The 144,179-nt window shown below is 48.1% G+C and overlaps 2 protein-coding genes and 1 long non-coding RNA gene across 6 annotated transcripts in view; 2 read left to right on the top strand and 1 right to left on the bottom strand.

Moving 5' to 3' along the window:
* The window catches only part of LOC137534496 (gastrula zinc finger protein XlCGF57.1-like), a 12,065-nt gene extending 4,539 nt beyond the window's left edge, over window positions 1–7,526 (top strand). Inside the window, exons 2-5 of one of the 2 annotated variants that reach the window (XM_068256023.1) lie at window positions 2,535–2,626; window positions 2,748–2,839; window positions 2,916–3,120; window positions 5,842–7,526. In XM_068256023.1, the coding sequence (XP_068112124.1) occupies window positions 2,593–2,626; window positions 2,748–2,839; window positions 2,916–3,120; window positions 5,842–6,830 (1,320 nt within the window). In that variant the 5' untranslated portion in view covers window positions 2,535–2,592 and the 3' untranslated portion in view covers window positions 6,831–7,526. Of the gene's footprint in view, window positions 1–2,534; window positions 2,627–2,747; window positions 2,840–2,915; window positions 3,121–5,838 lie in introns of both variants that reach the window. The other variant, XM_068256022.1, reaches the window with a different exon arrangement.
* A 49,779-nt stretch (window positions 7,527–57,305) lies between these two features.
* Window positions 57,306–131,123, top strand: LOC137534512 (uncharacterized). The gene is made up of 4 exons (XR_011024364.1): window positions 57,306–57,360; window positions 87,892–87,924; window positions 114,805–114,861; window positions 131,002–131,123. It is a non-coding gene; the product is annotated as an uncharacterized lncRNA (long non-coding RNA).
* Window positions 106,726–116,893, bottom strand: LOC137534483 (gastrula zinc finger protein XlCGF57.1-like). 3 transcript variants are annotated; one of them, XM_068255997.1, is made up of 7 exons: window positions 116,776–116,893; window positions 115,964–116,086; window positions 115,726–115,823; window positions 115,490–115,610; window positions 114,430–114,500; window positions 112,154–112,265; window positions 106,726–110,338 (listed from the first exon to the last, which is right to left on the bottom strand). In XM_068255997.1, the coding sequence occupies exons 2-7, from the start codon at window positions 115,995–115,997 to the stop codon at window positions 109,086–109,088; spliced, it is 1,689 nt and encodes a 562-aa protein (XP_068112098.1). In that variant the 5' UTR covers window positions 115,998–116,086; window positions 116,776–116,893; the 3' UTR covers window positions 106,726–109,085. The 3 variants fall into 3 exon arrangements, with proteins under 3 accessions (XP_068112098.1, XP_068112099.1, XP_068112100.1); XM_068255998.1 differs by having other exon boundaries at window positions 106,726–110,335; XM_068255999.1 differs by having other exon boundaries at window positions 115,726–115,819.
* Window positions 131,124–144,179: the final 13,056 nt, after the last annotated feature.

Below are 144,179 nucleotides of genomic sequence, written 5' to 3'. Positions count from 1 at the left end.
ATCACAGACTTCACAGCAACTCAACAGAGGCAACCAAAATGACATCAGGGAAGTAGATGGACTACGGGGGGTCTGGAGGAAACCTCAGGTAAATCATTTCCTTCCATCTCTCAGGTTTACTTTAACAGTCACATCAAATATCTTACTTCTATGTAGTATAATGAGCAACAGAATGAGAATAATCTGAACAGGCTATTTGGGTAAATTCTCATACTACATGAAAGTAGGAACATTGTACAGTCAGTAGTGTATTATTACTGGTCAGCTTTAAGCTGCATACACCGCAAGCCTGAGGTGACTAATAGCGACCACCTCAGCCAATAATCCGGCATGCTTATAGCAGCTCCTGGTGAACGACCGCCGCTTGGCTAGGGATCCGCCCGGCTGATCAACTCAGCCAAGTGATGGCCGATTGCTTCGTCTGCGCCGCTCGCCCGACCCTCCGTGTGATGTCACAAGTGCGCACTCCATCATCCCTCCGCCTCCCCATATCACAACAGAAAGCATCATCAGCTGTACAGCTGACATTCATCTATGTAGTCTGGCCCAGCAATGTTGCCCGATGTTGGATCCCGATCCCTGATGCGCAACATCAGTCTGCCCATATGTACACCATGCAATTTCCCATCAAATAAATGGGTCTAATTTATTATTTACAACAGGTCAGATCTGATTTCCGAGCGTTTTTCTGATTGATTTTACGATCACTTCAGTACAAAATCAATCAGAAAAATGATCGGAAATCAGATCGGCCCTGTCAGAAATAATCAATTCAACCCATCTCTCTGACGGGAAATTGCATGGTGTGTACCAGGCATTAAAGCATGGAAATAAAGATAGATCAGATTTGTGTGAATCTGAGAATACCAGCACATCACCATAGTTCACACCTGCGTGCGATTGTGCCATACACAGGAGATGGGTGCTTTGTTTCACTCACTTCGCCAGGCTATCAGGCCGAAATCATAGCTTAAAGCCTCATTGGAATTAAACGTATGATACCTGCCCTTTAAGACCAACCTGCTGCCTAAATTCATAAGAAATTAGCACATTTTGCCTATTTTGCAGGGCTGTGGAGTCGGAGTCGGAGTCGTGGAGTCGGGCAATTTTGGGTGCCTGGAGTCGGAGTCGGGAAAAAATGCACCGACTCCGACTCCTAATGAATTTGTAACTGTAATTAAAATAAAAAATATGATAAAATGTTCTATTTCTCAGATAATAGTCATTAAAAATAATGTATATATACAGTAATAGCTGTGCTTAGTCCACAAAAATGAAATAAACCAATCAAAATTAGTTACTTGTGCTGCTTCAATAAAGCAGTCCCCGTATTTTTAAGGTCAGATATACATATCTGATTGTGACTGTATATATGATGTGTACACAGGAATCTCTTATATATACTAAATAACTTCTATGCTGTAAGAATAAAGCCTGATGTGTAGCCATGTCACTAATAGAGATGGTCAACGAGATGGAAATAATTCTGCTTTGATGCTGATTTATGCAAATGTATGCACTCCCTTTGCTGATGAAATCAAATAATTTGATATGTTGTTAAAATTTGGTTTGGTGACTACAAATTAAAGGGTACCTGAGACGGATGAAAAGTAAAGTTTTATACATACCTGGGGCTTCCTCCAGCCCCCTTCAGGCTAATCAGTCCCTCGCTGTCCTCCACCACCCGGATCTTCTGCTATGAGTCCTGGTAATTCAGCCAGTCAGCGCTGCCGCTCCCACAGCCAGGAACATTCTGCACCTGCGCAATAGTGCTGCACAGGTGTAGTATGCTCCTGGCGGCGGAGTGTGTGCATGCGCACTACGCCCGACTGGCTCAAGTACCTGGACTCATAGCAGAAGATCCAGGTGGTGGAGGAGAACAACGAGGGACTGATTATCCTGAAGGCGGCTTGAGGAAGCCCCAGGTATGTATAAAACTTTAATTTCATCTGTCTCAGGTTTACTTTGTTACACAGTAGTACTATACTCTACATATGTACTACCCACAGAGCTGCAGGGAATCCACTGAGAATGCTGTGCACATTGAACACAGAGGTGTTGTCTGTCACCCATAAACCTTGTTCAGATTGTGCATGAAGAATGTGTAATAGAGGAAGAATCTCCTCATTCCCCTGCAGAGTACCTGCACATCATTCTTACATGTACCCACACTTACATTGCCTAGGGCCTGATAGATGTTCTTTGTTCCGGTTTGTACCTTTTACAAGTACTCTTACCAAGGACTAGTTTTAGTCTAAAGGGAATAAATATAGTAGTCTACATATCCTTCTCACTTCAGTTGTCTTCTAAAATTCCTAAGCGTTGGCAGTTAAGAGACGAATTTCATGTTACATACTTTTAATCAACAAAATTGTAATATGCAAATTAGAGGAGTCGGAGTCGAGGAGTCGGAGTTGGAGTCGGTGGAATCCTAAACGGAGGAGTCGGAGTCGGTGGATTTTCGGACCGACTCCACAGCCCTGCTATTTTGTATGGGCTATTCTGTTAATATGTTTCTGCTTTTTATTTCTCAGGATATCTCTATTTCTTGATGAAGGAGGTGTAGTATTCAGAAGACCACACAAGGCCATCATGATGGACAATCAGTCACCCCAGACTTCAACAAGTAAGAGGATATTTTCATTTCTTGTAGAGGAGAGGGCAGCGCAAATGGAACACCTAGATCCCTAATCATCATATAAATATGTAGAAACAATGTAATCAATCACTGTGTTTTTTTTCTTCAGATGCATCCAATAACAGAAATAAACCCAAGAGACGTACAGGTCCTCTTTATTCCCGGGATTCTACACAGAAAGATCACACTGTCCGCAATCAGGTAGGTGGGACTGAGAACGCAAGTCTGAATTACTCTTGAAGATGTTGATTTAATTTTGACTATTTTGTGGGTTTAGGGTGAGGAGATCAGGAACATAAAAACTGAGGAAGATGACACAGATTCAGAGGATGACCAGCAGTCTACAGAGGAGGGTGACATTATGGTGATAGTTAAAGAGGAAGAAGAAGATCCTTATTTATTGGGTGATCAGCAATGTACAGAAGAGGATATAGTAATGGTGACCATTAAAGAAGAGAACTTTCCCGTGGATATCAGCCTTGGTAAGAATAAATGCCTTAAGATGAAACAGGTTTGCCTTTTTTTTGTTACACATACTAGCGTAAAGTGACAACAGGTAATCAGTTTATTTCCAGCAGTGTATAAATTAACAGAAAGTGTGTAATGCACTGCAATGCAATAACACAATGAAAAAAATTTAAAGAGGCGTGGTAAGTGATGGCCTACCGCTCCGATGTAGTAATACCAGCTTTTCTTCTGTATAATTTATTCAGCACAGTAGAAAATAAGACCATGCATTTCACAGGTCGCAGCCCGCTTCCTCAGGTCAATAAAACAGTGCCAGTATAACTGGTGTGATATAGAGGCGTCCGTATCTGAATACACCAGTAGCACAACATATTGATTTTATGTTCCTAACAAATGAGGAGATACTGTACACCATATGAAAGGTCCATCTCCATTCCTCAGTATAACATCATGTTCCCAACAAATGAGGGGGAGATACTGTACACCATATGAGAGGCCCATCTCCATTCCACAGTATAACACCATGTTCCCAACAAATGAGAAGGAGATACTGTTCACCATATGAGAGGCCATCTCCATTCCTCAGTATAACATTGAGGATGAGATACTATAATCCATATGAAAGGTCCATCTCCATTCCTCAGCATAACATCGTGTTCCCAACAAATGAGGAGGAGATACTGTACACCATATGAGAGGCCCATCTCCATTCCTTAGTATAACATCATGTTCCCAACAAATGGGGAGTAGATACTGTACACCATATGAGAGGCCCATCTCCATTCCTCAGTATAACATCATGTTCCCAACAAATGAGGAGGAGATGATGTACACCATATGAAAGGCCCCTCTCCATTCCTCGGTATAACATCATGTTCCCAACAAATGAGAAGGAGATACTGTACACCATATGAGAGGCCCATCTCCATTCCTCAGTATAACATGTTCCCAACAAATGAGGAGGAGATACAGTACACCATATGAGAGGCCTATCTCCATTCCTCAGTATAACATAATGTTCCCAACAAATGAAGAGGAGACACTGTACACCATATGAGAGGCCCATCTCCATTCCTCAGTATAACTTCATGTTCCCAACAAATGAGGAAATACTGTACACCATATGAAAGGTCCATCTCCGTTCCTCAGTATAACATCATGTTCCCAACAAATGAGGAGGAGATACTGTACACCATATGAGAGGCCCATCTCCATTCCTCAGTATAACATCATGTTCCCAACAAAAGAAGAGGAGGTACTGTACACCGTATGAGAGGCCCATCTCCATTCCTCATTATAACATCATGTTCCCAGCAAATGAGGAGGAGATACTGTACCCCATATGAAAGGCCCATCTCCATTCCTCAGTATAACATGTTCCCAACAGATGAGGAGGAGATACTGTACACCATATGAGAGGCCCATCTCCATTCCTCAGTATAACATCATGTTCCCAGCAAATGAGGAGATACTGTACACCATATGAGAGGCCCATCTCCATTCCTCAGTATAACGTCATGTTCCCAACAAATCAGGAGAAGATACTGTACACCACAGTGTTCTCCCCAGAATTTTTTTCCAGCCGGGTGGCATGAAAATGTAGCCGGGTGGCATATAAAAGTAGCCGGGTGGGACAATATGAGAGAATGCAGGGCCGGTGCCTTTCTGCACAATTCTGCTTACAGCATAGGAGGAGGTGAGCCGATGACAGCCGAGTGCTCAACAAAACTAGCCGGGTGGAGTACCCGACTAAAAGAGCCTGGGGAGAACACTGCACCATATAAGAGGCCCATTTCCATTCCTCAGTATAACATCATGTTCCCAACAAATGAGGAAATACTGTACACCATATGAAAGGCCCATCTCTATTCCTCAGTATAACATCATGTTCCCAACAAATGAGGAGGAGATACTGGACACCATATGAGAGGCCATCTCCATTCCTCAGTGTAACATCATGTTCCCAACAAATGAGGAGGAGATACTGTACCCCATATGAGAGGCCCATCTCCATTCCTCAGTATAACATAATGTTCCCAACAAATGAGGAGGAGATACTGTACACCATATGAGAGGCCCATCTCCATTCCTCAGTATAACATCATGTTCCTAACAAATGGGGAGGAGATAATGTACACCATAAGAAAGGTCCATCTCCATTCCTCAGCATAACATCATGTTTCCAACAAATGAGCAGGAGATACTGTACACCATATGAAAGGCCCATCTCCATTCCTCAGTATAACATCATGTTCCCAGCAAATGAGGGGGAGATACAGTACACCATATGAGAGGCCCATCTCCATTCCTCGGTATAACATCATGTTCCCAACAAATGGGGAGGAGATACAGTACACCATATGAAAGGCCCATCTCCATTCCTCAGTATAACATCATGTTCCCAGCAAATGAGGAGGAGATACCGTACACCATATTAGAGGCCATCTCCATTCCTCAGTATAACATCATGTTCCCAACAAATGAGGAGGAGATACTGTACACCATATGAGAGGCCTCTCCATTGCTCTCTATAGCATCATCCAGCTGAGGTGGAGGTAGGCATGTTTCCATTCTATAACATAAGAATGTCATTTTTGTACATTATTTCCCATGGTGCTAGAATTGGTTCATTTGTGCTTTCTGTTTGTTAGAGAGCTTAATGAAACTGGTGACTACTGTATTAGCATACTTCTGAGAGCAGAACAAGTGTAATATGAACACATTCTCTCCAGCAGGGGGACACAATGTCAGGAACGCATCGGAGGATGAAGCACAAGATACTGGCTCCACACGACGTTCTCAAGGCAGAAAGCGTGGTACTAGAAACGCCCGTGTCAGAGGATTTCCATGTCCAAAATGCAGGAAATGTTTTAAATCTGAAGCAGCTCTTGTTGCGCACCAGAAGACTCATTTACCGAAGCGCCCATTGCCATGCTCAGAATGTGGGAAATGCTTTAGATGGAAGTCAGATATTGTTAGGCATCAGAGAGTGCACAATGGGGAGAGGCCTTTTGCATGCTCTTACTGTGATAAAGCATTCAAAGAAGCGGCACATCTCATTATACATCACAGGGGCCACACTGGAGAGAAACCCTTTTCTTGTTCCACATGCAACAGATATTTTACACATATATCTGCGCTCAAAAGCCACCTGAAGGTCCACACTGGGGAGAAGCCATTTTCCTGTTCAGAGTGCGAAAAATGTTTCATACACAAAGGAGCTCTTCGTAAACACCAGAAAAGTCACACAGGCGAGCGTCCATTTTCCTGCACACACTGCGGGAAATGTTTTATTCATAAACCATCTCTTCTTTTGCACCAAAGAATTCACACAGGCGAGCATCCATTTTCCTGTGCAGAGTGTGGGAAAGGTTTCAGCCATAAAGGAAACCTTCTCATACATGAGAGAACTCACACAGGCGAGCGTCCCTTTGCCTGTTCAGACTGCGGGAAAGGCTTCAGTCATAAAGGAAACCTTCTGATACACCAGAGAAGTCACACAAATCATCGTCCATTTTCTTGTCCAGAGTGTGGGAAAGGTTTCACTCATAAGGGGCACCTCCGTAGGCACCAGAGAAGTCACACCGGCGAGCGCCCTTTTTCTTGTACAGAGTGCGGGAAATGTTTTACACGGAAAAGTGGCCTAATCGCACACCAGAAAATGCATGCATCGCCTAGTGTTAGTAGTGAAAGTGAGGAAGCATTACCCGAAATGGAAAACTGATCACTGCAGTACTATCAGTGGGGAATGGAGACAACCAACAGCAGGAAGGAAGTCACACATACCACTTCCTATGGAAACTGATGTCGGGGTGGGAAGACTTGCAGAATGTTTTTAAGGATTTGAAGGACTAGAACCTGTCTTCTTTAGGATCCTGGTATGTTGTTAGCAGGGCTGTGGAGTCGGAGTCGTGGAGTCGGGCAATTTTGGGTGCCTGGAGTCGGGAAAAAATGCACCGACTCCGACTCCTAATGAATTTGTAACTGTAATTAAAATAGAAAATATGATAAAATGTTCTATTTCTCAGATAATAGTCATTAAAAATAATGTATATATACAGTAATAGCTGTGCTTAGTCCACAAAAATGAAATAAACCAATCAAAATGAGTTACTTGTGCTGCTTCAATAAAGCAGTCCCCGTATTTTTAAGGTCAGATATACATATCTGATTGGGACTGTATATATGATGTGTACACAGGAATCTCTTATATATACTAAATAACATCTCTGCTGTAAGTATAAAGCCTTATGTGTAGCCGTGTCACTAATAGAGATGGTCAATGAGATGGAAATAATTCTGCATTGATGCTGATTTATGTAAATGTATGCACTCCCTTTGCTGATGAAATCAAATAATTTGATATGTTGTTAAAATTTGGTTTGGTGACTACAAATTAAAGGGTACCTGAGACGGATGAAAAGTAAAGTTTTATACATGCCTGGGGCTTCCTCCAGCCCCGTTCAGGCTAATCAGTCCCTCGCTGTCCTCAACCACCTGGATCTTCTGCTATGAGTCCTGGTAATTCAGCCAGTCAGCGCTGTCCGGCCGCATGCCGCTCCCACAGCCAGGAACATTCTGCACCTGCGCAATCGTGCTGCACAGGTGTAGTATGCTCCTGGCAGCGGAGTGTGTGCATACGCACTATGCCAGACTGGCTCAAGTACCTGGACTCATAGCAGAAGATCCGGGTGGCGGAGGAGGACAACGAGGGACTGATTATCCTGAAGGCGGCTGGAGGAAGCTCCAGGTATGTATAAAACTTTAATTTCTTCTGTCTCAGGTTTACTATGTTACACAGTAGTACTATACTCTACATATGCGCTCTCCACAGAGCTGCAGGGAATCCACTGAGAATGTTGTGCACATTGAACACAGAGGTGTTGTCTATCACCCATAAACCTGGTTCAGATTGTGCATGAAGAATGTGTAATAGAGGAAGAAGTACCCACAGTCACATTGCCTAGGGCCTGATCCATGTTCAGATGTGTAATAGAGGAAGAATCTCCTAATTCCCCTACAGAGTACCTGCACATCACTCTTACATGTACCCACAGTCACATTGTCTAGGGCCTGATCCATGTTCAGATGTGTAATAGAGGAAGAATCTCCTTATTCCCCTGCAGAGTACCTGCACATCATTCTTACATGTACCCACAGTTACATTGCCTAGGGCCTGATAGATGTTCTTTGTTCCTGTCTGTACCTTTACAAGTACTTTTACCAAGGACTAGTTTTAGTCTAAAGGGAATAAATATAGTAGTCTACATATCCTTCTCACTTAAGTTGTCTTGTAAAATTCCTAAGCGTTGGCAGTTAAGAGACGAATTTCATGTTACATACTTTTAATCAACAAAATTGTAATATGCAAATTAGAGGAGTCGGAGTCGAGGAGTCGGAGTCGGTGGAATCCTAAACTGAGGAGTCGGAGTCAGAGTCGGAGGATTTTTGGACCGACTCCACAGCCCTGGTTGTTAGTCCTGTGACATACATTATACGAGAGGAAGAGAAGCAGGAGGCTTCTTCAGAATGCGTCCCATGACTGTAGCGGCCTTCTTTCTTGTGAATAAGATGCGGAGGCCCTCTCTGGAATCAGTGAAGCTGATGGGTTTATTCGATCTGTGCTGTGTACACAGGATCATCTCACAAGAAGATGAGAATTTTTCTTATTTCTGTATTTACCAGATGTACGCAGTTTTCAGCTGAATAGCTTTGTATTGCATCGGGCAGTACAGAACTGGCGATGGCAGTGGTGCAATCGATACAGGATCAGATTCCTGCTGAGGTAGGGCTGCACGATTTTGGCTAAAAATTGAAATTGCGATTTTTCTGTCAGAAATTGTGATTTCGATTTTTTTCACGATTTTTTCCAAAACAAGCTTTAGCACTTAATTCACAATGTACCCCTGAGCTTGAACAATATTGTGTGGACTGCGGCGTACGGCAGGGTCCACTTTCTGACCACATTTTTCTCCGGGGACTGGGGGGGGGATGGGTGGCGTCCTAGTGTACAGTGTCGTGCGCAGCGGATTTGGGGGGGGGGAGGACTGGGGTGCTGCGGCATAGCTAGCATAGTAGCCGCAATATAGGGAGTTTAGTTGCCCCAGTGTGGCTAGTATAGTTACCCCAGTATAGCTAGTATAGTGCTCCAGTATAGCTAGCATAGTGCCCCAGTATAGCCAGTATAGTGTCCCAGTATAGATAGTATAGTGTCCGGCAGTATGGGTAGGTAGTGCCTCAGTATAGCTAGTATAGTGCCCAGTATGGGTAGGCAGTGCCCCAGTATAGGTAGGTAGTGCCCCAGTATAGTGCCCAGTATAGCTAGTATAGTGCCCAGTATGGGTAGGTAGTGCCCCAGTATAGTTAGTATAGTGCCCCAGTATAGCTAGTATAGTGCCCAGTATAGCTAATATAGTGCCCCAGTATAGCTAGTATAGTGCCCAGTATAGCTAGTATAGTGCCCAGTATAGCTAGCATAGTGCCCCAGTATAGCTAGCATAGTGCCCCAGTATGGCTAGTATAGTGCCCCAGTATGGCTAATATAGTGCCCCAGTATGGCTAGTATAGTGCCCAGTATGGGTAGGTAGTGCCCCAGAATAGTTAGTATAGTGCCCCAGTATAGCTAGTAAAGTGCCCAGTATAGATAGGTATGCCGTACGGGACTCGGGGGGGGGGGGGGGGGGATCCAGTGGCAGCAGTGCATATTTATGATGTTAATGAGCCGGGCAGCGGGGGGAGGAGAGTTCAGTCCAGAGCGGCACACAGCTTCTCCAATCGCTGGATACCGATGGTATGACGGCAGCGGTAGGCGGAGCTGTACACTCTAGTACAGCTCCGCCTACCGCTGCCCTCATTCCATTGCTATCCAGCGATTGGAGAAGCTGTGTGCCGCTCTGGACTGAACTCTCCTCCCCCCGCTGCCCGGCTCATTAACATCATAAATATGCACTGCTTCTGTGGCTCGGCGCTGCGGTAGGCGGACCATGGCCATGCGGCCAAGAGCGGGCACTAAAGACCGAAAACCGCCGGATCCAGACGATCTCCAAATCGTTTTCACAGGAACCGCGATTTCGGTTTAAAACCGAGAAATCGTGCAGCCCTATGCTGAGGTTTGATCTAATACACTGAGTGGCCAAAAAAAATCAGAACTATTTGAAAGTAAACAGTCCAACATTGACGTAGAGTGACGAAACAACACAGTTTAGCTCATATAAGGAACTCTCAGCTTCGGACAACGTAGTAATGGAAGTTAATATCAAAATGGGTAAGACGAAAAACTTCAGTGACTTTAAATGAGTGATGACTGTCGGAGCAAGAGCTGGTGCTAACATCTCTAAAACAACGACTCAGCAACAACCCAGCAGTATCTCGGGTGTTTAGAGAGTGGCAGTTGAGAAAAAAAAACTTCAATGATAAAGACTATTCTCGTCGAAAAAGGCCGGTGAACTAGAGAGGTGAAAGGCAAGAAGCACACAAAATGTACAGCAACAGAATTAACATGACAATTACAGCTGACTTCTTTACAAGTGCATCACACAGCATATCCCAATGCACAACAAGATGGACTTTGCAAAGAATGGGCTTTAGCAGCAGGAGACCATCAAGAGCTTGATCTGTATCTGTCTTAAAGAGAACCCGAGGTGTGTTTAAAGAATGTTATCTGCATACAGAGGCTGGATCTGCCTATACAACAGAGCCTCTGTTGCTATCCCAAACCCCACTAAGGTCCCCCTGCACTCTGCAATCCCTCATAAATCATAGCCGTGCTGTGAGGCTGTGTTTTCATCTGTAGTGTCAGTCTCAGCTGCTCCCCCGCCTCCTGCATAGCTCCGGTCCCTGCCCCCGTCCCTTCCCTCCAATCAGCAGGGAGGGAAGGGATGCAGGCGGGGACTGGAGTTCTGCAGGAGGCGGGGAGAGCAGCAGACTGACACTATAGAGATAAACACAGCCAGCTCTGACAAGCTGTTTGTCAGCAGCGTGGCTGTGATTTATGAGGGATTGCAGAGTGCAGGGGGACCTTAGTGGGGTTTGGGATAGCAACAGAGGCTGGGCTGTATAGGCAGATCCAGCCTCTGTATGCAGATAATAATCTTCAAACCCACCTCGGGTTCTCTTTAAATTGGCCCTGACCTCAATCCTATTGAGCATTTGTGGGACGAAGTTGAGAGATCACTTCAAAGTTCAGAAACGCCACCATGCAATCTGACCCAACTTAGAGCTGCCATTATGTCAGCATGGGACAACATTCCAAAGCAACGGTATCAGCATCTTGTGGAGTCCATGACAAGAAGAATATCTGCTGCTATCAGTGCTAAAGCTGGACCAACTCGTTATTAGAGGGCGTCTGTCATTTTCTGGCCACTAAGTGTAGTATTAATTTCAGGGCCTGGACAAGGGGTAGGTAGAAATGCCCCAGGCATGGATGAGGAGCAGGCTACGCTTTTTGTTTTTCTTTTTAAAGGATACCCGAAGTGGCATGTGACATGATGAGATAGACATAGGTATGTACAGTGCCTAGCACACAAATAACTATGCTGTGTTCCTTTTTTCCTTTCTCTGTCTGAAAGAGTTAAATATCAGGTATGTATGTGGCTGACTCAGACAGGAAGTGACTACAGTGTGACCCTCACTGATAAGAAATTCCAACTATAAAACACTTTCCTAGCAGAAAATGGCTTCTGAGAGCAAGAAAGAGAAAAAAAATGGAATTTCTTATCAGTGAGGGCCACACTGTAGTCACTTCCTGTCTAAGTCAGGACTGAGTCAGCCACATGCATACCTGATATTTAACTCTTTCAGACACAGAAAGGAAAAAAGGAACACAGCCTAGTTATTTGTGTGCTAGGCACTGTACATACCCATGTCTATCTCATCATGTCACATGTCCCTTCGGGTATCCTTTAAGACTAATGCCGGGTTAAATGTCCCACTTCTGTCCCACTTGTACATGAGATTCTCATGCGAGATCAGTATCTCCGGTTACACATGCCATTTAGCTCAGTTTGATACATGTGAGGTCTCTGCTTCTTCCTAGAACACATCAGCTGTCACTATGGGCTTGATTCACAAAGCGGTGCTAACTGTTAGCACGCTTGTGAAAAGCCACTTATCACTCCTAAAAATCCTGTGCGTGCGCTAATTAGCGCTTGCACGCAAAAATTTGCATGCGCAAAGACCGGTGCGTGCGAAACGTTGCATCGGGTGCGACGAAAACGGTGCACCCGATGCGCCTATAACGTTGCATAGGTGCAACGTTTAGGGCGCATCCAATGCACCCTTATAGGTGCGCCATTTTCGTTGCACCCGATGCACCATTTCGCACGCACCGGCCTTTGCGCGCGGTACTTTGCAAGCGATCTGATTTACTTTGGTGCATGCTAAGTACTTAGCACCCTAGTTAGCAGGCCCAAAGTCTTTAGGTGTGCTAACTAGGTTAGCACCGCTTTGTGAATCAGGCCCCATATCTTCACTTTCATTTTGCACAGTAAATAGAGGGAAGATTTGTGAGTTGAACAGTCTCAGTCACAAAACCTCCTACACACACTACATTGAATGCTCACAGCTATCTCAGCTGAAAATCTGTACAGGTGACCTACAGGATCACTTAAAGGAAAGGTTCAGGGAGGGTGGGCAAAAAATAAAAATCAAATTCCACTTACCTGGGGCTTCCTCCAGCCCGTGGCAGGCAGGAGGTGCCCTCGCCGCCGCTCCGCAGGCTCCCGGTGGTCTCCGGTGGCGCACCCGACCTGGCCAGGCCGGCTGCCAGGTCGGGCTCTTCTGCACTCCAAGGCCCGGAACTTCTGCGTCCCACGCCGGCGCTCTGACGTCATCGGACGTCCTCCGGGCTGGAGGAAGCCCCAGGTAAGTGGAATTTGATTTTTATTTTTAATCCACCCTCCCTGAACCTTCCCTTTAAAGGTCATCTGAAGCAAGAGGGATCTAGAGGCTGCCATAGTTATTCCATTTTAAACAATACCAGTTGCCTGGCAGTTCTGATGTTTTTAGCATCAGTGGTGTCTGAATCACACACCTAAAACAAGCATGTAGCTAATCCAGTCAGATTTTTGTCAAAAACATCTGATCCGCATGCTTGTTCAGGTTCTATGGCTAAATGTATTGCAGGCAGTGGGTCAGGATAGCCAGGCAATTTGCATTGTTACACCTGAACTGAGAAAGATATGGAGGCTGACCTATGTATTGTCTTTTAAACAATGCATGTTGCCTGGCTATCCTGCTGAATAAGCATGTGGATCAGATGTTTGAAGTCTGACTGGATTAGCTGCGTTATGCAGGAGAACAGAGGCGCCAAAAGGATAAAAGGAAGCTAAATGAGCTTAAAAAACCAAATTCTTGGTAAATAGAGGAGGTAGTGGTGGACTTACCTCCAGGGCCGAGGCAGAGGCTGGAGAGGCTCCAGCCTCAGGGCGCAGTGTAGGAGGGGGCGCACAATTCATTCAGCTGTCATTACCAGTTGTGTTTGAAGCAGAAAGAAATAAGAAAAGAGGATACATGACAGTGACTGCAAGCCAGATAACTAGAGATTAAGGTATTGAGGAGGTTGGGGGCCCTGGGGCACCTATTAGTCTAATAGCAATCAGTGCGTGAAGGCTGAGGTGGGAGGGATGGGGGGCGCACTTTGCTGTCTCAGCCTTGGGTGCTGAAGGACCTTGTCCCGCCTCTGCTTACCTCCTCCAAGTAGACACACAACGACTGTAGTAAAGAAAGTCAATGCTCTTTTACTGACCACATATGCTATTGCTCCGTTGTTATTGCCTGATGAAACGGGATCAAACCTGCGAAACGCGTTGCATATTTGGAGTTCATAAATAAAATATATTGACTGTCTTTACTACAGTCGTTGTGTGTCTACTTGGAGGAGGTAAGTCCACCACTACCTCCTCTATTTACCAAGAATTTGTTTTTTTAAGCTCATTTATCTTCCTTTTATCCTTTTGGCACCTCTGTTCTCCTACATTATATTGAGTCCACCCTGGGTGGAGGGTTGAACCCCCTCTTTCTCATCTACAAAGAGTGACTTCTTATTCCTGAGTGGGGTCAGGACAATCTCCCCACCTGCCTTTACAATGGTTGCCTAATGGTAACCCTGGTTTGTGAGTATTAATATTTACTCTATCTAGTAACCTTTTACCAGTACATATTACACTATTGGGGCTCTTGGTGTTCCTTGTTTTTATCTCGTTGCAAGCTGGATTAGCTGCATGCTTGTTTCAGTTTGGTGATTCAGAGACTACTGCAGCCAAAGACATTAGCAGGATTGCCAGGCAACTGGTATTGTTGAAAAAGAAATAAATATGCCAGCCTCCATATTCCTATCACTTCAGGTGCCCTTTAAAAACTGTGGCACGCGAACCAGTTAAAGATGGATGTTTAAATGGCAGAAACAGCTGAGCTCATTGCTCCACTACTTACCCCACCCACAGAAAGCTGCGCCATTGACAGGTCTGTAAAGTGTTTGTTCCAAGCTGTCACCCGCATGATCGAGCTCGAGGTGACATATAAAGATGTAGGAGCCTTATTATAGTGATCGTGCTGCACACTGCCCAAGTCACACAGTGGGTGGAGGCAGAGGACACATTTTTATCTTTGCTTTTGATGCTAATGGACTATTTCCCATCATTTAGACTAAAGCAGCCTCCCTACTCTAGTCTAATGGAGAGTCCCCTACATTTGTGGCCACGTGAACTGACATCACCATTCTCTTGTGCTGCTGGCTCCTCCTCTCCAACATGGTGCTGTGATGACAATCAGAATTTATCCTTACTATTCCTTTCCCCCAGATCCAGCTAGAGATGACTGGGAGCCTCTGCTATAGATTTGTTTCCCTGGACATTAAGGCCTCTTTCACATGGGCAGCTGCAGGCAGTGCATCGGCCATGTGCCAGCTGCTTCCAGAACCTATCAGGTGCTCACAAGCGCATGGTACAGGCAGTGAGGAGTCATCCATCCCTAGCAGGCTTACGGTTATAAATGCTGTCATTTGGTTGCAGCTGTCCAGGTGTCCATCAATGATGCAATCTTGATTGTATAATTTTACCAAATCTTTGTACAGCAAAGTCCCCATTATCCAGAACTCCGGCAACCGGAAGTCCCAACTATCCAGCATGCCTGAGGGATAACGGGGACTGGGTTTTTTGCATTTTTTTAGGGCGGGGGAGAGGGAGGCTGCCTGCTTTAAAATACTCACTGCTCCTCCAGCTCCTAGCAAGCTCCTGGCGGCTTCCAGTGTCCATGCACTTCTCCCAGTGTGTCACATGACCCGACGCACGTGAGCCATGCATGGAGGATGTCGGAAAGCCACCAGGAGCCCGCTAGGAACAACAGGACGCCGCTGGAGAGTTGGTGAGTATTTGTTGCTACAAGGGGGAGGTTTGTGCTTTGCAAACACATGTATCTGGCACCAGGTGATCCCCGCCGGGATTCTGCTGTAGTAGAAAGGCAAACTAAGTGAATATCGAATGGGTATTTTAGGTTGCATCACAAATGCCATAGAAGTGGTGAAATTGTACAATCAACATTATCTCATTAATAGGGACCTTAAGGTGCTCACTGGCCAGCAGATTGGAGACAACCACACAGAACCGAAGGCCCGAGATTGGTTCTTTTGGGGGGAGGGGTTAAATGTTGTATTCTGATATTTTACTTTTTATGATGATGATTAGTTGGAATGTTTGACTGTCATATATACTCACTGTAATCAATAAAACAGGTTTTAACTGAGTCGATCTTTTTCCTATTTCATCTTCGTTATGTTTCAATTTTCATCAGATGAATGTTAATTGGCTGTTATGCAGATGTGCAGACAATATACATACAGTATATTACTCCATTTGTGGTATCGATATCCAACCGATTAAAAATGATTATCGAATCTGGCAGAGATTGATATCGCAATGTGGGTTCACCATTGTCATTTCCATTTTTTTGTTTTACGTCCAAAATTGATCAGAGTGATCAATCTGGCATGATGGAAAGATCTCGTATGAAAGGGCTTGGAGGGTGTGCAGTGGTAGCGGCTTTTGATTGCCTAATGACTGATGGAACCCCACCTGCTCCCCCCCCCCCCCCCCCCCATGTAAGATATGTACCTTCCGGACCCATGTTGAGTGTTGCAGGCTCACCTATCTGTTGGCACACCTCCTCCCATGTCCCGCCTCTTTTTCCATGACCACCAGTAGCACCAGTACCATGTGACACCGCTGTATGTACATCACGTCAGTACATATGGCGGTGTCACATGGTACAGGCGCCCCCGGTAGTCATGGATAAAGACGGTGGGACATGGGAGGAGGAGTGCAAAAGCACAGGTGATGCCTAGCAGGCAGACGTGGCTGCACAGATTTTCAATAGCTTCTCTGCTAATTTCCTCTAAATAGCTTTCCTCTATTGGAAATCTGTGTGCATATGTGTGGCAGGTAGTAGATCCCTCTCTATTCAGATTCGATCAGAAATGGATCTACCTGATGGTCAAATCTGCTGACCATCTGCCAGTGTATGGGTATTATAACCTTTAGATGACCTCATCACTCATACACTTATCGATTTTCTCTAGCAGATTTGATCCCCGTGATTTAATTTGCTGGAGATTGTTGTGTCACCACTGTAGTTTCGATCGATTTCTGGCTGAAATTGAAGATTAAAATCCATCAAGCCAAATTAAAGATCTTGTTCGAAAGGGGTCAGGCGGGGTGCGTGGCGGTAGATGACAGCTGACTGATGGACTCCCTCAGGTCCGCCCGCCTAAAAGAGTACTTTACCGGGGCCCCTACAGAATGTTGGCAGCTGAGCACACACTCGCCTGTCTGTCGCCACGCTCCCTCCTGAGTTCTGTCTCCGTCCCCGCTAGCCACCTGTGCCCGGCGGCATGTATGCCGTCACATAATGTACATGCTGCCAGTCACAGGGAAGAGGTAGCAGGGGGTAACGGAAACACAAACCAGGTAATAATCCAACATGCATTCAGACTGTTTTGGATTGTTTGATCCTCATCAGTGCATGGCATGGATTAATGTGGCTCTATGGGGTAGTACTTGGAACACCCAGAGTTACAGACTACCCAGCAAGCTCATGGTGAACCAGAACTCCTAGGAACTACAAAGGACCAAAAAGCCCTCTTACTAAAATGTTAAACGAGTTTACCTTCTTGGTTGTAGCCCCTTACAGTCTGTATTCATGTTGGATTATTGTGGCTCTGTACAATTAACAAGCTGTCACATCATTGCATTCCAGCAGTTCTGGAGGTGTGTTTAGCTTTCGGGGACAACAAAGGATGATTTGCATATTCAGCCGTGATGCATCGTGGGGGACCTCATATGCTCTCTCCAACCTGAATTATCACTAATATCATCTGTTTTAAGAAGGCAGACCCTTTTTTTCCTTAAAGTGGTCTGAACCTCTGACATAAAATTCAATAAAAATGTGTTTTCCTACTTTTTATTACTCATACAGTTATCATATTTGCTTTTGTGCACACATAATATTGTCTGTTTGCAAATTACAAGTTTCCAAAGTGTAGTTTTTCTTGCCCTGAAAGCTGGCATTGCATTTTATTCTTATTCTATTATAACTGCTTTTATTATATATTAAAATCTTCTAATGAGCTATTCTGTGTGTGCCTGAAGCAGAGACAGTTTACATTCCAGTGTTAATACATTTGTGTTTAACAAGTAAAAAATATACTGTTATCTCCAGTTTGGATGCAGATTTGAAGCTGAATAGCAGGAGAAAGTGCTTTGTTTAACCATTTCAGTGATGTTCTGCTAGAATTTTTTTCTGGGATAGTAGCTTTAAAGCTGTGAGGAATCTTTTAGAACAAAGTAGAAATGCTGGCTTTCAGACCACTTTAAAGTACAAAGGCACAGAGAGAGTCGCAAAGCGCCTCAGGGACAATGCATTCGCATGTGCATTATAAGTGTGCATGAGCCCTCAGATCCAAAAACAGCACAGCCGTCTGTATATACTATACTGAGGCACACAAAATGCAAACACAGGTACTACATACATATACATACATTACACACAGCCAGTATCACTCACTCACTGTCTCCCTGTCCTACTGAATTCCTTTTCATCTCTGAAGTCTGTAGCATACATAATTCTGGTTAATGAGCTTGGTTTAGAGCTGTGAACAGACAGCAAGGAGGAGCATTGTCAGTTGACATAAGCGCTGCATGGACATTTTCAGGGCGTTTTGCCCAGAATGGAAGGTATAGGAAAAACGCAAAATGCTCACAAAATAGCTTTGTGCAGCGATTGCGTTCGCGTTTTTAAGAATAAATAATTTGTATTTATTATTTTCCAGATCAAAGAGTTCACCTCCTGACTTGTGTCAGGGAGTGAATTAAAAAAACACTCTGGAAAATCGCTTAGAAAAGCGCTTTTATCAAAAACGCATCACCCACCCAAGCCCTGGGAAAGGAATAAAAAAATGCCTCAAAAAAACTGCGAACTGACATGCTATCGGGAACGAGGTCTTACAGCTTCCTCTGCTCTCCCTTAGCTTGGACCCCATTGCCAGTATCTACACACTAGTAGAATCACATGTACAAATGTGAACAGGAGTTACAAACAGAGAGCATATCCTCTGCCCACAGCTTCAGCACTGCACCTGGGAGGAGGAGGTGACTGAAGTGGGTAATGATGAGAAGATGCACTCACAAGGGGAAGGAGGGGATGTCAGGAGGTCTGTGTGAGAGACAGCAAGCTGGTGCTACTGCTACTATTGAATTAATTGAATTACATTCAGAATCTATATACCAGCAAGCATCCTCCTCAGAACTCGCAGCTCTGGTCAAGTGTCAGATAAGTGCCTTCATGGTGGGAGCCAGAATCCCTTAGGCCCCGTACACTCACACCACTTGTGATGGTCTATTGGCAGCCCTGGTTGCCAACCATCAGGGATCACTTGTTTTATACAAGCACTGCGCAGCCATCTACTGATGTACATGAGAAGCTCACAGAAACTAATCTCTAGTCTCCCTCTTGTGGTGATATCATCCCATTGCAACTGTGTGTTTCTCACTAAAGTCACCAAAGTCATCAAGTAAAATCATGTGACTTGGCATGTTGACTAGTGTTGGGCGAACAGTGTTCGCCACTGTTCGGGTTCTGCAGAACATCACCCTGTTCGGGTTATGTTCGAGTTCGGCCGAACACCTGGTGGTGTTCGGCCAAACTGTTCGGGTTCGCCCGAACGGCTCAATGCCTGGCCGAACAGGGCCCCTGTTCGGCCGAACAGGGCACTGTTCGGCCGAATACGGCCCCCCTATGGGGTCGCAGGCATAAGGGGGGAGCATGCCCCGATCGCGGGGGGGGGGGGGTGTCGGAAATTCCCCCCACCCCCTCCGCTAGCGCTCCCCCCTCTGCCCGCTTCCCCATACAAAAGTTTAAGGAAAGTAAAATAGTACCGGTGGTAGTGGCTGGCAGTGGCACTGTGAAGTGAGTGAGGAGGAGGAGTCCGGAGAGTGACGCGTTGAGGGAGGCCGGGCAGCGGGCGATTCAGCGGTAGTACCCTTGTGGTACTTCCGCCCTTTCTCTGACCTCATGTCCTCTGCGTGATGACGCATACGAGGGTACGCATGACGCGTACCCTCGTATGCAGAGGACGTGAGGTCAGAGAAAGGGCAGAAGTACCACAAGGGTACTACCGCTGAACCGCCGCTGCCCGGCCTCCCTCAACGCGTCACTCTGCGGACTCCTCCTCCTCACTCACTTCACAGTGCCACTGCCAGCCACTACCACCGGTACTATTTTACTTTCCTTAAACTTTTGTATGGGGAAGCGGGCAGAGGGGGGAGCGCTAGCGGAGGGGGTTGGGGGAATTTCCGACCCCCCCCCCCCCCCCCGCGATCGGGGCATGCTCCCCCCTTATGCCTGCAACCCCATAGGGCCCCCAAAAGCGGGATGTTCGGGGAGTTCGGGGTTCGGCCCGAACATGCCGAACATCGCGGCCATGTTCGGCGAACGTTCCCGAACCCGAACATCCAGGTGTTCGCCCAACACTAGTGTTGACTAGAGATGGGAAGTCCAGATCTTTTCAATGATTCGGATGATTCGAATCGGATCATTGAAAAGATCCGGATCTTTGATCCGAATCTCAAATCATTTTACTAGGGAAGCATTCAGGGGTGAAATGACCAGCAGGACAGGACTTTCCCTGCTGTGGACAGAGAAGGGGAGGGGGGTGGATGGACAGAGAAGGGGGGATGATGGACATAGAAGGGCAGGGAGTGGACACTGGACAGAGAAGGGAGGAGGTGGACGAAGAGGGGTGAGCAGAGAGCAGAAATGTTTTTTCGCACACATTACCCACATGTTGCAATCATATGCTTTAAAAATATTTCACCTATATGTTCATCTGTATACTTTGAATGCAAACGTCTCACAGTGAAAGAAAACATTCCCCAATGTGTCTTTTTCTCACCTCCAACACTCAGGAGGATCATATTGCCCTGCAGTCACAGTGCCTGCCCTGTCCTAGCCCAGCACGCTGTCTGCAAAATTACTGAGCTGTGCTTCTGTGCCAAAAGTTTCCCATTTGTTCACTGTGCACAAATACGGAACAGACAGCCTATAATCAGCAGCACGTTATAGCCAGTGTGTGTGCTCTACACATATCTGGCAGTGGCACCCATGTCCCCTCTCTCTCATCTACCTGTCCCCGCAAGGCTGGCTCCCCTCCAACTGAGCGATCCATCTCTGCTCTGCTTCCAGGACCCCCCTGCCCGCTGAGAGGGGGGCGTGCTGCTCCTGGCTCCACCCCCTTTGTGAACCGAACCGTTCATTTTGATGATCCAGATGATTCGACTCAGAAAAGAGATTCGGATCAAAGATCCGAATCGTACATGATCCGGACAACACTAGTGTTGACTGACATCACTAAGGGCCTGTTTCCACTAGAGCAAATCTGCATGCGTTTCCTGCATGCAGATTCACATAGACAATAGTTCTGAGCGTTTTTCTGTGCAGAAAAAATCTGCACGGCAGAGCCATCAGAATTTGCATACCGCGTGTGTGTCGCCTGTCTGTCCCGCCTATTTTTCCATGACCACCAGTAGCACCAGTACCATGTGACACCGCTGTATGTACATGACGTCAATACATATGGCGGTGTCACATGGTACAGGCGCCCCCGGTAGTCATGGAGAAACGGTGGGACATGGGAGGAGGAGTGCCAACTCACAGGTGATGCCTGGCAGGCAGACGTGGCTGCACAGATTTTCAATAACTTTTCTGCTAATTTCCTCTAATTAGCTTTCCTCTATTGGAAATCTGTGTGCATATGTGTGGCAGGTAGTAGATCCCTCTCTATTCAGATTCGATCAGAAATGGATCTACCTGATGGTCAAATCTGCTGACCATCTGCCAGTGTATGGGTATTATAACCTTTAGACGACCTCATCACTCATACACTTATCGATTTTCTCTAGCAGATTTGATCACCGTGATTTAATTTGCTGGAGATTGTTGTGTCACCACTGTAGTTTCGATCGATTTCTGGCTGAAATTGAAAATTAAAATCCATCAAGCCAAACTGAAGATCTTGTTCGAAAGGGGTCAGGCCGGGTGTGTGGCAGTAAATGACAGCTGGACTGATGGACTCCCTCAGGTCCGCCCGTCTAAAAGAATACTTTACCGGAGCCCCTACAGAATGTTGGCAGCTGAGCACACACTCGCCTGTCTGTCGCCACGCTCCCTCCTGTGTTCTGTCTCCGCCCCGCTAGCCACCTGTGCCCGGCGGCATGTATGCAGTCACATAATGTACATGCTGCCGGTCATAGGGAAGAGGTAGCAGGGGGTAACGGAAACACAAACCAGGTAATAATCCAACATGCATTCAGACTGTTTTGGATTATTTGATCCTCATCAGTGCATGGCATGGATTAATGTGGCTCTATGGGGTAGGACTTGGAACACCCAGAGTTACAGACTACCCAGCAAGCTCATGGTGAACCCAAACTCCTAGGAACTACAAAGGACCAAAAAGCCCTCTGTTAAGCAAAACAAAAATTTACCTTCTTGGTTGTAGCCCCTTACAGTCTGTATGCATGTTGGATTATTGTGGCTCTGTACAAGTAACAAGCTGACACATCACTGCATTCCAGCAGTTCTGGAGGTGTGTTAAGCTTTCGGGGACAACAAAAGATGATTTGCATATTCAGCAGTGATGCATTGTGGGAGACATCATATGCTCTCTCTAACCTGAATTATCGTTAATACTTCTGTTTTAAGTAGGCAGACTTTTTTTTCCCTAGAGTACAAAGGCACAGAGAGAGTTTCAAAACGCCTCAGGGACAATGCATTCGCCTGTGCATTATAAGTGTGCATGAGCCCTCAGATCCAAAAACAGCACAGCCATCTGTACATACTATACTGAGCACACAAAATGCAAACACAGGTACTACATGCATATATCACACACAGCCAGTATCAGTCACTGTCTCCCTGTCCTACTGAATTCCTTTTCATCTCTGAAGTCTGTAGCATACATCATCCTGGTTAATGAGCTTGGTTCAGAGTAGAGTTGGGCCGAACCTCCGATTTTAGGTTCGCGAACCGGGTTCGCGAACTTCCGCGGAAGGTTCGGTTCGCGTTAAAGTTCGCGAACCGCAATAGACTTCAATGGGGATGCGAACTTTGAAAAAAAAAAATAATTATGCTGGCCACAAAAGTGATGGAAAAGATGTTTCAAGGGGTCTAACACCTGGAGGGGGGCATGGCGGAGTGGGATATACGCCAAAAGTCCCCAGGAAAAATCTGGATTTGACGCAAAGCAGCGTTTTAAGGACAGAAATCATATTGAATGCTAAATGACAGGCCTAAAGTGCTTTAAAACATCTTGCATGTGTATACATCAATCAGGTAGTGTAATTAAGGTACTGCTTCACACTGACACACCAAACTGTTCACTGAACAGAACAGGTATGCAGTGGCGGGTTCACTAAACAGGTATACAGTGGCGGGTCCACTGAACAGAACAGGTATGCAGTGGCAGGTCCACTGAACAGAACAGGTATGCAGTGGTGGGTTCACAGAACAGGTATGCAGTGGTGGGTTCACAGAACAGGTATGCAGTGGCAGGATCACTGAACAGGTATGCAGTGGTGGGTGGGTTCACAGAACAGGTATGCAGTGGCAGGATCACTGAACAGGTATGCAGTGGTGGGTGGGTTCACAGAACAGGTATGCAGTGGTGGGTTCACAGAACAGGTATGCAGTGGCAGGATCACTGAACAGGTATGCAGTGGTGGGTGGGTTCACAGAACAGGTATGCAGTGGCAGGATCACAGAACAGGTATGCAGTGGTGGGTTCACAGAACAGGTATGCAGTGGCAGGATCACTGAACAGGTATGCAGTGGTGGGTGGGTTCACAGAACAGGTATGCAGTGGCAGGATCACAGAACAGGTATGCAGTGGTGGGTTCACAGAACAGGTATGCAGTGGCAGGATCACTGAACAGGTATGCAGCCAGGAAAAGCTAAGCCTAACTAATCTTTCCCTATGAGAGACAGACAGCAGCTCGCCCTACTCTCTCTAATGCAGGCACACGAGTGGCCGTAATGGCCGCCGCTGCCTGCCTTATATAAGGGGGGTGGGGCTCCAGGGGCTAGTGTAGCCTAATTGGCTACACTGGGCCTGCTGACTGTGATGTAGAGGGTCAAAGTTGACCTTCATAGTGCATTGTGGGGCGAACCGAACTTCCGGAAACGTTCGCCTGCGGGAGGCGAACGCGAACCACCGAAGTTCGCCGGGAACCGTTCGCCGGCGAACCGTTCGGCCCATCTCTAGTTCAGAGTTGTGAACAGACAGCAAGGAAGAGCAGATCAGGTCAGGGCTCGTTCTCACTATAGGAGCTTTTGTACTTTTTAAGCTCTGACGATTTTTCAGAAGCGCCCTAAAAGCTACTACACCATGCTTTCCTATGGTGTAGTTCAGATTGGGGAGTTCCGTGCATTGTCAGTTGACATAAGCGCTGCATGGACCATTTTCAGGGTGATTTGCACAGAATTGAAGGCATAGGAAAAACGCAAAACGCTCACAAAACCGCTTTGTGCAGCGATTGAGTTCGCGTTAAGAATACATAAATTGTATTTATTCTTTTCCGGATCAAAGAGTTCACTTCATGACTTGCGTCAGGGAGTGAATTAAAAAAACGCTCTCGATAAGCGCTTAGAAAAGCGCTTTTAACAAAAACGCATTGTCCACCCAAGTTCCGGGAAAGGAAAAAAAATGCCTCAAAAAAACTGCGTACGGACACGCTATCGGAACGCAACGGGAGCGAGGTCTTACAGCTTCCTCTGCTCTCCCTTAGCTTGGACCCCATTGCCAGTATCTACACACTAGTAGAATCACATGTGCAAATGTGAACAGGAGTTACAAGCAGAGAGCATATCCTCTGCCCACAACTTCAGCACTGCATGTGGGGGAGGAGGTGACTGAAGTGGGTAATGATGAGAAGATGCACTCACAAGGGGAGGGAGGGGGTGTCAGGAGGTCTGTGTGAGAGACAGCAAGCTGGTGCTACTATTGAATTAATTGAATTACATTCAGAATCTATATAATACCAGCAAGCATCCTCCTCAGAACTCGCAGCTCTGGTCAAGTGTCAGATAAGTGCCTTCATGTGCTTCATGGTGGGAGCCAGAATCCCTTAGGCCCCATATACTTCTATCACCTGTGATGGTCTATTGGCAGCCGTGGTTGCCAACCATCAGGGATCACTTGTTTTCTAGCGACGGTGATGGAGCTTGTGTAAGGCGCCATGGGCCCCAGTGCAGTTTTTCCCGACCTCCCCCCTCAAGCAATCTACTGTATATATAACAAATATATCCAGTGGTGTAGCTAAGGAGCTGTGGGCCCCGATGCAAGTTTTACATTGGGGCCCCCAAGCACTCTATACATAACAATTGATACGGCGCACCAAAAACTGCCAATGGTAACTAAAGTGTCAGAGGTTCAAGAAGGGGATGGGGAACAGTTTATTAATGATTACCACTATTCAAAGTATCTGTAGAAATGATTATTTTGAGTACAGGACCAATAGAGAGCTAATACTGTAGTTGAAGGAGGGCCCTTTGGGGCCCCTCTGGTCCATGGGCCCCGATGCGGTTGCTACCTCTGCACCCCCTATTGCTACGCCCCTGTATATGTCTCTTTCCAACTTAACTGTGCTCCCCTGGGACCCAGCAATGGAGCCAAAGTACTGACAGAGGGTCGCCCCCCACCGGGACAGGTGAGATGCTACACTACCAAAGACATTGCAGATGCCCCGGGGAGCTCAGTTAAGTTGGGGGTGATCTGGGGGGGGGGGGAGGGGGGGTATAGACGATAGCTGGCTCAGGGGCTTTGGGTTAAAATTTGGCTGCAACAAAGGGCCCCTACTGCCACTTTTTGGTCAGGGGAGGGGGGGGGGGGAGTCTGTCGGGGGCCCCAGGTTAATTTTTCCCAGGGGCCCCTTTGTTACTAAAACCGGTGTAATGAAAAATATTGCAACCTATAATATTTTGCAACTTGAATGGGCTGTGCTTAACTGCGCACGCCCCGCCTTCTTTCACATTTCCCGGCTGTCATTATTTGCAGCTGCCGGTGTTTAGTTCTTTCCAGGGGGTTATTAGTTGCCCAGTAGAGGAGGGTTCTGTGTGAGAATAGGGTTAGGTTGGGTCGCCTTTTTTAATAAAAATACATTAAAATCAATGGTTAGGTTACACTTTTCCTCAGTGATGCCCGGGGGCATGGCATCCTAAAATGTTGAAAATACTATATCATTTTTAAAAAATATATAGAAAGTATTGAATAATTTCATTTAAGAAAAAAAAAAAAAAAACTGGGAAAAAAAAAATCTGATGAAGAGTGATAATCATACAAGCTGCGAATATTATTACCAGCACTGCTGCGCAGCCATCTACATGAGAAGCTCACAGAAACTAATCTCCAGTCGCCCTCTTGTGGCGATATCATCCCATTGCAACTGTGTGTTTCAGTTGCAATGGGAACGGACTGGTGCTGCACGGACAGCACCAGTCCGTGCTGGACTGGTGCGCTCTACTCTACAACTGTGTGTTTCTCGCTAAAGTCACCAAGTAAAATCGTGTGACATCACTAAAGGTCCCTCATCCTACTGGGCTCTACAGTCCTCGGAGACACTGCTGGGAATGGAAGCAGAGGAGGTAATAAGGCATATTCTAACATTCACAGCTACCACAATGTGCCATCTCTCCCATCATTAGCAGCTGCTGTACATGTGTGTGTGTCTATAATATATATTATAGATTTACTGTATTCAACTGTCCCTCTTTCTTCTTCATTTGTCCCTCTTTCAGGACTGATGTTCACATCTATTGAAATATATGTACTTTTCTACTGAAAAATGTGTTTCATTAGAGTGACCAGATTTTTGTGGGTCCAACCTGGGACGGGGAGGGGGGCATGGGGAGGAAGGGGGGGGGGCGGCGCGCGCATAGCGCGCCGCGTCGAAAAGTGGGGAGGACTGAGGAGCGCGCAGCACCGAAGACTGGGGGGAGGGGGCTGCGGCGTGCGCAGCGCGGCGCTGCGAAAAATGGGCGTGGCCATGACATTGTGTGGACGGAGTTAACGTAATGATGTAACAGCGAGGCATAAGAAAGCAGTGTTTATGCCATGATGTGGACAAACGAGACTTTGCATTATTGGTGTGCAGAAACTGTGTGATGCTAATAGTATACCGTAACCACAAAGCAGCAAACATAGCCATCTATGATCATTAAATAAGAAATGCAGTAACAGTTACCCCGGACACCAGAAAATAAACGCAATAGGCAACACGTCAGCACAAAATAACCGCAATGTGGGCAACATGTCAGTATAAAATAAATGCAATGCGGGCAAACATGTCAGTATAAAATAAACGCAATGCGGGCAACATGTCAGTACAAAATAAATGCAATGCGGGCAACATGTCAGTACAAAATAAACGCAATGCGGGCAAACATGTCAGTACAAAATAAACGCAATGCGGGCAACATGTCAGTACAAAATAAACGCAATGCGGGCAAACATTTCACCAGAAAATAAACGCAATGCGGGCAAACATGTCAGTACAAAATAAACGCAATGCGGGCAAACATGTCAGTACAAAATAAACGCAATGCGGGCAACATGTCAGTACAAAATAAACGCAATGCGGGCAACATGTCAGTACAAAATAAACGCAATGCGGGCAAACATTTCACCAGAAAATAAACGCAATGCGGGCAAACATGTCAGTACAAAATAAACGCAATGCGGGCAAACATGTCAGTACAAAATAAACGCAATGCGGGCAACATGTCAGTACAAAATAAACGCAATGCGGGCAAACATTTCACCAGAAAATAAACGCAATGCGGGCAAACATGTCAGTACAAAATAAACGCAATGCGGGCAAACATGTCAGTACAAAATAAACGCAATGCGGGCAACATGTCAGTACAACATAAACACAATGCGGGCAAACATTTCACCAGAAAATAAACGCAATGCGGGCAAACATTTCACCAGACAATAAACGCAATGCGGGCAAACATTTCACCAGACAATAAACGCAATGCGAGCAAACATGTCAGTACAAAATAAACGCAATGCGGGCAAACATGTCAGTACAAAGTAAACGCAATGCGCTCAACATGTCAGTACAAAATAAACGCAATGCGGGCAAACATTTCACCAGAAAATAAACGCAGTGCGGGCAAACATTTCACCAGAAAATTAACGCAATGCGGGCAAACATTTCACCAGAAAATAAACGCAATGCGGGCAAACATTTCACCAGAAAATTAACGCAATGCGGGCAAACATTTCACCAGAAAAGAAACGCAATGCGGGCAAACATTTCACCAGAAAAGAAACGCAATGCGGGCAAACATTTCACCAGAAAAGAAACGCAATGCGGGCAAACATTTCACCAGAAAAGAAACGCAATGCGGGCAAACATTTCACCAGAAAAGAAACGCAATGCGGGCAAACATTTCACCAGAAAAGAAACGCAATGCGGGCAAACATTTCACCAGAAAAGAAACGCAATGCGGGCAAACATTTCACCAGAAAAGAAACGCACTGCGGGCAAACATTTCACCAGAAAAGAAACGCAATGTGGGCAAACATTTCACCAGACAAGAAATGCAATGCGGGCAAACATTTCACCAGAAAAGAAACGCACTGCGGGCAAACATTTCACCAGAAAAGAAACGTAATGTGGGCAAACATTTCACCAGAAAAGAAACGCAATGCGGGCAAAGTTCACCTGGAAAAAAAGCATTTACTCACCTGGCAGAAGTCTCCGACCTCTGGCGCGCTCCTCCCGGGACCACCTTCCCCCTGCATATCTCCCGCGCTGACAGGGCTACGGCAAGATGGCGCCCGAAGCCCTGTACTGGAGACACAAATAGTCTCCAGTACAGGGCTTCGGCGGCCATCCTGCCGTAGCCCTGCTCACCTGCCGGTGTCGGAACAGACACCGGAAGAGGAGGCTGGAGCGGGGCTGCAGGCAATGAACTGGCACGGCGTCTATAGACTGCGCCTGCACAGAACGCGCTTGCCGGCGTAAACGCGTACGAGGATGCGTGCGGCCAGGGCCGCACAGGCGCAGTGGACCACAGGCTGATCAGTCGGCAGAATCGAAACTAAGCCACGGTGGGGGAACAGAGGATCGGTTTGGTGTGCCGCAGGGACAGGATGGCTGGGGGGGGGCAGGTCAAAACCCCAGGCTAATGAAACTCTTTTTTTTAGTTAAGGTTCCCTTTAAGGAAGCCCCAGGTAAGTATAAAACCTGAGATGTGTTTTGAAGGAAAATGAACCAGGGTAGAGAGGACCAAGCTTCAAGTGAGAATAGGTGCCAGGAAAGTGCATAATAACTTGAGTGGGGCCGAACCTCCGATTTTAGGTTCGCGAACTTCCGCGTAAGGTTCGGTTCGCGTAAAAGTTTGCGAACCGCCATAGACTTCAATGGGGATGCGAACTTTGAAAAAAAAAAAATTATGCAGGCCACAAAAGTGATGGAAAAGATGTTTCAAGGGGTCTAACACCTGGACCCCCAGGTGGAGTGGGATACATGCCAAAAGTCCCCGGGAAAAATCTGGATTTGACGCAAAGCAGCGTTTTAAGGGCAGAAATCACATTGAATGCTAAATGACAGGCCTAAAGTGCTTTAAAACATCTTGCATGTGTATACATCAATCAGGTAGTGTAATTAAGGTACTGCTTCACAATGACACACCAAACTCACCGTGTAACGCACCGCAAACAGCTGTTTGTGTAGTGACGGCCGTGCTGGACTGGTGCGCACCATGGCGAGAACAGGTATGCAGTGGCGGGTTCACTGAACAGAACAGGTATGCAGTGGCGAGTTCCCTGAACAGAACAGGTATACAGTGGCGGGTTCACAGAACAGGTATGCAGTGGCAGGTTCACTGAACAGGTATGCAGTGGTGGGTTCACTGAACAGGTATGCAGTGGTTTCCTCAGTGATGCCCGGGGGCATGGCATCCTAAAATGTTGAAAATACTATATCATTTTTAAAAAATATATAGAAAGTATTGAATAATTTCATTTAAGAAAAAAAAAAAAAAAACTGGGAAAAAAAAAATCTGATGAAGAGTGATAATCATACAAGCTGCGAATATTATTACCAGCACTGCTGCGCAGCCATCTACATGAGAAGCTCACAGAAACTAATCTCCAGTCGCCCTCTTGTGGCGATATCATCCCATTGCAACTGTGTGTTTCAGTTGCAATGGGAACGGACTGGTGCTGCACGGACAGCACCAGTCCGTGCTGGACTGGTGCGCTCTACTCTACAACTGTGTGTTTCTCGCTAAAGTCACCAAGTAAAATCGTGTGACATCACTAAAGGTCCCTCATCCTACTGGGCTCTACAGTCCTCGGAGACACTGCTGGGAATGGAAGCAGAGGAGGTAATAAGGCATATTCTAACATTCACAGCTACCACAATGTGCCATCTCTCCCATCATTAGCAGCTGCTGTACATGTGTGTGTGTCTATAATATATATTATAGATTTACTGTATTCAACTGTCCCTCTTTCTTCTTCATTTGTCCCTCTTTCAGGACTGATGTTCACATCTATTGAAATATATGTACTTTTCTACTGAAAAATGTGTTTCATTAGAGTGACCAGATTTTTGTGGGTCCAACCTGGGACGGGGAGGGGGGCATGGGGAGGAAGGGGGGGGGGCGGCGCGCGCATAGCGCGCCGCGTCGAAAAGTGGGGAGGACTGAGGAGCGCGCAGCACCGAAGACTGGGGGGAGGGGGCTGCGGCGTGCGCAGCGCGGCGCTGCGAAAAATGGGCGTGGCCATGACATTGTATGGACGGAGTTAACGTAATGATGTAACAGCGAGGCATAAGAAAGCAGTGTTTATGCCATGATGTGGACAAACGAGACTTTGCATTATTGGTGTGCAGAAACTGTGTGATGCTAATAGTATACCGTAACCACAAAGCAGCAAACATAGCCATCTATGATCATTAAATAAGAAATGCAGTAACAGTTACCCCGGACACCAGAAAATAAACGCAATAGGCAACACGTCAGCACAAAATAACCGCAATGTGGGCAACATGTCAGTATAAAATAAATGCAATGCGGGCAAACATGTCAGTATAAAATAAACGCAATGCGGGCAACATGTCAGTACAAAATAAATGCAATGCGGGCAACATGTCAGTACAAAATAAACGCAATGCGGGCAAACATGTCAGTACAAAATAAACGCAATGCGGGCAACATGTCAGTACAAAATAAACGCAATGCGGGCAAACATTTCACCAGAAAATAAACGCAATGCGGGCAAACATGTCAGTACAAAATAAACGCAATGCGGGCAAACATGTCAGTACAAAATAAACGCAATGCGGGCAACATGTCAGTACAAAATAAACGCAATGCGGGCAACATGTCAGTACAAAATAAACGCAATGCGGGCAAACATTTCACCAGAAAATAAACGCAATGCGGGCAAACATGTCAGTACAAAATAAACGCAATGCGGGCAAACATGTCAGTACAAAATAAACGCAATGCGGGCAACATGTCAGTACAAAATAAACGCAATGCGGGCAAACATTTCACCAGAAAATAAACGCAATGCGGGCAAACATGTCAGTACAAAATAAACGCAATGCGGGCAAACATGTCAGTACAAAATAAACGCAATGCGGGCAACATGTCAGTACAACATAAACACAATGCGGGCAAACATTTCACCAGAAAATAAACGCAATGCGGGCAAACATTTCACCAGACAATAAACGCAATGCGGGCAAACATTTCACCAGACAATAAACGCAATGCGAGCAAACATGTCAGTACAAAATAAACGCAATGCGGGCAAACATGTCAGTACAAAGTAAACGCAATGCGCTCAACATGTCAGTACAAAATAAACGCAATGCGGGCAAACATTTCACCAGAAAATAAACGCAGTGCGGGCAAACATTTCACCAGAAAATTAACGCAATGCGGGCAAACATTTCACCAGAAAATAAACGCAATGCGGGCAAACATTTCACCAGAAAATTAACGCAATGCGGGCAAACATTTCACCAGAAAAGAAACGCAATGCGGGCAAACATTTCACCAGAAAAGAAACGCAATGCGGGCAAACATTTCACCAGAAAAGAAACGCAATGCGGGCAAACATTTTACCAGAAAATAAACGCAATGCGGGCAAACATTTCACCAGAAAAGAAACGCAATGCGGGCAAACATTTCACCAGAAAAGAAACGCAATGCGGGCAAACATTTCACCAGAAAATAAACGCAATGCGGGCAAACATTTCACCAGAAAAGAAACGCACTGCGGGCAAACATTTCACCAGAAAAGAAACGCAATGTGGGCAAACATTTCACCAGACAAGAAATGCAATGCGGGCAAACATTTCACCAGAAAAGAAACGCACTGCGGGCAAACATTTCACCAGAAAAGAAACGTAATGTGGGCAAACATTTCACCAGAAAAGAAACGCAATGCGGGCAAAGTTCACCTGGAAAAAAAGCATTTACTCACCTGGCAGAAGTCTCCGACCTCTGGCGCGCTCCTCCCGGGACCACCTTCCCCCTGCATATCTCCCGCGCTGACAGGGCTACGGCAAGATGGCGCCCGAAGCCCTGTACTGGAGACACAAATAGTCTCCAGTACAGGGCTTCGGCGGCCATCCTGCCGTAGCCCTGCTCACCTGCCGGTGTCGGAACAGACACCGGAAGAGGAGGCTGGAGCGGGGCTGCAGGCAATGAACTGGCACGGCGTCTATAGACTGCGCCTGCACAGAACGCGCTTGCCGGCGTAAACGCGTACGAGGATGCGTGCGGCCAGGGCCGCACAGGCGCAGTGGACCACAGGCTGATCAGTCGGCAGAATCGAAACTAAGCCACGGTGGGGGAACAGAGGATCGGTTTGGTGTGCCGCAGGGACAGGATGGCTGGGGGGGGGGCAGGTCAAAACCCCAGGCTAATGAAACTCTTTTTTTTAGTTAAGGTTCCCTTTAAGGAAGCCCCAGGTAAGTATAAAACCTGAGATGTGTTTTGAAGGAAAATGAACCAGGGTAGAGAGGACCAAGCTTCAAGTGAGAATAGGTGCCAGGAAAGTGCATAATAACTAGAGTGGGGCCGAACCTCCGATTTTAGGTTCGCGAACTTCCGCGTAAGGTTCGGTTCGCGTAAAAGTTTGCGAACCGCCATAGACTTCAATGGGGATGCGAACTTTGAAAAAAAAAAAATTATGCAGGCCACAAAAGTGATGGAAAAGATGTTTCAAGGGGTCTAACACCTGGACCCCCAGGTGGAGTGGGATACATGCCAAAAGTCCCCGGGAAAAATCTGGATTTGACGCAAAGCAGCGTTTTAAGGGCAGAAATCACATTGAATGCTAAATGACAGGCCTAAAGTGCTTTAAAACATCTTGCATGTGTATACATCAATCAGGTAGTGTAATTAAGGTACTGCTTCACAATGACACACCAAACTCACCGTGTAACGCACCGCAAACAGCTGTTTGTGTAGTGACGGCCGTGCTGGACTGGTGCGCACCATGGCGAGAACAGGTATGCAGTGGCGGGTTCACTGAACAGAACAGGTATGCAGTGGCGAGTTCCCTGAACAGAACAGGTATACAGTGGCGGGTTCACAGAACAGGTATGCAGTGGCAGGTTCACTGAACAGGTATGCAGTGGTGGGTTCACTGAACAGGTATGCAGTGGTGGGTTCACTGAACAGGTATGCAGTGGTGAGTTCACAGTACAGGTATGCAGTGGTGGGTTCACAGAACAGGTATGCAGTGGTGGGTTCACAGGACAGGTATGCAGTGGTGGGTTCACAGAACAGGTATGCAGTGGTGGGTTCACAGAACAGGTATGCAGTGGCGGGTTCACTGAACAGGTATGCAGTGGTGGGTTCACAGAACAGGTATGCAGTGGCGGGTTCACAGAACAGGTATGCAGTGGCAGGTTCACTGAACAGGTATGCAGTGGTGGGTTCACTGAACAGGTATGCAGTGGTGGGTTCACTGAACAGGTATGCAGTGGCGGGTTCACAGAACAGGTATGCAGTGGCGGGTTCACAGAACAGGTATGCAGTGGCGGGTTCACTGAACAGGTATGCAGTGGCGCGTTCACAGAACAGGTATGCAGTGGCGGGTTCACTGAACAGGTATGCAGTGGTGGGTTCACTGAACAGGTATGCAGTGGTGGGTTCACTGAACAGGTATGCAGTGGTGAGTTCACAGTACAGGTATGCAGTGGCGGGTTCACAGAACAGGTATGCAGTGGCGGGTTCACAGAACAGGTATGCAGTGGCGGGTTCACAGAACAGGTATGCAGTGGCAGGTTCACTGAACAGGTATGCAGTGGCGGGTTCACTGAACAGGTATGCAGTGGTGGGTTCACTGAACAGGTATGCAGTGGTGGGTTCACAGAACAGGTATGCAGTGGTGGGTTCACAGAACAGGTATGCAGTGGCGGGTTCAATGAACAGGTATGCAGTGGCGGGTTCACAGAACAGGTATGCAGTGGCGGGTTCACTGAACAGGTATGCAGTGGCGGGTTCACTGAACAGGTATGCAGTGGTGGGTTCACTGAACAGGTATGCAGTGGCGGGTTCACAGAACAGGTATGCAGTGGCGGGTTCACTGAACAGGTATGCAGTGGCGGGTTCACTGAACAGGTATGCAGTGGTGGGTTCACTGAACAGGTATGCAGTGGTGAGTTCACAGTACAGGTATGCAGTGGTGGGTTCACAGAACAGGTATGCAGTGGCGGGTTCACTGAACAGGTATGCAGTGGTGGGTTCACAGAACAGGTATGCAGTGGCGGGTTCACAGAACAGGTATGCAGTGGCGGGTGCACTGAACAGGTATGCAGTGGTGAGTTCACAGTACAGGTATGCAGTGGTGGGTTCACAGAACAGGTATGCAGTGGCGGGTTCACAGAACAGGTATGCAGTGGCGGGTTCACTGAACAGGTATGCAGTGGCGGGTTCACAGAACAGGTATGCAGTGGCGGGTTCACTGAACAGGTATGCAGTGGTGGGTTCACTGAACAGGTATGCAGTGGTGAGTTCACAGTAGAGGTATGCAGTGGTGGGTTCACAGAACAGGTATGCAGTGGTGGGTTCACAGAACAGGTATGCAGTGGTGGGTTCACAGAACAGGTATGAACAGGTATGCAGTGGTGGGTTCACAGAACAGGTATGCAGTGGCGGGTTCACTGAACAGGTATGCAGTGGTGGGTTCACAGAACAGGTATGCAGTGGCGGGTTCACTGAACAGGTATGCAGTGGTGGGTTCACTGAACAGGTATGCAGTGGTGGGTTCACTGAACAGGTATGCAGTGACGGGTTCACTGAACAGGTATGCAGTGGTGGGTTCACTGAACAGGTATGCAGTGGTGGGTTCACTGAACAGGTATGCAGTGGTGGGTTCACAGAACAGGTATGCAGTGGCGGGTTCACTGAACAGGTATGCAGTGGTGGGTTCACTGAACAGGTATGCAGTGGTGGGTTCACTGAACAGGTATGCAGTGGTGGGTTCACTGAACAGGTATGCAGTGGTGGGTTCACAGAACAGGTATGCAGTGGTGGGTTCACAGAACAGGTATGCAGTGGCGGGTTCACTGAACAGGTATGCAGTGGCGGGTTCACAGAACAGGTATGCAGTGGTGGGTTCACTGAACAGGTATGCAGTGGTGGGTTCACTGAACAGGTATGCAGTGGCGGGTTCACTGAACAGGTATGCAGTGGTGGGTTCACTGAACAGGTATGCAGTGGTGAGTTCACAGTACAGGTATGCAGTGGTGGGTTCACAGAACAGGTATGCAGTGGTGGGTTCACAGAACAGGTATGCAGTGGCGGGTTCACAGAACAGGTATGCAGTGGCAGGTTCACTGAACAGGTATGCAGTGGCGGGTTCACAGAACAGGTATGCAGTGGCAGGTTCACTGAACAGGTATGCAGTGGTGGGTTCACTGAACAGGTATGCAGTGGTGGGTTCACTGAACAGGTATGCAGTGGTGAGTTCACAGTAGAGGTATGCAGTGGTGGGTTCACAGAACAGGTATGCAGTGGTGGGTTCACAGAACAGGTATGCAGTGGCAGGTTCACTGAACAGGTATGCAGTGGTGGGTTCACTGAACAGGTATGCAGTGGTGAGTTCACAGTACAGGTATGCAGTGGTGGGTTCACAGAACAGGTATGCAGTGGTGGGTTCACAGAACAGGTATGCAGTGGCAGGTTCACTGAACAGGTATGCAGTGGTGGGTTCACTGAACAGGTATGCAGTGGTGGGTTCACTGAACAGGTATGCAGTGGTGAGTTCACAGTACAGGTATGCAGTGGTGGGTTCACTGAACAGGTATGCAGTGGTGGGTTCACAGAACAGGTATGCAGTGGCGGGTTCACAGAACAGGTATGCAGTGGCAGGTTCACTGAACAGGTATGCAATGGTGGGTTCACTGAACAGGTATGCAGTGGTGGGTTCACTGAACAGGTATGCAGTGGTGAGTTCACAGTACAGGTATGCAGTGGTGGGTTCACAGAACAGGTATGCAGTGGTGGGTTCACAGAACAGGTATGCAGTGGCAGGTTCACTGAACAGGTATGCAGGTACTGAACAGAACAGGTATGCAGCCAGGAACAAGCTAAGCCTAACTAATCTTTCCCTATGAGAGACAGTCTGCAGCAGCTCGCCCTACTCTCACTAACGCAGGCACACGAGTGAGCCTAATGGCCGCCGCTGCCTGCCTTTTATTAGGGGAGGAGTGGCTCCAGGGGCTAGTGTAGCCTAATTGGCTACACTGGGCCGACTGACTGTGATGTAGAGGGTCAAAGTTGACCCTCATGGTGCATTATGGGGCGAACCGAACTTCCGCAAAAGTTCGCCTGCGGGACGCGAACGCGAACCACTGAAGTTCGCATGGAACCGTTCGCAGGCGAACCGTTCGGCCCAACTCTAATAATAACATATTGGTAATGTATTATATTATATATTGGTAATTGCTAACCCCGTCCATGTTCTGGCTGCAATGGATAATATCTGCTGGTCTTTGATATTCTTTACTTGTTGCTTATTTTAGATCCCTGTCTCTTTATTAGCTGCCTGTCAGGACAGGGACTTTATTACACAGCATAGTTTATTAATTGGACACTACAGCATTTTGTGGAACTCCAACTTATGTTGCAGTCAGATAATTCTCAATTTATTATCTCGCTACAAAGAGGCGTGTCCAGTATGGGTCACATGACCACATCAATGAGGATGGAGGAAATTCACAAGGCTGAAAGGATACTAAACCTGATCCTGGAGATCATCTACCTGCTGACTGGAGAGGTGAGGAGGATTCTGGGAGGGTCACATGATATCACTTATCCTTATGAAGCTGCTGATGCATGGGGGTAAAAGTCGTGGACAAGCAGCTTCAGGGCTACTGGGCATGAGTGGACCGTACTCACATTCCCTTTAACCTCCTTGGCGGTAACCCCGTGTGTGACACGGGGTAAGCCGCCGGAGGGTGCCGCTCAGGCCCTGCTGGGCCGATTTTCATAATTTTTGTTTTGCTGGACGCAGCTAGCACTTTGCTAGCTGCGCCAGCACTCTGATCGCCGCCGGCCCCTGCCCGATCGCCGCTATCTGCTGCGGCGCGGGCCCCCCCCCCCCTCCAGACCCCAGCGCTGCCTGGCCAATCAGTGCCAGGCAGCGCCGAGGGGTGGCCCGGGACTCCCAATGACGTCCCGACGTCAGTGACGTCGGTGACGTCATCCCGCCCCGTCGCCATGGCGACGGGGGAAGCCCTCCAGGAAATCCCGTTCTATGAACGGGATTTCCTGATCGGAGATCGCCGAAGGCGATCGAAGCGGGCGGGGGGATGCCGCTCAGCAGCGGCTATCATGTAGCGAGCCCTCGGCTCGCTACATGATTAAAAAATTTTTTTTTTTAAAAAAAACTGCTGCGCTCCCTCCTGGCGGTATTTTTCATACCGCCAAGGAGGTTAATAGACCACATACCTGACTGGAAGTTATGTAGGATTCTGGGAGGGTATCATCACATCAGTCTCTATCTCTATTAACCACTTTGCAGCCAGACCTTGTTTTCCCCTAATGGACCAGAGCAGTTTTGACGCTTTAGCTGTGTCCCTTTTTCATCAGCAATAACTTCATCTGTAATTGTGCCACTTAAATGATCTACAGTATATATAGTTTTTTTTCAAGACAAACTAAGCTTTCATTGGGGGTATTTGGTCCCAAGTAAAATGTTCTTCTTTCTGGAAAAAGAGTGGAAAAAAATTGCATTATTTCTCAATGTTTACCAATACCTGTTTAAAAATAAAAAACTGTGCCACCAGTTTATGTTCCCCCAGTATAGATATCCAGATGTGTGCCCAGTATCCCCCCCAAGTATAGCCAGATGTGCCCCCAATATCAGCCCCTCCCCCCTAGCATAGCCAGATTGAGAGATGCACCCCCAGGAATAGTGCCCCTCTTTATAGCCAGATATGTCCCCGGGATCAGCATTACCCCATTATAGCCAGATGTACCCCCAGGATTAGCGCTGCCCCCCATTATAGCCAAATGTGACCCCAGTATTAAGTTATGGCCCCCCAGGTGCCCAGATGTGCAATATTATTAACCCCCCCCCTCCCTTTGGTTACCCAGATCTCCCCCAGTCAGTTTAACACCTCCCTTTACATTCCCCCCCCCCCCCAGATGTCCTTCCCCCCTCCATCAGGCAGCCCCCTCTTTGCACAAATCATTAAAAAAATCCACCAGCTAGCAGCCTCTCTCACCTTACCTCATTCTAGGCGACTATCCTGAAGCCCGATCCTCCGATCCCCGCTCTGCAGTCAGCCGCATATTGCCAACAACCCGGGTCCCGGCTTGATGACCCGGGACCCGGGTAATCGGCATTACGCGGCTGACTGCAGAGTGGGGAATGGAGGATCGGGCTTCAGGATGGTCACAGGAACGAGGTAAGGTGAGTGAGGCTGCTTGCTGGTTGATTTTTTTAAAATGATTTGTGCACAGAGGGGGCAGGTGAAGGATCGCTGCAGTTGACTACTGCAGCGATCATTCATGGGAGGGGGGTGGACTAATAGGCTACAAGGGATAATGTTCCCTTTCACCAATTAGTAATGCAGCTGACAGTGCCGGGGGGTGCGCTCTGAAGCGCACCCGATCGTGCACAGCAGGGCTGCAAGCTGAATCAGTATATCTACGTCATGGTGGCTTGGAGGATGCTGTAGCAGTGAAAAAAGTGGTTAATAATGCACAGACCTGATTGGGAGGTGAGGAGGATTTTTGGAGGGTCACATGACATCTCTATTAACCACTTCCTTTCCTAACTACAGTATATTCACATCATTGCAAGTGGCTCCTGAAAGCCACATGATGTGAATATAAGTTGCCCCTTTAAATGAGCGCAGGGCGCGTGCTAGCACATGCCTGAGCTCATCCCCCCCCCCCCACTAACTACACTAAACATGCATCCCATCCCCGCACTTCGGCCCGATCCCCTGTAATCACCCAACCCCACCTCCATGCTGCGATCGGTCAGCATGGAGGATTACAAAGTAGATCTCTCACCTAATCTTGTTCCTGCAGTGATTCGTGCTCCCCTCCATTCAGTACCGCTGTCAGCCTCACTATGCCGAATGGATCAAGCTGGGACCCAGGGGCGGCCTTTGATATGAGCGACCGGAGCAGTCGCTCAGGACGCCAGCTCTCAAGGGCGCATGCGCCCTGTCGCCCCGCTGTCTCTCCCTGCGTCCTCTCCGTCTGTAATTAGAGCAGGACTACGAGAACATGGACACCGATGTCCACAAATGCAGACAATCGGCGGCCATTTTCTTGTAGCCCTGCTCTAATTACAGATGGAGAGGAGGCGGAGAGAGAAGAGTGACGTCGGCGCTGGAGCATGGAAGTCAGGTGAGTCAGTCTCTGCCCGGCCCGCTGCCACAGAAGGGGGGGGGGGATTGACTGGGGGCATACTACCTACACTGAGGGCATACTACCTACACTGAGGGCATACTACCTACATTGGAGGCTAGGGTTGCCAGGTGTCCGGTTTTACACCGGAAAGTCCGGTTTTTGTGCGCTGTGTCCAGTGTAAAAAAACAGGTTAAACCGGACAATTAAGTTGTCCGGTTTTAGAGCCCCCCCGCAGCGCAGGAGGAGAACAGCGCAGCAGAGAGAGAGCTGGGAGCAGCGGTGGAGAAGGGGGGCAATCTCCCCCCCCTTCCCTCACCTTAGGGTGCTCTCTCTCCCCCGCTGTCTCCTCCAATATGATGTGCAGGGCTGGCGAGTGGCTGCAGGCGGAACTTACCTCTGTGTCGCTCCAGCGCCGGAAGTTCGGGTCCCGCAGCCGCTGAGAATCTCATTCATGAGCCGGACAACACTATCAGTCTGAATAGTGTTGTCCGGCTCATGAATGATTCGGATCTTTGATCCGGATCTTTTTTGAGTCGAAACTCAGCGGCTGCGGGACCCGAACTTCCGGCGCCTGCGACACAGAGGTAAGTTCCGCCCGCAGCCACCCGCCAGCCTGCACATCAATATTGGAGGAGACAGCGGGGGAGAGAGACAGCACCCTAAGGTGAGGGAAAAAGGGGGGGGGAGATTGCCCCCCTTCCCCCCGCCCCTGGCTACCTATTCTGGGCACATATAGCCCCTGGCTACCTATTCCGGGCACATATACCCCCTGGCTACCTATTCTGGGCACATATAGCCCCTGGCTACCTATTCCGGGCACATATACCCCCTGGCTACCTATTCTGGGCACATATAGCCCCTGGCTACCTATTCCGGGCACATATACCCCCTGGCTACCTATTCCGGGCACATATACCCCCTGGCTACCTATTCCGGGCACATATACCCCCTGGCTACCTATTCCGGGCACATATAGCCCCTGGCTACCTATTCCGGGCACATATAGCCCCTGGCTACCTATTCTGGGCACATATAGCCCCTGGCTACCTATTCTGGGCACATATAGCCCCTGGCTACCTATTCTGGGCACATATAGCCCCTGGCTACCTATTCTGGGCACATATAGCCCCTGGCTACCTATTCTGGGCACATATAGCCCCTGGCTACCTATTCCGGGCACATATACCCCCTGGCTACCTATTCCGGGCACATATACCCTCTGGCTACCTATTCCGGGCACATATACCCCCTGGCTACCTATTCCGGGCACATATACCCCCTGGCTACCTATTCCGGGCACATATAGCCCCTGGCTACCTATTCCGGGCACATATAGCCCCTGGCTACCTATTCTGGGCACATATAGCCCCTGGCTACCTATTCTGGGCACATATAGCCCCTGGCTACCTATTCTGGGCACATATACCCCCTGGCTACCTATTCTGGGCACATATACCCCCTGGCTACATATACTGGGACATATATACCCCTGCCTACGTATACTGGGACATTTACACCCCTGCCTACATATACTGGGACATATATACCCCCTGGCCACATATACTGGGCACATATATCCCTGGCTACATATACTGGGAACACTGGCTGTTTGTCATTATGTGCATTTAGTGGTGAAAAGCTGTCTCTTTTGTGCATTTACTGGTGAAAAGCTGTCTCTTTTGTGCATTTACTGGTGAAAAGCTGTCTCTTATTATGTGCATTTACTGGTAAAAAGCGGTCTCTTATTATGTGCATTTACTGGTGAAAAGTGGTCTCTTATGTGCATGTACTGGTGAGGACAGTTAGTGACATGGCTATGTACTCTGTAATGTGCTGCAGAAGATGTCAGTGCGATATAAATACTGTAAAAAACATTTTTTAAAAAGCCCATTGCTTAGCCCCACTCTACATAAAAGTGCGCTTCTGACTCCGCCCCTAACTCCACCCCCTGTCCGGTTTTCTCCATCAGCCGACCTGGCAACCCTATTGGAGGCATACTACCTATACTGCAGCATACTATCTACACTGGGGGCATACTACCTATACTGGGGGCATACTATCTACATTAGGGGCATACTACCTACACTGGGGTCAATCTACCTATACTGGGGGCATACTATCTACACTGGGGGCGTACTACCTACATTGGGGGCATACTACCTACATTGGGGGCATACTACCTACATTGGGGGCATACTACCTACATTGGGGGCATACTACCTACATTGGGGGCATACTACCTACACTGGGGGCATACTACCTACATTGGGGGCATACTACCTACACTGGGGGCATTCTACCTATACTGGGGGCATACTATCTACACTGGGGCCATACTACCTACATTGGGGGCATACTACCTACACTAGGGGCAGCTATGCTACTACACTGGGGGCATACTACCTACACTGGGGGCAGCTATGCTACTACACTGGGGGCATACTACCTACACTGGGAGCAGATATGCTAGTACACTGGGGGAATGCTACTATACTGGGGGCAGCTATGCTACTACACTGGGGGCATACTACCTACACTGGGGCATACTACCTACACTGGGGGCAGCAATGCTACTACACTGGGGGCATACTACCTACACTGGGGGCATACTACCTACACTGGGGGCAACTATACTACCTACACTGGGGGCTCCTATGCTACCTATATGGGGCAACTACACTACCTACACTGGGGGCAACTCTGCTACCTACACCGGGGGGCAACTATACTAGCTACCTATACTGGTGCAGCTATACTACCTATACTGAGGGCTACTATACTAGCTACCTTTACTGTGGCAACTATACTACCTATGCTTGGCTACCTACACTGAGGGCACCTACACATGAGATCCTATACTGAGGGCACCTATACCTGGCTACCTACTTACCTATACTGAGTCTGAGGGCATTTTTTTGGGAGGGACACGCGTATATGTGTACACGCGCAAAGAGGATGGGGGGCACCAAAATCCGGTTTCGCTCAGGGTGCAGTGAAACCTAAGGCCGGCCCTGCTGGGACCCGATCCATTCGGCATGGTGAGGCTGACAGCATTACTGAATGAAGGGGAGCACAAATCGCTGCAGGAACAAGATTAGTTGAGAGATCTACTTTGTAATTCTCCCCTGCACCCATCTCTGGGGGGGGGGGGGGGAAGCACCTGGCGATCTATCGGGGAGGAAGATAAAGGAACACACTCCTGGATATCCATGGAGGGGGTGGTAATAAGAGGTGGAGGAGGAGGGTATTACTTCCCTCCAGTGGATGTTATTAGTTGCCCACCAGGGGGGGGGGGGGGGGGTTCTTTATTCCCTCCAGGGGGGTTATTAGTTGCCCAGTAGAGGAGGGTACTGTGTGAGAATAGGGTTAGGGGGTTGCATTTTTTGATAAAATATCCATTGAAATCAATGGTTAGGTTGCACTTTCTGATAGCTATAAGTATAAGTTATTGCTAGCAGTTGCAAAATATTTTAAATTTGCAAAAAGTTTCACCACACCGGCCCTGGATAGATCTCATCTTTTCCTATGTGATGCCTGGGGGCATGGCATCCTAAAATGTTGAAAATACTATATCATTTTTGAAAAATATATAGAAGGTATTGAATAATTTCATTTACAAAAATGAAAAAGAAAAAAATAAATAAAAAAAAATCTGATGGAGAGTGATAATCATACAAGCTGCATATATTATTACCAGCACTGCGCAGCCATCTACATGAGAAGCTCACAGAAACTAATCTCTAGTCTCCCTCTTGTGGTGATATCATTACATTGCAACTGTGTGTTTCTCGCTAAAGTCACCCAAGTTATTTAAGTAAATAAAAATGTGACATCACTAAAGGTCCCTCATCCTACTGGGCTCTACAATCTTTGGAGACACTGCTGGGACTGGCATATTCTAACATTCACAGCTACCACAATGTGCCATCTCTCCCATCATTAGCAGCTGCTGTACACGTGTGTGTGTCTATAATATGGATTTACTGTATTCAACTGTCCCTTTCTTCTTCATTTGTCCCTCTTTCAGGAATGATGTTCACATCTATTGAAATATACATACCGGTACTTTTCTAATGAAAAATGTGTTTAATTGACTCTAAACCTAATTCCCAGCCTTTGAAGTGAAGCTGAGATGAAACACATCTCCAGTTTTATACTCACCAGGGGCTTTCTTAAGCCCCCTTGAGGCCACTTAGTCCCTTGCCGTCTCCCTGGGTGGCTCCAGTCCCCCGTGGTATGGCTCGGTAGCTGTGACCAGGGCCGGCCCTAGACTTTTTGCCGCCCCCCCGCGGGGGGGCCGCTCTGGGGGGCCGCCGAGCTGGAGGGGTAGCTGGCAGGACGGGGGTATTGGGCCAGCGGCGGGGAGGGGTGTCGGACCCCCCCCTCCCTCGCCTGGGTCCCCCGTCCTCCGCTCCCCTCCAGCCTTAAATTGAAGCAGCCGCTATGTGTTAGAGGAACGGGCGGGGAGGACACTCACCTCTTCCCAGCGTGCGCTCCACTGACGTCACTTCCTGCAGCGTTGCAGGAAGTGACGTCAGTGGAGCGCACGCTGGAACGAGGAAGAGGTGAGTCCTCCCCGCCCGTTCCTCTAATACATAGCGGCTGCTTCTATTTAAGGCTGGAGGGGAGCGGAGGACGGGGGACCCAGGCGAGGGAGGGGGGGGTCCGACCCCCCTCCCAGCCGCTGGCCCAATACCCCCGTCCTGCCAGCTACCCCTCCAGTTCGGCGGCCGGCTCCCCGCACCCACGGACGGGCGGGTGCCGCCCCTGGAAATTTGCCGCCTGAGGCAAAAGTTTCACCCCGCCTCATGAGCGGGCCGGCCCTGGCTGTGATGTATGCGCAGTCACCAACCAATTCCTGTTCCCTTTTCTGCAGTTTACCATAAAGCCTCAGACCCTGTGGGAATCCTGAAGGCAGTCAGAACTGCAGGCAAAGTAACCTTTTGGATTGGTTGGTGAGTCAGCACACAGTCCAATTTCTATTGTATATACAATCGATACAATCTGTGCTCTCATATGGAGGCCAGGTCGCTGCCACCAATCTGCAATAAAAGCGTGTGAATGCACTAATTCTAACTCTAGCTAAATCCTGTAGGAAAAAGGGTTAATTTGACAACCTTTCTAGAGATAGCAAAACTAACAATAATTAATATCTAAACAGTTATGGTAACGTGTCTATCTTTGAAGATGTGAATTCTTTTGGTGGAGATTTTTTTCAGAACAGCACTTAGACCAACGATTTTTTAATCGTTTATTTAACCTCCCTGGCGGTAAGCCCGAGCTGAGCTCGGGCTATGCCGCGCAGGGGGAGATCTCAGCCCCTGGTGGGGCGATTTTCATTTTGTAAATTGCTGTGCGCGCAGCCAGCACTTTGCTAGCCGCGCGCACAGCTTGATCGCCGCCGCTCTGCGGCGATCGGCCGCACGCAGCGGCTGAAGAGGGCCCCCCCCCCGCCAGAGCCCTGCGCTGCCCGGATCAATGAGTTCCGGGCAGCGCTTCGGGCTGGATCGTGTGTCCCTGACGTCAGGACGTCGGCTGACGTCCATGACGTCATCCCGATCGTCGCCATGGCGACAGGAGAAGCCAAACAGGGGAACGCGTTGTATACGCGTTCCCCTGTTTGCTATTGTTGCCGGCGGCGATCGGACTAGAGGGCCACATGCGCCCTCTAGTGGTGTTTCATGTAGCTACCACTCTGGTAGCTTTACATGAAACTTTAAAAAAAAAAATAAAAAAAATTGGAATTCTGCAATTTTTGCAGAAAAAATTAACCGCCAAGGAGGTTAAAGAAATAATGCAGAACAAAATATAGCAATAGAAATAAATTGATACAAAAGTAATAAGGGTTCAATATGAAATAGCTGATTACAGTCTGAGCACTTTGTCAAGTTACCGTGTCCTTTGCGATAATAAGTCCCACAGAAGATACAGTGGCTTGCAAAAGTATTCTGCCCCCTTGAAGTTTTCCACATTTTGTCATATTACTGCCACAAGAATCAATTTTATTGGAATTTCACATGAAAGACCAATGCAAAGTGGTGTACATGTGAGAAGTGGAATGAAAATCATACATGATTCCAAACATTTTTTACAAATAAATAACTGCAAAGTGGGGTGTGCGTAATTATTCAGCCCCCTTTGGTCTGAGTGCAGTCAGTTGCCCATAGACATTGCCTGATGAGTGCTAATGACTAAATAGAGTGCACCTGTGAGTAATCTAATGTCAGTACAAATACAGCGGCTCTGTGACGACCTCAGAGGTTGTCTAAGAGAATATTGGGAGCAACAACACCATGAAGTCCAAAGAACACACCGGACAGTTCAGGGATAACGTTATTGAGAAATTTAAAGCAGGCTTAGGCTAGAAAAAGATTTCCAAAGCCTTCAACATCCCACGGAGCACTGTTCAAGCGATTATTCAGAAATAGAAGGAGTATGGCACAACTGTAAACCTACCAAGACAAGGCCGTCCACCTAAACTCACAGGCCGAACAAGGAGAGCGCTGATCAGAAATGCAATCAAGAGGCCCATGGTGACTCTGGACGAGCTGCAGAGATCTACAGCCCAAGTGGGAGAATCTGTCCTTAGGACAACTATTAGTCGTGCACTGCACAAAGTTGGCCTTTATGGAAGAGTGGCAAGAAGAAAGCCATTGTTAACAGAAAAGCGTAAGAAGTCCCGTTTGCAGTTTGCCACAAGCCATGTGGGGGACACAGCAAACGTGGAAGAAGGCGCTCTGGTCAGATGAGACCAAAATGGAACGTTTTGGCCAAAATGCAAAATCGCTATGTGTGGCGGAAAACTAACACTGCACATCACTCTGAACACACCATCCCCACTGTCAAATATGGTGGTGGCAGCATCATGCTCTGGGGGTGCTTCTCTTCAGCAGGGACAGAGAAGCTGGTCAGAGTTGATGGGAAGATGGACGGAGCCAAATACAGGGCAATCTTGGAAGAAAACCTCTTGGAGTCTGCAAAAGACTTGAGACTGGGGTGGAGGTTCACCTTTTAGCAGGACAACGACCCTAAACATAAAGCCAGGGCAACAATGGAATGGTTTAAAACAAAACATATCCAAGTGTTAGATTAGCCCAGCCAAAGACCAGATCTAAATCTAATCGAGAATCTGTGGCAAGATCTGAAAATTGCTCTTCACAAACGCTGTCCATCTAATCTGACTGAGCTGGAGCTGTTTTGCAAAGAAGAATGGACAAGGATTTCAGTCTCTAGATGTGCAAAGCTGGTAGAGATATACCCTAAAAGACTGGCAGCTGTAATTGCAGCAAAAGGTGGTTCTACAAAGTATTGACTCAGGGGGAGGGGGCTGAATAATTATGCACACCCCACTTTGCAGTTATTTATTTGTAAGAAATGTTTGGAATCATGTATGATTTTTGTTCCACTTCTCTCGTGTATACCACTTTGTACTGATCTTTTATGTGGAATTCCAATAAAATTGATTCATGTTTGTGGCAGTAATGTGACAAAATGTGGAAAACTTCAAGGGGGCTGAATACTTTTGCAAGCCACTGTATGTAGTCCAATTCTGGAAGACTCTGTGGAATGGATATTAGTCCTTTTATCAAATGTAATGCCAATCCTTTTGATGATATAGGATGGCTGGAGTCTCTCTCTCTCCAGGCTGAGTGTCAGTCGGTTTTAACCCTTTCTCTGCCAGAGTGTGTGGATGGTAACAAGAGAGGTTTCTCCACCCTTAGCAATCTGACCCTTAGGCTGCTGAAGTCCGGCCCTATTGTCTGAGGGACAGAATTGGCATTTCTCCAATTATGCCATAACTCAGAGGATATCTGACATATCACATAAAACCCAACATTTTACATTCCGTCATCATGCGCTGAACCATTCAATATCAAACTCGCTTTGAGTGACACTTTCTCTGCCTATGTAATTGATATCTCAGGTTGTGAGGGCACTATGTGATCGATTAACGTCTCAGAAGGTGTGCTGCGCTGGCCACATGACGCACTGCGAGTTGTGGACCGCTGGGCCCAAAAGGTTCCGCAATATCCATCAAATTATGGACTACTGTGAAATGAGATCTCAAAAGCTCAATAAGGGACATGTCTCTGGGTATCTGCAGGACAAGCAGGAATGTGATTGGGTCCTAATGAGTTTATGAGGGGATCTGTTCCTCTCCTTATCTTTAAAACTAGGATGGGAGAAACTTCCTGGAGATTCTTTATTGCCCCCCTTATAGATAACCTTTTTCCTGTGTGGATTTTCTGGTTTTAGGGTAAATGGCTTCTTTCAGTAAGTACAAACAAACACAAACAAACACTCACTCACATCCTCCAGTGCAGGGGTGGTGAGATGGAAGAGCACTGAGTTTCTAAAAGCCAGGCTAATGAATTAAAGGGGCTCTCCAGATCATAGTTTGGGTGCATTTACATGCGCATGCCGCAATGGCGTTCACAATATCGTGACAGTAGCCTGGCCGAGTTGGCGAAGGACTAAGCAGCCTCAAGGAGGCTTAAAGTGAACCTTAACTGAAGAAAGGAAAAAGAGTTTCACGTACCTGAGGCTTCGACCAGCCCCGTGCAGCTATCCTGTGCCCAGAGGCACAGTAAAAGAGGACCTCCTACCGCACCCGCACAAAACGCGCTCGCCGACCTAAAAGCGTACGAGGATGCGTGCGGCCAGGGCCGCGCAGACACAGTGGACCACAGGCTGATCAGTCGGCAGAATCGAAACTAAGTCGTGGTGGCGGAACAGAGGAACAGAGAATCAGTTCAGCACACCGCAGGCACAGGATGGCTGTGGGGGCAGGTCGAAGCCCCAGGTTAGTTAAACTCTTTTTTCTTTTTTTTTAGTTAAGGTTCCCTTTAAGGAAGCCCCAGGTAAGTATAAAACCAGAGATGTGTTTCATCTCAGGTACCCTTTAAATTGATATATTTCTTATTTTCAAATGTTAATATGAAGGAAAATTAACCAGGATAGAAAGGACCAATATTCAAGTGAGAATAGGTGCCAGGAAAGTGCATAGTAAAATATTGGTAATGTATTACATTATACCGTAGGATGCGAAAGTTTGGGCAACCTTGTTAATCGTCATGATTTTTCTGTATAAATCATTGGTTGTTTCAATAAAAAATTTCAGTTAAATGTATCATATAGGAGACACACGCATTCCCGATGTTGCAGGACGCTATCGCGGGTGGTAATATGTATATTTATATGCGCGTATAAAGATACATGTTGCCACCCGCGATAGCGTCCTGCACCAGCGGGAACGCGTGCAAAGGTACACGTTGTGGCCCGCCGACTCTGTGTCGGCAAAATTGAAACAAGCCGACAGCGGGGGACCGGAGGAGATGTGACTGACGTCGAGGGCACAGGATGGCTGCAGGGGGCTGGTAGATGCCCCAGGTAAGTGAAAATTATTTTTTTGGGCAGCGATAAGGTTCACTTTAACTGTGCTCCCCTGGGACTCAGCAATGGAGCCAAAGGACTGACAGAGGCTCACCCCCCACCGGGACAGGTGAGATGCTACACTGCCAAAGACATTGCAGATGCCTCGGGCCGGGGTGCACAGTTAAGTTGGGGGGTGATCTGGGGGGGGGGGTGGTACAATAGCTGGCTCAGGGGCTTTGTGGTAAAATTTGGCATGCAACAAAGGGCCCCTACTGCCACTTTTTGGTCAGGGGAGGGGGGAAGTCTGTTAGGGGCCCCAGGTTAATTTTGCCAGGGGCCCCTTTGTTACAAAAACCGGTCCTGGATAGATTCCCTCTTTTCCTCAGTGATGCCCGGGGCATGGCATCCTACAATGTTGAAAATACTATCTCATTTTTGAAAAATATATCGAAAATATTGAATAATTTCATTAAAAAACTGAAAAAATCTGATGGAGACTAGTGATAATCATACAAGCTGCATATTACAAGCACTGCACAGCCATCTACTGATGTACATGAGAAGCTCACAGAAACTAATCTCTAGTCTCCCTCTTGTGGTGATATCATCCCATTGCAACTGTGTGTTTCTCGTTATAGTCACCAATATCAAGTAAAATCATGTGACTGGGCGTGTGACATCACTAAAGGTCCCTCATCCTACTGGGCTCTACAGTCCTCGGAGACACTGCTGGGATTGGCAGCAGAGGAGGTAATAAGGCATTTTCTAACATTAACAGCTACCACCATGTGCCATCTCTCCCATCATTAGCAGCTGCCAGTGTTGATCGGATACCTCATTATCCTATTCGAGTTTTGTCGAATTCGGATAGTAAACTATCCGAATTCACTCGAAGTTCGATATTCGAGTTAATCGAATATCCGATTCGACCTCGGATATCCGACATCACTATCCGAGTCTGTATTCGAGTAAAATATTCGAGCTGGCCTTAAATAGCTTTTAAAACTTGTATTGGAGGTCAATGATGCATGAAACCACCTTTTTTATGAAGAAAAACATCAAGTGATTATGTGGTGATGTAGTAGTTATAAAAAAGGTATTAAAAATAGTAAATTAACTTCATGAAAAATGTTTGCATGAGAAGGTTGTTGTAACATTATTCCTTCTCCTCCTCCTCCTCCTCCTCTTCCTCTTCTTCCTCCTCTTCCTCCTCTTCCTCCTCTTCCTCCTCTTCTTTCTTTTGTAATATTTTTTTTTACTTCATTTGTGGAAATATTTTATTTTAATAACAACACCATAGTTATATTTGTGTTGATGGCATAATAGGTAGTGGCACATTGCAAGCCACAGCGCCTTTTTCTGTTTACCCTGGCGGTGGTAAAACACAGAAATCAGCAGGAGGAGGAAGTAGTTGCAGCTATTGTAGTGTGGTAATAGCTGGTAGGAGAGTGGGTGGCAGCAGAAAATAGTTCTTCTTCTGTTCTCCCTGGCAGTGGTAGCAGCACACAGACAGCAGAAGCTCAATGCAGCTACAGGAGGAGGAGGAGTGTGTGTCAGGCAGTGTGATGTGACTGCTGCTGACATAATAGGCCCTGGTTCCTAGCGGTGGTACCAGGGCCGTAAATGAACATCATGAGGTTCCAGACAGCGGTCGTGAAGCCCACATTGTGTCCAATACACAATTGGGACAGCACAGTTTTCAACTCGGACACCTCTAAAATAATTTAAAATTTTTTTCCAAATAATGCAGCTATTTTTGAGCGTAAATAGCTGGTGGCGCATGGGCAGCAGCACCTTGTAATGTGTTCCCTGGCAGTGGAGAAACAGACAGCAGTAGGAAATACAACAGCAGGCAGTGTGAGGAGGATGAGTGTGTGGCAGTGGCAGCAGGCAGGTGGGCAGTGAGACATAGCTGGTGGCGCATGGGCAGCAGCACCTTGTAATGTGTTCCCTGGCAGCGGAGACACAGACAGCAGGAGGAAATACAACAGCAGGCAGCGTGAGGAGGATGAGTGTGTGGCAGACTGGCAGCAGGCAGCAGGAGGGCAGGCAGCGAGACATAATAGGCCCTGGTTCCTAGCGGTGGTACCAGGGCCGTAAATAAACACCATGAGGTTCCAGACAGCGGTCGTGAAGCCCACATTGTGTCCAATACACAATTGGGACAGCACAGTTTTCAACCCGGACACCTCTAAAATAATTAATTTTTTTTTTCAAAATAATGCAGCTATTTTTGAATTTTGAGCGTAAATAGCTGGTGGCGCATGGGCAGCAGCACCTTGTAATGTGTTCCCTGGCAGTGGAAACATACAGACAGCAGGAGGAAATACAGCAGCAGGCAGCGTGAGGAGGATGAGTGTGTGGCAGACTGGCAGCAGGCAGGCAGGAGGGCAGGCAGCGAGACATAATAGGCCCTGGTTCCTAGCGGTAAACCAGGGCCATAAATAAACACCATGTGGTTCCAGATAGTGGTCGTGAAGCCCACATTGTGTCCAATACACAATTGGGACAGCACAGTTTTCAACCCGGACACCTCTAAAATAATTTAAAAAAATTTTTTTTTAAATAATGCAGCTATTTTTGAATTTTGAGCGTAAATAGCTGGTGGCGCATGGGCAGCAGCACCTTTTAATGTGTTCCCTGGCAGTGGAGACACAGACAGCAGGAAGAAATACAGCAGCAGCAGCAGCAGCAGCAGGTGTAATGTGTGTGTGCCACTTCATGTCCCCCTCTCACCGACAACAGGGTTCAGGAATTCGCCTTCCACCCAAGCCTGGTTCATTTTGAGAAACGTCAGTCTGTCTACAGACTTGTGAGACAGACGAGATCGCTTCTCAGTGACGACTCCACCGGCTGCACTGAAGCAACGCTCTGACAGTACGCTGGAAGGGGGGCATGAGAGCACTTCCAGGGCGTACTGCGCAAGCTCGCTCGAGATCGGCAGGTGCTTGACCCAATACTCCATGGGATCAACAGGGGCAACGCTGTCAAGCCCGCTGAAGGACCCCATGTAGTCAGCCACCATGCGGGTCAAGCGCTGTCTGTGACTGGAGAAGGATGCTGCTGCAGGCACCTCCTCTCTAGTCCCTGGCAGCTCTACACTCATGTAGAGCTCGTTGGTCAGAGACAGCAGGTCTGTGGTGCGCGTGCGCTTGCTGCTGGTGGATGCAGGCACCTGCTGCTGCCTCTGTGCTGGCTGGACAGTGGGGGTGGATGGCTGAGGGAAGGCTTCCTCCAAGCGCTCAACAAGGGACAGCTACAAATCCCTCATTTGTTGCGCACGGTCTCCTCCTGCAGGCAGGAACTGGCTGAGCTTCCCCTTCAGAGGTGGGTCCAGCATCATGCAGATCCAGATGTCCTCCCTCTGCTTCATCTGGATGACCCTTGGGTCCTTGCGCAGGCACCTCAGCATGTGCGCTGCCATTGGGAAAAGTCTGGCCACGTCTGCTGGCACATCATCGGCAGCTCCAGAGCCGACAGTCCTGTCCTCCTCATCCTCTGCCTCCTCCACCTCATCCTCTCTTCACCCCCCACCAGTCCAGCTGCGCTCTGCTGCTCCCCCTCATCAGCAGCAAGGTCAGGGACCTCCACCAACTCCAAGCCCTCCTCCTCAGAGGTGGCCTGTGAAGCTGCCTGCAGCTCCTGCTGGTCCAAGGCTGCCGCTCCCTCTTCCAGCAGTGCATACAGGGCCCTGTCCAGCACACACACCAAGGGGACCCACTCACACACCATTGCATGGTCCCTGCTTACCATGTTGGTGGCCTGCAGGAAGGGTGCCAGCACTAAGCACACCTGCTGCATGTGCCCCCAGTCCTCCGTGGAGATGATGGACGGGAGGTTGGTGGCGGCACGCCTAGTTGCAGTGATGGCGGCAACTGTTGCTCATGCAACGTACTGGCTGACAGCCTGCCTCTGTTCAACCAGACGCTCCAACATCGCCAGAGTGGAGTTCCAGCTCCTTCTGCACCTCTTCCAGGCTCGCTACGGCTGCAGCCGAGTGCCGGAAATGACGCACAACCTTCCTTGCTGCCTCAAGGAGTCGGTCCATCCCCTGGTAGGTCTGCAGGAACTTTTGGACTACCAGGTTCAGGACGTGCGCCAGGCAGGGGATATGGGTCAGGTATCCCCAGCAGGTTGCAGTAACCAGGTTTGCCCCATTGTCGGACACCACCTCTCCGACTCTGAGGCCTCTGGGGGTCAGGCAATTCCTCTCCTGCTCTCGGAGTTTGGCCAGGACATTGTTCGCCGTCAGTTTGGTCTTCCCCAGGCTGACCAATTCCAGCAGCACTTGGCAGTGGCGGGGCTTCACGCTGCTGCTGAGGCGGGGGGTTTCGGCTGGTGTGCCGGAGGATGGAAGCGGATCAGAGGAACCTGCTGCAATTCCGCTGACCCTGCATGGTGGCACCACCCACTGCGTTGTTGCTGCTGCTGCTGCTCTGACAGTGCCTGATGCTGCTCCCCCCTCCTCACCCCCTTCCACCAAGCTGACCCAATGCGCGGTGAAGGACAGATAGTGGCCTGTCCCAAACCGGCTGCTCCACGAGTCCATGGTGACGTGGACCCGTTGACCCACCACGTGATCCAGCCCTCTCCCGACATTGGCCATCACAATGCGGTAAAGTGCAGGGATGGCCGTGCGCGCAAACAAATGTCAGCTGGGGATTGGCCAATCGGGGGCTGCACACATCAGGAGCGCACGCATGTCGCTCCCCTCCTGCACAAGGGAATAAGGCAGGAGTTGGGAGCATATGGCCCGTGCCAGCAAGCCGTTCAGCTGACGCACGCGACGCCTGCTGGGAGGCAGAACCCTGACCACCCCCTGGAAGGTGTCGCTGAGCAGGGTCTGGCGACGCCTTTTGCTGGCACGGGAATCACTGGAGGGAGCAGAGGAGGCCACTGAGGACTGGCTGCCAGAACAGGCCTCAGTGTCGGCGGCAGGAGTTGCAGAGGGAGGAGGAGCAGTGCGTTTCTGACGCACTCCTGCTGGTGCTGCTGGAGGAGGTGGAGGAGGGCGGGTGGCTGCTGCCGACGGCTTCGCAGTGGTGGCGGGTCTGCCACTGCCAGCTTCCTTCAACTTCATGAACTCCTCATGCTCATGAAAGTGTTTCCCTGCCAGATGGTTCACCAGAGAGGTGGTGCCGTACGCAGAGGGCTCCTTCCCTCTGCTGAGCTGCTGGCGGCACTGGTTGCAGGTGGCATACTTGCACTCCACATATGGCAGGGTGAAAATAGCCACTGGTGCAGACGCAGAACTGTGCATGGTGGTGGTGGTGGCGCGGTTGCCACGCCCACGACCTCCTCTCTTGCCGATGCCCTTGCTGCCCCTGCCCAAACCGCGGCTGCCAGTGCCAGACATTGTATATTTTTAATATTATACAAATGAAAAAAAAAGTTATGTATAGGCGGGTGGGACAAGTGGGTTACTTTAAAGGGGTGGGACTGGTGGTGGTGGTGGGTGTGTGTGAGGTGACGGACAGGTGTACTCTACAGCAGAGATCGGTGTAGCGCTAACGAGAGAGTGCGCAGTGCGCACACAAAGACCCTAGCTGACGGTGACTCACGGTGTCCCTATACACAGACTACAGTACAGTACAATTCAGCGAATACATAATACAAGTAATATAAACAATAGGACGGGTGTAGCACTAATGAGAGGGTGCGGACAGCGCAGACGTACACAAAGACCCTAGGTAACGCGGTGACGGACGGTCCCTATACACAGACTAGAGTACACTACAGTACTAACTAAACAATAGAAGAATCTAGCTAAACAATAGAACAGGTGTGACTAGATTACAGAGAGCAGATACAGGACAGGTATAGCAGTAAAGCTGGGCCTTGCTAACTACAAAATAGTACAATAATCTATCTAACACAGAAGTAGTACAGTAGAGTAGGACAGGTGAGAGCACAGGTAACTAGAAACTAGAGCACAGAGCAGGGCAGGCTGCCTTGCCTAGGCACAGGGCCTAGCTGCTGCAGCTGCAGCAGCACCAGTGACAGTCTCCCTCTCTAGTCCCTAATCACACAAACTAAACTGCCTAAAATGCAATCTATCTACAATACAAAGCAATACAGGTGAATATCAAGTGTTGGAGTGTAAAAATGCTTGGTGTATTGAACAATAAATGCATTTGCACAGACAAAAAGCACTGGAGCAGTCTTTCTCAGCACAATCAGTCAGTAAGTCGCAAGCAGGACGAATGAGGCAACATGGCGCCCGCTATTTATAGAGGGGGGCTTGGCCAGGCTCCCCCTCTGTGATTGGCTGCAGTCAGAGGGCTGGAAGCCCTCTGATTCGCTTGTGAGGACTCGAGGTGACGTCTGACGTGACGCTATCCGAGCTGATGACGCTATCCGAGCTCGGATAGCTAGGATATCTCCGGATAGCTAATTGCTATCCGAGTGCGCTCGGATATCACAGCCCAGATAGCTAATACTATTCGAGCTCGGTATTCGAGCTCGAATAGTGAAAAAAGAGCTAGGATTTCCGAGTATCTCGGATATCCTAGCTCGGATAAGCATCATTGGCAGCTGCTGTACACGTGTGTGTGTTTATATATATAGATTTACTGTATTCAACTGTCTCTCTTTCACCTTCATTTGTCCCTCTTTCAAGACTGATGTTAACATCTATTGAAATATATGTACTTTTCTACTGAAAAATGTGTTTAATTGACTCTAAACTTAATTCCCAGCCTTTAAAGTGAACTTGGGATGAAACACATCTTTGGTTTTATACTTACCAGGGGCTTCCTTGAGGCCGCTTAGTCCCTTGCCGTCTCCCTGGGTGGCTCCTATCCCCCGCAGTATGGCCCGGTAGCCTGGCCAAGTTGGCGAAGGACCGAGCGGCCTCAAGTGAACCTTAACTGAAGAAAAGAAAAAGAGTTTCACTTACCTGGGGCTTTGACCAGCCCCACGCAGCTGTCCTGTGCCCACAGGCACAGTAAGAGAGAACCTCCTACTGCGCCTGCACAGAACACGCTCGCCGGTGTAAATGCGCACGAGGATGCGTGCGGCCAGGGCCACACAGGCGCAGTGGACCACAGGCTGATCAGTCGGCAGAATCGAAACTAAGCCGCAGTGGCGGAACAGAGAATCGTTTCGGCACGCCGTGGGCACAGGATGGCTGCCGGGGGGGGGGGGGGGGGGGTTGTGTCAAAGCCCCAGGTTAGTTAAACTCTTTTTTTTTTTTTTTTAGATAAGGTTCTCTTTAAGGAAGCCCCAGGTAAGTATAAAACCTGAGATGTGTTTCATTTCAGGTACCCTTTAAATTGATTTATTTCTTATTTCCACATGTTAAAATGAAGGAAAATGAACCAGGATAGAAAGGACAAAGGTTCAAGTGAGAATAGGTGCTAGGAAAGTGCATAGTACAATATTGGTAATGTATTATATTATACCGTGGGATGCGAAAGTTTGGGCAACCTTGGTAATCATCATGAGTTTCCTGTATAAATCATTGGTTGTTACAATAAAAAATTTCAGTTAAATATATCATATAGGAGACACACGCATTCCCGATGTTGCAGGACGCTATCGCGGGTGGTAATATGTATCTTTATATATGCGCGTATAAAGATACGTGTTGCCACCCGCGATAGAGTCCTGCACCAGCGGGAACGCATGCAAAGGTACACGTTGCGGCCCGACGACTCTGTGTCGGCAAAATAGAAACAAGCCGACAGCAGGGGACCGGAGGAGATGTGACTGACGTCGAGGGCACAGGATGGCTGCAGGGGGCTGGTAGATGCCCCAGGTAAGTGAAAATTATTTTTTTGGCTCACTTTAACTGTGCTCCCCTGGGACTCAGCAATGGAGCCAAAGGACTGACAGAGGCTCACCCCCCACCGGGACAGGTGAGATGCTACACTGCCAAACATTGCAGTTGCCTCGGGGTGCACAGTTAAGTTGGGGTGTGATCTGGGGGGAGGGGGTGGGACAATAGCTGGCTCAGGGGCTCTGTGGTAAAATTTGGCATGCAACAAAGGGCCCCTACTGCCACTTTTTGGTCAGGGGAAGGGGGGAAGTCTGTTAGGAGCCCCAGGTTAGTTTTGCCAGGGGCCCCTTTGTTACTAAAACCGGCCCTGATGCCCGGGGCATGGCATGCTAAAATGTTGAAAATACTATTTCATTAAAAAAAAAACCTGAAAAAATCTGATGGAGAGTGATAATCATCATACAAGCTGCATATTACCAGCACTGCGCAGCCATCTACTGATGCACATGAGAAGCTCACAGAAACTAATCTCTAGTCTCCCTCTTGTGGTGATATCATCCCATTGCAACTGTGTGTTTCTCGCTATAGTCACCAATATCAAGTAAAATCGTGTGACTGGGCGTGTGACATCACTAAAGGTCCCTCATCCTACTGGGCTCTACAGTCCTCGGAGACACTGCTGGGATTGGCAGCAGAGGAGGTAATAAGGTATTTCTAACATTCACAGCTACCACAATGTGCCATCTCTCCCATCATTAGCAGCTGCTGTACATGTGTGTGTGTCTATCTATATAGATTTACTGTATTCAACTGTCCCTCTTTCTTCTTCTTTTTTTCCCTCTTTCAGGACTGATGTTCACATCTATTGAAATATATGTATATGTCTATATTTAAAGTACAAGTGTCCTTGCGTCTGTCCCTGTGTCAGTGCTTTTGCGCTACTGCGCATGTCAAGCACTGACGGCTGTTGGGGCGTCCTGGGTGGGCGGGTGCGGCGGCCGAAATGGTGTGCGGGTGCAGTTGCCAGGCAAGCTGGCAGCCTGTTGCGCATGCGGTGGTGACAGACCTAGACCCCGTTTTTTCAAAAGAGCTTAGGTCAGCTAGTTGAAATATACGTACTTTTCTACTGAAAAATGTGTTTAATTGACTCTGAACCAGGGGTGCTCGGATGTGCCTCATCCACGAATTCGGCAATCCGCGTGGTTGCAAAAAAAAATACGCATTCGGCCCCGCCGCATGCGGATTTTCGTCCGCGTCCATGCAACCACGCGGATTTTCTGCCGTGAATGGCGTAATCACGCGTGGATTCCTGCCCGGAGGCGGAATTTCTTTTAACGTTAATAACAAAGCCCCCATACATGCTACAATCCCCCAAATTGCATGGATTATCGAGGTGATAAGGGGCAACATAACTTCAACATAAAAAATTCCAATTTTTTTTTTTTTAATGGCTTTTAAAGACAAATCACCACTGTAAATGGGGCTATTAATTGGTAATACGTGGTTTTAAAAAGGGATATACGCGTTAAGCAATCAAAGAGGTGAAGGCGAGTTCCAATGGCACTTGGCGGCGAAGGTACCGCTGGAGGAGGATGAGTGGCTGACGCCAAAAAGGCCCCAGAGAGGTTTTTGTAATTTTTTTTTGTTGTTGTTGTTTTTTGCAGCAATTAGCAATGACATCGCAGCAGAGTTGTCAGTGGACACGGGCAGTGTGAACGCAGAGTGCAGTGGTGGTAGCGACTGAGTCAGGAGAAGGACTATGCGGGCGGTCAGTTCAGCAGCACAGAAGGACCACGGCAACATACTGGTAGTAGTAGTAGCAGCACAGCGTCATAGTGCTGGCCAAAAAATTAAATGCACCCGGTGACCCGGGCAGTGTGAACGCAGACAGAGTACATTGGTGGAAGCGAGTGAGTCAGGAGGAGGAGGACAATGCGGGCGGTCAATTCAGCAGCACAGAAGGACCATGGCAACATACTGGTGGTAGTAGTAGCAGCACAGCGTCATAGTGCTGGCCAAAAAATTAAATGCACCCGGTGACCCGGGCAGTGTGAACGCAGACAGAGTACATTGGTGGAAGCGATTGAGTCAGGAGGAGGAGGACAATGCGGGCGGTCAGTTCAGCACCACAGAACAGAAGGACCATGGCAACATACTGGTGGTAGTAGTAGTAGCACAGTGTCATAGTGCTGGCCAAAAAATTAAATGCACCCAGTGACCCGGGCAGTGTGAACGCAGAGTGCAGCAGCGGGAAGCGACTGAGTCAGGAGGAGGAGGACAATGCGGGCGGTCAGTTCAGCAGCAGCAGCACAGAAGGACCATGCCAACATACTGGTGGTAGTAGTAGTAGCACAGTGTCATAGTTCTGGCCAAAAAAATAAATGCACCCGGTGACCCGGGCAGTGATAACGCAGACAGAGTGCATTGGTGGTACCGTGGTAGCGACTGAGTCAGGAGGAGGACAAAGCTGGCGTTCAGTTCAGCAGCAGCACAGAAGGACCATGGCAACATACTGGTAGTAGTAGTAGCAGCACAGCGTCATAGTGCTGGCCAAACAATTAAATGCACCCAGTGACCCGGGCAGTGTGAACGCAGAGTGCAGCAGCGGGAAGCGACTGAGTCAGGAGGAGGAGGACAATGCGGGCGGTCAGTTCAGCAGCAGCAGCACAGAAGGACCATGGCAACATACTGGTGGTAGTAGTAGTAGCACAGTGTCATAGTGCTGGCCAAAAAATTAAATGCACCCAGTGACCCGGGCAGTGATAACGCAGACAGAGTGCATTGGTGGTACCGTGGTAGCGACTGAGTCAGGAGGAGGAGGAGGACAAAGCGGGCGTTCAGTTCAGCAGCAGCAGCAGCAGCAGCACAGAAGGACCATGGCAACATACTGGTGGTAGTAGTAGCAGCACAGCGTCATAGTGCTGGCCAAAAAATTAAATGCACCCGGTGACCCGGGCAGTGTGAACGCAGACAGAGTACATTGGTGGAAGCGAGTGAGTCAGGAGGAGGAGGACAATGCGGGCGGTCAATTCAGCAGCACAGAAGGACCATGGCAACATACTGGTGGTAGTAGTAGCAGCACAGCGTCATAGTGCTGGCCAAAAAATTAAATGCACCCGGTGACCCAGGCAGTGTGAACGCAGACAGAGTACATTGGTGGAAGCGACTGAGTCAGGAGGAGGAGGACAATGCGGGCGGTCAGTTCAGCAGCACAAAAGGACCATGGCAACATACTGGTGGTAGTAGTAGTAGCACAGCGTCATAGTGCTGGCCAAAAAATTAAATGCACCCAGTGACCCGGGCATTGTGAACGCAGAGTGTAGTAGCGACTGAGTCAGGAGGACAAAGCGGGCGGTCAGTTCAGCAGCTCAGAAGGAGGACCATGGCAACTTACTGGTAGTAGTACCATAACACCAAAAAATTAACCAAGGTAGGCACTAGGCAGGTAGTAACTGTCTTTATAAAGGCAGGCATAGTTAACAACAGCACATGCAGCAGCCACTTCATGTCACCCTGTGTCCGACAATAGGGGCCAGGAACTCACCTTCCACCCAAGCCTGGTTGATTTTCAGGAAGGTGAGTTTGTCCACAGAGGCGTGGGAGAGCCGAGAGCGCTTCTCTGTGACCACGCCACCGGCCGCACTAAAGCATCTCTCTGAGAGGACACTGGAAGGAGGGCAGGATAGAAGTTCCAGGGCGTACTGGGAAAGCTCGCTCCAGATGTCCAGTCTCTTGACCCAGTACTCCAAGGGGTCCACGGGGCTGTCGGTGTCATTGAGCCCGCTGGATGACCTCATATAGTCAGACACCATGGTGGTCAGTCGTTGCTTGTGCTGGTTGGTGGTGGATGCTGTGGCGGGCACCTCTGTTCTGGGCTGCTGCACTGCATACAGGCTCTTGCTTAGGCTCTTCAGGTCTCCGGGGCGCCAGTTGCTGCTGCTGCTGCTGGTGCTGGTGGTTGTTGTTGTGCTACTAGTGGCAATGGCAGGCACTTCTTGCTGGCTTGGCAGAGCAGTTACAGTGGTGAAAGGCTGGGGGAATGCTTCCAGTAGTCTGCGCACAAGGGCCTCCTTCAACTCCCTTGTGCGTTGCTCGGTGGTGGATGGCGTCATTAAGTCTCCCAGCTTCCCCTTCAGACGGGGATCAAGCATCAAGGTAATCCAGATGTCCTCCCTTGAACGCATCTGGATCACCCGGGGGTCCCTGCGAAGGCAGCGCAACATGTGCACAGCCATGGGAAACAAGTGGGCCCTGCCAGCAAGATCTTCCTCGTCCTCGCCATTGTCCCATAACGCATGCCTGTCCTCTTCCTGTGCCATGTCATTGTCCTCCTCAAACCGCCATCCACGTACAACGCCTGCTGCACTCTGCTCCTCCTCCTCATTCAGGTTAGGGACCTCCAACTCTTCCACTACCTGCTGTGAGCCCTCCTCTGAGCTGGACTGTGCTGCCATCTGCTCCTGTTCTTCCAACTGCCTCAGGGCTTCATCCCCACGCTCAATTAAATTGTCCATTGCCTGCTCCAGTAGACAAACCAAGGGCACCCACTGGCACACAGAGGCCCGCTCCTCACTGACCATCTTGGTTGCCTCCAGGAAGGGACTCAGCACCAGGCATACTTGCTGCACCAGTGTCCACTGAGTGGCAGTAATCATGGGGACTTGCTGGTTGCTGGGGACACTTGGGTCTAGCATGTAGGCCCTAAGAGCCAGCCTGTGCTGACACAGCCGCTCCAACATGGCCAGAGTCGAATTCCAGCAAACTGGCATGTCGATGATCAGCCGGTGTTGTGGCCTTCCATACTGCTGCTGTAAGGTGGACAAGAGTGCAGAGGCAGTGGCTGACAGGCGGAAAAAGCGTGCCACCGCCAGGGCATCCTGCAGCAGCTCGCTCATCCCCTGGTAGGTGCGCAAGAAGCGCTGCACCACAAGATTGAGCACGTGGGCCAAGCAGGGGATGTGCTGGAGGTTTCCCTGCTGCACTGCTGCCACCAGGTTGGCCCCGTTATCGGCTGCCACATACCCCACTTCCAGGCCTCTGGGGGTCAGCCACCTCCGCTCCTGCTTCCTGAGGGCGGCCAGGACGTTGGTGGCCGTAAGCCTCTCCTTCCCCAGGGTCACCAATTTTAAAAGGGCTTGGCAGTGCCGAGGCTTGGCGCTGCTGCTGCCGAGGCGGGCTTGCTTTCCGGGTGCAGAGGGAGTGTCGTGACAGGACCCTTCTGCATCCCCCCTGATCCCGCGTGGTGGCACCACTAGCTGGGCTGATGCGCTCTTGTCCTCCCTCCCTTCCATCAGTGTCACCCAGGGGGCCGTAAAGGACAGGTAGCGACCTGTCCCAAATCTGCCACTCCACGAGTCCATGGTCACGTGGACCCGCTTGCCCACAGAGTAGTCCAGGGAACGGGCCACGTTTTCCACCGCAAACTTGTGGAGTGCTGGGATCGCGCTCCTGCTGAAATAGTGGCGACTGGGGACTTGCCACTCGGGGATGCCAAATTGGAGCAGCGTCCGCATGGCGCTCCCCTCCTGCACCAGGGAGTAGGGAAGCAGCTGTGATGCCATGGCCCGGGCCAGCAAGCCATTTAGTTTGCGGATCCGCCTGTGGCTTGGAGGCAGAGGCTTGGTCAGACCCTGAAAGGTGTCGCTCAGCAGGGTCTGACGACGCTGGGATGCAGGGGAGACAGAGGAGAGAGACGACCACTGGCTGCCAGCCTCAATGTCTGTGTCTTGAGTAGCCGAGGTGGAAGAGTGCTTGCGTGCTACTACTGCTGCTGCTGTGGGGGATTCACGACCCTGAGGGAGGGATGATGCTGCTGCGCTGGTGGGCCTTCTGCTCTGAGGAACCCCTGCCAGCAGTGCCTGCTTCCTCTTAAACTCCGCATACTCGCGGCAGTGGCGGCTTCTCAGGTGGCCCTGGAGGGATGAGGTACCCATCTTGCTCAGACTTTTCCCACGGCTCAATCTTTTGCTGCATAACCTGCACACCGCATACCTTTTGTCATCAGTACATTCATCAAAGCAATCCCACACTGGTGACTTTAATTTACTGTGGCCCCCACTAGCAGAGGGTGCAGCGGAACAATGTGTGGTAGTAGTTGCCGGGGGTTGCATGGTGGTGGTGCCGGCTGAAGCAGTGTCCTGTCTACTTCCTCCACGCCCACTGCTGCCGATGCCCCTGCCCCTGCCTGACATATGGCGATATCCTTGCCTAGGCCGAGGTGACTCGTCATCCTGCTCTGACCATTCTTCCCCGGACTCAGCAGGCTGCGCATAGTTAGGGTCCACAACGTCGTCATCATCAGCAGCATCATCATAATCCAGCTCTTCCTCTGACTCCCCCGCCTCCTCTTCTGTCCCTACATCCCCAGACACAGACCCCTCTTCTTCATCACCAGAACTCAACAACGCTTGTGATTGTGGCCCGATCTCAATCTCTGCCACATCAGTCCCCAGTAAGTCCTGAGCTTCTTGCATCAGCAGGTTCCCAGATGCCGGACTGAGGGACAGAACGCTGTCATCCTGGGAGGGCTGCTGACCAGTGGGTGCTGGGGTGGATGTCACAACAAGCGTGGGACGTTGGCTGCTGCTGCTGCTGCTGCTTGGAGTGGTGCTCACAGTAGAGGTCTGGGAGGAAGTCATGATGTCCATGAGTACGTCAGGTTCCATTTGCTCTACCACCACACGGGGACCAGAAACTTTAAAATATTTGGACAATGGCGTCCGCTGACTCGGCCCAGGCTTTGCTGCCTCCCTTTCTGCTGCATCACGACCACGTACAGCTGGGCGTCCTCTCCCTGGACGTGGAGCAGTCCCAGAAGTGGCTGAGGCAATTGAACTCGCTTTCCTCTCACCCCGCGAAACCCTGCCAGACATGTTGCTAGTAATGAATCACTGGATGCAGTGGGCACAGTACAAGGTCACTGAAGGATGCACCAGGCACAGTACAACGGCACTGAAGGATGCAGTGGGCACTGTACAAGGTCACTGAAGGATGCAGTGGGCACAGCAGTGGGCACTGGATATACAACTAGGTCACTGAAGGAGGCAGTGGGCACAGTACAAGGTCACTGAAGGATGCAGTGGGCACAGCAGTGGGCACTGGATATACAACTAGGTCACTGAAGGATGCAGTGGGCACAGTACAAGGTCACTGAAGGATGCAGTGGGCACAGCAGTGGGCACTGGATATACAACTAGGTCACTGAAGGATGCAGTGGGCACAGTACAAGGTCACTGAAGGATGCAGTGGGCACAGCAGTGGGCACTGGATATACAACTAGGTCACTGAAGGATGCAGTGGGCACAGTACACGGTCACTGAAGGATGCAGTGGGCACAGCAGTGGGCACTGGATATACAACTAGGTCACTGAAGGATGCAGTGGGCACAGTACAAGGTCACTGAAGGATGCAGTGGGCACAGCAGTGGGCACTGGATATACAACTAGGTCACTGAAGGATGCAGTGGGCACAGTACAAGGTCACTGAAGGATGCAGTGGGCACAGCAGTGGGCACTGGATATACAACTAGGTCACTGAAGGATGCAGTGGGCACAGTACAAGGTCACTGAAGGATGCAGTGGGCACAGCAGTGGGCACTGGATATACAACTAGGTCACTGAAGGATGCAGTGGGCACAGTACAAGGTCACTGAAGGATGCAGTGGGCACAGCAGTGGGCACTGGATATACAACTAGGTCACTGAAGGATGCAGTGGGCACAGTACAAGGTCACTGAAGGATGCAGTGGGCACAGCAGTGGGCACTGGATATACAACTAGGTCACTGAAGGATGCAGTGGGCACAGTACAAGGTCACTGAAGGATGCAGTGGGCACAGCAGTGGGCAATGGATATACAACTAGGTCACTGAAGGATGCAGTGGGCACAGTACAAGGTCACTGAAGGATGCAGTGGGCACAGCAGTGGGCACTGGGTATACAACTAGGTCACTGAAGGATGCAGTGGGCACAGTAGTGGGCACTGGATATACAACTAGGTCACTGAAGGATGCAGTGGGCACAGTACAAGGTCACTGAAGGATGCAGTGGGCACAGCAGTGGGCACTGGATATACAACTAGGTCACTGAAGGATGCAGTGGGCACAGTACAAGGTCACTGAAGGATGCAGTGGGCACAGCAGTGGGCACTGGATATACAACTAGGTCACTGAAGGATGCAGTGGGCACAGTACAAGGTCACTGAAGGATGCAGTGGGCACAGCAGTGGGCACTGGATATACAACTAGGTCACTGAAGGATGCAGTGGGCACAGTACAAGGTCACTGAAGGATGCAGTGGGCACAGCAGTGGGCACTGGATATACAACTAGGTCACTGAAGGATGCAGTGGGCACAGTACAAGGTCACTGAAGGATGCAGTGGGCACAGCAGTGGGCACTGGATATACAACTAGGTCACTGAAGGATGCAGTGGGCACACAAGGATGTCACACTGTGTAATGAGATGCTTATATGCTAGCGAACGAGCAGTGGGCACTGGGCATGGCACAAGGTCACTGACAGAATGAATGAACAGCGCTGGCAGAGAGTGGCGGTGCCGGCGGTATGACTGGCTGCCTGCAAATAGTACAAGTGAAGTGTATAACTGTCACTGAAATAATATACAAGTGTGTAATGAGATGCTTATATGCCAGCGAGCGAGCAGTGGGCACTGGGCACGGCACAAGGTCACTGACAGAATGAATGAACAGCGCTGGCAGAGAGTGGCGGTGCCGGCGGTGTGACAGGCTGCCTGCAAATAGTACAAGTGTATAACTGTCACTGGAATATACAAGTGAACACTGCAGCTGCACTAACCTGCCTGCCTGCACTACACACAGATAATCCCCACTCCCACTACACTGACTACACTGCAGCACTGAACCTGCATGCACTACACACAGTTAAATAATCACTAGACTCCCACACTCCCACTACACTACACTGACTACAACTAACTACAGCAATCACTCACTGACTAGCTAACTGTGTACAGTATAAGAGCAGTGTTAGCAAAAAAAAAAACGCTTTGTTTTTAACACAATAAATGCACTTGCTCAAACAACAATGGCCTGGAGATAATCCTCTCAGCACCACAGTCTAGCAAGGACAGAGCTTTTCCATCATGGCCGCCGCTTTATATTCAGGAGGGGAGGGCATAGCTCCCCTCCTGTGATTGGTTGCTAGGGCCTGGCTGGGGTCCTCTGATTGGCCTGCAATGTGTCACTTCCGCATAGTTTGACGCATTTCCGCTAACCACGACTTCAGCGCCGGGTTTCACGAGCGTGAATGCGGATTTCTGTCCGCATTCACGCGAAGCCGAAGCAGATTTTCGTGGTTGAAAATCTATTCACGGCTTAGCGTGTCCGAGGCGGAATGCGTCAAAATGGTCGTGAATCCACGCGTAAGCGTAATCACGACCTGGCGGTGAGCACCACTGCTCTGAACTTAATTCTCAGCCTTTAAAGTGGAGCTGAGATAAAACACATCTCCAGTTTTATACTAACCAGGGGCTTCCTTAAGCCTCCTTGAGGCCGCTTAGTCCCTTGCCGTCTCCCTGGGTGGCTCCTATCCCCCGCAGTATGGCCTGGTAGCCTGGCCGAGTTAGCAAAGGACCGAGCGGCCTCAAGGGGGCTTAAAGTGAACCTTAACTAAAGAAAAGAAAAAGAGTTTCACTTACCTGGGGCTTTGACGAGCCCCACGCAGCTGTCCTGTACCCACAGGCACAGTAGGAGAGAACCTCCTACCGCGCCCGCACAAAACGCGCTCACCGACGTAAACGCGTACGAGGATGCATGCGGCCAGGGCCGTGCAGGTGCAGTGGACCACAGGCTGATCAGTTGGCATAATCGAAACTAAGCCGCAGTGGCGGAATAGAGAATCGGTTCGGCACGCCGCAGGCACAGGACAGCTGCGGGCGGCAGGTCGAAGCTCCAAGTTAATTAAACTCTTTTTTTTCTTTTTTTAGTTAAGGTACCCTTTAAGGAAGCCCCAGGTAAGTATAAAACCTGAGATGTGTTTCATCTCAGGTACCGTTTAAATTGATATATTTCTTATTTTCAAATGATAAAATGAAGAAAAATGAACCAGGATAGAAAGGACCAAGGTTGAAGTAAGAATGGGTGCCAGGAAAGTGCATAGTAAAATATTGGTAATGTATTATATTATAAAGTGGGATGCGAAAGTTTGGGCAACCTTGTTAATCGTCATGATTTTTCTGTATAAATCATTGGTTGTTACAATTTAACCACTTCCCGACCGCCGTATATACAATTGGCGGCCGGGAAGTGGACGCCGCAAGGACCGCCGTATTGACAATTGGCGGCGGTCCTTGTATGGGCATGGGCGGAGCGATCGCGTCATCCGTGACGCGATCCTCCACCTCCGCCTGGCGCCGCTCACCCGCCGCAACATCCCGCCGGCCATACGGAAGCGCCGGCGGGATGTTAACCCGACGATCGCCGCATACAAAGTGTATAATACACTTTGTAATGTTTACAAAGTGTATTATACAGGCTGCCTCCTGCCCTGGTGGTCCCAATGTCCGAGGGACCACCAGGGCAGGCTGCAGCCACCCTAGTCTGCACCAAGCACACTGATTTCCCCCCCCCTGCCCCAGATCGCCCACAGCACCCATCAGACCCCCCCCCTGCCCACCCCCCAGACCCCTGTTTGCACCCAATCACCCCCCTAATCACCCATCAATCACTCCCTGTCACTATCTGTCAACGCTATTTTTTTTTTATCCCCCCCCTGCCCCCCGCTCCTTCCTGATCACCCCCCCACCCCTCAGATTCTCCCCAGACCCCCAGTCCCCCCCCCCTCATGTACTGTATGCATCTATCCCCCCTGATCACCTGTCAATCACCTGTCCATCACCTGTCAATCACCCGTCAATCACCCGTCAATCACCCCCTGTCACTGCCACCCATCAATCAGCCCCTAACCTGCCCCTTGCGGGCAATCTGATCACCCCCCCACACCAATAGATCGCCCGCAGATCCGACATCAGATCACCTCCAAAATCCATTGTTTACATCTATTCTCTCCTCTAAACACCCACTAATTACCCATCAATCACCCATCAATCACCCCCTATCACCACCTGTCACTGTTACCTATCAGATCAGACCCTAATCTGCCCCTTGCGGGCACCCAATCACCCGCCCACACGCTCAGATTGCCCTCAGACCCCCCCCCCCCCTTATAAATTCGCCAGTGCATTAATTACATCTGGCCTTCCCTGTAATAACCCACTGATCACCTGTCAATCACCTGCCAATCACCTATCACCCATCAATCACCCCCTGTCACTGCCACCCAACAATCAGCCCCTAACCTGCCCCTTGCGGGCAAACTGATCACCCACCCACACCAATAGATCGCCCGCAGATCCGACATCAGATCACCACCCAAGCGCAGTGTTTCCATCTATTCTGTCCTCTAAACACCCACTAATTACCCATCAATCACCCCCTGTCACTGCTACCTATCAGATTAGACCCCTATCTGCCCCTAGGGCACTCAATCACCCGCCCACACCCTCAGAATGCCCTCAGACCCCAGCCCTGATCACCTCGCCAGTGCATTGCTTGCATCTATTCCCCCCTCTAATCACACCTTGAGACACCCATCAATCACCTCCTGTCACCCCCTAGCACACCTACCCATCAGATCAGGCCCAATTTGCCCCGTGTGGGCTCCTGATCACTCGGCCAAACCCTTAGATCCCCCTCAGACCCCTTCCGATCACCTCCCCAGTGCATTGATTGCATCTATTTTCCCCTCTAACCACCCCCTGAGACACCCATCAATCACCTCCTGTCACCCCCCTAGCACTCCTATCCATCAGATCAGGCCCAATACAACCTGTCATCTAAAAGGCCACCCTGCTTATGACCGGTTCCACAAAATTCGCCCCCTCATAGACCACCTGTCATCAAAATTTGCAGATGCTTATACCCCTGAACAGTCATTTTGAGACATTTGGTTTCCAGACTACTCACGGTTTTGGGCCTGTAAAATGCCAGGGCGGTATAGGAACCCCACAAGTGACCCCATTTTAGAAAAAAAGACACCCCAAGGTATTCTGTTAGGTGTATGACGAGTTCATAGAAGATTTTATTTTTTGTCAAAAGTTAGCGGAAATTGATTTTTATTGTTTTTTTTTCACAAAGTGTCATTTTTCACTAACTTGTGACAAAAAATAAAATCTTCTATGAACTCGCCATACACCTAACGGAATACCTTGGGGTGTCTTCTTTCTAAAATGGGGTCACTTGTGGGGTTCCTATACTGCCCTTGCATTTTAGGGGCCCTAAACCGCGAGGAGTAGTCTAGAAAACAAATGCCTCAAAATGACCTGTGAATAGGACGTTGGGCCCCTTAGCGCACCTAGGCTGCAAAAAAGTGTCACACATGTGGTACCGCCGTACTCAGGAAAAGTAGTATAATGTGTTTTGGGGTGTATTTTTACACATACCCATGCTGGGTGGGAGAAATTTCTATGTAAATGGACAATTGTGTGTAAAAAAATCAAACAATTGTCATTTACAGAGATATTTCTCCCACTTAGCATGGGTATGTGTAAAAATACACCCCAAAACGCATTATACTACTTCTCCTGAGTACGGCGGTACCACATGTGTGGCACTTTTTTTTACACCCTAAGTACGCTAAGGGGCCCAAAGTCCAATGAGTACCTTTAGGATTTCGCAGGTCATTTTGCGACATTTGGTTTCAAGACTACTCCTCACGGTTTAGGGACCCTAAAATGCCAGGGCAGTATAGGAACCCCACAAATGACCCCATTCTAGAAAGAAGACACCCAAAGGTATTCCGTACGGAGTATGGTGAGTTCATAGAAGATTTTACTTTTTGTCACAAGTTAGCGGAAAATGACACTTTGTAAAAAAAAACAATTAAAATCAATTTCCGCTAACTTGTGACAAAAAAATAAAAACTTCTATGAACTCACCATACTCCTAACGGAATACCTTGGGGTGTCTTCTTTCTAAAATGGGGTCATTAGTGGGGTTCCTATACTGCCCTGGCATTTTAGGGGCCCTAAACCGTGAGGAGTAGTCTTGAAACAAAAATGACCTGTGAAATCCTAAAGGTACTCATTGGACTTTGGGCCCCTTAGTGCAGTTAGGGTGCAAAAAAGTGCCACACATGTGGTATCGCCGTACTCGGGAGAAGTAGTATAATGTGTTTTGGGGTGTATTTTTACACATACCCATGCTGGGTGGGAGAAATACTTCTGTAAATGACAATCTTTTGATTTTTTTACACACAATTGTCCATTTACAGAGGTATTTCTCCCCCCCCCAGCATGGGTATGTGTAAAAATACACCCCAAAACACATTGTACTACTTCTCCCGAGTATGGCGATACCACATGTGTGGCACTTTTTTGCACCCTAACTGCGCTAAAGGGCCCAAAGTCCAATGAGTACCTTTAGGATTTCACAGGTCATTTTGAGAAATTTCGTTTCAAGACTACTCCTCACGGTTTAGGGCCCCTAAAATGCCAGGGCAGTATAGGAACCCCACAAATGACCCCATTTTAGAAAGAAGACACCCCAAGGTATTCCGTTAGTAGTATGGCGAGTTCATAGAAGATTTTATTTTTTGTCACAAGTTAGCGGAAATTGATTTTAATTGTGTTTTTTCACAAAGTGTCATTTTCTGCTAACTTTTGACAAAAAATAAAATCTTCTATGAACTCACCATACTCCTAACGGAATACCTTGGGGTGTCTTCTTTCTAAAATGGGGTCATTTGTGGGGTTCCTATACTGCCCTGGCATTTTAGGGGCCCTAAACCGTGAGGAGTAGTCTTGAAACGAAATTTCTCAAAATGACCTGTGAAATCCTAAAGGTACTCATTGGACTTTGGGCCCTTTAGCGCAGTTAGGGTGCAAAAAAGTGCCACACATGTGGTATCGCCGTACTCAGGAGAAGTAGTATAATATGTTTTGTGGTGTATTTTTACACATACCCATGCTGAGTGGGAGAAAGATCTCTGTAAATGGACAATTGTGTGTAAAAAAAATTAACAAATTGTCATTTACAGAGATATTTCTCCCACCCAGCATGGGTATGTGTAAAAATACACCCCAAAACACATTATACTACTTCTCCTGAGTACGGCAATACCACATGTGTGGCACTTTTTTGCAGCCTAACTGCGCTAAGGGGTCCAAAGTCCAATGAGCACCTTTAGGCTTTACAGGGGTGCTTACAATTTAGCACCCCCCAAAATGTCAGGACAGTAAACACACCCCACAAATGACCCCATTTTGGAAAGTAGACCCTTCAAGGTATTCAGAGAGGGGCATGGTGAGTCCGTGGCAGATTTCATTTTTTTTTTGTCGCAAGTTAGAAGAAATGGAAACTTTTTTTTTTTTTTTTCTCACAAAGTGTCATTTTCCGCTTACTTGTGACAAAAAATAATATCTTCTATGAACTCACTAGGCCTCTCAGTGAATACTTTGGGATGTCTTCTTTCCAAAATGGGGTAATTTGGGGGGTATTTATACTATCCTGGAATTCTAGCCCCTCATGAAACATGACAGGGGGTCAGAAAAGTCATAGATGCTTGAAAATGAGAAAATTCACTTTTTGCACCATAGTTTGTAAACGCCATAACTTTTACCCAAACCAATAAATATACACTGAATGGGGTTTTTTTAATCAAAAACATGTTTGTCCACATTTTTCGCGCTGCATGTATACAGAAATTTTACTTTATTTGAAAAATGTCAGCACAGAAAGTTAAAAAAATCATTTTTTTGCCAAAATTCATGTCTTTTTTGATGAATATAATAAAAAGTAAAAATCGCAGGAGCAATCAAATAGCACCAAAAGAAAGCTTTATTAGTGACAAGAAAAGGAGCCAAAATTCATTTAGGTGGTAGGTTGTATGAGCGAGCAATAAACCGTGAAAGCTGCAGTGGTCTGAATGGAAAAAAAGTGGCCGGTCCTTAAAGTGACTCTGTAACAAAAATTACAACGTTTTTTCTACCATCCTACAAGTTCCTAAACCTATTCTAATCTGTTCTGGCTCACTGCAGCACTTTGTACTATCACCCTCTCTGTAATAAATCAATGTATCTTTCACCTGTCAGACTTGTCCCCTGTGTCTGGAAGGCTGCCAACTCTTCCGTGCTGGTCTGTTCCTCTATGCACACTCCAGTGTGTGTTTTATTTATATAAGCCAGCAGCTTCTCTGCTATCTTATCAGTGATAGAAGAGAGCTGGATAAAAACCCTCCTCTGTTAGGCTGTGAAAGTAGCTGGCTGACACATACTGAGGGATTACAAACACAGGCACAGGCAGAGCTGTCTGCAGGAAGCCTGTAATGTTCAGTGCATGAGAGAAGAAGGGGACAGAAGGTAAACACACAAATGATCTTTTGAGATTCAAAAGGAAAGCTGTATACAGCCTGCTTGTGTATGGATGTATTTTCTATGTGTGGACATACTGTACATCAACCTACTTCCTGTTTTGGTGGCCATTTTGTTTGTTTATAAACAAACTTTTTAAAACTGTTTTTGGCTACTTTTAATGCGGCGGGGAGCGGCGAAATTGTGACAGAAGGTAATAGGAGATGTCCCCTAACGCACTGGTATGTTTACTTTTGTGCGATTTTAACAATACAGATTCTCTTTAAGGGGTAGAAAGCCCTAGGTCCTCAAGTGGTTAAAATTTCAGTTAAATATATCATATAGGAGACACGCATTCCCGATGTTGCAGGACGCTATCGCGGGTGGTAACATGTATCTATATATGCGTGTATAAAGATACATGTTGCTGCCCGCGATAGCGTCCTGCACCAGCGGGAACGCGTGCAAAGGTACACGTTGCGGCCCTCCGAGTCGGCAAAATTGAAACAAGCCGGCGTGACTGACACGGGAAGGGCACAGGATGGCTGCAGGGGGTTGGTAGATGCCCCAGGTAAGTGAAACTATTTTTTAAGTTACGGTTCACTTTAACTGTGCTCCCCTGGGACTCAGCAATGGAGCCAAAGGACTGACAGAGGCTCGCCCCCCACCGGGACAGGTGAGATGCTACACTGCCAAAGATATTGCAGATACCCCTGAGAGCACAGTTAAGTTGGGGTGTGATCTGGGGGGAGGGGGTGGGACAATAGCTGGCTCAGGGGCTCTGGGGTAAAATTTGGCTGCAACAAAGGGCCCCTAATGGCACTTTTTGGTCAGGGGAGGAGGGGGGTGTCTGGGGCCCCAGGTTAATTTTGCCAGGGGCCCCTTTGTTACTTAAACCGGCCCTGGATAGATTTCATCTTTTCCTCAGTGATGCCTGGGCATGGCATGCTAAAATGTTGAAAATACTATCTCATTTTTGAAAAATATATAGAAAATATTGAATAATTTCATTAAAAAAAAACCTGAAAAAAATCTGATGGAGAGTGATAATCATACAAGCTGCATATTACCAGCACTGCACAGCCATCTACTGATGTACATGAGAAGCTCACAGAAAGTAATCTCTAGTCTCCCTCTTGTGGTGATATCATCCCATTGCAACTGTGTGTTTCTCGCTATAGTCACCAATATCAAGTAAAATCGTGTGACTGGGCGTGTGACATCACTAAAGGTCCCTCATCCTACTGGGCTCTACAGTCCTCGGCGACACTGCTGGGATTGGCAGCAGAGGAGGTAATAAGGCATTTCTAACATTCATAGCTACCACAGTGTGCCATCTCTCCCATCATTAGCAGCTGCTGTACATGTGTGTGTGTCTATATATATATAGATTTACTGTATTCAACTGTCCCTCTTTCTTCTTCTTTTTTCCCTTTTTCAGGACTGATGTTCACATGTATTGAAATATATGTATATGTCTATATTTAAAGTACAAGTGTCCTTGCGTCTGTCCCTGTGTCAGTGCTTTTGCGCTACTGCGCATGTCAAGCACTGACGGCCGTTGGGACGTCCTGGGTGGGCGGGTGCGGCGGCCGAAATGGTGTGCGGGTGCAGTTGCCAGGCAAGCTGGCAGCCTGTTGCGCATGCGGTGGTGACAGACCTAGACCCCGTTTTTTCAAAAGAGCTTAGGTCAGCTAGTTGAAATATACGTACTTTTCTACTGAAAAATGTGTTTAATTGACTCTGAACCAGGGGTGCTCGGATGTGCCTCATCCACGAATTCGGCAATCCGCGTGGTTGCAAAAAAAAAAATACGCATTCGGCCCCGCCGCATGCGGATTTTCATCCGTGTCCACGCAACCACGCGGATTTTCTGCCGTGAATGGCGTAATCACGCGTGGATTCCCGCCCGGAGGCGGAATTTCTTTTAACGTTAATAACAAAGCCCCCATACATGCTACAATCCCCCAAATTGCATGGATTATCGAGGTGATAAGGGGCAACATAACTTCAACATAAAAAATTCCAATTTTTTTTTTAATGGCTTTTAAAGACAAATCACCACTGTAAATGGGGCTATTAATTGGTAATATGTGGTTTTAAAAAGGGATATACGCGTTAAGCAATCAAAGAGGTGAAGGCGAGTTCCAATGGCACTTGGCGGCGAAGGTACCGCTGGAGGAAGATGAGTGGCTGACGCCAAAAAGGCCCCAGAGAGGTTTTTGTAATTTGTTTTTTTTGTTGTTTTTTTTGCAGCAATTAGCAATGACATCGCAGCAGAGTTGTCAGTGGACACGGGCAGTGTGAACGCAGAGTGCAGTGGTGGTAGCGACTGAGTCAGGAGAAGGACTATGCGGGCGGTCAGTTCAGCAGCACAGAAGGACCACGGCAACATACTGGTAGTAGTAGTAGCAGCACAGCGTCATAGTGCTGGCCAAAAAATTAAATGCACCCGGTGACCCGGGCAGTGTGAACGCAGACAGAGTACATTGGTGGAAGCGAGTGAGTCAGGAGGAGGAGGACAATGCGGGCGGTCGATTCAGCAGCACAGAAGGACCATGGCAACATACTGGTGGTAGTAGTAGCAGCACAGCGTCATAGTGCTGGCCAAAAAATTAAATGCACCCGGTGACCCGGGCAGTGTGAACGCAGACAGAGTACATTGGTGGAAGCGATTGAGTCAGGAGGAGGAGGACAATGCGGGCGGTCAGTTCAGCACCACAGAACAGAAGGACCATGGCAACATACTGGTGGTAGTAGTAGTAGCACAGTGTCATAGTGCTGGCCAAAAAATTAAATGCACCCAGTGACCCGGGCAGTGATAACGCAGACAGAGTGCATTGGTGGTACCGTGGTAGCGACTGAGTCAGGAGGAGGAGGAGGACAAAGCTGGCGTTCAGTTCAGCAGCAGCAGCAGCACAGAAGGACCATGGCAACATACTGGTAGTAGTAGTAGCAGCACAGCGTCATAGTGCTGGCCAAACAATTCAATGCACCCAGTGACCCAGGCAGTGTGAACGCAGAGTGCAGCAGCGGGAAGCGACTGAGTCAGGAGGAGGAGGACAATGCGGGCGGTCAGTTCAGCAGCAGCAGCACAGAAGGACCATGGCAACCCACTGGTGGTAGTAGTAGTAGCACAGTGTCATAGTGCTGGCCAAAAAATTAAATGCACCCGGTGACCCGGGCAGTGATAACGCAGACAGAGTGCATTGGTGGTACCGTGGTAGCGACTGAGTCAGGAGGTGAAGGAGGACAAAGCGGGCGTTCAGTTCAGCAGCAGCAGCAGCACAGAAGGACCATGGCAACATACTGGTGGTAGTAGTAGCAGCACAGCGTCATAGTGCTGGCCAAAAAATTAAATGCACCCGGTGACCCGGGCAGTGTGAACGCAGACAGAGTACATTGGTGGAAGCGAGTGAGTCAGGAGGAGGAGGACAATGCGGGCGGTCAATTCAGCAGCACAGAAGGACCATGGCAACATACTGGTGGTAGTAGTAGCAGCACAGCGTCATAGTGCTGGCCAAAAAAATTAAATGCACCCGGTGACCCAGGCAGTGTGAACGCAGACAGAGTACATTGGTGGAAGCGACTGAGTCAGGAGGAGGAGGACAATGCGGGCGGTCAGTTCAGCAGCACAGAAGGACCATGGCAACATACTGGTGGTAGTAGTAGTAGCACAGCGTCATAGTGCTGGCCAAAAAATTAAATGCACCCAGTGACCCGGGCATTGTGAACGCAGAGTGTAGTAGCGACTGAGTCAGGAGGACAAAGCGGGCAGTCAGTTCAGCAGCTCAGAAGGAGGACCATGGCAACTTACTGGTAGTAGTACCATAACACCAAAAAATTAACCAAGGTAGGCACTAGGCAGGTAGTAACTGTCTTTATAAAGGCAGGCATAGTTAACAACAGCACATGCAGCAGCCACTTCATGTCCCCCTGTGTCCGACAATAGGGGCCAGGAACTCACCTTCCACCCAAGCCTGGTTGATTTTCAGGAAGGTGAGTTTGTCCACAGAGGCGTGGGAGAGCCGAGAGCGCTTCTCTGTGACCACGCCACCGGCCGCACTAAAGCATCTCTCTGAGAGGACACTGGAAGGAGGGCAGGATAGAAGTTCCAGGGCGTACTGGGAAAGCTCGCTCCAGATGTCCAGTCTCTTGACCCAGTACTCCAAGGGGTCCACGGGGCTGTCGGTGTCATTGAGCCCGCTGGATGACCCCATATAGTCAGACACCATGGTGGTCAGTCGTTGCTTGTGCTGGTTGGTGGTGGATGCTGTGGCGGGCACCTCTGTTCTGGGCTGCTGCACTGCATACAGGCTCTTGCTTAGGCTCTTCAGGTCTCCGGGGCGCCAGTTGCTGCTGCTGCTGGTGGTTGTTGTTGTGCTGCTAGTGGCAATGGCAGGCACCTCTTGCTGGCTTGGCAGAGCAGTTACAGTGGTGAAAGGCTGGGGGAATGCTTCCAGTAGTCTGCGCACAAGGGCCTCCTTCAACTCCCTTGTGCGTTGCTCGGTGGTGGATGGTGTCATTAAGTCTCCCAGCTTCCCCTTCAGACGGGGATCAAGCATCAAGGTAATCCAGATGTCCTCCCTTGAACGCATCTGGATCACCCGGGGGTCCCTGCGAAGGCAGCGCAACATGTGCACAGCCATGGGAAACAAGTGTGCCCTGCCAGCAAGATCTTCCTCGTCCTCGCCATTGTCTCATAACGCATGCCTGTCCTCTTCCTGTGCCATGTCGTTGTCCTCCTCAAACCGCCATCCACGTACAACGCCTGCTGCACTCTGCTCCTCCTCCTCCTCCTCATTCAGGTTAGGGACCTCCAACTCTTCCACTACCTGCTGTGAGCCCTCCTCTGAGCTGGACTGTGCTGCCATCTGCTCCTGTTCTTCCAACTGCCTCAGGGCTTCATCCCCACGCTCAATTAAATTGTCCATTGCCTGCTCCAGTAGACAAACCAAGGGAACCCACTGGCACACAGAGGCCCGCTCCTCACTGACCATCTTGGTTGCCTCCAGGAAGGGACTCAGCACCAGGCATACTTGCTGCATCAGTGTCCACTGAGTGGCAGTAATCATGGGGACTTGCTGGTTGCTGGGGACACTTGGGTCTAGCATGTAGGCCCTAAGAGCCAGCCTGTGCTGACACAGCCGCTCCAACATGGCCAGAGTCGAATTCCAGCAAACTGGCATGTCGATGATCAGCCGGTGTTGTGGCCTTCCATACTGCTGCTGTAAGGTGGACAAGAGTGCAGAGGCAGTGGCTGACAGGCGGAAAAAGCGTGCCACCGCCAGGGCATCCTGCAGCAGCTCGCTCATCCCCTGGTAGGTGCGCAAGAAGCGCTGCACCACAAGATTGAGCACGTGGGCCAAGCAGGGGATGTGCTGGAGGTTTCCCTGCTGCACTGCTGCCACCAGGTTGGCCCCGTTATCAGCTGCCACATACCCCACTTCCAGGCCTCTGGGGGTCAGCCACCTAAGCTCCTGCTTCCTGAGGGCGGCCAGGACGTTGGTGGCCGTAAGCCTCTCCTTCCCCAGGGTCACCAATTTTAAAAGGGCTTGGCAGTGCCGAGGCTTGGCGCTGCTGCTGCCGTGGCGGGCTTGCTTTCCGGGTGCAGAGGGAGTGTCGTGACAGGACCCTTCTGCATCCCCCCTGATCCCGCGTGGTGGCACCACTAGCTGGGCTGATGCGCTCTTGTCCTCCCTCCCTTCCATCAGTGTCACCCAGTGGGCCGTAAAGGACAGGTAGCGACCTGTCCCAAATCTGCCACTCCACGAGTCCATGGTCACGTGGACCCGCTTGCCCACAGAGTAGTCCAGGGAACGGGCCACGTTTTCCACCGCAAACTTGTGGAGTGCTGGGATCGCGCTCCTGCTGAAATAGTGGCGACTGGGGACTTGCCACTCGGGGATGCCAAATTGGAGCAGCGTCTGCATGGCGCTCCCCTCCTGCACCAGGGAGTAGGGAAGCAGCTGTGATGCCATGGCCCGGGCCAGCAAGCCATTTAGTTTGCGGATCCGCCTGTGGCTTGGAGGCAGAGGCTTGGTCAGACCCTGAAAGGTGTCGCTCAGCAGGGTCTGACGACGCTGGGATGCAGGGGAGACAGAGGAGAGAGACGACCACTGGCTGCCAGCCTCAATGTCTGTGTCTTGAGTAGCCGAGGTGGAAGAGCGCTTGCGTGCTACTACTGCTGCTGCTGTGGGGGATTCACGACCCTGAGGGAGGGATGATGCTGCTGCGCTGGTGGGCCTTCTGCTCTCAGGAACCCCTGCCAGCAGTGCCTGCTTCCTCTTAAACTCCGCATACTCGCGGCAGTGGCGGCTTCTCAGGTGGCCTTGGAGGGATGAGGTACCCATCTTGCTCAGACTTTTCCCACGGCTCAATCTTTTGCTGCATAACCTGCACACCGCATACCTTTTGTCATCAGTACATTCATCAAAGCAATCCCACACTGGTGACTTTAATTTACTGTGGCCCCCACTAGCAGAGGGTGCAGCGGAACAATGTGTGGTAGTAGTTGCCGGGGGTTGCATGGTGGTGGTGCCGGCTGAAGCAGTGTCCTGTCTACTTCCTCCACGCCCACTGCTGCCGATGCCCCTGCCCCTGCCTGACATATGGCGATATCCTTGCCTAGGCGACTCGTCATCCTGCTCTGACCATTCTTCCCCGGACTCAGCAGGCTGCGCATAGTTAGGGTCCACAACGTCGTCATCATCAGCAGCATCATCATAATCCAGCTCTTCCTCTGACTCCCCCGCCTCCTCTTCTGTCCCTACATCCCCAGACACAGACCCCTCTTCTTCATCACTAGAACTCAACAACGCTTGTGATTGTGGCCCGATCTCAATCTCTGCCACATCAGTCCCCAGTAAGTCCTGAGCTTCTTGCATCAGCAGGTTCCCAGATGCCGGACTGAGGGACAGAACGCTGTCATCCTGGGAGGGCTGCTGACCAGTGGGTGCTGGGGTGGATGTCACAACAAGCGTGGGACGTTGGCTGCTGCTGCTGCTTGGAGTGGTGCTCACAGTAGAGGTCTGGGAGGAAGTCATGATGTCCATGAGTACGTCAGGTTCCATTTGCTCTACCACCACACGGGGACCAGAAACTTTAAAATATTTGGACAATGGCGTCCGCTGACTCGACCCAGGCTTTGCTGCCCCCCTTTCTGCTGCATCACGACCACGTACAGCTGGGCGTCCTCTCCCTGGACGTGGAGCAGTCCCAGAAGTGGCTGAGGCAATTGAACTCGCTTTCCTCTCACCCCGCGAAACCCTGCCAGACATGTTGCTAGTAATGAATCACTGGATGCAGTGGGCACAGTACAAGGTCACTGAAGGATGCACCAGGCACAGTACAACGGCACTGAAGGATGCAGTGGGCACAGTACAAGGTCACTGAAGGATGCAGTGGGCACAGCAGTGGGCACAGGATATACAACTAGGTCACTGAAGGATGCAGTGGGCACAGTACAAGGTCACTGAAGGATGCAGTGGGCACAGCAGTGGGCACTGGATATACAACTAGGTCACTGAAGGATGCAGTGGGCACAGTACAAGGTCACTGAAGGATGCAGTGGGCACAGCAGTGGGCACTGGATATACAACTAGGTCACTGAAGGATGCAGTGGGCACAGTACAAAGTCACTGAAGGATGCAGTGGGCACAGCAGTGGGCACTGGATATACAACCAGGTCACTGAAGGATGCAGTGGGCACAGTACACAGTCACTGAAGGATGCAGTGGGCACAGCAGTGGGCACTGGATATACAACTAGGTCGCTGAAGGATGCAGTGGGCACAGTACAAGGTCACTGAAGGATGTAGTGGGCACAGCAGTGGGCACTGGATATACAACTAGGTCACTGAAGGATGCAGTGGGCACAGTACAAGGTCACTGAAGGATGCAGTGGGCACAGCAGTGGGCACTGGATATACAACTAGGTCACTGAAGGATGCAGTGGGCACAGTACAAGGTCACTGAAGGATGCAGTGGGCACTGGATATACAACTAGGTCACTGAAGGATGCAGTGGGCACAGTACAAGGTCACTGAAGGATGCAGTGGGCACAGCAGTGGGCACTGGATATACAACTAGGTCACTGAAGGATGCAGTGGGCACAGTACAAGGTCACTGAAGGATGCAGTGGGCACAGCAGTGGGCACTGGATATACAACTAGGTCACTGAAGGATGCAGTGGGCACAGTACAAGGTCACTGAAGGATGCAGTGGGCACAGCAGTGGGCAATGGATATACAACTAGGTCACTGAAGGATGCAGTGGGCACAGTACAAGGTCACTGAAGGATGCAGTGGGCACAGCAGTGGGCACTGGGTATACAACTAGGTCACTGAAGGATGCAGTGGGCACAGTAGTGGGCACTGGATATACAACTAGGTCACTGAAGGATGCAGTGGGCACAGTACAAGGTCACTGAAGGATGCAGTGGGCACAGCAGTGGGCACTGGATATACAACTAGGTCACTAAAGGATGCAGTGGGCACAGTACAAGGTCACTGAAGGATGCAGTGGGCACTGGATATACAACTAGGTCACTGAAGGATGCAGTGGGCACAGTACAAGGTCACTGAAGGATGCAGTGGGCACAGCAGTGGGCACTGGATATACAACTAGGTCACTGAAGGATGCAGTGGGCACAGTACAAGGTCACTGAAGGATGCAGTGGGCACAGCAGTGGGCACTGGATATACAACTAGGTCACTGAAGGATGCAGTGGGCACAGTACAAGGTCACTGAAGGATGCAGTGGGCACAGCAGTGGGCACTGGATATACAACTAGGTCACTAAAGGATGCAGTGGGCACAGTACAAGGTCACTGAAGGATGCAGTGGGCACTGGATATACAACTAGGTCACTGAAGGATGCAGTGGGCACAGTACAAGGTCACTGAAGGATGCAGTGGGCACAGCAGTGGGCACTGGATATACAACTAGGTCACTGAAGGATGCAGTGGGCACAGTACAAGGTCACTGAAGGATGCAGTGGGCACAGCAGTGGGCACTGGATATACAACTAGGTCACTGAAGGATGCAGTGGGCACACAAGGATGTCACACTGTGTAATGAGATGCTTATATGCCAGCGAACGAGCAGTGGGCACTGGGCACGGCACAAGGTCACTGACAGAATGAATGAACAGCGCTGGCAGAGAGTGGCGGTGCCGGCGGTGTGACTGGCTGCCTGCAAATAGTACAAGTGAAGTGTATAACTGTCACTGAAATAATATACAAGTGTGTAATGAGATGCTTATATGCCAGCGAGCGAGCAGTGGGCACTGGGCACGGCACAAGGTCACTGACAGAATGAATGAACAGCGCTGGCAGAGAGTGGCGGCGCCGGCGGTGTGACAGGCTGCCTGCAAATAGTACAAGTGTATAACTGTCACTGGAATATACAAGTGAACACTGCAGCTGCACTAACCTGCCTGCCTGCACTACACACAGATAATCCCCACTCCCACTACACTGACTACACTGCAGCACTGAACCTGCATGCACTACACACAGTTAAATAATCACTAGACTCCCACACTCCCACTACACTACACTGACTACAACTAACTACAGCAATCACTCACTGACTAGCTAACTGTGTACAGTATAAGAGCAGTGTTAGCAAAAAAAAAAACGCTTTGTTTTTAACACAATAAATGCACTTGCTCAAACAACAATGGCCTGGAGATAATCCTCTCAGCACCACAGTCTAGCAAGGACAGAGCTTTTCCATCATGGCCGCCGCTTTATATTCAGGAGGGGAGGGCATAGATCCCCTCCTGTGATTGGTTGCTAGGGCCTGGCTGGGGCCCTCTGATTGGCCTGCAATGTGTCACTTCCGCATAGTTTGACGCATTTCCGCTAACCACGACTTCAGCGCCGGGTTTCACGAGCGTGAATGCGGATTTCTGTCCGCATTCACGCGAAGCCGAAGCAGATTTTCGAGGTTGAAAATCTATTCACGGCTTAGCGTGTCCGAGGCGGAATGCGTCAAAATGGTCGTGAATCCACGCGTAAGCGTGATCACGACCTGGCGGTGAGCACCACTGCTCTGAACTTAATTCTCAGCCTTTAAAGTGGAGCTGAGATAAAACACATCTCCAGTTTTATACTCACCAGGGGCTTCCTTAAGCCTCCTTGAGGCCGCTTAGTCCCTTGCCGTCTCCCTGGGTGGCTCCTATCCCCCGCAGTATGGCCTGGTAGCCTGGCCGAGTTAGCAAAGGACCGAGCGGCCTCAAGGGGGCTTAAAGTGAACCTTAACTAAAGAAAAGAAAAAGAGTTTCACTTACCTGGGGCTTTGACGAGCCCCACGCAGCTGTCCTGTACCCACAGGCACAGTAGGAGAGAACCTCCTACCGCGCCCGCACAAAACGCGCTCACCGACGTAAACGCGTACGAGGATGCATGCGGCCAGGGCCGTGCAGGTGCAGTGGACCACAGGCTGATCAGTTGGCATAATCGAAACTAAGCTGCGGTGGCGGAATAGAGAATCGGTTCGGCACACCGCAGGCACAGGACAGCTGCGGGCGGCAGGTCGAAGCTCCAAGTTAATTAAACTCTTTTTTTTCTTTTTTTAGTTAAGGTACCCTTTAAGGAAGCCCCAGGTAAGTATAAAACCTGAGATGTGTTTCATCTCAGGTACCCTTTAAATTGATATATTTCTTATTTTCAAATGATAAAATGAAGAAAAATGAACCAGGATAGAAAGGACCAAGGTTGAAGTAAGAATGGGTGCCAGGAAAGTGCATAGTAAAATATTGGTAATGTATTATATTATAAAGTGGGATGCGAAAGTTTGGGCAACCTTGTTAATCGTCATGATTTTTCTGTATAAATCATTGGTTGTTACAATTTAAAATTTCAGTTAAATATATCATATAGGAGACACGCATTCCCGATGTTGCAGGACGCTATCGCGGGTGGTAACATGTATCTATATATGCGTGTATAAAGATACATGTTGCTGCCCGCGATAGCGTCCTGCACCAGCGGGAACGCGTGCAAAGGTACACGTTGCGGCCCTCCGAGTCGGCAAAATTGAAACAAGCCGGCGTGACTGACGTCAAGGACACAGGATGGCTGCAGGGGGTTGGTAGATGCCCCAGGTAAGTGAAACTATTTTTTAAGTTACGGTTCACTTTAACTGTGCTCCCCTGGGACTCAGCAATGGAGCCAAAGGACTGACAGAGGCTCGCCCCCCACCGGGACAGGTGAAATGCTACACTGCCAAAGATATTGCAGATACCCCTGAGAGCACAGTTAAGTTGGTGTGTGATCTAGGGGGAGGGGGTGGGACAATAGCTGGCTCAAGGGCTCTGGAGTCTGGGGTAAAATTTGGCTGCAACAAAGGGCCCCTAATGCCACTTTTTGGTCAGGGGAGGGGGGGGGGTGTCTGGGGCCACAGGCTAATTTTGCCAGGGGCCCCTTTGTTACTAAAACCGGCCCTGGAAAGATCCCATCTTTTCCTCAGTGATGCCGGGGCATGGCATGCTAAAATGTTGAAAATACTATTTCATTTTTGAAAAATATATAGAAAATATTAAATAATTTCATTTAAAAAAAACCTGAAAAAAATCTGATGGAGAGTGATAATCATACAAGCTGCATATTACAAGCACTGCACAGCCATCTACTGATGTACATGAAAAGCTCACAGAAAGTAATCTCTAGTCTCCCTCTTGTGGTGATATCATCCCATTGCAACTGTGTGTTTCTCGCTATAGTCACCAATATCAAGTAAAATCGTGTGACTGGGCGTGTGACATCACTAAAGGTCCCTCATCCTACTGGGCTCCACAGTCCTCGGCGACACTGCTGGGATTGGAAGCAGAGGAGGTAATAAGGCATTTTCGAACATTCACAGCTACCACTATGTGCCATCTCTCCCATCATTAGCAGCTGCTTTACATGTGTGTGTCTATATATATAGATTTACTGTATTCAACTGTCCCTCTTTCTTCTTCATTTGTCCCTCTTTCAGGACTGATGTTCACATCTATTGAAATATATGTACTTTTCTACTGAAAAATGTGTTTAATTGACTTTAAACGTAATTCCCAGCCTTTAAAGTGAACTTGGGATGAAACACATCTTTGGTTTTATACTTACCAGGGGCTTCCTTGAGCCCCCTTGAGGCCTCTTAGTCCCTTGCCGTCTCGCTGGGTGGCTCCTGTCCCCCGCGGTATGGCCTGGTAGCCTGGCCGAGTTGGCGAAGGACCGAGCGGCCTCAAGGGGGCTTAAAGTGAACCTTAAAGTGAACCTCCAGACTAAAAATTGACTCAGCAGCACTAAAAAGGCTTGGTGTTTCTTTAACAGTTTCACAGCATCAGAACTTTGTTTCTCTTATACAGGCCTCATTTTTAGCTGCACAGAAGAAAACTGCCCAGGCAGTTTTCCTCTTATGCTGTGCAAAGCATGATGGGATTTCTGATGATGTTGTTCTCGTTCTGCTGTTTTGGTGCAATTTTTTTTTTTACATTTTGAATTTGACATTTGAAGCCTAGCGTGTGCAGCTGGGAGGGGTTATCAGGAGATAGGACAGTTGGAACTGTGTCTCCCTCTCCCGGTCACCTCCTTTCAACCAAAAAGATGGCTGCCCCCATGACAAAGATGGCAGCCCTCATGAATCACAAACATTTGCCTGTTCTTTTAAAACAGGGTGGGTAAAAGATTATATTACCTATCTATTCTAATTAACATAACTAATGTAACTTAATAACAGTAAGTTTGTTTAGGCTGAAGTTCCCCTTTAACTGAAGAAAAGAAAAAGAGTTTCACTTACCTGGGGCTTTGACCAGCCCCACGCAGCTGTCCTGTGCCCACAGAGAGTGAGAACCTCCTACTGCGCCCGCACAAAACGCGCTCGCCGACGTAAACGCGTACGAGGATGCGTGCGGCCAGGGCCACACAGGCGCAGTGGACCACAGGCTGATCAGTCGGCAGAATCGAAACTAAGCCGCGGTGGCGGTACAGAGAATCGGTTCGGCACGCCGCAGGCACAGGACGGCTGGGGGGGGGGGGGCAGGTCAAAGCCCCACGTTAGTTAAACTCTTTTTTTCTTTTTTTAGTTAAGGTTCTCTTTAAGGAAGCCCCAGGTAAGTATAAAACCTGAGATGTGTTTTATCTCAGGTACCCTTTAAATTGATATACTTCTTATTTTCAAATGTTAAAATGAAGGAAAATTAACCAGGATAGAAAGGACCAAGGTTCAAGTGAGAATAGGTGCCAGGAAAGTGCATAGTACAATATTGGTAATGTATTATATTATACCGTGGGATGCGAAAGTTTGGGCAACCTTGTTAATCATCATGATTTTCCTGTATAAATCATTGGTTGTTACAATAAAAAATTTCAGCTAAATATATCATATAGGAGACACGCATTCCCGATGTTGCAGGACGCTATCGCGGGTGGTAATATGCATCTTTATATGCGCGTATAAAGATACGTTGCCATTCGCGATAGCGTCCTGCACCAGCGGGAACGCGTGCAAAGGTACACGTTGCGGCCCGCCGACCCCGAGTCGGAAAAATTGGAACATGCTGACAGCGGGGGACCGGAGGAGACGTGACTGACGTCGAGGGCACAGGATGACACAGAATGGCTGCAGGGGGCTGGTAGATGCCCCAGGTAAGTGAAACTTATTTTTTCTAGTAGTGACTCCATCCACCCAGGAGCTACAGGTATAATTTGCTGTGTGGCACCACCTGCTGGCTTCTCTTAGTACATCCAGTCAGGGGACCCTTCAGCCGTAATTTCCTGAAGTCTTTCTAATGACATGTAACTGCTGTCGCTGCTCCTGCTGTCAATTTCTCCATCATATGAAATGTATTTCAAGGAAATCTGTATATATGATAAGAAAGACAGCTGCTAGAGGAGCCCAAAAATGTATAAAACAATTAAAAATGGTTTACAAAATGTCTGCTTGCCTTCACACAAATCAACTGCTCAGTCTGTATTTACTTTTATGCAACCATTACACCAAAAGACATACAACGCGTTTCATCGCTCAGGGCTGAGCTATGAAATGCGTAGTATGTCTTTTTTGTAAGTATACTTCTATAAATGCACCTATCTTCTATATCCAACACGTAATATACAACACCAACTCCTGGTGTCCCTCTGTATTCTTATCCCCCTCCCTGTAAAGGGGGTGCACTGGATGCTGGCACTGCAAATGCTTTAAAGAGAACCCGAGGTGGGTTTGAAGAATATTATCTGCATACAGAGGCTGGATCTGCCTATAAAGCCCAGCCTCTGTTGCTATCCCAAACCCCCCTAAGGTCCCCCTGCACTCTGCAATCCCTCATAAATCACAGCCACGCTGCTGACAAACAGCTTGTCAGAGCTGGCTGTGTTTATCTCTATAGTGTCAGTCTGCTGCTCTCCCCGCCTCCTGCAGAACTCCATTCCCCGCCTGCATCCCTTCCCTCCCTACTGATTGGAGGGAAGGGACGGGGGCAGGGACCGGAGCTCTGCAGGAGGCAGGGGAGCAGCTGAGACTGACACTACAGATGTAAACACAGCCTCACAGCACTGCTGTGATTTATGAGGGATTGCAGAGTGCAGGGGGACCTTAGTGGGGCTTGGGATAGCAACAGAGGCTGGGCTGTATAGGCAGATCCAGCCTCTGTATGCAGATAACATTCTTTAAACATACCTCGGGTTCTATTTAAAAAAAAAAAATCACATTTCCTGGCTGTTATGATGACCCTCTGCTTTAAATAATTTTGTGATTTGGAATTAGCATTCAGACTGAGTGCTCAGACATTATTGTCTGTTTAGTTTAGAATTGCTGAAGTTAGGAGACTGACATCTACACAAGGGGCTTGATTCATATTGGCTCACATTGATGACAGGGTCAGGAGCCAATGAAATCAGCTCCTGATTGGATCGTGGAGCTCTGCTGTCATAGTAACAGCAAAGCGAGTGCACTGGGGCAACGGGTGATCGTCAATAGCAGCAATTCCATGCGGCATGACCTCGGCGAGCCCTGTGTTTTTTGTGCCAGTGGTCTCTGGTGCTTAAGGGGCCAGAGACCCCTGGTACTGAAGTGACAGGCAGCCTATTGGGCCAATCAAAGTGCAGGGATTACATCCTTTAAAGCCACTGGACCCAAAGGGGCTCAGTGCGGGACGAGTGGAGTGCTCATTATTGGCAATTAGCTGGCATCAGTTACCAGCGCTCGCTATGCTGCACTACTGCAGCATAGCGTGTGCTCCTCTGACCAAGCTTAATTACGCATGCTACGCTGCCACTAGCGCACATAGGGCTTGATTCACAAAAGAGTGCTAACTGTTAGCACGGCCGTTTTCGCGCGAATTTTCGCATTGCGTGCAAACGCGAATTTTCGTGCGAAACGATAACGTTTTCGCACGCAAACTCGAATTTTCACGCGAAATCGATATCGTTTTCGCGCGAAAATTCACGTTTGCGTGCGAAACCGTTATCGTTTCGCGCTAAAATTTGCGATTGCGCGCAATGCGAAAATTCGCGCGAAAACGGCCGTGCTAACAGTTAGCACTCTTTTGTGAATCAAGCCCATAGTGTGCAAGGACTTATAATTAAGGTGCCCTAGTGTAATAGCGCGAGCAAAAGGAGGTTACTCCTCCCCCTTCAGTAACAGCGCTTAATATTACACATCGTAAGCCAATAGTCATGGGATCAGCAAGTTATCAGAAGTATGCAAAGGACTGCACTGTACTTTGTTTTGTGTATATGCGAGATAAACTTCTAAAATACGACATACTGTTTCCTGTCCTAATAAAAGGTTTTTCGACACTTTATGAAGTTTTTATTCTTATCTTTTTTTTTCACGTTTATGCTTTATTACCCAATGGTAGTACAAGAAAAAATACAACAAGCCAACATGACATGTAAGTGTTTTACTTGATATTTTTCGCGAGCATGGTGTATAACAAGAATGAGCACATTACAAATTTTTGCCATCTACATAAACAGGTATGATGTAGTTGTTTTTCTTATCAAGCTTAAAGGGTTACTTAAAGTGGATCCAAGATAAACTTTTACTCATTGCATAATTGTGTTCCTTTCATTGGACATTCCACAAGCCCAATACTTTTTTTTGTTTGTTTTAATACTCTAGTTCCATATAAACTAAATAAGCCTTGCCCACAGCTTCTCCACTCCAGTGCCTTGGCACTCTCAGACCCATTTAGCAAGGGCTTATGGGAGCTCAGTCTGGGCAGGGCGAGGAGGAGTTGTTACTAGCCAGAGATTTCAGAGTCAGAGGGGAGGAGGAGAGGGGAGTGAAGTTTTTACAGGCTGGAGATGCAGATCAGCTTGCCTGTGTGTAATGTTTACAAGCAGAACATGGATGCTCTCATTGTATAACAGGAAGAAATAATCATATTCTGTTGAAGCTGTTTGCAGGCAGCTAGATTTGCTGTGTAATCTATCTCAACTTTAGATAAGATATATAGATAAGTTACTGGTTATAGTTAGTTTTTCATCTTGGATCCGCTTTAAGCTTTTAAAAAAAAAAAGTTTTACTCGCCTGGGGCTTCTACCAGCCCCCCTGCAGCCATCTCGTGCCCTCACATTCACTCGCAGATCCTCCTGTCCCTTGCCGCCAGCTAGTTTTGTTTTCGGCCAACAGGCTCACTATGCCTGCGCAGGCCTGGCCACAAGTCTCCTTCGCATTCCCGTCCGCAATAGTGACCTGCTTTGGCGGGAACGCGTCAAGACTACGTGTGGCCAGGTCTGTCGGCAAAATGAGACCAGCTGGCGGCAGGGGACAGGAGGATCCGCAAGTGACTGCAAGGGCACGGCTGCAGGGGGTTGGTAGAAGCCCCAGGTGAGTAAAACTGATTTTTTTTTTAATAAAGCTTAAAGGGATACTGTAGGGGGGTCAGGGGAAAATGAGTTGAACTTACCCGGGGCTTCTAACGGTCCCCCGCAGACATCCTGTGTTGGCGCAGCCACTCACCGATGCTCCGGCCCCGCCTCCGGTTCACTTCTGGAATTTTAGACTTTAAAGTCTGAAAACCACTGCGCCTGCGTTGCCGTGTCCTCGATCCCGCTGATGTCATCAAGAGCGCACAGCGCAGGACCAGTATGGTCTGTGTCTGCGCAGTACACTCCTGGTGACATCAGCGGGAGCAAGGACACGGGCGTGCAGGCGCAGTGGTTTTCTGACTTTAAAGTCAAAAATTCCAGAAGTGAACTGGAGGCGGGGCCGGAGCATCGGTGAGTGGCTGCGCCAACACAGGATGTCTGTGGGGGACCGTTAGAAGCCCCGGGTAAGTTCAACTCATTTTCCCCCGACCCCCCTACAGTATCCCTTTAAGTAACCTTTTAAGGCTATTAGTTGAACTGATGGTTTACATATATTCAGAGATCTCTACTTATTTACACATTTTAACTTGAAATACAAATCAAGGATTGGCACTAGATGCTGCTGGAGGGTCAATGGTAATCCTGGCTTTTGTACCAGAAATCATGTGCTCCCAAGAAGCCACAGTTTCAACATAAAAATGAAAAAAAAAAAAAAAAGGATTGAGGCACAGTGAAATGTAAAAAAGGTTCCGTTTAATCACAGGTTACAGGTATGCAGTGGGGGTGAAGAGAACCTGACAACCTTTTTGCTTTAACAAAGCTTCCTCAGAGGCTAGTGTGACTCTGTCATACTGTTTTTCCGCATGCATTTTTTGGCATTAAAATTTGCATTTGTATGCCAATTTTTCCATGCTCTGTTTACCTGGATGCAAAATTTTGCATAAAAGCGCAAATTATTTGTTTTTTACAGAACACGTAGAGAACGAACGTACACCATATTGCTTACAATATTATTCACAGGCACAGATTAACAAGAAGTCATAGGTAATTGAAAATCATATAATTCAGCTATTAACCTAAACCCCATAACCATATATCAACGTATTAACATGTACATTGATACAGGATAATCAATAGGCTATAACATATCATGAGCGGGCCAGTTGGCCCAAGGGGTATCTCCTAATCCAAGGAGCCCAAATCTGGTTGAATACGTGCTTTTTAGTTTGCAGTGAATATGAATGCTCTCCATATGATAGAGCCACCACAATTTATCTAAAAGGACAGAAGGAGTTGGTAGGGGGTCTTTCCAGAATTTTGCAATAAGGCATCGATAGCAGCACATAATGAGACCAGTTTATTTTAATATTTTATGAGAGTAATGCATATTTTGTGTAAAAAGTGCAATCACTATATCTTTCTGAACTTTATTAACTAAGGTGACCGATACCATTTCCCCGAAATTAAGACATCCCCCGAAAGTAAATCCTAGCAGGAATTTCAAGCATGCTCAAAATATAAGCCCTACCCTGAAGGTAAGCCCTAGTGGGAGTAAGGGGAAAAAGTATGGCAACTTGTGTTATTACTGGAGCTGATGGTCTCACAGGCGGGACCATGGTTCCATCATTGGGCCAATCGCAGTGATTGGCCCAATGTTGGAACCACTCATTGCTAATCAGTGAGTGCAGTGATTGGCCCAATTGGAGTGCAGTGATAAAGCTTGATGGTCTCTTTCCTGCTAGACCATCAGCTCCAGTAGAAACACAAGTTGCCGTACTTCTACCTCATAGGCTGGAGCTCAGGGACACAGTGGCTTAGAGCTGGGGGTAAGAGGAGGATGAAGGACAACACAGAGGACAACAAAGGTACAACGGGGATACAGAGGTACACAAGAGGTGGATCCAGGAGAGGAAGAGTCGGCACAGTCGGGAAGGCCTCCTGCCTTTTTTACACCCAGCACAGGAACTTGTGTGTTCATAGAAATATAAGACATCCCCTGAAAATAAGCCCTAGCACTTCTGGAGAAAAAAAAAATAATGAAAGACACTGTCTTTTTTTGGGGGGGGGGGGGGGCGGGCGACAATGTATCTGGTCACAACAGGCACCCCAGAACATCTGAATGGCTGGGCAAGATCACCAACAGTGTTATGTGTCTGCCTCTGGAGTGGCACAATGAAAACATAGGCTAGGAGTGGAGAGAAAACATTTTAAAGATTTTCTTAGGGGCCAAGTACCAATCATAAAAGATTTTTCAAGGCGTTTTCTTTATTGATGAGGTTACTGGAGTATCAGTTGCTATAAGGTCTGGTAATTCTGTATCCTACTGGACTCTCTTAACAACAGAGCTATTGGGTAGGGTTGATTTAGCTTTCTGCACAAACTGCTTATAAGACACAAGACTACATTTCCCATAATCCCTAGAGGTGACTGTTACCTGCTAATGCCTCACTAAGAAACTCCCAGTGGCTGGTGTTGGTCTGTAGCTCAGAAGAAATAGAATTACAAACAATCTCCATTATGCAGCAGGAAACTGAAGACACGTTGATTTTTTAAAAAAAAAAAAAAATGTTACCAGCTTCTGTGGGACATATAAGAGACAATACTAGGCGCTGCATGTGTGTCGCTCATAGGTTAATGGCCAGTGCTCCCTCTGCACTAGTAACTATAAAAATGCTGTGCGCTCCCTGTGCACAGCAACTTTACCAGAGTTTAGTGCATCAGGCTCCATGTCACATGCCATGATTTTCTCACTTGGAAAAGCCAGGCTCTCTACTGCCCTTAACCTCCTTGCCGGTCTAAAAAATCCGGCAAGGAGGCAGCGCCGCACTTTTTTTTAATTTTTTTTTTTTAAATCATGTAGCGAGCTCAGGGCATCCCCCCGCCTTTGGCGATCAGAGTATGCAGGAAATCCCGTTGAGAACGGGATTTCCTGCAGGGCTTCCCCAGTCGCCATGGCGACGGGGCGGGATGACGTCACCGACGTCATGGACATCACAGGGAATCCCGAACCGCCCCTCAGCGCTGCCTGGCACTGATTGGCCAGGCTGCGCAGGGGTCTGGGGCGGGGGGGGGGCTTCTCGGTGCGGCGGGTAGCAGCGAATCAGCGGCGAGCGGCGGCAATCGCGTACTACACGCAGCTAGCAAAGTGCTAGCTGCGTGTAGGGGAAAAAAATTATGCAAATCGGCCCAGCGGGGCCTGAGAAATCCTCCTGCGCAGGTTACCCCAAGCTGAGCTCGGGATAATCGGCAAGGAGGTTAAAGAGAACCTGAGCTGGCCTAATATGGTGTATTTATACTTGCCTGGGGCTTCCTCTAGCCCCATGAGGTGCTCCCTCGCCATCCTCTCCAGCTCTTCCATTCTTTTGTAATAGCTCCCAGTAATTTATCAGGTTGTGCTCTTGTGCGTATGCGCGGCCCAGCAAGCAGTACCTCCCTCTATGCATAAAAAATAAACCTTTTAGCCTATCACATTTTAGAGGGCAGGGCCGGTTCAAGTAACAATTGGGCCCTAGGGCAAAATTAGCCTGGGGGCCCCCCAACAGACCCCCCCCCCGACCAAAAAGCGTCATTAGAGGCCCTTTGTTGCATCCAAATTTACCTCCTGGGCCCCTGAGCTGGCTGCTGACCCTCCCCCAATCACCTCCCAACTTAACAGACTCTGCAGAGTCCCTGGGGAGCAACAGTTAAGATGGGGATGGACACCTTGGGGGCCCCTACAGGCTCTGGGGCCCTGGGGCAATTGCCCATTTTTTCCTACGGTAGCTTCGGCCCTGTTAGTGGGTGTGTTTATATAAATATGAACAGCTTGAGCTGGTTTTTTCCATGCCTGCCAGTGCTAAAGATGCTCATAGAGGTTCAAACAACATTTGTTGATCTAACTTTTATTTTTTAACTTCCCGCATTGCTATGTCATGAATCATGATTTATTCCCTCTTTTCTGTAAAGTTGCTTTTTAAGTAACCTAAATTTCTTCATCCCTAGCAGCCATAAAGGCAATCATTGATAAAAATGATAACTGTCAGAGGCCATTAGTCTGCTTCTGGATCTGCACCCATACAAAGATAGTGTAAATTATCCTCACTGGAGAGATAGATTGGGCTTGATTCACTATGACAAATAGCATGCCTTATCAGAGTTAACACGCCTTATCAGAGTAGCATGGCGAGCGCTACGAACGTATGCCTGCTGATTGGCAATGACGAGAGCTCCACTCATCCTGCCCTGAGCCTTTTCAGATCCAATCATTTTAAAGGACATTATCCCCTCATTTTGATTGGCCCAATAGGCTGCCTGTCAAGTTACCTGTCAAGTGACAGGCAGTCTATTAGGCCAATCAAAGTGCGGGAATAATGTCCTTTACAGTGATTGGACCCGCAGGGGCTCAGGGCAGGACCAGTGGAGCTCTCGTCATTGACAATTAGCAGGCATAAGTTCATAGCACTCGCTATGGTACTCTGATAAGGTATGTTAACTCTGATAAGGCGTGCTGTTTGTCTTAGTGAATCAAGCCCGTTGATTGTAGCTGCCATCAGGCTTCATACACATGCTAGATGGTTTTCAGTCGGGGCTGCCTCTGCTGAGAATCTAGTGTGTTTACACTGGCTCCAATGCATCACGACTGTCGGATCATCTCAGCCAAGTGCAGGCCAAGAGAATTCCTCTCCTCCTTACCCCTCCTGCTCTACCATGTGCTGCATGTTATCCCTCCTTCCTGAGTCCATACAGCACTCAGCCCCAAACTATTGGCCAAAGGATTTATTTATTTTATTAATTTGTTTAAGTATTTACATAGCGCCAACATATTACGCAGCGCTGTAGAGAGTATATTGTCATGTCACTAACTGTCCCTCAGAGGGGCTCACAATCTAGTCCCTACTATAGTCATATGTCTATGTATGTATCGTATAGTGCATGTATCATAGTCTAGGGCCAATTTTAGGGGGAAGCCAGTGAAGTTATCTGTATGTTTTTGGGATGTGGGAGGAAACCGGAGTGCCCATAGGAAACCCACGCTGACACGGGGAGAACATACAAACTCCTTGCAGATGTTGACCTGGCTGGGATTTGAACCGGGGACCCAGTGCTGCAAGGCAAGAGCACTAACCACTACGCCACTGTGCTGATCCCTCAGACGACAGCCCTCGTATGGATGTACAAATCTTTACACATTGCCACAGTAAGCCTTTTTTCAACTTAGGGGAGACAATTCCTGAGAATCTCTAAATTTATGGTTTAGTTTAGTTCAGCCCCTCCGCCTAATCATAAACCTGTTGTGACCCATCACACAAGCAGAGTCATTCAAATTCCTTGGGTCCATAATCTCTAACAACCAAAAATGGGATAGCAAGCAACACTGACTATCATCAAGAAAGTGCAACCGAGGATGTTCCATTTACGGCAACTGAAAAGGTTTGGCCTACCACAAAAAGTAATCATTGAATTCATCGTCACATCATCAATGACGGTCTGGTTTGGCTCATGCTCCGTACGGGAGAAGATGAGACTGCAGCACATCATCCGATCAGTAGAAAGAATAATTGGCTGCAGCTTACCTCCCCTGCAGGATATTTATGCTAGCAGGTGCAGAAAGAGAACAACGAAGATTGACTCTGACCCCTCTGACCCTGCTCACTCCATCTTCCAGCTTATGCCTTCAGGAGTAAGATACAGGTCAGTCAGAACAAAAACTTCCAGGCACAGGAACAGCTTCTTCCCTCAGGCAGTAGCCTTGCTAAATGTAGGACCACACTAATTCTGAAACTGCTAAGACTTGAAAACATTATAGCATATAGCTGGAACATGAATGTCTCATCCCATTTTCCAATTATTTTAACTCCTGTACTATTCTTTAGTTAGAATTATCTTTACTGTCTGCCTTTGTGTCACTGTAATAACCCTCTGGGGTATACTTATCGGGAAAGGGAAGCCTCAGGGTCCCAATGAGGCCTCCCGTCCTCTGTAGACTGGGGGAATCCAGCGCTGCTCCTCTGCCCATCGCAGCCAGGTGTCCATTAAGGAAATCTTTGAGTGGAAGAAGCCAATGTCTGCCAGTCACCCCCTTGCCCGGCTTCTGACAGCTGGCTCTGCGGAACTGTTAGCTTATCAGCTTTACCATACCAGCTGGTGGACTCTGAGGCCTGCCGAAAATCTGTGGCGATTGGGACAACGCAGTGGAAGATACCAGACCGAAATTATTTTTCTAAAAAGGCGATAGCCAAACTGTACCGTGATGTTGAAAGGCAAGTGGTGTCATCTCTGGCACACAGCATTGGGTCAAGGGTCCATCTGACCACAGATGCCTGGTCTGCAAAGCACAGTCAGGGCAGGTACATTATTTATACAGCACAATGGGTCCTTCCTTGGATGTGTGGTGGTAGCAGTTTCTCAGGCTCCCACTCCGGACCGGAATTGAACCCTGATTCCCCGGCCGTTACCCGTGGTCACCATGGTACTGAGAAAGTAATATGGACAGTTTATCACACAGTTGAATGAATGGCAGACTTTCCCTCCATAACAGATTCTCATTGAAGGAACAGAACAGACAGCAGAAAACTTAATTTAAAAAAATAGATGTAAGCTTTAACAATGGTAGAGAAACAACCATCGAAAGTTGATAAGGCAGTCAGACATTACCTGACATCACTGAGGAAGAGCAATGTTGCCATGGTGCGCACCAGTCCAGCACGGCCATCACTACACAAACAGCTGTTTGCAGTGCGTTACACAGTGAGTTTGGTCTGTCAATGTGAAGCAGTACACTAATTACACTACCTGATTGATGTATACACACGCAAGATGTTTTAAAGCACTGTATGCCTCCAATTTAGGAATGCAATGTGATTTCTGCCTTTTAGTGATTATAACCCTGCTGTGCGTCAAATCCGTAATTTTCCCCGGGACTTTTGGCGTGTATCCCACTCTGCCATGCCCCCTCCAGGTGTTAGACCCCTTGAAACATCTTTTCCATCACTTTTGTGGCCAGAATTAGTGTTTGTAGTTTTGAAAGTTTGCCTGCCCATTGAAGTCTATTGCGGTTCGCGATGATTCACCGGTTCGCAAACTTTTGTGGAAGTTCGCATTCGCGAACTAAAAAACGCCGGTTGCCGACATCTCTAGTCTTGTTTAGGGGATCCAGCAGAAAACCTCATAGGGAACAGTTCTCCAATCACAGCACAATCTTACAGCACATAGGGGTTGATTCACTAAAGAAAATAGCGCAAGTAACCTTCTGTTACTTGCACTATTTCGACAGCGCGCTTTAAATGTAATGTGCTGCATGCTACGCACGCTATTGTCCATGTAGCGTGCATAATCACAGGAGTGCACACTATGCTGTTAGTGCAGCATAGCGAGCGCTAGTAACTGAAGCCTCCTTCCTGCAAATAAGGAGCCCTCCTCTCCTCCCGCCCTGAGCCCTTTCAGATCCTATCACTTCAAAGGACGTGATCCCTGCACTCTGATTCGCCCAATAGGCAGCATGTCAAATCATTGAAGTGACAGGGAACCTAGTGGGTCAATCAGAGTGCGGGGATCATGTTCTTTGACCCGAAGGGGCTCAGGTCGGGAAGAAAGGAGCACTCCTTATTTGCAGGAAGGAGGCTTAAGCTACTAGCACTCGCTATGCTGCACTAACTTCAGCATAGAGTGCTCTCCTGTGATTATGCACGCTACACAGATAAGCCCATTACATTTGAAGCACGCTAAATTTTCATTAGTGAATCAACCCCAAAGTGTTACGATTGGCCAAATCATGTGGGCATGGTTTACTAAGACCTATTGGAAGCTAGCAGTTCAAAAGGGCGCTGTCCACACAATCACGTTAGTGGAATTTCCCTATGAGGTTTCCTGATGGGTCCCCTAAAGTAGACTAGCAACAAATTCTGTGGTGTCTTCTGCTTTATAAAGTGGACATTTCTCTCCACACTCCCCTCTCCCACTGAGCCCAGACAGACAAGCATTTGTGTAGCTGCATGGTATGAGAAGTGAAGAGAATTTCAGCGCAGCATAGCGGCTGTTCAGATTGCAGAGTGGCCTTACAGCTCTGGGCATTCACCCTCACCAGTGTGCTATTAGCTTATAGATTGTATGGCCCCCTTGTGTTTGTGGGAGTCCTTTCAGATATTTGAGTTTTCTTCCCCCCCCCCCCCCCCCCCCAAAAAAAAAATAAATCACACAAGTCGGTGAATCAGCTTTTTCCCCACATTGGCCCTGGTGGGTGCATGGTGGCAGATTAGAGTGTAAGCACCTTTGGTGCAGAGACATGTTTCAGTGATCTCTGTATATTACTTCAGAGTATGCCAGTGCTTTATTTGTAAATACAGTAACTGTCTTATTACCTCCTCCTCTGCTGCCAGTTCCAGCAATGTCTCCTCTGTACTTCCTGCCCCTCTCCCTCCTCCAAACCAGAACGTTTACTTGGTGTCCGTGACATGCCCACCTTGTGGAGAATTGTGGGACTGCAGCCTTCATTCATTTGTAACACCCTTTGCAGTCTTGATGTACATATTTAGGGCATCGCTGACACCAGGGGCCATATGCAATTAACTTCTTCTCCTGAGTTATCTCCTAAGAGATAATTGTCATATTCTCTTTAAGATAACTTTTAAGCATTTTACAATTGAAAAAGTAATTAAAAACTGGTGAAAAAGTACTATCAAAATATTTTGTGTATTTTCTTGCTTGCTGGTGGTTTAACATTTTATTTTATAACAAGTTGTGAAAATATTTCCCAGGAGAAAACGCAGGAGAAAATGTGAATTGAATATGGGCCCAGGAGCCACTATACAGTGGGTTACAAACAGGGGCGTAGGAATAGACCCTGCAGCCCCTGCAGTTGCAGGGGGGCCCCTAGCAAGTCAGGGGCCCGGAGGAGGAAAGGCTGTCACCACCGGCGTACCTACCGGGGATGCGACTCTCTCAGCCGCAGGGGGCCCCTGCCGCCCGGGGCTGCTCTGGGGCCCGCTCACTGTGCGTGGGGGGAGCGCTGCTCTGGACCCCCCAGCAAGGTGCTCAACTGGCCGCAGCGTCTAATAGACGCTGCGCCAGTTCATTCCCCGTAGCTCCGCTCCAGCAGCAGCCTGCATAGTCTCCGGCAGGTAGAGCAGGGCTACGGCAAGATGGCCGCCGAAGAAGCCCTACACTGGAGACTATTTGTGTCTCCAGTACAGGGCTTCGGCAGCCATCTTGCCGTAGCCCTGCACTCTGCCTGTCAGCGCGGGAGATGTGCTGCAGGAGGACTCGGGGAGCTGCGAGCCAGATGCCGGGAGAGGAGAAGACTTCTGTCAGGTAAGTGAATTGTTTTTTTTTCATGTGTCTGCTGCCCACATTACGATTTTCAGGTGTCTGCTGCCCACATTACGATTTTCAGGTGTCTGCTGCCCACATTACGATTTTCAGGTGTCTGCTGCCCACATTACGATTTTCAGGTGTCTGCTGCCCACATTGTGATTTTCAGGTGACTGCTGCCCACATTACGATTTTCAGGTGTCTGCTGCCCACATTGTGATTTTCTGGTCACTGCTGCCCACATTACGATTTTCAGGTGTCTGCTGCCCACATTATGATTTTCTGGTGTCTGCTGCCCACATTGCGATTTTCTGGTGTCTGCTGCCCACATTACGATTTTCAGGTGTATGCTGCCCACATTAGGATTTTCAGGTGTCTGCTGCCCACATTGTGATTTTCAGGTGTCTGCTGCCCACATTGCGATTTTCTGGTGTCTGCTGCCCACATTGCGATTTTCAGGTGTCTGCTGCCCACATTGCCATTTTCAGGTGTCTGCTGCCCACATTATGATTTTCTGGTGTCTGCTGCCCACATTACGATTTTCTGGTCACTGCTGCCCACATTGCGATTTTCTGGTCACTGCTGCCCACATTGCGATTTTCTGGTCACTGCTGCCCACATTGCGATTTTCTGGTCACTGCTGCCCACATTGCGATTTTCTGGTGCCTGCTGCCCACATTGCGATTTTCTGGTCACTGCTGCCCACATTGCGATTTTCTGGTGCCTGCTGCCCACATTGCGATTTTCTGGTGTCTGCTGCCCACATTATGATTTTCTGGTGTCTGCTGCCCACATTATGATTTTCTGGTGTCTGCTGCCCACATTGCGATTTTCAGGTGTCTGCTGCCCACATTACGATTTTCAGGTGTCTGCTGCCCACATTACGATTTTCAGGTGTCTGCTGCCCACATTGCGATTTTCTGATCACTGCTGCCCACATTACGATTTTCAGGTGTCTGCTGCCCACATTACGATTTTCAGGTGTCTGCTGCCCACATTACGATTTTCAGGTGTCTGCTGCCCACATTACGATTTTCTGGTCACTGCTGCCCACATTGCGATTTTCTGGTGCCTGCTGCCCACATTGCGATTTTCTGGTGTCTGCTGCCCACATTATGATTTTCTGGTGTCTGCTGCCCACATTATGATTTTCTGGTGTCTGCTGCCCACATTACGATTTTCAGGTGTCTGCTGCCCACATTACGATTTTCAGGTGTCTGCTGCCCACATTACGATTTTCAGGTGTCTGCTGCCCACATTACGATTTTCAGGTGTCTGCTGCCCACATTACGATTTTCAGGTGTCTGCTGCCCACATTACGATTTTCTGGTGTCTGCTGCCCACATTACGATTTTCTGGTGTCTGCTGCCCACATTGCGATTTTCTGGTGTCTGCTGCCCACATTACGATTTTCAGGTGTCTGCTGCCCACATTGCGATTTTCAGGTGTCTGCTGCCCACATTACGATTTTCTGGTCACTGCTGCCCACATTGCGATTTTCTAGTCACTGCTGCCCACATTGCAATTTTCAGGTGTCTGCTGCCCTCATTACGATTTTCAGGTGTCTGCTGCCCACATTACGATTTTCAGGTGTCTGCTGCCCACATTGCGATTTTCAGGTGTCTGCTGCCCACATTGCGATTTTCTGGTGTCTGCTGCCCACATTACGATTTTCTGGTGTATGCTGCCCACATTAGGATTTTCTGGTGACTGCTGCCCACATTGCGATTTTCTGGTGACTGCTGCCCACATAAGGATTTTCTGGTGACTGCTGCCCACATTAGGATTTTCTGGTGTCTGCTGCCCACATTACGACATTCTGGTGACTGACTGCTGCCCACATTAGGATTTTCTGGTGACTGCTGCCCACATTACGATATTCTGGTGACTGATGCCCACATTGCAATTTTCTGGTGACTGCTGCCCACATGGCGATTTTCTGGTGACTGCTGCCCACATTGCGATTTTCTGGCCCACATTACGATTTTCTGGTGAACACTGCCCACGTTACGATTGTCTGGTGAATGCTGTCCATGTTACAATTTTCTGGTGAACTCTGCCCACATTACGATTTTCTGTCCCACATTACGATATTCTGGTGAACGCTGCTCACATTACGATTGTCTGGTGAATGCTGCCCACGTTACAATTTTCTGGTGACTGCTGCTCACGTTACTATTTTCTGGTGACTGGTGCTGCCCACTTTACAATTAATTTACAGTGAAACGCTGCCCCATTACGATTATTTGGCACCTATGGGGGGGGGGCCCCATCCAAATATTCGCAGGGGGGCCCAGTGATTTCTAGTTACGCCCCTGGTTACAAAGGTATTCGGCCCCCTTGAAGTTTTCCACTTTTTGTCATATTACTGCCACAAACATGAATCAATTGTATTGGAATTTCACATGAAAGACCAACACAAAGTGGTGTACACATGAGAAGTGGAACGAAAATCATACATGATCCAAACATTTTTTTACAAATAAATAACTGCAAAGTGGTGTGTGCGTAATTATTCGGCCCCCTTTGGTCTGAGTGTAGTCAGTTGCCTATAGACATTGCCTGATGAGTGCTAATGACTAAATAGAGTGCACCTGTGTGTCATCTAATGTCAGTACAAATACAGCTGCTCTGTGATGGCCTCAGAGGTTGTCTAAGAGAATATTGGGAGCAACAACACCATGAAGTCCAAAGAACACACCAGACAGGTCAGGGATCAAGTTATTGAGAAATTTAAAGCAGGCTTAGGCTACAAAAAGATTTCCAAAGCCTTGAACATCTCAAGGAGCACTGTTCAAGCGATCATTCAGAAATGGAAGGAGTATGGCACAACTGTAAACCTACCAAGACAAGGCCGTCCACCTAAACTCACAGGCCGAACAAGGAGAGCGCTGATCAGAAATGCAGTCAAGAGGCCCATGGTGACTCTGGACGAGCTGCAGAGATCTACAGCTCAGGTGGGAGACTCTGTCTATGGGACAACTATTAGTCATGCACTGTACAAAGTTGGCCTTTATGGAAGAGTGGCAAGAAGAAAGGCATTGTTAACAGAAAGCATAAGAAGTCCCATTTGCAGTTTGCCACAAGCCATGTGGGGGACACCGCAACCATGTGGAAGAAGGTGCTCTGGTCAGATGAGACCAAAAGGGAACTTTTTGGCCCAAATGCAAAACGCTATGTGTGGCGGAAAACTAACACTGCATATCACTCTGAACACACCATCCCTACTGTCAAATATGGTGGTGGCAGCATCATGCTCGGGGGGTGCATCTCTTCAACAGGGACAGGGAAGCTGGTCAGAGTTGATGGGAAGATGGATGGAGCCAAATACAGGGCAAACTTGGAAGAAAACCTCTTGGAGACTGCAAAAGACTTGAGACTGGGGCAGAGGTTCACCTTCCAGCAGGACAATGACCCTAAACATAAAGCCAGGACAACAATGGAATGGTTTACAACAAAACATATCTATGTGTTAGAATGGCCCAGTCAAAGTCCAGATCTAAATCCAATCGAGAATCTGTGGCAAGATCTTAAAACTGCTGTTCACAAACGCTGTCCATCTAATCTGACTGAACTGGAGCTGTTTTGCAAAGAAGAATGGGCAAGGATTTCAGTCTCTAGATGTGCAAAGCTGGTAGAGACATACCCTAAAAGACTGGCAGCTGTAATTGCAGCAAAAGGTGGTTCTACACAGTATTGACTCAGGGGGCCGAATAATTACGCACACCCCACTTTGCAGTTAATGATTTGTAAAAAAATTTTGGAATCATGTTTGATTTTCGATCCACATCTCACGTGTACACCACTTTGTATTGGTCTTTCACGTGGAATTGCAATAAAATTGATGCATGTTTGTGGCAGTAATGTGACAAAATGTGGAAAACTTCAAGGGGGCTGAATACTTTTGCAACCCACTGTAGAATTAACTTTCTCCCCAGCTTTCTCTAGGTAATATTTTCACATTTCACAATAAAATGCCTTTTAAACCACCAGCAAGCACTCAAAATAATTTTGATAGTACTTTTTCACCTGCTGCTTGGTTCTTTTTCAATTCAGTTGATTGCATAAGCCTCAAGCACCCCCCCCCACCCCCCCCCCCCCCCCACACCCAACCATCTCTACCCCACCAAAATCTTTACTTACATTTACCACACAAAAAAATTCTTAAGCCTTTTCGTTCCATTCCATCTTCGTGTCCTATCCTTGATTTTAGCATTTGAAAACGAGTAATATGTCAGAGGAGAGGAGTATAGAATTAAACTTTGTTCCCTGCATGCTTCAACTGCTATGCTAGTATTTGCCTGATGTGATGCATTGATAGAAATTGCTGTTAGGTTTTGGATTGTTGGTTGCTGAGGAAGCACTTAAGTGAATTAAAGTTTGGATAATAAAAGTGCTGTCAGTAACTTTTAACCCTGTGAGTGCCTGCCAGTTTTTCTCTTGTGGGTGTAGTTTAGAATTACATGAACACATTCTTAGAAGAAAGATCCATATATTTATCCGGATCTGCTCATCAGTCCTGAAACGTTCAAAGGGATTTGGTTTAAAATAAGGACTTGGTTTCCAGAAAAAAAAATGGACAGTTGGGAGCAAAATATTGGCTCACCTCCAGGGCCGGATTTCAGGAAATTCTAAATTCGTGGAGTCAATAATTAATTGGTACTAAAAGGATGATTGACTTGAGAGGGATATGATACTTGGCAGATTTATTTCCTTTTAAACAACGCACACTGCCTGGCTGCCCTGATGATCCTCTGCCTCTAATACTTATAGCCACAGTCCGTGAGATTGCAGTACAGCTCTGTACTCGCATTACCCGGACTACATCTCCCAGCATGCATCACGGTACGTTTGACCTCACTGGGAATTACAATTGCAGCAGAAGCTGTGGTCGGGTGAATAAGATGGTGCAGGCCAGGGGTCAGAGGAGCAGCATCCTGCAGGAAGTAATGGTGCTCCCCCAGCCCCTTCAATGGCACACACCATTTCAAAACCTCCCCTATGGGGAGGGTCATGTAAAAAAAAAAAAAAAAAAGTAAAAACACTGCTCAGGTCACTTTAATAGCAAAATATCAGCTTTATGCCCACATCGTGGCACATGCAACCTCAGTTATATAAGCAAAAGTGAAGTTTGTGGCATGTACAAATGTTGCTACATTTTATTGATGTTTCAAGCATAATATAAATAATGACTGCATGTTGGATTTCTGGAGGCCATAAAGGCTCGGGCCATGGGCGGCTGCTGCCTAAGGGAGCGGTTGGATGTGGACATTGGTTGCAGAATATAGAAAACAAGCGTGCAAATTAAAAAGGGAGGCAGCAAATGGGGTGCAACGTCTGGAGGTGGGGGGCTGCTGCCCAAAGGAGCCGTACATGAAAGAGGGGGGCTGCTGTATATGGATGTAAGGCCTGGAACCCACTAGCAGTATGTTACTAAGTGCTTGTGATTTGAAAAGCTCTTGCTAATGTAATGCTATATGGGTGTGATCCCACTTGAGGGATGTGATCTTATAAAAATCCCCCATAGCATTACATTGGCAAGAGCTTTACAAATCACTAGCATGTACAAAAGGCTGCTAGTGGGTTAGAGCCCTTACACACAGAAGAGGAGACTGCACATGGAATCGAAGGGGTGCTGTTACACATGGATAGGAAGCAAACAGGAACGTTGGCCAAGGAGCAGAAAAAATATAAATCTAACCTTGCGCTTTTCCCCTTAGCATTCAGAATAAACCAAATAAATCATCATTACTTGGTAAAGATGGTCAAATGCCTGAAATAGGTGATATTGAATCATTCGCTGGGAAGCTGCTGGATATGGCCCAGAGGCTGCAGCTCCGCCTTGCTGGGTCTTTGAGTTGCTGTCTATAAAATTTTTGTCTGGCTGTCCTCAGTTACTGAGGCTGGGAAGAATGGTGAAGGTAGACTGGAGCTGGAACATGTGTCAGGCATGCTGGGTGCCAGGAGGGCAGAGAAGTGGGCAGATTGCGTTACAGCAACAAAAAGGGAGGACAAAAGAGCAGACAGATCAAGCCTTTGTAAGTATAAGCCTCCAAAAGAGCTTTTTTTACATGTTTTAGTACTTTTATAAACTTGCTGTTGTTATTATGTAGGCAAGATGAAAAAACATCAGTCAGGAGAAAACATAGAAGAAAATTAAAGCAGTAGGATCAGCCATACTATTCCAGGGGAAAAAACACATATATAAGTACCGTAGATAAATACTTGATCTACTTACATAACACATGTATTGTAATGTCCACGTTTTGATTTCAGTGAATGTTATATAGTAAATGACGAGAATTCTGTTCCTGGTGGGGGCCAAGTCTTTTGCACACTGTAAAGGCTAACTCGTGATGTCAGTTCTGCCCTTTACTTTTTTTCTTGTCTCCTCCAATCGCTGAGTCGCCTCAGCCTTGCTTGTAAACACAAGTGATTAGGGGATCAGGTTTCAGATAAGCAGCAGGCAGGGAAATAAAGGGAAGAGGAGGAATACATTATAGATAAAAAGAACCCCCAGCATGCAATTCTTTGGCACCGACTACTAAAGAGCCAGTGCTCCTAAGGTATATGATAACTCCAAATCATAACAGCAGAAAAAGTTTTGCAAGTTTTGAATGCAGGATTAGCATCTTTATCACTTAATACACTCAGACCAGTTGCTGTTGAAATTTGATTTTTATGGTGACGATATCGCTTTAAGGTAGTCTGAATCCGTTTTATGTGTCTCTCTCTGCCACCTCTGTATCTGGGTGTCTCTCACTGTTACTACTCCATTGATCTCTTTGTGCCACCTCTATATGGATGGCTCTCACTCCCCAGATTGCTTTCTGCCACCTATCCATCTGGGTGCCTCTCACTGCTACCTCTCTATCTGTGCACCTCCCGTCTGCTACCTCTCTATTTGGGTGTCTGTCTCTTCCGCATTTCTGTCTCTCTCTCTCTGCCACCTGTGTCTCTGTCTACCACATCTCTATCTGAAAGTCTCTCTCTGCCATGTTTCTGTCTCTCTCTGCCACCTCTCTATCTAAAAGTCTCTCTCTGCCATGTTTCTGTCTCTCTCTCTCTCTGCCACCTCTGTGTCTCTGTCTACCACCTCTCTATCTGAAAGTCTCTCTCTGCCATCTCTCTATCAGAGTATCTCTCTCCACCACCTATCTGGGTATCTCTTTCAGCCACCTCTCTGTCACCACTTTATCTCTCCGTGCCATGGCTGTGTCTCTCTCTCTACCACCTCTCTATCTGGGTGTCTTCCTCTGCCTCTCCTCTAGTGTCTCTCTCTGCCATTTGTCTATCTGAGTCTCTCTCTCTCTGCCACAGCTCTGTGTCTCTCTCCGCCATCTCTCTATCTGGGTGTCTCTCTGCCACCCCTCTGAGTGTCTCTCTCTGCCACCTGTGAGTCTCTTTCTCTGCCACCTCTATATGTGTGTCTCTCTCTTTCACCTCTCTATCTGGGTGCCTCTCTCTGCCACCCGTGTGTGTGTGTGTGTGTGTGTGTGTGTGTGTGTGTGTGTGTGTGTGTGTATATATCTCTCTGTCACCTCTCTGCCATCTTTCTGCCATTCCTCTTATTAATGCTCATAACACAGTGTCCCTGTGCCCAGTTAAACACAATTTTGCTGGTACACTTTAACGTAATTTACTGATTTGATAAGCATTCATTTTAACAATGAATTTTATTGGAATTTGTCATACAAACCAGAAATAATAATAGATCAAAGAAAAAAAATAAAAATGCATAGTACTTAACATTAACTTAACAGTATAAGAGTTGGCAATATATTGCAAAAACAATAGCTATCATCAAGTGTCCATCACACACTGAAGGTTATTTTCTAACTAGGCTGAATACTAGTAAGATTAAAACAATAATTTTAAAAGAGCCAAAACATTCAGGGTCAAATAGCATTTATTACATTTGTTGTGTACCGATATATTAATATTAGGATTTGCAATGAAACCATCATAGGAATTATGGGAGGGGGGACACCAAGAGCCCAATAGTGTGATATTGTATAGATGATAATTAATAATGAGTAATCTAACAATTTAATACTCACAAACCAGGGTTACCATTAGGCAACCACTGTGAAGGCAGGTGGGGAGATTAACCTAACCCCACTCAGGATTAAAAGTCGCTCTCTGTAGATGGGAAGAAGATGGGTACAACCCTCCACCAAGGGTGGACTTAGCAATATGTAGAAGCTTTCCAGAGGTGCCAATAGAATAAAAGTCACTTAAATGAGCTTAAAACCGATGAGGCAGTGGTGGGCCTATCCCATCTATGCAGACAAAGCAAACAAAGGAAGGACTGTGGCATCAACAGTCAAACAACAATTTATTTATACTCCACAGTAAAGAGGCGCTCAGTGTTGTTTCGATGCTGTTAAGCTGTATGCTCCTTTTTGATTGGCCTGATGAAGCGGGATTAAGCCCGTGAAACGCGTTGCCTATTTTTACTGTGGAGTATAAATAAATTGTTGTTTGACTGTTGATGCCACAGTCCTTCCTTTGTTTCCTTTGTCTGCATGGATGGGATAGGCCCACCACTGCCCCATCGGTTTTAAGCTCATTTAAGTGACTTTTATTCTATTGGCGCCTCTGAAAAGCTTCTACATATCACAGGAATTATATCGGCAACCCCCAATGTTCTGAAATTTTAGGACTCCCTCTAACCTCGTATGTAAGGGAATGCTGCGGGTAACCATGGTGATCCAATTTTAATTTTAAGGGATGGAAGAGATACTAAATACTATAATACTTGCCTATAAAGAGGGAAAACTCTGCATCCTATTGAGCCTTCCCTGTCCCTTCTTGTTCCCGTTGTTCCAGTGCTGTCACCCCGGTTAGTGCTATTCAACAAACTGGTCAAAAATATACCTGTTAGCCCTTGGAAGTCTTCAGGTGCACTTGTGCCCCATGCGCTCCATGCTGTACAGAGCCGCCCATCTGCAGGAGCGCCCGGGGACACACGTCCTCCTGCAGCCATCTGAGAGCTCACAGAAGTGGTGTAGCTTTCACCTGGGGACAGCGCTGGAACGAGGGGACCAAAAGAGTGCAGGGAAGGCTCAATAGGATCCAGAGCCTTCCCTCTCCATAGGCATCTGATATTTCGTGCATTACAGATTTGCTTTGAAGGACACCTGAAGTGAGAACAATATGGAGGCTGACATCTATTTCCTTTTAAACTACACCAGTTACCTGGCATCCTGCTGATCGCTCCTCTGCCTCTAATACTTTTAACCATAGCCCCTAAACAAGCATGCAGATTAGCTGTTTCTGACTGGATTAGTCACATGCTTGTTTCAGGTGTTTGATTCAAAAACTACTGAGGCATGAAAGGTCAGCAGGACTGAAAGGTAACTGGTACAGTTTAAATGGAAATATATATGGCAGCTTCCCTATCCCTCTCACTTCAGGTTCCCATTTTGTTGCATACTAAAATAATAAGTGAACTACCGCCATTAATGATCCACTTATCCACCCAGGAAATTGTCAGTATATGATAAAACACTAGGTAAGGAGAGTGTGAGGTGTATAAAGTGAATATTATTCCTCCCAAATCCCGGCACAAAATTCCACAACCAGGTCGTGGATTTTGCTGCCCGGGAATGCAGAGTTTGCGCTGAAGCTCTGCCTCCAGTCCAATCAATCTCCGCCTCTCCCCACCCCTCTCAGTGAAAGAAGACTGAGAGGGGCGGGGAGAGGCGGAGATTGACGCAAGCAGAGGCAGAGATACTGCGCAAAGAGCTGCCTCTACCAGGAAGGAGAACCAAATTTTGCCCCGGGGATTTCAGGGGGAATGAAACCTCGTTCTGCCGTGGGAATGCGGCGTTTCAGCTAATATCATATTGCTTAACATAAATGGCCAGTAATAATAGGTATTTTTTTCGGCTTCAGACTCTCTTTAAAGGGATCTTCGCAGCTCCTGGTTACAAATAGCCAAAAAGGGCTGCCATATTTGAGAAATTAACCCACTCCCCCACCACCACCTTTTCACTTCCGTGATTCAGGGTTTGGTGTGAAATTCATCAATTGTAACTAATATTTTCTGTTTGAAGAACAGTGGGGGAGACTCATCACCCTCCCTAATGCTTAATGGGTTTATTTGTGGGTAATTAAGTCTAATTTGGTGAGTTTTTATTTATCTTCCTTCCATCTTATTTTGCGCCATCCCACTTGCGAACAGAGGAAGTAGAATAATTCAGCCTGTAATTAACCCTTAAATTTAAAAAGATGAGGTAAAATGAAAGTGTTTTTTTTTAAACAATGTACCACGTTTAGCATGGACAGAGGCGCTAAACCTTCATTCTGAACGCATGAGTTGTTGTACTCCGTGTTTATATCCTGATGAAGTGGGACATGCCCACGAAACGCGTTGCACTACTCTGGAGTATGTAAATACATTATTTGTTGAAATAATCAACAACATCTTGTGTCTAACTTGGGGAGGTAAGTCCACCACTAACCCTCTAGCACTCTTTTAAAAGTGTTATTTCCTTTTATACTTCTGGTGCCTCTGTACAACTGTACAAGCATGCATTTTTAATTTGCTATTGAGCTGCCCTGGGAGTTAAAAATGATGCTCGATTCCCTTTAATAGTGTGCCCAGCTTTATGCAATGTCCTCAGTAGTATTTTCTGTGCAGTGTCAGCAGTAGCCCTTAATGCCTATAGGGTGACTCAGTGATCTTTGTTTTGTCCTCTTGTATTTTAAATTCATACAATAAGTGTATTGCTGCAGAAAATGGTCAGTGGGATGTAAAGAATACCAGCTTACATGCATAATTGTCACTAAAGGCAGGTCCGGCATGTCGGAGGGCTGGTATTAGGGTCAAAGAAGCCATCATGTTACTCTGAACACCAGTATCTGCCCATATCTTATAGGAGTCATTTCCTAAAAACTTCCCTCTACAGTTTTTCTGCTGAAAGAACGACTAAACCTATGAGTGTCATCAGCTGCAGGACACCAGCATCACACTGTGTGTTTTCAGATGTTTAGTTAGGTTTCCTTTCAATGTAAAAGCTTTCCCACACTCAGCACATGAAAACGGACGCTCCCCAGTGTGAATTCTCTGATGTCTTACAAGGTCCCCTTGGTGGGTGAAACGTTTCCCACAATCTGAACATGAAAATAGAGAGTCGCCTGTGTGCCGTCTCAGGTGTCTAAGAAGGTCTCCTTTATGAACAAAGCCTTTCCCACACTCTGAACATGAAAAAGCCCGCTCAGAATTATGACTTTTCTGGTGCCTAACAAGCTGCTCCTTCAGAATAAAACATTTCCCACACTCTGAGCATGAAAAAGGACGCTCAGTGCTGTGACTTTTCTGATGTTTTAGAAGTCTTTCTTTTACGCTGAAACATTTCCCACACTCAGCACATGAAAAAGGAAACTCGCCCGAGTGAAGTTTCTGATGTGTACGAAGATATCCTTTCTGAGCAAAGCATTTCCCACACTCTGAGCAAGAGTAAGGCCGCTCACCAGTGTGACTTCTCTGATGTATGAGAAGAGATACTCTATAACTGAAAGCTTTCCCACACTCTGAACATGAAAATGGCCGTTCTCCAGTGTGAATTCTCTGGTGGACAAGATAGTCGCCTTTATGAATGAACTGTTTCCCACACTCTACACAGGAAAAAGCATGCTCACCTGTGTGTATTTTCTGATGTTTTAGAAGGATTCCCTTCGTACTAAAAGATTTCCCACAATCAGAACATGAAAAAGCAAGATCACCTGTGTGGCGCTTTAAATGTATATGAAGGTTTCCTTTCTCAGAGAACCGTTTCCCACACTCTGAACAGGAGAAAGGACGCTCACCTGTGTGACTTCTCTGATGTCTAATAAGAAGTGACTTGGCTCTAAAATATCTACCGCATTCAGAACATGGAAATCTTTTATCTCCTTCCTGTGTAACGGCACCAGATGTACTGGAAGAAGATTCCTCAGGATTAAAGTGATCTGGTGATCTATCAGCAGTGGGATATCTGGTTTGCATATCTGAGGTAGAAGCATGCAAACTCTCCAAATATTTCCAGGAGATATCAGAGGGGTCTGGTGCTCCATCCTCCTGGTAAACCTTGTGGTGTGTATTTCCAGTAATGGGATTTCCTCCTGGAGAATACCGTACAACATCATCATCTTCTGCAGTATACTCTGGAGGAGAAATAGGATGCTCTTCTGAGGGGTTTCCAACATCCTCTCCATCTACTGGGGAGATAACATTGCCATGAAAACACATTCATTGTTCCTGCTTTGTATTATACAGACATATTTGTTGGACTAATAGCCAAAATGACATAGAGCTCTGGCATGGAAAGTGATAAAACTGTAATCCTGATATAGGAAAAGGAATTGGATACAGTGTAGAAAACCTCTATACCGATTCCAGCACAAGTGTCACCTTGTACATATACACCACAGACTAATGTACAGTATCTCCTCCTCATTTGTTGGTAACTTTGTGTTATACTGAGGAATGGAGATGGACCTTTCATATTGTGTACAGTATTTCCTCATTTGTTGGGAACATGATGTTATACTGAGGAATGGAGATGGGCCTCTCATATGGTGTACAGTATCTCCTCCTCATTTGTTGGGAACGTGATGTTATACTGAGGAATGGAGATGGACCTTTTATATGGTGTACAGCATTTCCTCCTCATTTGTTGGGAACATAATGTTATACCGAGGAATGGAGATGGACCTCTCATATGGTGTACAGTATCTCCTTCTCATTTGTTGGGAACAGGATGTTATACTAAGGAATGGAGATGGGCCTCTCATATGGTGTACAGTGTCTCCTCCTCATTTGTTGGGAACATGGTGTTATACTGAGGAATGGAGACGGACCTTTCATATGGTGTGCAGTATCTACTCCTCATTTGTTGGGAACATGATGTTATACTGAGGAATGGAGATGGGCTTTTCATATGGAGTACAGTATCTACTCCTCATTTGTTGGGAACATGATGTTATACTGAGAAATGGAGATGGACCGTTCATGTGGTGTACAGTATCTCCTTCTCGTTTGTTGGGAACATGATGTAATACTGAGGAATGGAGACGGGCCTCTCATATGGTGTACAGTATCTCTTCCTCATGTGTTGGGAACATGATGTTATACTGAGGAATGGAGATGGGCCTCATATGTGGTGTACAGTATCTCCTCCTCATTTGTTGGGAACATGATGTTATACTGAGGTATGGAGATGGGCCTTTCATATGGTGTACAGTATCTCCTCCTCATTTGTTGGGAACATGATGTTATACTGAGGAATGGTGATGGACCTTTCATATGGTGTACAGTATCTCCTCCTTATTTGTTGGGAACATGATGTTATACTGAGGAATGGAAATGGGCCTCTCATATGGTGTATAGTATGTCCTCCCCATTTGTTGGGGACATGATGTTATACTGAGAAATGGAGATGGGCCTTTCATATGGTGCACAGTATCTCCTTCTCATTTGATAACATAGTCTTATAACTATATACGAGGAAAACAAACTATAAAAAATGACCAGCATTTGGTTATTTGTTAAATGCAGACCCTTTCAGTTTCTGCATACCATATATTAACTTTACTACCAAAAAATGGCATCACTGGTCCTTACTAGGGAGGGCCACTGATACTAATAATTTAAAGTTGATGAAAATGTTGTGTTAATTTTATGCAGCTTGGATATGCACAAATCAAATGCATCAGCTGCTGAATTTTCTTTGTCCAAATAATCATTTGTCATGCATAACATTTGTATAGATTTCTAAGTATTAATATGTCATTGATTATCCTTAATCATCATCCTTACACAAAATGGTGTATAGAATGCGTAAGGATTTATACACACATCCAATTCTGATTGACCCATTGTACTATTGCCATGTAGTATGAGAAATTACCTAGACAATCTGTTCATAGTATTCAAAATCTGCTGGCCTTCATACTACATGGTGGTGGTAAAATTGGCCAATCAAAATTGGAGGTGTGTACACACCCAAAGGGTCCTTAGTGTTTAATACTGACCTGTGCTGATCTGTGAAGGAACTTCCTCCTTCTTACACAGTTCATTGCCCCTCACATATGACTCTTCTGGTTCCTCTTTAAGTTCTACTTTAACAATGACCACATTTTCACCCTAAAAAGCACAGAATTGAAGAGAATCAGTTTATGGGTAACACAACATGGTGTCTACTTGTTTCACTGCTGAAGCTGTATGAATGGGAATCCCTGGACTACAAGTTCATATACACCTTAGCCCTTTCCAATCCAATGACAGACTTTGTCCAACACTAGCATTTTCCAGGATTGACCAATGTCAGACACAGTCCGACATAGGGAAACATGGCCACCGATAGTGGAACAGTTGTCGGATCTAGCCTGACCCAACGTCAGCCTCTTTAGATCAAAGTGCTGAATGAGTCTTAAACTTTGATCACTGCCTGCTTCGCCACGTAATTTAAATATTAAATGGACACATCTGGGCTTGCCGCTAGTGGCACTGTTGCCAAATCTAGTTCAGCACTGCATCAACCTACTTTGATTCCCTCTGGCACCACACTGCACCACAAAATTCCGCAGTTATGTTAGCACACATCCCTCATCCCCCTCGAGCTCCCCATTCCAGAATCTTTCCTCGTCGCTCTCGAGCTTCCCATTCCAGAGCCTTCTCTTGTCCCTCGTGAGCTCCCCAATCCAGAGGCTTCCCTCGTCCCTCTCGAGCTCCCCATTCCAGAGCCTTCCCTTTTCCCCTTCAAGCTCCCCATTTCAGAGGCTTACCTTGTCCCTCTCGAGCTCCCCATTCCAAAGCCTTACCTCCTCCACCTTGTGCTCCCCATTGCAGAGCCTTCCCTCGTACCCCTTGAGCTCACTATTTCAGAGGCTTCCCTCGCCCCCCTTGAGCTTGCCATTCCAGAGCCTTCCCTCATCCCCTTCGAGCTCCCCATTCCAGAGGCTTCCCTCGTCCCTCTCGAGCTCTCCATTCCAGAGGCTTCCCTCGTCCCTCTCGAGCTCCCCATTCCAGAGCCTTCCCTCGTCTTCCTTGAGCTCCCCATTCCAGAGCCTTCTTTCCTACCTATTGAGCTCACCATATTATAGGCTTCCCTCATACCCTTCTAGCTCACCATTCCAGAGGCTTCCCTGGTTCCCCTCGAGCTCGCCATTTCAGAGCCTTATCTCATCCCCCTTGATCTCACCATTCTAGAGTCTTACATCCTGCCCCTCAAGCTCACCATTCCAGAGCCTTACCTCCTACCCCTCGAGCTTGCCATTCCAGCGCCTTAGTTCGTCTCCCTGAGCTTTCCATTCCACAGTCTTACCTCCTCCCCTTGCGCTCCCCATTCCAGAGTCTTCCCTCGTACCCCTTGAGATCACTATTTCAGAGGCTTTCCTCGCCCCCCTCGAGCATGCCATTCCATAGCCTTCCCTCCTCCCCTTTGAGCTCCCCATTCCAGAGCCTTACCTCGTCCCCCAAGAGCTCCCCATTCCAGAGCCTTACCTCGTCCCCCACGAGCTCCCCATTCCAGAGCCTTTCCTCATCCCCCTCGAGCTCCACATTCCAGAGCCTTCCCTCATCCGCCTCAAGCTCCCCATTCCAGAGCCTTCCAGAGCCCCCCTTGAGCTCGCCATTCCCCACTGGGGCCTACTGTCTCTATTCGGCAATGGCTTGTCGAAATAGGTTTGCGGCTGTGCTCCCATCTGTCTACGCAGGTGCACGGACAGCCTGCCCAATGGCATGGAGCCACTCATGTATACATTTTACCTCCAAGCACAAGCTGCTCCATGATACTGCGCAGTGTAGGCGCACTCATACACATACAGGAGGATGGCTGTGAAGATGAAGAGGGTCTGCAGGAAGATCAGAGAAGCCTCTGAGTCATCCAGAAACTTCCCTCTACTAAGGTATCTAAATTTTTTATTTTTTCAAGTCACAGTTTGCTTTAAGTAGCTACTACCGGGGCAAGGAAACTGTTTCGGTGTCTGGAATTTCAACCATTAAGTACCTCATTGCTGACAGTTGAATCTGAAAATTAGCATGGCCAATGGTCAAGATATTTTTGTGTGGGCATTTCCAACAGCTCAACGTGCTCCTTTCCAAATAAAAGTACTCAGAGAGGCATACAGCATATGCATCAGAAGATAGCTCTCCCCACTATACGGTCTAGAAGAGGTAGTGGCTATACAGGCATTCTTCCTAGCTACAGGGGGAGGAAAGACACAACATTTTCTGCAAGCCAATGCAGAATAGTACAACGCTTGGCAGAGTCACTTTGGTATTTGACAAAATTCTCATTTCCACTTACCTTAAAATGGTGAGGTATGCTGGGATCTTCCTCTATACAATCTTGGGAAAAAAGAGGACTTATACATCTCTCTGGTGGGTTCCAGTTTCGGGATCCATTCGTAGGAAATAAACATAGATTAAAAAAAAGAAGAAGACGGGATTGTTGTGGATTAAACACAGTCCTATTTGAACCAGGGGATAATCATATACGTACACACTAATTGATCCTGCAAAAAAAATTGTCTCTTTAAACATACCATTTAATTCACAGGATCCATTAGTGTGTATACAATCAGCCCCTGGTTCAAATAGGTCTGTGTTTATCGAATAAATTGGTGGTTGGCATTAAAAGTTATGTTTTAGGAGCCAATAGGGTTTGTTTTTTTGATTGCAGGACCAAAAGGACTGTTGTTGAGACTGAAGAAAGAGAAACTGTGACTCTGCTGAACAGGTAGTCCCTGAGTTACAAACGACCCATTACGAATGTCGGCCTGATGACGTCACTTCTGCGATGCATGCAATGAGGACACAGAGTTGGTATAGGGTGACAAGAGGAGGCACTGAGGGGCACAGGATGCACAAAGGGGTGGCTAATCTACATTAGGGGACCCAGCAGGAAACCTCATAGGGAAATTCAGCTAACATGACTGAGTGGACGGCACCCGCTCAAACTGCTAGGTTTCCAGAAGGTTGTAGCAAACAACGTCCACACTAATTGGCCAATCACAGAACTTTGTGCTGTAGAGTGTGCTGCTATTGGATAACTGTTCCCTAGGAGGTTTCCAGCTGGGTCCTCTAAAGTAGACTAGTGCCCAGAAGGACAGGAGATGGCACTTAAGGGGCACAAAGGAACAGTAAGGAGACACTAGAGGCACAGGGACAGACATGGTACAGCAGGGGATGCTGAAAGCACTGGGGAAGCAGAGGGGGAAGGAGTTGGCACAGAGGCAGACACTGGAGACACAGGGGACAGAGGTAACAATGTTTCAACGTACATACAAATTTAGGTTAAAAATTAACCTACATTCCATATTTTTTTGCTAACCGGGGATTACCTGTATTTAGTGTTTATTACTGACCTGTGCTGATCTGTGAAGGAATTTCCTCCTCCTTACACTGCTCATCACCCATCACATATGTGTCTTCTGGTTCTTCTGGTTCCTCCTTAATGTCTACGTTAATGGACATCACATCTTCACTCTAAAACAAGACAGCAAATAAAAGAATATGAGTTTATAATCTCCACTCAACTTCCCTATAGATTATACAATACGGAGTTACTTTGGTATGCGTTTAGAACATCAGTTCCACCTACCTGATAATGGTGGGGGATTGTGGTAACTTCCTGTGTACCATCCTGGAAATAAAGAGAACCTGTACATCTCTGTGGAGTGCTTCTGTTACTCGATCTACCTGCGGAAAAAAAACAAAATCAGACTAAATACATTATTTCAATGTGTTTACTAGATGGTATGTGGGGGGGGGGGGGGGGGGTTCTAGGAGGACCCTCCATTCTGCTCTTGCCTCTACAAAAAATAAAAGTCTCCTCTTACCCATTGATGTGAGGGGTGGCTGATTCTTCATCATGATATTTTGTAGAGATCTGTGTATCCTTCTAAATACTGTGACTCCTCCATGGAGAACTAGACGTAGACATCCTGATGCCTTATAGGAACCTGACAAACACAATACTACAGTCACCATTCAGACACCGCTCTCATAATTCCCAGTAATGCTCACCTCTTCTGTTAGCAGCTCAATCATGATCGGTATAAACTGTACAGAGCTAATCCACATCATAGTTATGAATTGGCTGCAGGGAGACTTGGGTGCAGGATACAGCCGATATATGGCTAACCCTTCTCCTGGACAAGTCCTGGCGGCGTTAATTACTATTCCCCCTCCAGGTCCACGTGGATGGTAGGTAATGATGTTATTCTGCTTCCAGCTATTGCTGGCAGCCGAATTACAGTGTTTTAAAAGTAACTTCAGCTCCGTCATCTGACGGGGCCGAAGTTACTCACTGTGCGCTGCTATAGCCCTAATTACTATTACGGTCTATGGAAGCGCCGGCTGCGCCCAAATCTCCTGTGCTAGATTGATGTGCTCAATCTACACATGCAAAACATGTAAATCAAGGTGTGAAATTAATGTAATGAAGTAAAGCCTAATTTAAAAGACTAGTGGATTGCATTTTCACATGAATCAGCCATTAACTGTGGTTAGTGAAATAGCTGTCTCATGAAATGCAATTATTTGGCATTTTTTGTTTCCTAAATATGGTGATTGTTATAGGACTGCTGATGAACAACAGCACATCCAAATCAGTGTTAATGCCCTTCCCCCATGCACTCCTTGTACTCACCTCCACATTAAATAGCTATAGGGAAATCTACAGTGTATACGGTTTCTCTGCTGCCAGCCCACAATACTGTAATTCCTCCTCTCGTCCCTTCATTCACCAACAAGCCATTAACTTCTGCCTCTGTGTGACATCACTTCCAGTCTATGCATTACATCTTTCCTGTCTGTGCTTTCAGCCTGTTCCCGTCTGTTCCACGTGCTCGGTCTCTGCTCTCCACCTAGTGGAGAACAGAGGAACTTCAGTCTGCATGTATTTTTCATGTAGAAAATATTTTATTATTGTATGTGTTCATTATTCTGCATTCTTTTTCAGCATGCTTGTCCCAACTTCAGCGCTACATGACTTGCTTATGTCAGTGTAACTAAAAGAAAGCACACTACAAATCACAATCACTAAACACTTAGGCAGGGACGGCCCTAGACTTTTTGCCGCCTGAGGCAAATTTGGGGGGCCGCCGAGCTGGAGGGGTAGCGGGCAGGACGGGGGTATTAGACCTAGCGGTGGTGAGGGGGGTCGGACCCCCCCCCCTTCCTCGCCTGGGTCCCCCGATCTGCACTCCCCTCCAGCTTTAAATAGTTAGGAAGCAGCCGATAGTAAGAGGCAACGCCGCCCACTGTATTGTAAGTGGACGGCATTGCAGGAAGAGACGTCAGTGGATTGCACGCTGGAACGCGGAAGAGGTGAGTCCTCCCCGCCTGTGTCTCTTACTATCGGCTGCTTCCTAACTATTTAAAGCTGGAGGGGAGCGCAGATCGGGGGACCCAGGCGAGGGAGGGGTCCGACCCCCTCCCCACCGCTTGGCCCAATACCCCCGTCCTGCCCGCTACCCCTCCAGCTCAGCGTCCGGCCCCCCGCACCCACGGACGGGAGGGTGCCGCCCCCCCCAGAAGTGACGCTTGAGGCAAAAGGTTCACCCCGCCTCATGAGCGGGCCGGCCCTGCACTTAGGACCCTTAAAGTGACACTGAAGCAAAAAGAAAATTATGATATAATGAATTGAATGTGTAGTACGGATAACTACTAGAACCTTAGTAGCAAAGAAAATATTCTTATATATTTATTTTCAGATATATTGCTTTTTTATAACATTGCATCATTTTCTAATATTTGCAGTTTACACATTACTCAGCATTCTAAATTATTTCACTGAGCAGGCTAGTGAACTTTTGAACTTTCCTCTGCAGAAAAAAACAAAATACAGTGACAGACACTTGATAATAAGCCTTAAGGATGCCATACATCAGAAGATTATGGGCAGATTCGACCAAGAGACAAATTTATCTCTAATCGAATCTGCCCATACACTACATTCCCGTCCGATTTCAGGGAATCGGCTGAGCCCGCCGCGTCCACCCTGCCACTGCCCCCAAAATGTATAAATGTATGTAGTGTGTGCATTTATACATTATCTGTCCTGTAGCAGCTTCTGCACAGTGTCCGTCCATCTCGCCGAGTAACAGCCGCATACAAGCTAGCGGCGTGTATGCTGAACCCAGCGAGACGGAAACTGCGTGGAGGCTGACACTGGACAGGTAATATATAAATGCCCACACTACATACATTTATTCATTGCGGGGGCAGCGGTGGGGGTTTTGTCGTCTCGTCGCCCATTCGCAAATTGGCCACCATACCGCCATGCACCCAATCAACCAACTTTGGCCCAACATCTTGCAGCATGTGCGATCGACCATGCGGCCAATTTTTGTCATGAAATTGGTCACTTTGTCGGTCGGTCATGCACTTGGCAGCACCAATTTTCATTCAATTTGATTATAATAATCAAACTGGATGGTCGATTGGTTGGCTGATGTATGGCCACCTTTAGAAGACAGAGCTCTCTGCGACTTTGAAAGTTATGGAGAGATCAGTGGCTCTTTTGCATAGATAACAACTGGAGTTTCTTAATTCTCCCTGTACTGGAAACAATATTAGACTCATATCTCTGCTGCTAATGTTTTATTTTTTAGCTGTACTACACATACAAATCATTATATCATAAGTTTATTTTCACTTCAGATTCCCTTTAATGTAAATAAGAGTGGCATTGAAGGTGGATTTTGCCATTTATTATTCTTTAGGTAGTACCCTCTCAAGGGCTGGGTTAGCTCCCTTTTGAGTCTGGTAAGTTACTGTACATTGTTAATCACTGTAACATTTGTGACTGCAACAATTTCATTGTCTACCACCTCTGTATTATGCACCAATGCTTGTATTCATATCTACCCATGCTTGTATCTTACTCTGTACAGCACCACAAAAGATGGTATTAGATAAATCAATAATAATTATTATGAGTAGCTGCAGAGTCAGAACCAGGGTGGATTGGCCTGGACAGACCATGTTGCTAATAGTGGCACACTGGAGAAAGGGGCATGAGTTGTGCAACCATGTAGCTAAGATGACAGGTTCACTCCTGCAGAACACTTGACAGCAGATTTATGATACAGTCAGCAATTTGGCTATGGGGACAGAAGGAGCAGTGGCAGAAGATGGCAGCTAGTTGTAAATAGTAACTTTATGGCAGGATTTCAGCCAAGGCTTCAAAGACCATGGCCTAGGGTGCCAGAAAAGTAAGGTGGGCAGCGGGCTGACAATGGGAGTTTATCTTGCTAACATTGACAGCAGTCAGGCGAGTGCCTGATTGTGCTATTCTCCCTGAAAGGAAAAAGCACAGAGGGGGGCAGAGGGGGAAAGGGGCACGGGGGAGAGGAGGCATCAGATGGAAAGGACAAAGCACGGGGGGGGACAGAAGCAGGCAAAGGGGGGCACAGGGGGAGAGGTGGCACCGGTTGGAGAGGATAAAGCACAGAGGGGGTTAGATGGAGGCATCAGATACAGAGAAAGCACAAAGGGGTACAGAAGGAGATATGGCAGAGAGGAGGCACCGGATGGAGAGGAGAAAGCACAGATGGGGTCAGCAGGAAGCCAAAAGGGGCACAGGGGGAGAGGAGGCACTAGGTGGAGAGAAGAATACACATAGGGAGATAAAGAGGGGGCACAAGAAGATCGGAAGAGAGACAGATGGGGAGGAGGGAGAACAAGGCGATGAAAGGGGGCACAAGGAGACAGGAGGGGGCACACAGGAAGAGGCTCAGGGGCAGAAAGGTGCACAGTACAGGTAAAAGCAATAGGGACAGAGGGGACACAATAGACAGGAGCACAGGGTGACAAGCGTGGGCAGAGAAGGACATGAGGAGGCACAGAAGGGGCATTTGAGGAGGCAGAGGAGGAGCCACACAGGGTGTATAGATGGGGAAGACACATAGGGGCACAGGGAGATTGGTGGAGGCACAGATGGAGAGGAGGAAGCACTATAAGACAGGAGAGGGCATAGAGCAGGGGTCTCAAACTCAATTTACCTGGGGGGCCGCAGGAGGCAAAGTCAGGATGAGGCTGGGCCGCATAAGGAATTTCACACGCATCGTCGCCTCTGCCCGCCCCTCTCACTCTTCCTTCACAGAGAGGATCGGGGAGAGGCGGCGATCCGTGCGGCGATTGACGTCAGGAGGGCCAGAGCTGAAGCTGAAAGCTCTGCCCCTTCCAGGAAATGCCGGCGGATTGCCCCCCGGGCGATTTGGGGGCTCTGCAGCCCTCGTTTAGCGGCGGGGATGCGGTGGATTACTTGGGAGCAATGAAGCGAACTATAAGGAAGCTTTTGCCAGCGAGGGCCACAAAATATTGTATCGAGGGCCGCAAATGGCCCGCGGGCCACGAGTTTGAGACCCCTGGCATAGAGGCAACACGAGGCGGCAGGAGGATGGCAAAGGGGACACTGGTGGCACAGAGGGAGACACAGTGGAGTCACAGAACCTACAGTCCCAATCTTGTTTGTTAATCAGGTACTACCAGTACAATATGCATAGTGTACCTAGGAGCAATGAGCAAGTATCGTTTTTAATTTCAACAATTTCAAGAACAGTGATATGGTATTTGGTAGAAAAAGTTTGGACATCCTGAATCTTAGCTATGCCCTCATGTCACTTACTGTCCTCAGAGGTGCTTACCATCTAATCCTTGCTATTCTGTCACTAACTGACCTCAGAGGAGCTTACAGAAATGATTACTTTTTATATGTGGGGGTCAATGCTACATTTCATATATGGGGGTGATTGCTGCTTTTCATATGTAGGGGTCAATACTGCTTGTCATATACCGGTATATGGATCAATGCTGCTTTTCATATGTGTGGGTCTTTGCTGCTTTTCATATTTGGGGGTCATTGTTGCTTTTCTTATCTAGGGCTCATTGACCACCATATTTTTAGTGAGCAATACTGCTTTTCATATGTGAGCATCACATTTCTTAATAGCAGTTTACTTGAATTCAACAGTTCAGACTGTATGTCTGCTAGGGAAAAAGTGTGTGAAGGTGTATGTTAGGGGGTGGGGGTAGGATGCGGTTGCTCAGGGGGTGGCTGGTGATAGTGGGCCTTTGGTGGTAAATACTACAAATCAGGTCCTGGTAACAAGGTCCGATAGCTATTGGGGCCCAGTGTAGCTGCCCCTTTTGTAGCAAAGGCCCTGGACCATATTTCCTAAAAGATGGTCCCGGGCCACAGTGGCTCACATGGATTGTCCATGGATTGGCTTACAGTGATCACGTGGTCAGGAGCCAATGAAAGCGGCTCCTGACAGGCTCACAGTGCTCTGCTGTCAGAGACAGCAGAGACAGGGGCCTGTGGATGGTGCCAAGTGGAGTGATCGTCGGTAGCAGAGGGAGCGCACAGCAGTTGAAAACTATGTCCTGTCAGAGCCATGCAGCCACCTGCAGGACATAGATTTCAACCAAAACGGTCTGCAGGTAGTTAAAGAAAAGAAGTTCCTTCAACCAGCTGGTGTCAACAGTGGTGTAGTTGAAGTGCAAAGGGCTAAAGTGGGAGGTTTACATTAAGCCCCACCTGGGAAGTGGGGAGTCTCTGGGTATTCCACAGACTTCCCCGATCCTCCTGCAGCCCACCAATCCAGGACTGAGTGCCTCTAAATCTATTCAACAAGAGCTTGTCGAATAGATTGCTTGGTGCCAGGCTCCCGCTATTTACCAGCTTATCTGTACTGGGTGTGTAAGGTGCACAAAGAAAGAAAGCAGCTTCATTCTACTGGGCAGGCGTGGTCCTTTGTCGCAAAAGCTCAGTCCAGATGTGCAGTCCATGGCAGGTAGTGTAGCCAGAAGATAAGGAGGGTCATGTCCAGGTGTAAGCCACAACAGATGTGCAGTCAGAAGATGAAGAGGGTTATGTCCAGTAGTAAGCCACAATAGATGTTTAGCTATCTGCCTGGAATTATTGTAGTGCGCACCAATGGAGGCAATGGTGCTAGTACTAGATAGGAGCACAGCAGCTTTCATTCACTCTCAGGGAAAGTGTTGATGTTCTGATAAACCCTATTTTACCTCCAGTGTGGGAATCCTGTTCTGTTCTGCGGAAATCCTGTTCTAGTTCTCAACCTCAATACCACCCTACCTGCACCTAGCCCTAATCACCCATCACCATCATCTGGCGTCTAAACTCGTTTCTGGTTTGTAACATTAACTCCTCACTTCCTGGTGACTAAACCAAACACACCCACTTATTATCACCAAGTACATACTGTACGTCCTTATGCCTAACCGTAACCAAGGGCTAACCTACCTAAACTTACAACCCTTAACCAGAAACTCCAGTCAACTACCCTTCCTTTAGACAAGCAAGTAAGACACATCACCAGGTAGAAACACCAGGGCACGACATTCGCGGTTTGCTTTATCTGCTGTTGATTAGGGATGAGTAGCTGAAAATTCAACTTTAGGTCCTTTTCTTGCTTCACAGGCAACAGAATTGACTTAGATTAAACCAGAACTTTGTAATAAATATTTGTCGGTTGCTACGGGCAACAACACTACACCTTTGTTTGGCACCATCTCACAGAACATGTGATAACTTGACACTCATCACCGCAACAGCACAGGAGATAGAACTGCTGCTTAGACGTCGTCAAAGTTTCAGGAGTTTATTCGGAAAACAGATATACAGATGTGTTCAGCAATCTTATCTCTTCATTACCCTTAGCAAAGCAATCGGTCTGTGTTAAGCGTTGCGGCTCTTGGTCCATCCCTTGTGAATAGACCAGGCTTTCTCTTATGGTTCATCTATGCTAGTTGCACTTAGGCCTATATACAGCATACAGGTAGATGACTAGAAGTGAAGTGAAAGTAGAAGTGAAGTCTGAAGCTAGAAGGTGGAAACTGGAAGTGAGCTCTGGAGCCCACGTTGGCTATTTTATACTAGCCACTAAAGAGTTAAAAGTGACAGAACCCAGCAGGGATGGATCAATAACCCATCGCCTGCTGATGGCTGATCAGAACACGTGATAGCATGACAAGCACAGTCTTTACTGCGCATGTACTGGAAAATTCCATTTTCCAATGACCTGTTCCCTTGTTCTTAGGAGAACAATGTTTTCTGTTCCCTGGCTATTGTTTACCTTTAGGCAATATGAAAACACTTGATGTTTACCCCACAAGGCCTGGAGTAGGGCTGCACGATTTTAGGGAAAAATCGAAATTGCGATTTTTCTCTCAGAAATTGCAATTTCGATTTTCCCTCGATTTTTTTCACATCCTGCTTTTTCGCACTTTGGGGCAGTGGTGGTGGTGGGGGGGTTGGGGGTGTGTTGGTTCACCACGATCCGCAATGCCCAGTCCGCACTGCCCGGTTTGCTGTGTGTAATACCGTGCTTCTGGCCCCGCTGTGCGCGGATTGGCCAGAAGCAGTGAATATGTATAAGTGTTAATGAGCGGGGGGCGGACCCACTCGAGCGAGCAGCCGGGCACATTCAGCATTACCAATCACTAGCTAGCAATGGAATGACGGCAGCGGTAGGCGGAGCTGTACAGAGCATACAGCTCCGCCTACCGCTGCCGTCATTCCATTGCTAGCCAGTGATTGGTAATGCTGTATGTGCCCGGCCGCTCGCTCGAGAGGGTCCGCCCCCCGCTCATTAACACCTATACATATTCACTGCTTCTGGCCAATCCGCGCACAGCGGGGCCAGAAGCACGGTGTTGGTTCACCACGGTCCGCAATGCCCAGTCCGCACTGCCCGGTTTGCTGTGTGTAATACCGTGCTTCTGGCCCCGCTGTGCGCGGATTGGCCAGAAGCAGTGAATATGTATAGGTGTTAATGAGCGGGGGGCGGACCCTCTCGAGCGAGCGGCCGGGCACATTCAGCATTACCAATCACTGGCTAGCAATGGAATGACGGCAGCGGTAGGCGGAGCTGTATGCTCTGTACAGCTCCGCCTACCACTGCCGTCATTCCATCGCTAGCCAGTGATCGGTAATGCTGTATGATGTGCCCGGCCGCTCGCTCTAGTGGATCCGCCCCCCGCTCATTAACACTTATGCATATTCACTGCTTCTGGCCAATCCGCGCACAGCGGGGCCCGAAGCAAGGCAGACAGCGGACCGAAAAACCGAAGGTACTGACGATCAGCAGATCGTCTTGCCACGAACCGCGGTTTCGGTTTTAAACCGAAAAACCGTGCAGCCCTAGCCTGGAGGTCTGTACGTCTCGAGCTGGATATCTATTCTGACCTTGTAGAGCCAGAGCACAATGTTCTACTGAACATGTTGCTTCCAGAAATGCCCTATTTCTTTCCAAGAGAAATCTTCCCTAAAGACACTCTGCAGAGCAAGTCCTTTTACTAAACCAGTTATGTAAAGTGACTGCGGCCTCCGAATTCAAGCATATCATACTTAAATTCTAACAAACTTAACACAAGGCTAATCAAATTCAAAAATATTTGAGCTGATCAAAGGAAAAATCTGAAAATATATTTTCATAAATTGTCCCTCCTGCCTCCCAAACTAAGCACCCCACTCACTTTCTTTTTTTTATTCCAATAAAATTTTTATTGAGTTTGCAGAAAAAACACATATAACGTCAATATAACATTAAAACGGAGGTACAAGGATAAGTTGTCCATATGCAGGGTACATTGAGATTGGTACAGCAATAAGAGTGCCAATGACATTTTCCATTAAGCAGAGCTAAACTCTAATATTGTTCAGTGTAGTTATTCAATACTATAGTTTTAGGTTGCATGTCACTTATTTTGCTATATCTCAAGAATGGGGTTTGACGGGTATATAGCGTAGAGGTGCCATTGATTTGGGATGGCATACCTGTCCATTCACATAACCCATTTTGGGCTGGACAGGAACGCATCCCTTCTAGGTGAGGGGGGATAGCTACATTGACGCCTACCCTCCAGCGAGGGCAGGTGAAGGCTTTAGATCATTACCATGCGGATGAGGGAGAAAAATCCTGCAGTAGGAACGTCACCTTCAGAACAGGTGCAGTTAAAGAAGGGTGTGAAAAGGATGGAAAGAGAAAAGCTTAGCTAAGTTTAGGAGGAAAGAAAGAGAAGAAAAGAAAGAGGTAGTGACCAAGTTTTGGAACAGGGAGACCCCATGACCTCACTTTTGTTAATAAGAGTATTGTGATGCTAAGGGCGCAATTCAGGTTATAGGTTATTCACTCTGGCGCTACATTCCGGGCCTAGAAGATATTGCATGAAGGGTAGCCAAATTTTGTCAAATTTGTTAATTTTATCTAACGTCCTAGCTCGCAGCTTTTCAAAGAATATTACGCGAGTCAGCCTGCTTTTGACCAACTCAAAAGATAAGGTACGTGAGCGCCAGGCTGCTGCTATAGTTAATTTTGTGGCTGTGAAGATGTGGGAGAGAAGTGAGTTCTGTGCTTTAGTTAGATCAGGGTAGGGGAGTCCTAACAAGACGTGTTTCGGGTCCCTAGGGACTGGCTTAGTTAGTAAAGAGGATGCCCATGTGCAAACTCTCAGCCAAAGACGGCGGACTTTCGGACATTTCCACCAAATGTGATCATGTGTTCCAGGGATGTTGCATCCCCTAAAACAGTATGGGGAGGTGGTTCGGCTGAATTTTGCTATGCGGGCAGGAACGTAGTACCATCTGAAGAGAAGTTTGTAGTTAACTTCAATTAGGTAAGCATTGACCGAAATTTTAGGGACATTGGCCCATATATCTGATAAGTCATCAGAGTCCAGTGTAATTCCGAGATCCCTTTCCCATGCTGTTATATACCCTGGCCTATAACGTGAAAATTCATGGATAAGTGTTTTATACAGATGAGAAATGATGCCAGAGGAGAGGGGGTCAGAGTAGCATATGTGCTCAAATGAGGTTCTAGTTAGTGGCGAGTTGGTGTATACCAGGTGACCCTGAACAAAATGTGAAATCTGTAAATAGCGAAATAATTCGGACCTAGGTAGATGTTTATGTTCGCGTAGGGAAGCCAATGATTTCATTCCAGAGCCTGATGAAAGATCAAAGATTGTGGTGAGGTTTGCTCGAGACCACCAATGGAAGCTGGCTGGGGAATCTAATGCTGCTGGGAAGGAGGGGTTTCCTAGAAAAGATAACAGAGGCTTATGAGGGGATATAAGGGTTCCTGAGTATTTGTAATTGTCCCAGGTTGCGAGAGATGTTTTAATTATAGGATTGTTGATATGTTTCCTTGATGAGGGGGAAAGCCATAGGAGGTTTGATAGGCTGATTGGTTTGACTAATGACTCCTCTATATCAACCCAGGTGGGTTTATTGGAGTTGAGGTGCCACAAGGCTAGGGGAGCTATTTGTGCTGCTGCATAATAGAGTTTTAAATTTGGGGCTCCAAGGCCTCCGTCATGTCGCAGTCGGTATAGATATAAATTGCGGAATCTAGGGTTTCTGGAGCCCCAAATAAATTCATTCATTTTCCTTTGTATATTAGCTAAGAAGGAGGAGGGCATTGGAATCGGAAGTAATCTAAAGGCATATAAAAGTTTTGGGAGAAAGGACATCTTGACTGCCGCAATCCTGCCCAACCATGAGATTGAGTATTTTTTCCAGCATTCAAGTTGTGAGAGCAGTTCCTTTGCTAAGGCTGGGTAATTATGAGAAAATAATGTGTCGTGGGAGTTAGTAAGATAGATACCCAGGTATGGGAGTTTGTTTTGATTTAATATAAATTTGAAGGTATCTTGCAATGCTATCATGAGGTTATGGGGCAGGGAGATGTTTAATGCTCTAGATTTATTCGGATTCACCTTAAGTCCTGAGAAGTTGCCAAACTTATCCAGTAATTTATTTAACGCTAAGATTGTACTTGTGGGTCGGGATATGCAGAGTATAAGGTCATCAGCAAAAAGACTGAGTTTGTGAATTTTGTCCCCTAATTGAATGCCTTGGATATCTGAGGAGTTCCTAATTTGGATGGCCAGGATTTCAATTGCTAGCGCGAATAGGAGTGGGGAAAGGGGGCAACCTTGTCGAGTGCCTCTAGTAATTGTAAATGAGGAGGATTTAAAACCATTGTATTTTATGAAAGCCGATGGGGTAGAATATAGGGCTTTGATCCATGTGAGGAAATGATTGCCAAAGCCCCATTTCTGCAATGCAGCAAACAGGAACTGCCATGAGATAGAATCGAATGCTTTAGTGATATCTAAAGAGAGAAACATTGCTGGAGTTTTACTGGAGTGGGCTTGGTGGATAAGGTGTAGCAAGCGTCTGACGCTATCGCCTGCATGTCTGTTTGGCATAAAGCCTACCTGATCATTATGGATGATTGAAGCGATTTCGACATTTAGACGGGACGCTAGAATTTTTGCTAGTAGTTTGACGTCGATATTAAGGAGTGATATGGGGCGGTAATTGGACCAGAGTGAATGGTTGGAATTGGGCTTGGGAAGCATACTGATCGTTGCTGAGGTGGAGTCCGTGTGAAAGGTAGCTCCTTTCAGAATGCTATTGAATGCCTTAGTTAATTTTGGGGCTAATACCTCACTGAATTTTTTATAGTAGATGGCTTTAAAGCCATCTGGGCCAGGTTGTTTATTTAATTTAAGCTGTTTGATTGCCAGGAGAACTTCTTCTAGCGTTATCTCTTTGTCAATTGACTCTTTAAACCCAGCTGGAAGGTTAGGAAGGGATATCAATGATAGGTAACTATCTAGTTGCTCCGGGGAGGCCGAATCTGGGGAACCCCACTCACTTTCAAGGGTCTGCATTTTGAGATCACATGACCCCACCATCTGCCCACACAGTCCATGGAGCCAGAGCTCCTCTGAGCTACTTCAGTTTTGATTGGCAGTTTCCTAACTCCTCCCCCACAACCCCCCTGCACTGCATCTCAAGAACTACTACATCCTCTTACCTTGCTGCTACCACAAACAACTCACCACTGGAAATACTTGGGTGAGGTTTGCAGTTGTGACAGCCAGGCCTCTCTTCCTATCAGTGGCAAAGGAACAGGATGAGTGGTTTCAGTGCCAGGCCTTCTCCCAAATGTCACCGAGTAATGACAGAGTGGCCCACCTCTACAAGCCAATGAGGGACCAGATGAAAGGTCCAGTGTAGTGTAATTTTTGGACATTTCATGAAGGTAAGGGGTGGGGGGACAAGCTGCTAGGGGGTGGGAGGAAGGAGGGCAAAACTTGCCCAAACTTGTGGATGGGCTTTATTCAATCAAGCTGTCAGGTATTAATCAGATTTAGTTCTGTGCAAAGATCCAGTTCAGCCCAGCATGTCTGTGCTCCTTTCCACTGCATAATAAATAAGGTAATCATTTCATGTATTTCTCTTCAATGCACTTCCTGGGTTTGCAAATAGGAGGTACTAGGAAACTGTGTAAACCGGTCTCACATTCCAGATGCATAATATTCACAAAATACCACATTATGGTAGATAGCTCCAGTGCAGGTCTGGCATAATACAATACAATAACATTTGTAAAGCGCTTTTCTCCCATAGGACTCAAAGTGCATGGATACAGTAGGTCTCAGATCAATACAGGGTTGCAGGCTTGACATTGTTACAGAGGAAATAGTCAGGCAGAGCCGTCTCACCCACCAGGCAGCTATAAATTCCTGCCTAGAGCGGCAGGAGGAGCCAGGAGCGCTGCTGAGTAGTGAGAGAAGAAATGCCTCTCAGCCCACTCAGGTGTCAGTTTACACAGCAGCAGCTAACAGCAGCGCCTGACTGGACACATAACTGGATTCACTGACTGATGAATTCAGTTCCTTCAGCTCAATGATTCAAAGAACCACAGTAATGAGTCAGTGAGAGAAGGCTCCAAGTACAGCATCAGCTTCTGAGTACTGACTCTTCACTCTGATTCACTGATTCATTCAGTTCCTCTCTCTCTGCTACTGGTAACTGAGTGGATGTAGAGACTGAGCTAGCAGGATTAGCAGCCAGGCATGGACTGCCCCCCCAGGCCGCCTTTTATTCAGTGATTTAGGGATGGTCAGGTGTATTCAGGTTTGTTGTTGTACAGCAATGTGAAACACTAGGCTAGCTGATAAAAGTGCAATTAGAGGACAGGCAAGCTGGTAAATATACACAGCATGATGCAGAGCTTGCCTGGAGGGTCCCTGGGCAAACATCTGTCTTGTCTCTCCCCATTGTCATAATGACTGCATGTGTGGATAAGGCGTTAAACAGGTGGAAACGTTTTGACAGTCCCTAGACTCCAGGAGGGCTGCTCTCTGACTTGTGTGGGAGACTGGCAGGGACAGCAGTCCTATTACCGGCAACTAGTCTCTGTGTAATTTGGGACTGCAATACAGATTAGCTCTCTGCTCCATCTCCTGCTATTCTCCTTTACATTGTAAGCATACAAGGGCAGAGCTCTCTCCCCCTTTTGTGTCTTGGAAATCATTATACATTTTATTCATCATGTTACGTTTATCACTGTCATTACCACTTCTGTATTTTGTATTCTGTATGTTGTATCATTTTTTGTATTTTGTCACTAATTATGTATCTTGTATATTAGTGTACACCATTGTCTGTATTATGTACCCCATGTTTGTTTCTCACTTTGTACAGCGCCACGGAATATGTTGGTGCTTTATAAATCAATAATAATAATAATTCTCAGTCTTACTCCACTCCTCCTCTCTCTGGGCTAGTGCATGACAAAATTGCAATAGCAATCGCTAGCAATTTGCAAATGCGACTTGATAATTTGGCTGAGGCTGCCATGATAATGGGCCTCAAGTCTGTTTCCCCACAGGCCAAAAGGTCCCAGTCCTCCCCTGGTAGCAGCATAGTGTGTGTGTATAGTGTATATCTACTGTGTGCAGTGTGTGTATAGTGTGTGTGTGTGTACTGTGTATAGTGTGTGTGTGTGTACTGTGTATAGTGAGTGTGTGTGTGTGTACTGTGTATAGTGTGTGTGTTGTGTGTACTGTGTGCATATGTATATTGTGTGTGTTTGTGTGTGTGTGGTGTGTGTGAGTGAGTGCATGCCGCAATAAGTATATTTTATGGTGAAACGCTCTGCTGCATTACAACTATTTTCTGGTGAACCCATTCCGCAATAAGTGTATTTTCTGGTGAAACGCTGCTGTATTATGATTTTCAGGGGTCTTGGGGGGTGGGGTTCACCACAGGGGTGGTGTTCACTACAGGGGTTGGGGGTATGGGGCTGGGGGGCAATCACGAGGGGGGGGGGGGAAGCGCCACTGGATTTCTCGCCTGGAGTGACAAAATGGCTAGAGACGCACGCCCCTGTAGTCAGGCGTTCATAAATGCCAGACTTAACAGATGGCTTTTCAGTTTGGACTTAAATGCTTCCAGGAATGGAGATGTCCCAATTGGGTGTTATGAAGTGTAGGGGCAGCATGACAACAGGGCTCTGTCTCCAAAGGTTTTAAGGTGGCCAACTGTGCAAAGCAGGTGGTTGTGGAGGAGGCCAAAGATAATGATTTCTGGTTCCCGAGGTCCTTCGCTTTGTCCATGCACGGTAGCTAAGCCTTCATCTCCCGCTACCCAGAATTCCTTGGAAAAAGCGCAGGCAGAGCTGCCCATTTACTGCCCACTCTGGAGCTCAGCTGGACAGACCGTCTATGATAAGGTGCCCTGGGAAGTGGCAGCATCACCAAATAAATTATCCATGGTGGATGAGTTGCCAGGGAGCTCAGCTCCCAATTTCCAGAAGCGACACTGTTCTGGCAGGAGACACAAGACGGCCTAAACAGCTGGGAAGCTTAAAAAATAGGGTATCCTGCAGTGTAGCCAGGAATCAGAAAGTAATACTAAAAAAGGTGAGTAACTTTACATCTGTGTCTAGGCTGACTGGAGAAAAAAAGAAAAAAAAGAACTGAGGTGTAAGCTGGGTTGGGGCTCATATTTAACCTTTTGTCTGTTTTTATTTCCTCTTAGGGTCAGAGCCAATCATCAGGGAAGTCTGCCGGAGGATGATGGAGAATCTCAATCAAAGCTCGTTTTGACAATCTAACATTGATCAATGCAAGTTTTTATTTATTTACCATATAAACTGATTTAAAACAGGGACCTCGTTTTTCCTTGATTGAGGAGTAAAAATGGTTGTTTCATTTACTGAATACATTTATGGGAATGTCCATTGTTAAAGTGAACCGAGCATCATTTTTAACACCCAGGGCAGCTCTATAGCAAATTAAAAATGCATTCTAAAAATGTGGTTTATTATTAAAAAAAAAACTTTCATTTTTACCTCATTTTTTTACATCTAAGGGTTAAAATAGCCACTTTGTCCGTCCGTAAAGGACCTGCAGTGCTGACCAGAAGGTGGAACACAGATAAGAAATCACCTCATTAGACTTAATTGACCACAAACAAACCTCCATTGTACTTCAAATAGAAAACAGCAGTTACAGTTGAAGAATTTCATACCTAGCCTGGGCAATGCTAGTTGTAAAATAGCAGGGGTTGAGCTTCTGAACAATGGCAGCCCTTACAGCTATTTAAAGCCAGGAGCTGCTTAGTTCACTTTAACCCTCAGTGAGTAAACACCACCAGTGAGGTACCCATGGCCAGTTCGGTGGCCACCCAAGTCCAATAATTGTGGGTGGAAAGCAAAACACTAACTCTAATGCAGCAGTGTGTGTGTGTGTGTGTGTGTGTGTGTGTGTGTCCCCACCCCCCTTGCCAGTCCTGCTGCCATTTGCAGTGTCCTAAATTGCACAAAGTCAAAGGGAGCACCCCTCTCCCCCTCCAGAGCTCACTTCTCACCAGTTCTGTTACCACCGGTGGTGTCCTAACCTGCAGAGAGCACAGAGGAGACACTTCTGTTATCCTCTCTTGCCAGTCTCACCAGTGACCCCCATACAGTAGTGCTTCTCGGACCTAACAATTATTTCAAGGGACCTCTAAACATACTGTAGTTGAAAGCTGGGTGGAGCACTCGGCTAAAAGGGCCTGGGGAGAACACTGAAGAGCGCAAGCAACCTCCTGTTTGTCAGCGCAACTTAATTTGTTTCCCTGCTCGCTACGCACTCTAGTGTTAGTGTAGCTTGCATAACTAAGCAACAGCCGGTGCTTAACAAAACTGCAAAGTAGTGATGTCAACTAACACAGTAGTGGCCGAGCGAGTGAAGTATCGCGGTAGCAATACATCACTACCGCATGGCTTTTGTAAGTTGCGGCCATTGCGTAGTCACGCACGCTACCACTAACGCGCGTAGTGTGCGGGGAAACAAAATTAAGTTGCGTTGTTTTATTAACGCAAGCAACAAGCTGTTGCTCGCGTTTTATCCTTTAATGAATCAACCCCTTGTCCTTTATGTTTCATGCATTGTACTTTGTATCATGCATTGTACATTTACTTGTTTTAAGTATTTTTTTTTTTTTGTAAATGATTCTTGTTCCCTCCCCCCCCCCCCTCTTTTCATTGCCTGAATGTTATTTCATATGCATATTTCCTGCGGGGTGGGTGGGGGGGAGCGCCGTTCGTGGGGAATTGCAGATAGTGTGCAGGGGCCATATATAATGATCATATATAGCCCCTGCACACTGTCTTCAATACCACGGAATGCCAGCCCCCCGCAACCCTGCCCGCTGGTAATATCCTGCATATCAAACAACATTTTACACAACAAGTTTGAAGTCAGCCGCAACGTAGAGTTCAGTCAGCCACCCCAGCGCTTACTTACAGCTCTAGTGTCCGCAGACACCAATCCGTGCTCGAGCTCGCCGGGAAGCGCGAGATCTCGTGCATAGACCGGAGCAGAGTCGGGACAGACTCTTACTGCAGCTCAGTAAATCGGTGCACGAGCTCGCCAGGAAGCGCGAGATCTCGTGCATAGAGCGGAGCAGAGTCGGGACAGTCTCTTACTGCAGCTCAGCCAATCGGTGCACGCGCATAGAGCAGAGCAGAGTCGGAACAGCGCTGCTTGCTTTTTTTGTGAGAGAGCCCAGTGCGTCCTCACAGCCGGGCACGGGGAGATGACAGCTGGGAACCATGCGGGCAGTAATTGATTTCTCCTGGGCGGCCCACCCACCTGTTTGATCCTGGGGAGAACACTGCACTTTCATGCACACTTATGGAAACGCAATCGCAGGGACAGCAGACAGTGCATAGACTGCACTGTCTGCCGTTTCTAACCATGCACGGTGATTCAGCGCTAATTTGCTGCGCATGGTTTGCTGCATTTCGGGCGCTTTAGCCCGAGTTCCCATTCAGTAATAAATGGGATCGCAAGCCCCGCCCCCCCGGGAGTGATGCGAAGTCACAGGGCTCGCGCGTTAATGAGAACAAGACCTAAGGCTACCAAACACACAATTGGAGAAACTCACTCCCAAACAGTTCTCTGCTGCTTTATAAAGCCTGCAGGCTGCTTATAAGCCAATGAGAAGTGCACACATATAATACACCTAGCTTGCTCAGCCAGTCAGTTGGAGAGGGCTTCAGTTGCATATAGACAATGGCTATATGACCAGCAGGGGGCACCAGCGTGCAGGATATTCCCTCTCATCTGCCCCCCTCCTAACTAAACTGCATGGGATACTACAATAAAATTAAAAACAATGGTGCATGAGCCAGCCTGGGGCCCCGGGAACTCTCACTGCCCGGGGCCCCAGAACCAGCATCTAACACCATATGTGAGCGCAGCCAAAACCTTGGAGCTGTCACCTCTAAGGCCTGTCTCCTACTGCTCTAAAACTTACCAAACACACAATTGGAGAAACTCACTCCCAAACGCTCACATATGGTGTTAGATGCTGGTTCTGGGGCCCCGGGCAGTGAGAGTTCCCGGGGCCCCAGGCTGGCTCATGCACCATTGTTTTTAAGGGAGGGAGGGGGAGGATTTCGCCGCGGAGGGGGGCTTTGAGGTGCCCACCCCGCAACACCCCGCGACACCCGGCAGGCAGGAGCTATCAGACCCCCCCAGCACATCATCCCCCTAGTGGGGAAAAAAGGGGGGCGATCTGGTCGCTCTGCCTGCACGCTGATCTGTGCTGGGGGCTGCAGAGCCCACCCAGCACAGATCAGCTAAAACAGCGCTGGTCCTTAAGGGGGGGGGTAACGGGTGGGTCCTCAAGTGGTTAATAGCCCTCCTATAAGCTGAAGTGGACTGTGTTATAAATGTAAATATAGTCCACCAGAATGATAAGTCCACAGTAACAGCACAAAGATAATGATTGTAAACCTAGTTGCAGAAACAAGTGTTAAATCATTGCATAAAAGCTGTGCTTACCATTATACAGCCTGACAATATATGCTGTGACTAGTATTAATCTTCTATTAATATACAGCATATATATTACAGTATAGTCAGCAATGCTATTGCATACATTACATATAGCACTGGCCGGGTGAGCTGGAAGCACGAGGCATCTGCAGCAGGTGAGGTGACCGAAAACACGACCTCCGTGGACACAGCACGCTCGAGCTGCTGACAACCGGAGGAGGTGGACGAGCAGTGCAGTTTCTAGGCTAAAATGCACCCAGGGCGAGGGTGTAAAAATTACGCCCCCCCCCGGAGCAAGGTATGGGTGCCCACAGTATAGGTTAGCCAGGTCTAGTTGCACTCACTATAGGTCCCCCCAGTATGGGTAGCCAAGAATAGGTACCCCAGTATAGGTAGCCAGCTATAGGTCCCCCCAGTATAGGTAGCCAGGCATAGGTGAGCCAGTATAGTTGCCCCCCCAGTATAGGTTAGCCAGGTAGGTGCCTCCAGTATAGGTAGCCAGTATAGTTGCCCCCAGTATAGGTTATATAGGCAGGTGCCCCCGGTATAAGTTAGATAGATAGGTGCCCCAGCACAGGTTAGCTAGGTGGGTGCTTCTAATATAGGTAGCCAGAATAGTTGCCCCCAGCATAGGTTAGATAGGTAGGTTCCCCCAGCATAGGTTAGTTAGGTAGGTGCCTGCAATATAGGTAGCCAGTATAGTTGCCACCTGTATAGGCTAGCTAGGTAGGTGCCCCCAATACAGGTTTGATAAGTAAGTGCTCCCCAGTATAGGTTTGATAGGTAGGTGCCCCCCAGTATAGGTTAGATTAGGTACGTGCCCCCCAGCATAGGTTAGATTAGGTAGGTGCCCCCCAGCATAGGTTAGATTAGGTAGGTGCCCCCCAGCATAGGTTAGATTAGGTAGGTGCCCCCAAGTATAGGTTAGATAGGTAGCTGCCCCCCAGTATAGGTTAGATTAGGTAGGTGTCCCCAGTATAGGTTAGATTAGGTAGCTGCCCCCCAGTATAGTTTAGATAGGTAGCTGCCCCCCAGTATAGGTTAGATTAGGTAGGTGCCCACTAGTATAGGTTAGATTAGGTAGGTGCCCCCCAGTATAGGTTAGATTAGATAGGTGGAAAAAACAGGTAGGAAGGAAAGAAAACGGTGAATGGTACACACCAATGAATAGAATTACTCAAAAATCTTTTTTATAAAAAGCATATAAATCTTTATTGTATCAAAAATACAGTATCTATTAAAATACCTGGCCTCATAACCCAACCACCACCCCTACAGACCCCAGCAACTCATACGGCAAACTCAACATTCAACCTCATATGCACTGTAATGTAAGTGGAGCTCCAATGACAGCAATGCATTAATATGCCTCTTTAGGTTGCAACCTTATTAATCACGTGTGCAGATCCGGACCGCCATTATTGCAAGATGGAAATTGTAGCCGGCAAACAGCAGTAGTAATGTAACACAACGGTATTATGTATGCACAGTCTTTAGTGAAGATTCCAAATAGCAGCAAGCAGTCTGTTTATCACAGTAGAGGATACAGCTGTAGATAATGCATAGCCAAACAGGAATCAGTATAGCCTCAATAGCATAGATAGCAGCAGCATGCAGCCAGAGTCAGCAGCACAAGTGAGCAGCATAGGTTAGACAGCAGAACCATCATATGTAAGCTTTTTATCACAGTAAACACAGCGTGTTGCACACAGCAGGTTGAAGCATCAAAGCAATGTTCATCAAGAAACAGTCCAAACAAGCAAAGCGGTTCAGAGGCCCAAGTTATCCAAGTACAATTCCAGTGTGTGCCAGCGTGCACTGGGAGGCTGCTTACCAAACTTGCTATGGATGTCCTTTTGCAGGCTGCCAAACAGACCAAGTGCTTCCTTATGTGCATGAGAGCGGAGAAATGCTCGAGTGGTACCGGATCCAATAAGGTAGGGTAGTCGGAGGGCCAGGCAGACAAACGGTAATGCCTCTCACAGCCCCGACATGTTTCACGAGCTACTGCTCGTTTCCTCAGGAGGCGTGGCTCACCATCATAAGCTGTCAGCTGCTTTTAACAGCCATCCTGCCCTATCGGGAACAGCCTGCTGTTGACTCCGCCCCTCCGTGCGTCGTCAGCCCAGCGCCGGCCAGCGCGAGCTCCCCCACCACGCCCCACATCCGCCCACAGCACTACGGCGGGCAAAGGGAGCGCCAGGGAGCACGCACGGCCGAACGCTCCACGCCAGACAACGCGAGCCGCCCATCACACGCCACACATCCGCCCACAAACCGCGGCAAGCGGGAGGGAGAGCGACAGGAGCCACGCATCGCCGGCGTCAGAGGCGTCCCGCCCCCAGGTCTCCACGGCAACCCAGTGCCCAATGGAATACGACAGGGCGGACGCCCCAATGGCCAACAACGACACAGGGAGGTAACAGAGCCACAGCCTCAATTTAAACATAGATAACAACGCACGTACATGCATACTGAAAACAGTCCAACAGCTTACTACAAACCTATTTTATAAATTCTGCAATTATAACCCCAGATAGAAATAGACCTGTTATTAAAGAAAAGCTATCAACACCATAGCTCATCGAAAATTGGCACAACTGCCGAACATACCCATTATTAATATAGGGTGTTTGGAGAAAAGGCTGCACGATCAGACACAACGAGAAGTCAGCACAGCCAGAGAAGAGACCAGGTGAGTCCCGCACACAGTAAGAAAGCAGGTGAGCAGCCAACTGCCCAATCACAGGCGAACCTGTGATTTATCTATAGCGGAAGAAAGGGGGCAAAACCCTCCACTTCATTCAACCCCGGGGGAGAAGTAGCTCTCAAATTAAAAATCCATCGGCATTCCCTTTGGCATAGCAGTCTATCGAGATTGCCTCCTCTTATTGAACCATGGACCCGATCAATGCCCACAAATCTAAGTCCCCTAGGGTCACCACTGTGGTGCTGTCTGAAGTGCACCCCGACAGGCGCAGTGGAGTTCACATTCCTTATGCTTTGCACGTGCTCCGAGATACGCTCTCTAAGTTCACGTGTTGTTTTTCCAACATAAAACGCCCCGCAGGGGCATAGGAGTAAATAAACCACAAATTTAGTGGTACAATTAACGAAATGTGAGAGTCTCCACTGCCTACCGTCTGGGAGCACCACAGATGTCCCCACGTACATAAATCTACAAAAACTACAACCTCCACAAGTATAAGTCCCAAAGACCCGACAATGTGGTCTTGAGGTGTCCTCAAAGTGGCTATTAACCAACATATCCCTCAAAGAGGGGGCCCTCCTGAATGTAATATTTGGTCGTGGTGGAACAAAAGGAGACAACCGTGAATCATTACACAACATATACCAGTATTTGTCCAAAATCCGTGTAATTTCCCCATGCTGCATACAAAAGCGGGTGCAGAATCTGGTCTGCTGTTGTCCAGACCCGGCCACCCTGTTTGAATTAAGTAATTTATCTCTATTGCTACTCAGTGCTCTTTGATAGGCCCTTTTGAGGGTTCCATCTTCATAACCCCGTGTTAGATTAGGTAGGTGCCCCCCAGTATAGGTTAGATTAGGTAGGTGCCCCCCAGTATAGGTTAGATTAGATAGGTGCCCCCCAGTATAGGTTTCATAGATAGGTGCCCCCCAGTATAGGTTTCATAGGAAGGTGCCCCCCAGTATAGGTTAGATAGGTAGGTGCCCCCAGCATAGGTTAGATTAGGTACGTGCCCACCAGCATAGGTTAGATTAGGTAGGTGCCCCCCAGTATAGGTTAGATTAGGTAGGTGTCCCCCAGTATAGGTTAGATTAGGTAGCTGCCCCCCAGTATAGTTTAGATAGGTAGCTGCCCCCCAGTATAGGTTAGATTAGGTAGGTGCCCCCCAGTAAAGGTTAGATTAGGTAGGTGCCCCCCAGTATAGGTTATATAGGTAGCTGCCCCCAGTATAGGTTAGATAGATAGCTGCCCCCCAGTATAGGGTAGATTAGGTAGGTGTCCGCCAGTATAGGTTAGATTAGGTAGGTGTCCCCCAGTATAGGTTAAATAGGCAGCATCCCCCAGTATAGGTTAGGTAGGTCCCCCCCCCCCCCCCATAATGGAGGGGGGAGTCAGCCGCGGGAAGGGCAGCCCGACCTCTCCCTCCCTCTCCCCGGGCCGCCCTCCGTGCTCCCCCCTTCGATGCACAGTAAATAGCGCAGCAGGAACCTCTCTCTGTACACAACTACTCACCTTCCTGCGTTCCACTTGCTGCTGACCTCCTCTCGGCGTAGACGCTAATACACAGCTAAACAGGAAGCAGCGTGTGTATTAGCTTCTTTACCGAGAGGAGATCAGCAGTGAGTGGAACGCAGGAAGGTGAGTAGATGTGGTCAGAGCTTCCTGCTGCGCTATTTACTGTGCATCGGAGGGGGGAGCACGGAGAGCGGCACGGGGAGAGGGAGGGAGAGGTCAGGCTGCCCTCCCCACGGCTCCGGCTCCCCCTCCATTACAGCGCCCCCCTCCAAACAGCGCTCAGGGCGGGGACACGGGCTGCTCGGCCCTAAACATGGCCATGTGGATGAGTCTTCGCTCTGCACAGCCGACGAGGACGAGAAACCGCCTACCCTCTGAAGGCATCAAATGGAGCAGCCAGGAACCTGTATGTAAGCTGGCAGCATTGTGTGCGGAGCTCCCTCTTGTGGCCGGACTGTAAAATGTCCATGGAACTTGTGTGCGGAGCTCCCCCGTGTGCCGCTATAGAATGTCTTAGAGCCCGTCCACACTTAGAACCGCAGAACGCCGGCGATTACCGCCGGCGTTTTGCGGGAGTGATTTTCCTGCGATTAGCGCGGAAAAATCACTGGACACTGCGGCGGTTTTGGAGCGATCGCGATTAGCGTGCTGTGCATGCTAATCACGATCGCAAATCGCGGAACGCTTGTCGCCGGCAAACCGCTGCATGCAGCGCGGTTGCGGCTATGGCTAACCGCAACCGCGGCAGTGAGAACACTGCCACTCGCTACATCGTGTAGCGGTTCTTGTAGAACCGCTAGCGGTTTGCCGTGAGCGGGAATCGCACGATTCCCGCTCAGGTGAGAACGGGCCCTCACTGATGTAAACAGATGCTGTTAGGAGAAAGTTCTATGGGAGGACTCTGACTACCTGTGTATATTGTGAGTCTGGGGAAGGTAGTTAGGCTGCTGGAAGGGACAGGGCTGCTGTAAATGGCTGCAGACTGAGCTGCACGTGATTAGGGGCGCTGCTGCTGCACATGGCAGGCTGCTTAGGTAAACACAGTACAATAGGGGGTTTACTCATCAAAGCAAGGTGACTACTGGGTACATCAGTGACTGCAGGGTAGGCCTGTGTTGGTGGGGCAGGTCACTGCAGGGAAGAAGTACTGTCCACAGCAAGCCGCCTGTGCTGCTCACCCCAACCCCCCGACATTACAGGTGAAAAGAGCCTTCCAAGCTTCCTGATACTGCCTCTGTATTATGGCTGCAGGGCACCTCTCACTGAGCAGACAGGTGTGCAGTGGCGTAGCTAAGGAGCTCTGGGCCCTGGTGCAAGTTTTACATGGGGCCCCCCAAGCACTCTATACAACAATTGATATGGCACACCAAAACCTGCCAATGGCAACTATAGTGTCAGAGGTGCAAGAAGGGGATGGGGAGCAGTTTAGTAATGATTACCACTATTCAAAGTATCTGTAGAAGTGATTATTATGAGCACAGGACCAATAAAGCGCTAATACTGTAGTTGAGGGAGGGCCCTTTGGGGCCCCTCTGGCCCAAGGGCCCCGATGCGGTCGCAACCTCTGCAACCCCTATTGCTACGCCCCTGCAGGTGTGCTGTCCATGCCAGCCAGCAGCCCATACTGGTACTTTTCATTGCATTTTATAATTTAACAATCACGAAACCAACAACAGTAAAATTGCATCACACTGCGTTTGGTGATTTTCAGTGCATACAGGCCATAAATCTACAGATATTTTACTATATGCTTCTCTGGGTGCACCAGCAGCATTGAAGAGGGGAGGAACAGCAACATATTGAAGGGCAGGCCAGTGTTTCAGTGCCAAGCTGTGACTAACAAGGTGACAGCTTCTGCTGTATTGCTTGGAAATCAGGGCGGAGCTGCCCAGTCTGACAGCACTAAGGAGGGGAGGAGCAGCGACAGTCTAAGGGGCGGGCCAGAGTACTCTAGACAGCCGGGCCCTGTGTATATCACATTACCGCAGCATTGCAGATAGAGGGAAAGTAACTTAGGGTGCATACACACATCCAAAATTGATTGGCTAATTGCGGGCCACTTTTACCACCTCAATGTAGAGTGAGAGACTTTAAATACGAAGACCAGCTAGTGCAAGTAAAGATGGCCATACACTGGTCGATTTGCCATCAGATTCGATTCGATCGAATCTGATCAGAGAGGGATCGTATGGCCACCTTTACTGCAAAAAGATTGTGAATCGATTTCAGCCTGAAACCGATCACAATCTGTGGAGCTGCCACTGCTACCACCCTAACCCCCTCCCCCCCCCCCCCCGCATACATCACCTGCTCCGGCCGGCGCGAGTCCCCACTGGCTTCAGCGCTCCGGCCCCGCCCCGGCTACTGAACTTCCTGTCCAGGGGAAGTTTAAACAGTAGAGGGCGCTCTACTGTTTAAACTTCCTGCCGGGACAAGAAGCTCTGTGTAGCTCTGGAGCCCGAAGCGGAGAGGAAGACCAGGAAACTCGCGCCGGCTGGAGCAGGTAATGTATTACCGCTATATTGCGTCGGTCGTCGGGAATTCGAACGCCGCTAACAACGCACTCCCGACACGCCGGCGATCAAGAAAAATCTTCCGCACGGATGGGTCGACGGGAACGATCGATTTCGGACGGAAATCGATCGTTCTGTCAGTGGTGTACGCAGCAATTTCACAGCTGTTTCGATCACTGTGATCGAAACGGCTGTATATCGGCGGGAAAATCGTTTGGTGTATGGGCCGCTTAAGCCTCTCATACGACATGGCAGTGATAAAAATTGGCCAATGATTGACCAATCAAAATTGGATGTTTGTCCCAAGCTTGAGTATGGATAGGCATTTGCACTTCACTGAGTACATAACTGCATGATGCATGTGCAGCAGTATATACAGCGCAGCACACGCTCCCTCACCTTTCCCTGGTGCACATAATGCCTCACCTCCATCCACTAGCATGGCACAGCAATAGCAGAGGGGCGTGGTCACGTGTCACTGCAGGTGCCATCCTCAACGGTACACGTCAGGCCCATCTGCACTCGTGCCTCACAATAGCTGCCATGACGTCACCCCGGCACGCATTTTCTTCACAGACGGAGTGCGTCAGCATTAGAGACAGACGTGCGGCCTCTCTCTGTATCCCTTGGTCACGTGTCACTGCAGGTGTCATTCTCAGCGCTATACGTCAGGCCCACCTGCACTCGTGCCTCACAATAGCTGCTATGACGTCACCCCGGCACTCCTCCTCCTCGCAGACGGAGCGGCGACAGCATCGGAGACAGACGTGCGGCTTCTCTCTCTCTGTACGCCCGATAGCCAGGAGCTCTCAGCCCCGACATTCTCCGGCAGAAGTTCCAGGAAGGAACAAGCAGTTATATCCCGGAGCTCCCCCTAGCGGCTGATAGCAGGAATGACACAGTGAGGTAGGATGGAGACGACAGAATTAGATTTCTATTAACAGAAATGTGTTTATGGCACCCATCCTGGGCTGATCAATTACATAAAAAAAAAAAAAAACTGCCTTGAATTCCTTTTGCTAGCAAATATACATGGTCAGGGTGTTTATCCTGAGCTGGACTTTACCCTGAGCAGCGGTCATTGACCACAATGTCCCCTTACAAAGCGACTCCGGGGCCCTGCAAAGCTCCGCCTCTAACTCGAACTGCAGCCCTGCCCCCCACTAGTCCACAATAAGCCCCGCTTCCAACGGGTGTTAAGCTCCGCCTACAGTCATATGCTTGTGTGCACTGTGTGAACCTGGAGAGGTGAGTTAAAGGGAACCTTATTAAGTAAAAAAAAAAAAAAATCAAAACAGGTTTAACTTACCTGGGGATTCTACCAGCCCCCTGCAGCTGCCCTGTGCCCACGCTGTCACTAAGCTGCCCTCCAGTCCCCCTCAGCGATCTTCTTCCAGACTGACTGGCCACTACGCATGTGCGACTCCTCAATAACGCTCCCATCTCTGTGCAGTAGAGATTTTTTAGTGCTGCAAATCCGCAGAGTGCACCCGTCCATGGGAGCGCGATTAGGAGGCGAGTGGACCAGAGGCGCTCACTAGAACAAAAGTAGGGTGCTCTGGGGCGCCAGAGGATGGGTTTGTCCCGATGCGGGCACAGGGCAGCTGCAGGGGGCTGGTAGATGAGGGATCGTATGGCCACCTTTACTGCAAAAAGATTGTGAATCGATTTCAGCTTGAAACCGATCACAATCTGTGGAGCTGCCACTGCTACCACCCTAACCCCCTCCCCCCCCCCCCCGCATACATCACCTGCTCCGGCCGGCGCGAGTCCCCACTGGCTTCAGCGCTCCGGCCCCGCCCCGGCTACTGAACTTCCTGTCCAGGGGAAGTTTAAACTGTAGAGGGCGCTCTACTGTTTAAACTTCCTGCCGGGACAAGAAGCTCTGTGTAGCTCTGGAGCCCGAAGCGGAGAAGAAGACCAGGGGACTCGCGCCGGCTGAAGCAGGTAATGTATTACCGCTTTATTGCGTCGGTCGTCGGGAATTCGAACGCCGCTAACAACGCACTCCCGACACGCCGGCGATCAAGAAAAATCTTCCGCACGGATGGGTCGACGGGAACGATTTCCCTGTGATCGAAACGGCTGTATATCAGCGGGAAAATCGTTTGGTGTATGGGCCGCTTAAGCCTCTCATACGACATGGCAGTGATAAAAATTGGCCAATGATTGACCAATCAAAATTGGATGTGTGTCCCAAGCTTGAGTATGGATAGGCATTTGCACTTCACTGAGTACATAACTGCATGATGCATGTGCAGCAGTATATACAGCGCAGCACACGCTCCCTCACCTTTCCCTGGTGCACATAATGCCTCACCTCCATCCACTAGGGATGAGCGTAATGACCTAATTACGAATTTCCGAAATTTCGCGAAATTACTACAATTACGATTTTAGCAGTAATCGAAATTTCGTAATTTTCGCAAATTACGCAAATTTTCGTAATTACGATTACGAAATTTAGTATTTTAAAGTTTGCAAAGGTTTCTATCCCTCTAGATGCCTTCGTAATCGAAATTTCACTTCCGTAATGACGAATTTTGTGTCTCCAACCGAAATTTTACTGTTTCAGGTTTGTAAGGGTTTCTATCCCTCTAGATGCCTAAAATGAATAGCACAGCCTCCTCCTCCTCCCTCTCCCTCTCCCTCTCCCTCTCCCTCTCCCTCTCCCTCTCCCTCTCCCTCTCCCTCTCCCTCTCTCTCTCTCTCTCTCTCTCTCTCTCTCTCTCTCTCTCTCTCTCTCTCTCTCTCTCTCTCCAGAGATCTGTAGTACTTCAAAACCATTCATGACATGTCCAGGGATCAAACCCAGGCCAACCACATGGAAGACAGCTATGCTCACCACCATACCACCAAACACACACTAAATAGACTGCTAACCTAAATCTTACTTGTAGACAGTCATATGAGACACATGCTGGGTGCAGGGCTTTGTGATTGGACCATGCGATAGAGTGAGGTGCAAAAATGAAATCATGCCTAGCAGAGGATGGTTTCACAGTGCTAAATGCTAGGCTGGCTGTGGTGCAATTGGTTAGTGTGTCTGGCTGGTAACAGCAAGGTTACAGGTTCAATTCCATCCAGGCATGTCTTTTCCTTTTGCGTTCAACAGTTGTCCAAACAGAGCCAACAGAGCCCCAGATAGCC

This window comes from Hyperolius riggenbachi, chromosome 10, assembly GCF_040937935.1.
Source record: "Hyperolius riggenbachi isolate aHypRig1 chromosome 10, aHypRig1.pri, whole genome shotgun sequence".
NCBI classification, from domain to species: Eukaryota; Metazoa; Chordata; class Amphibia; order Anura; family Hyperoliidae; genus Hyperolius; species Hyperolius riggenbachi.
The sequence above is the reverse complement of the archived record's forward strand: the minus strand, read 5'-3'. Positions and strand labels throughout refer to the sequence as shown.

Bases quoted from the DNA above. Each gene is read 5' to 3' on its own strand.
- LOC137534483 (XM_068255997.1), bottom strand. From the start codon at position 115,997: ATGATGAAGAATCAGCCACCCCTCACATCAATGG. The intron at 115,824-115,963 runs GTAAGAGGAGAC...TTTTTTCCGCAG, and splicing joins GCCACCCCTCACATCAATGG to GTAGATCGAGTAACAGAAGC. The intron at 110,339-112,153 runs GTCAGTATTAAA...TTATCTCCCCAG, and splicing joins TCCTTCACAGATCAGCACAG to TAGATGGAGAGGATGTTGGA.